Below are 144,179 nucleotides of genomic sequence, written 5' to 3'. Positions count from 1 at the left end.
TTAAAGCGAAACAGCACATTACATTACATTACAAATCTTTTTTATATTCCGCCATAGACCTTATGAGTTCCAGGCGGAATACAATAAAGCAGATGACCAGAAACAAACCCGGTTAAAAGGCAATACTGAAAAAAAAAAAAAAAATCATAAAAACAATCAGTTCAAAAATGTCTTGAATAAAACTTATTTTTAAAAGCTTTCTAAAAACTAAATTATTAGTTTCTGATCTAAAAGTGAGAAGATTATTCCAAATAGTCGGAGCTTGATACCTAAAAGTTGATGGAATAGCTTAATTGATTTAGGTGATGGAGATTGTAAACAGAATTGAATTCTTTGAGTATGACCCTGACTGCCAATCATTAAGGAAACTAAATCCAGCAAATAAGAAGGAGCTAGGCCATGCAAAATATTAAAAACCAATGCACAGAGCTTATAAGTTATCATAGCAGGAAACATGGGGTTTCCTTTTACAAAATGTGCATGGAGCCTACTAGTTCTCCAAGAGGTTTCAAAAATGCTCTCATAAGGAACATATTTTTCAGGGAGAAACCAATTTTAATGAAAACAAAATGGTGCCTTTAAACAAGTTTTGATTTCAGCGTGCGTTAGGTCTCATATGATCAATATATTTATCATCGTACTGGAAGTTTATGTATTTGTTTCACCCACGAGACTCTTAAGACTCCTGAGGCAGGCTGGTTGAGGCCGAAACATGTACATGTCGAGTTTGAACTGTTCAGTGATTTGATGAATAAAGGACTTTTGTGTAATAAATAGTGTTTACCAATCCTATTAGGAGACATCCACTCTTTGCCTTGTGCATTTAAACTGTAATCACTGTGTTCACTGTGGAACAACAATAATGGGACCATCATGTTTTTGATATCTAAAGCTGTTTGTGAGAAGAAATCATTTGCCAACCAACAGAGTCAGGGCCAGTGTTTTGCATAATTGTAATATCAACCATGATATATGTTTTGCCTGACTTCAGAGCATACCAAGTGAAAAAAAATATATTTTCACCCTTGCTTATGTTGCTTTTTCTTAATTACTTAACAGATGTTTATAGCAATAAAAACGAATGAAAGTGTCGTGATGCCCTCATAGTCCATACATTTCTGTATTTTCAAATGTGTACATATTAAACAATGTGTCACGTGGGATGTGGCCTAGTGCTAAATTAATTGTTGATCAAAAAAAAAAAAAAAGCACATAAATAATGCACAGGCTGTAATAGTCTATTAGGAGGAAAAGACCTCAGAAGTTTCAAGGCTAATAGGAAATATGTCCTTAGAACATGCAAGAGTAACAGCTACTGAGAAAGTACCGCTGAGAGTCAATTAAGACATGAGAAGAAAATAAACGTTTGTGCTCCCCGAGGAAGCCGAAGGTGAAATGGAAGCCTCTGTCGGGACAATCATTTGCTCTTTCAAGATAAGTGCTTCGTGTTCTTAAGACATAGTTGGATCAAAAACTGATAAAAAATTGGAAAAATAATGAATTAGTGAATATTGGTTAAGCATATTATAATCTAGTATAGATGTATACAAGATTACGAGTTTTTGGTGAACGTATATATTGAAATAATCAATTTAGGAGGTTTTGACCTATGAAGGAAATTTAGTTCATTAAGCAGGACAAATGCTATTAGCCTGGAACTTCTGAGGTCTTTTCCTCCTAATAGACCAACTCTTATAGCCTGTGCATTATTTATGTACATTTTAAACAAGCTGTCTTTATTTATAGACACATTTATGGCTGTTTGTTTATATTCTGGGAACAATTCTCTCAAGTTGAAGCAAGCGCTTCTTTCATTGGTGCAGGCACTGTGTGTCTGCAGGGGAGCAGAGTGGGAACGAAGGTAACGGAGGAAAAAAAAAAACCCACCTTGGCTCTGCCAGGAATGCTCCTGAGTGACGAGCTGGCCATAAGACGAAGTTGTAAATCAAGCTCAGAAGGAGATGGATGATGTTTGTTGAATATTCTCCCAGGATACTAGGGAGGTGTTTCTTCCTGAGGGTTAAGAATTATTTTTGTGGAAGACTTTTATCATTAAGGTTGATGAGGTGCCTGAAACCACGGAAAGAGCGATGCTTGCAATAGCAAAGTGATTTGTATTCCTATCCATGACAAAAAGCTTTCTTCATCCATCCCTGTGACAGTTATGATTTGCTCAAGTTTTCTTCAGGGTGTTTATAACAAAGGTTTGAATTTATTGTTTGGGGATTTGCATCTTTATTTTCACCAGGTATGAAATTTTGTATCATTTAGCAGCGCTGCAATACCCCATAATTCAAAAAACCAGCTTCCATGTGGTCGAAATTCCTGTAACACAGTTTGTCACAATGTCTCTTTGCTTCCTTCAGCATTAATTGAGGGGGATGGGTTCACTATAAATATCATTTCCATGAATTGAAACACACCATATTTAGTATAGTATAGTGCCATCAAGAATACTTCGGGTTCTTAGTTTAGCTTGTATTAAACCACAACCATTACTAAATAATCATATTAATTAAAGTTAGTGAATAAAAGTAACCCCCTCATATGGTTTATTTAGCTATATCTCCCATTTAACAAGGTGGGTTACAATACCACATTCATAATAAGCATTACAAACAGCCATAAGACACACATGTATAAATTTCATCAACATACCATCCAATTTACCCAATGAAATTGCTCATCACCCATTCTTCATTTCTCAAAAGAGGTGGGAATATATTACTACTTTAAATAAGAGTGGGTTATTGGAAGGATAATTGCATTTATATTATTGATTAAGTAAAGGGGGTAGGGGGAAAAGATTACTTTTGAATATTTGTAAGTTCAAAGTGCTTTTCTTGATTTGTTAGTTATGATGTTTTGTAGAGCACTTTTAAGAGCTTAGCATGTGTTTCCCTGATAATCTGGCCATGTTTCTTGACAGGGACCCAGCCTTGAAAAAGCGTTCTATTGTGAAACATGTTGGCACAAGCAGTCCCTACAACGACCACAAAATCAAAGCTGTCTTTTTGATTAAATAATTCTTAAAGCTTTATAAAATTCAAATAATTAAGTTACATGTAGTTCACAAAAACAATAGTTAAAACAATAATAATATTTAAAAACAATAATTGATCTAGGGAAGATTCTGCACATCAAGCATAACGTTATGATAAAGTTTGAACGTGGAGTGGTGCATCTGAGGATCAATGAAGCATTTTGGGGGGCTTGGTTCTGATACGAATCTGGCTTTTTTTGTTATCTTTATTGAATGAATGCTTCTAAAGATTAAGTGTGATTATTGATTAAATTAAATAAATGGCACCAAGAGTTAGGTTTCAGACGTTTCCATGCTAAGATGGTGCTCTGTAACTTTGGGCACAAGCATTTACACTTGGTACAAATGCTGCTGCCCGACTAATGCAGACACTCTATTACATTGTGCTTATTTTATGGGAAGGACCATGACCCACATATGCCCATCCCATAGTCACATCCCCTTTGGAATGCCATGCTATGAAATTTAGGTGCCTATGTTATGGAACGGGACATAAAGCGGAGCTGCATTCAACTCCTAATTGCTGCCAATTAAGTGCTTGGAGCCTCAAACAGCGCCTGACTAACTACGCATAGAGCTGAGATCCACGCCCAAATTTGGGCAAACTACAGAATCTGGGGAACAGCTCCTATGTCTTTTTAATTTACCCTCTAATCACTATGGCATGTTAAAGTACGCTGGAATTAAAGCACTGCTTCTATAAAGTGACAGGTTTCACAATATCTTCTCTTGCTGCTAAACTATCAGCTGATCCCACAGCAGCCCCACTTAACAGTGAGAATTTACCACCAATCACAAATCATGTGTAGCTATTACCTTAAGCCACCAGTTCTTACAATTATTATTTAGAGGTTTCAATCATAATTTGGTTTTTATCTTTTTTTTTTTTTTTAATAAAAGAACTACGCATTTCATTTTCAGTACTATTAGCATCTAATCTGTATTCACCAATTGCTTCGGTGAATGAAAAAACTTTGCCAAATTTCTCTCGTGACTGATTTTCATTTCCTTGATGAAGCTCGTGTCTCTCGTGATTCCCTGCGTGTGGAAGAGATTGGAAAATGATGGAATCGTTTCTAGCAAGCACTATAACTTCATATTTAACTTGAGAGGCCATTACCAACTGAGTGTTATTTCAGCTGATCGTTAGTTATATTCATCATCTTATTGAGAAAGCAATTTGTTCATAGACAATTTCCCAATGCTTTGTTTCAAAAGAAGTGTTTCTGTTTTGCTTCTTACTGTTTATGCACGTGTGAGACAAGCTCTTCTCGGCTATTTCAATGAAAATCACTGGCACAGTGCAATCATAAACTAAGTCAACTTTGGAAAATTAACTTGTACACCGTTAAAATGTATAAAGAGCTCTACTTTCTATTGTGTAACTTTCCAAAATTGCTTGATAATTCTCAATTTATCTAAGAAGGGCAATCTTTTTTTGCAAATCATCCATTCCATCTGCTTGTATACACTGTGATAATTAGCTATAATTTGTGATAGAGAAATGCCAAACATTTCAAATGCATTTTAAAAAGTCGTAGATTAGAGCATTTAAAACTTTACATGTGTAGAATGTAATTCTATAACTCGATGCCTAGGATAAGAGGGTAAGAAGCCATCCATTTACATTCTTTTTGTATACAGATAAGTAGGCATCCATTTTTCTTTCTACAATACTAGCACAAGTGGCAGAAAGCACACTTACATTTTGGCCATCATCAGTGTGCGGTGGCGGCTAAGAAAGCAAATAGAATGTGAGAAATTATCAGGAAAGGAACAGAAAACAAAGATGAGACTGTTCTAATGCCCTTATATCGCTCCATGGTGCGACCATACCTTGAATACTATGCAGTTCTGGTTGCTGCATCTCCAAAAAGATATAGCCAAATTAGAAAAGAGAAGTGTGATAAAAATGATAAAGGAGATGGGATGACTTCTCTACGAGGAAATTCTAAAGCAGCCCCACTGGAGTGCCAAAAATGTAACGTGCCATCAGTTATGCCTGCCATAAACATGGTGTAACTGTTTGCACAATAGTGCAGCAAGGGCAGAAGTAACGTACAGTACAGGATTCTGCACAACATGATGTCAACTGGTGCCCCTACCTTTGCTCCACCAATTGGCATGTCCATAAAATGTATGTTAAAACAAATAGACCCAATAAGGAAGAATGTCCAAAACGATTACGCAAAAATTCTCCCAATAATGGAAAGATAGTAGGAATATTGGACTATCCACCAAGTAGGCCCTTGATCAATGATCATAAGGCTCAAAAATCTATAACCCCACTGTGCCATAAACACAATGTTAAATTTTTGTGATAAGAGAGTCCTTAGTTTTCACAACTCATGAACGGGCACCAAGCCTCAAAGCCATTTTCATGCAGTAGTCCTCTTCCCTCAGATGCGGAAGTGGTTTTTAGTGCAGGCCGGCGCCCTGAATGCTCTGTGCTGCTCCTGACGCTCACAGGAACTCTATGATCATCGGGAGCAGCGCAGAACATTCAGCATGCTGGCCTGTGCTAAAAACCGCTTTTGTGGTTTTGTAAAATGGGAGGGGGGGAAAAGGGGGGAGGATAAATATGATGTTAATGTTTTTCTTCAATATAGCTTATCATTAAGTCACAGGACCAAGGGCTAGATGCACTAAAGTCTCCAATCGTCTAACAATCATTGCCAACCGGCTCTGTGCATGTGTAAAAGTTGCTCTCACAGAGACTGATCAGATGGGATTACAGCGAACCTCTGTGTAAATCATGCACACTTGTTGGAACATCGGTCACTGTTTCAAAACCAGCCAAAAAATCGGCTCACAGCGACCCTCACGATCTTAGTGGCCATGTTTTGTGCATCTAGCCCAATGGTCTCAAACTCGCGGCCCGCCAGGTACTATTTTGAGGCCCTTGGTATGTTATCATTGTTCTGGAACGTAGCCCGCCTCACTTCTGTAACTTCATGGAAGCACTTTCTTGCATCTTTCTGCATGTTGCACTGCTTTCAGCTGTGTATAGCTGAAATTATCAGAAGCAATTAGGGAAAGATTTATTAACTATAACGAGTTTTACCTCATGCAACGTTGTCATTTCTAAGTACCTACAAATCCAAAATGTGGCCCTGCAAAGGGTTTGAGTTTGAGACAGCTGATCTAGCCCTAAGTGCAGATATTAGATGGGGACAAAATAGGTGGATAGGATTCATTGAGATAAACATATGGGAGGCTAAGCTCAAGGCAAGTTGTTTATACAGTTAAACAAGATATAAGGAATGTTAAATCTTTCTAGTAATTACAAATCTTTATTGGAAAATATTTCACTTTTATGTCTGAAGGATAAGCTAGTCTATTAATTTAATTTTAAATATTGTGCATGCTCATGTCTTAAATAGGCAGAAAATGAGTCAGTTTTTCTCTGTGTATTTAGTTCTTATGGGGACTTATGGATATGACTTTGCCTCAGATTAACTATAACTGACAAAACCTCTCTTTTTCCCCTTTGACAATGGTACTCAATATACTTTAAAAAATGTATAATAACAAAAAATGTCTTTCATTCATCTGCAAGCCTTTCAGCTTGATTTCTGGAAGCCAAAAGACATCGAAAGACAATAAAATTATGCTTATTTCTATGTATTTTTGTCTAGTTTGAGATGTAGAGCCAGATTGAGAAAAAGAGATTTAATAGTGCATGTGGGCCAAAAGCCAACTATTTTTTGATTTACAGTCAATATCAAGCATCTGTTTTATTTATGAAAGTTCCTTTCTATGCATACTGTTTAAATCTGTTACAATTTATATAAAAAGATACAAATCTTAATAAAATATGAGAATGAGTGTCACTTAAATATACTATAGCAAAACAGATGAATATGGCAGTCTTGGACTAATGCCAGCCCTGAAATCTTTGCCTTGAGTTGCCTTGTGCTGTTCTTAAATTGGAAAAATATTTCAGAATTTCAGTTTCAAATTAATGCATGCTTTCCAGGACATGAATATTCTGTTATTATTCTATTATTTATAATTTCTCCAATTAGATATCACAAACCACAATTCTAAGTGCTCTAAGTCTAATCTTTGGTTTAAGTTTTGGGATGTGACCTCCAGATCTATGAAGAACCAAACATGTTCAACACAGGAGATAAATTGCAAAAGATTAACAGAGCTGCACTATCATTTGTATCTATATGACCATGTTTAAGAGATTAAAATGGCAGGAAAAGACTTTATCAAATCCACTAAGCTTTAGAGTTTAGTCTAGATGTCTATCATTACTCTGTTAAAACCAAGAGATAGAAACATATATTATTTCAATATTGCATATCCAAATTAAAGTGGAATAAATTTTGCTAAATAGAAATCTGTTTTCGGTTATAAAAATATTTGGTGTACTACAGAATTTCCAGCTGTTTAAGGACCACTGTTATGCAGATGATGAGATGTATAGTACTATAACAGAGTACAATAAGGTGGCTATTTTAACAAAGGAAAAATAAAATCAAGGTGGGGATTGTCAGCAATCAGAACTCAAGCCTTTACTACTGATGTGCTGGGTCTGTAATATTACGCCATGCTTCTACACACATTGGTCCTGATACATAGTTGTGTGCAGGTAGAGATGGGTGGTTGAAGTCTCCTATTTGTGCTGCTTCAGTGTCTGGAAGTCAGATAATGGTGGGGTCTGGGGGTCTGTTGCTGTAGATGAGTGATATGGTACAGGGGCAGAGGCTATACTAGCCCCAAGGTGATGGTAATCTCATTGTTGAATTCAGCCAGTGAGTTTGATAGTAGGATGGAATTTGGGGGCACTCCTGGCCACTGCCAGTAGGGCTGTCATTCATGTACATGGCCTGATGCAAGGTGCAAGCTCTGATCAGCATGGTAACATCTATAGATAGCAGCATGAGCACTAGGCATACAAGTATAGCATTGGCTGTAAACCAGTCTGAACCTTCAACGCCAGCAAATATGGCTATTAGTGGGTCACGAGCCCAAAGTTGCTGAGCCTGGCCTATTACTACTACTTTTTATCACTTCTATAGTGCCGAAAGTCATACACATCTATGCTGATGACATCACCTTAGTCTTCCCCATCTCCAACATAACCCCCGAGATAAACAACCTCCTAGCTTCAATCCTAACGCAAATCGAACCATGGATGACCGACTTCAAACTGAGGCTCAACTCAGATAAAACCAAATTCTTCCTGGCAAGCCCAAACGACAAAATCAAAGATATCTCAATCTCCCTGAATGGCCAAGTCTTTCCCTTAACAAACTCCTTAAAAATACTCGGAGTGACTCTCGACCGCAACCTTACCTTTGAAGCTCACACGGACCTTCTGGTCAAAAAAGGCTTAGCCACCTTATGGAAGCTAAGATCCATCAGAAAATACTTTGACGCACCCTCATTCCGCCTACTTGTGCAATCCTCCATCTTAAGTCTAGTCGACTACTGCAACATCATCTACCTGTGATCTTTCAAAAAAACCACACAAAGATTGCGAATTATTCAAAACACGGCAATCCGACTGATCTTCGGACTAAAAAAATGGGAACACATAACTCCCTATTACCACAAACTTCACTGGCTACCCCTAGAAGCAAGAGTGCTATTCAAGTTCGTCTGTTTCTGCTACAAATCCATCCTTGGCTCGGCCCCCCTTTACTTAGTACCCCATTTTATCCTAGACCGCCTATCCAAACTCACACATAGAACCCACCTGTTTAGCTACCCTACCCTAAGGACCTGCCGTTACAAAAGATATCTAAATAGAACTCTTGCCTTCCAAGCAGGTCATCACAATAACTGGCTGGCCCACATCATCTCACGCACTTCATCCTACTTAAACTTCAGGAAACTACTAAAAACTAATCTTTTCACCCGATTCATACCCTAAGACCCTATGCCCACCCTGGCCCCTTCTATCTCTCTATGTCCTTTACGCAGATTGTCTTGACCTTCTTCCCTGTACCATTTCATTGCCATAATTGTACCCATCTTTCTTTCTGTTTGTACCATTTTTTCTCTCTGTTGTACCATTTTTTCTCTGCCACCTATTTTTCTCTGATTGTAACATTGTACCATTTTCGCTGATTGTCCAGCCCTTCTTCGTTGTAAACCGCCTCGAACTACTATGGCTTTGGCGGTTTATAAGAAATAAAATTATTATTATTATTATTATTATTTAATATACGGTTCCTGCTCGGAAGAGCTTACTATCTAACTTGGACAGACAGATATGACATGTAGGGTTGGGGTTGCAGAACCCAAGGAGAGAGGAGTTAGGAGTTGAAAGCACTCATCATCTGCATATGAGAATGAGCTAATCCCATAAATCTGTATTACAAGAGCCAAAGGGCTTAGAAAAAGGTTGAACAAGAGAGCACAGATCCATAAAGAACTCCACGGGGAAGCAAACAGACAGGAAAAAAAAAATAAAGATGAAGACTACTTTATTTGGAATGAGCGGTGGTCCAAATAAAAGAGGAAAACCAGTCTAGAACTATTCCTGTAATACCCAAAGAGGCCATGGAATAGAGTAACTATCAGTGATTTACTAAAGGAAATGCAGCACGTAAGTCCAAAGACACTATAAGCTCTATCTGGCCAATGTCTAAGTGATTGTGCAATTCACTCGCTAAGGTGGTAACTACAGTTTTTGTGTTGCGTCCTATCTGAAATCTAGACTGTCAAAGGTGAAGAGCGCTAATTGATTCAGTGTGGGTTTCAAGTTGATTAAAGATCATCTTTTCAAGAAATTTTGAAAGAAAAGGAAAGTTTATACTTGACAGCAAATGTCTAGGACCTGGAGGTGTAGCCTAGTAGTAAGAGCTTCTGCCTTAGCACCTCGAGGTTATGAATTTGATCCCAGCCTGTTCCTCGTGACTCTGGGTAAGTCACTTAAACCTTGCATTGACCCTGGTACCACAGTTATATTGGGTGTCTGCTGGGACAGATAGGGAAATATTTTCTGTATTGTGTAAACTGTTTTGGGTGAATCTCTTCACGAAAAAGGCAGTTAATAAATCCTAATAAATAAAATAATTCCTTCTAAAACAGAAGAAAATAACTTTTTTTGGAAATCCAGTGGCTTGAAGGACCTGAGGTAGCATGGTTTTACAAGAGTTAGGTCTTGTCAGATAAATATGATTAATTTATACAGCCGAGTGACCAAGAAGAATGCTAGTTGTGGTGTACCTATGTTAGGTGCTACTGACTTTAGTTCAAGTCCTTGCAACTTGATGAATTACAGATCTAAAATAAATCAGTTTTGCTTTAGTCTGGTAAGTTCCTCCAGCATCATCACTATGGTTGCTTTCAATGTGTCCAGCCATTTGATTGCAAGTCACCCTCTTTGCCTGGTTCCTTCAGTCTTCCCAAACATGATGTCCTTCTTCAGTGATCTCTCTCTTCTGATGGTGTGACCAAAATAACAGGCAAAACAGAAAACCTCACCTTGAAGTACCAATAGTTAAAAAAAAAAAAAAAAGGCAAGGGAGATGTCCTTACAACCAAATTCAAGTCTTTATTCAAACAAGAATGTAGTTCCAAAAAGGATCCCTGAGTTTACATAGAAATAATCTTTTTACTTTTTGGAATTCAGGATAATGTACTTCAAATACTAACATATTCCTCATGCTTATGAAAGATATTCAGCTCAACTTTAGGTAAGATTTTTTTTTTTTCTTACTGTTATTTTGCAAACACGATTAATAATAAAACTGAAAAGAAAAAAAATATCACAATATACTGGAGAAAAGAATACTTCTAAAAGCAAAGGCCTCTTCTTTGGGAAAGAAAAATAAAATAATATTTGAGTTTCCACAGGTATGCAAAATAAAAAAAACAACCACAGCAACAACAAATGAAAGATAGAACCAATCTCATAGGAGCAACCACTGCAGTTTGGCTGTGAACCTGAACTATCCATATTTAATATCCATTTCCAAATACTATGACATTTTATGACATTACCAGATATAGCTGGTAGTTCTTATAGTCAGAAATAGTTTTAGAATTTCTTAGTCATCACTGTCAGAGTTCAGGAACTGTTTCTTTTCAATGCTGAGACTCATTGATGGCAAGGAAAAGACCAGGACAGATTGTGTCTCACTTTTTCTCTCCGTTCCTGCTGAATAGTGGGCAGGCAGGGAAGATATGTACACTCGCTCATGTTCTCTCTCACATACTCCCCTTTAGGTTGATTTAAATGCTACGCTTCAATATACTGTATGTTTGTCACTTCTAAAATATCCAAAAAATCAAGAAAAGGATGCCCAAAATAAATCACAAAAAATTGCACCCTCCAAAATACAGGACAAAAAAGTCACCTTTCTTTACAAAAAGGGAGAAAAGACCTCAGTGTCTAATAGGGGCTCTTTAAGCTTCCCATATAGACAGGCTAGTTTTTTCTGCTTGCTTTACTCCAGGACTACACCTGAATATCGAAGTGCTCAGATAAGTGACTTCTATTTTTGACAATTGTTGTTTGAAGAAAAGTTTAAAAAAATATATAAAATTATAAGAAAATATATAAAACTATTAGAAAATTAGAATAGAGGTTCACTTACTAATTGGGAGTTTTTCTGACCAAGGATGTGTCTGCTAGGATTAAATTCTGTTTAAAACTAGCCTGTCTATATGGGAAGCTTAAAGAGCCCCTATTAGACACTGAGGTCTTTTCTCCCTTTTTGTAAAGAAAGGTGACTTTTTTGTCCTGTATTTTGGAGGGTGCAATTTTTTGTGATTTGTTTGTCACTTCTGACATTTCTGACCTCTGTCAAAACTACAAATGATAATCAGTTTCCAAGGGTTTCAAGAAAACAGAATTAAGCTGCATTCAATTTTTAAGACATATTAAGAAAATGCTATTTGTGAATCTACGCAAATTTGTCTTTTATTGATGGGAAGGACAAACTGAAATGCATTTCAATGCAGGTAAACATGTTTCCTCTTGAAAAAAAATAGCAATTTGGAAATGTCTCCTTTGGATATGGCTAAAAGTGTGCAATCTCTCCAGAAGTCCATGTGGCAAAATATGGGTTTAGAAAAATTAAGGATGCAGATACTGTAGATTTCATTTGAAAATCACCGTGTATACTGTTTCAATGTGCATAGGGCCAAAACTATCTCTGTTCCCAGCTGACCTCATATTTTTCAATGCAAAACTTTTTTTTTTTTTTACAACATTGCAGTAAGTACTTCTGAATGCTTACTGTAAGCTAGACTTGCCTACTATGGGGCATGCTGAGGCATCCCGGAGGCATGGGATGTACTGCAGCATCCCGGGTTAATTTTTGTGGAAGACAGCATATTTGGGGGTAAGAACATAAGAACATAAGCAGTGCCACCGCTGGGTCAGACCACAGGTCCATCCCGCCCAGCAGTCCGCTCCCGCGGCGGCCCAACAGGTCACGACCTGTCTGAATCACCCCTTGGTTTCAGTACCCTACGATCCCTTTGTCCCTCAGGAATCCGTCCAATCCCTGTTTGAATCCCTGTACTGTATTCTGCCTGATCACTTCCTCCAGGAGCGCATTCCATGTGTTCACGACCCTTTGGGTGAAGAAAAACTTCCTTGCATTTGTCTTGAACCTATCCCCCTTCAGTTTCTCCGAGTGCCCCCTCGTACCTGTTGTCCCTCTCAGTCTGAAGAACCTGTCCCTATCCACCCTCTCTATGCCTCTCAGGATCTTGAAGGTCTCTATCATATCTCCCCTGAGCCTCCTTTTTTCCAGAGAGAAGAGACCCAGCTTATCCAGCCTCTCGGCGTATGGGCAGTTTTCCAGCCCTCTTACAAGCTTCGTTGCTCTCCTTTGGACTCTCTCAAGTACCGCCATGTCCTTCTTGAGGTGCGGCGACCAATACTGAACGCAGTATTCCAGGTAGAGAGTTATCAGGACAGTGCCATTCAGTGCATGAAGCATTAGCACGGCAGCAGGAGGGGACTATCCACCCTTTAGGGGTGGGATTGCAATATCCAATCTAAAGGATGGCTAACCCCCTCCTGCTGGCCTCAGCCATTCTAGGAGCTTTAGTAAAAGGACCTCTCTGTGAGCAGTTTCTCTTTGAGAATAAGCTTACCAGCTTACTAGTCAGAAGTTGAACTGTTTGTGCTAAACTTTGAACTGTTTGTGCTAAAAAGGCTTGTGCTGCCCAGTGACATTACAGAGAAGCAGTAGCAGAGCTTTGAACTGAAACCAGAGCAGAGTTTAGGAATGCTCAATCCCTTGAAGGGGGAATTATTTGGGATGGAATTGCAACATCCAATCTAAAGGGTGGATAGTCCCCTCCCGCTGGCCTCAGCCATTCTAGGAGCCCAGTGGTGATTAATTCAAGGTCCCAGTGGTGATTAATTCAAGGTGATAGTGGCATTGCCTGGAATTATATGAGAATAAACAAGAAGAAAGAAAGACTGTGTGAATGTAGACAGGCTTGGGGATATCTCAGGCTTAGGCCTGCCAATCGGAACAAAGTATATAGTATGAGAAAACCCTGGTGCAAAGATTTAACTACTGTTGAACTGGAAGTGCCACATGCTCAATGTGAAATGTTTTTGAGTTTCTGGGCTGGAAAGTCCGAGGACTTCATTTTTCATTTTCAAGTGCCTGCCCAATGTTTTTATGCTGAGAACTGTACAGTAAATAACTGGCAAAATTTTAACCAGGAATAAACCCACTCTTTTGGGAAAAGAGAATGTTTGAATGTTTACTTGATAATATTAACTTTTATATCGGGTTCTACTTCTTTATCGCTCCAATTGCCGTTTGGTCTGGTGCATGGGCTGGTACAGTGGATCTTGACCCCCCAGCCAGGTCACCCTTCTGCCAGTCACAATGTGCATGATTGTCTTCAAACTACCCACTATTAAGGTGCCATTTTATATAATAGTGTACCTAAATATTGGCACCCTCCTTATTGAATTATTTTATAAGGAGTAATTCTATAAAATGCCACCTAGTTTTAGTCGGTAAAATCATGTATGTACTTTTCTAACTGCCAATAACTGCAATCAGCTCTATTCTACTCCTAATATCAAGACTTGAGTCCCTGCCTTCATTAAAATGCTTTGTCTTAGTAGATCTTTTATTTGTCTTATCTCAGTGTCATTCATGCTACCTAAAACTATACAGTTCTTTATAGAATTATCCCTATGAAGAAAATTCTATAAGAAGAATGCCAACATTTGTGTAAATGGCCTCTTATATAATGGGGCTCATTTTCAAAACAGAAAAATGTCCAAAAAGTGGCATAAAGGTACAGATGGACATTTTTCTCCCTAAACCTTCTAAATTGCTATCTTCAAAACTCAGGATTTCTATGGTGTTTGCAGTACATCTAAATCTGAAGGGGGCATCTTGGAAGGGGGAGGGGGTGTTTTAAGCTGGACCAGGGCAGTCTTATGATTTTGACATTTTCTGCAATAATAGAACTGTGAAAGAGTAAGGGCTTATCTTCCACTAATGCCACAATTCCACCTTCATACAGCAGGGACTGCTACCCCAAGACTGAGCAGACTACAGGGGGGCGGGATGCTGCTGTCTCTTTGTTAAGTGATATGTGATACCTATATTTCTCACAATAGGTACTTCTCTACTATTGTTTAGGTTGGATGCCCTTTGATTAATATGTGATGTTTTGTTTGCCTGGACATTTGATTTGATTTGCTAAGTCTGTTTACCTTTTTCATGATATAATGTTATATCTACTTGGATATTTTCTTTGTTATGTTTGAATAATGGTGTCCTTTATTGTAATATTTGATATATATTTAGGGGCTCATAATCAAAAGAGAAAAACGTCCAAAAACTGGCCTAAGTCAGCACTGGCCGGGACGAACATTTCCCAAATACGTCCAAGTGCCGATAATAGAAATGGGTTTTGGACGTATTTCTAAACGACCTAGGCCTACATAGTGCCGCTGAACGACCAAAGCTAAATGGGGCGTTTTGGGAGGAGTGTCGAGGCGGGAGTTTGGTGGGATGTGGGCCGGCTTAGACTTAGTCGTACAGCAAAGTTATACAGCCGACGATCGACAGAACTTGGACGTTGTGACTTAGACTATGTAAAACATGGTCTAAGTCACAAAAACCCACCTAAACTCACCAGATAAGCACTGCAAACACATAAAACAGACCCCACCTCCATAAAAATAATAATCACATCTTTAAAATTCAGCCTCATCACCTGGCCGCCTGGCATAGGAAAGCCTAGTCGTCCAGCACAGAGGCAGCTTAAGTCATCTTGGGGGTGGGTTAGGGACTCATGGAAAGGAGGACCATGCCCATAAGCCCCTGTAATTACGGCATTGATGATGAAACATGTGCACTGTCCTATACACCCCCAAAACCATTTTGTACTGGCACATAAGTTGCTCCTGCAGCCATAAGGGCTATTGGGGTTGTAGATAAGTGGGTCTAGGGGATTCTGGATATGGTTTGGGGGGCTCACCGTGACCTATAAGGGAGCTGTAGTGAGAAGACATGGCACCTTTTTTGTGAAGTTCACAGCAGTGCCTGTAAGGTACCCCACTATTTAGGTGCCAAGTCTGGGTGTTCAGTCCATCACTTTGCAGACCCCCTCCCATGTCCAACAGGGCTTGTTCAATGTGTTTTGGACTTGGATGAAAAGTTAGACGTATAAAGATGGACGATCAGATCTGCAGGATGTATAATTAGACAATTTTTGAAAGTAAAAAAATTTTGGATGTATTTTTCGAAAATATGTCCTAGGCTGTTTTTAACTTTGAACGACTTGCGAGTTGGACATAAATGGACTTAGACGTCCCTTTTGATTATGTCCTGCCACTTGTTTTATTCATTTCATGTGTATATTTATTTTTAATCCATGCTTGTTCATTAAATTTTAGATGTTTTATTATTTGATTGTCTTTTATGTGTCATTGCTCTTTTTGATTTGTTTCATGCTGATTAATGATATCGCTGTTCGTTTATGAAGTTTTATATGTTCACTATTTGATTGTTTTTATGTGTCATTGTATCTTTTGATCTGTATTATGCTGATTTAAACTGTATTTATAATTTTATTCACAAACTTGTGTGCCTTTAATTGTACACCTCTGAAGCAGGCCATCTTGGCCGAAACATGTACATGTCGAGTCACTGAGTTATCCTTGGATGAATAAAAGGACATTTTCAAAATATATTGAGTCCACCAGTCTGTATAAGACATTTCCATTCTTTGCTTTGCTTCCTATAATACAGCTTATCCTATAGCCGAGGGGGGTTAAATGCAGATATTAGATGGGGACAAGATGGATGGTACCGAGTGAGTTGGGATAAGCAGATGGGAGGCTAAACTCAAGGTAAGTTGTTTATATAGTTAAATAAGGTATAAGGAACTGATTTAGCTAGTATACAGTATGTGGCAAGCTAGTCCTAGTGCAGAATGACCGTATAGTCAGTCACCCTACGTAATAAAGGCTTGGGTGAAGATCCAGGCTTTCATCTGCTTCCCAAAGTAGAGGTAGTCTGGAGTTAGAAGTAGCCCTTCTGGGAGTAAATTTCAGAGCATGGGGTCTACCCCTGAGAAGGCTCGCTAGTGGGTATTACATCATACAATATCTTTTGATGAGGGTACAGAGAGTGATGCTCCTTGAGAGGTCAGGACAGTGTATAAAAGGTTAGCTTGGTCTTTTAAATATGCTGGGTCATTTTGTCTAAAAATTAGACATAGGGCTACTTTTATCAAATAGCAGTAGAGCTTTTGAACGTGGGCTGACGAGGTGAATGCTCTGACACTCATTCAATTCCTCTGAGCATCAGAGCATTACCTCACTGGCCTGCGGTAAAAGTCTCTACCGATGCTTGATAAAAGGAGATTTAAATTTAGTCCTGTAAGGTACTGATAGCCAGGGTAGTTTGTGTAATAAGGATGTGACGTGCACTGAGAGAGAATAATATAGGTAATACATGTTGAAATGCAATTGCTAAGGTAGTATGGAGTTCAAAGCTGGGGTCAAATCCAACATCTATACACAGCAAAATAGTGTTTATTCCATTTTCCAAGGTACCTCTGATTGGTGTTAATTTTTCAGCATAATGTTGATTTTCATTTGCCAAAATCAACAACTAACTGTCTGTGGGGTTTCTATTCTGTATTTGCATATCTAAAGACCAACATCTTTTTCAAACAAATGTTTCACATGTGTCTAGAATTCGAAAAGCTTCATATGACAGACTCTTATAAAATATATGGTTACACTCTTTGGGAGAAGGCAGCATAGGCATTATTATCCTCATCGTTTATTTCTAGTGCTGTAAAGGATAGCTGTCTTGCTATTTCTTTTTTTGTATGCCAAATCACAGGTGTTTCCCATTAAAGTCGGCAAGCTGACTATAGCGATATCCAGCAGAGCAGTGGGCATGGAATGCCTTTTCTGAACTGCCAATAATCATTTGTCCTGGCTTTGTTTCTGGAGAGTCTGTTTAAATTGGTTCAAAAGCTAGTAATCTGTTTCATCCCCAAAGATTAAGCCTTTTAAGAAAGTATGCGTTCTTCTGATAATTTGACAGAACAAAAGAGCTCTCTTAATATTGTTCTTATCCTAGAGAGTATTCCTTAAAGAGTGATAAAGCAATCTTATGCAGGAGCACTCCCTTTGAAGCTGCTAATAAAATAAGGTCATCAATTGACAATATTTCCTATGAAAAGACAACAGATAAACTATGAATTCTAGAACTGGTAGAGTACGTTTGTTCTTTGTAAAGCTGATTGTGACATGTGACAAGATATGTAAGCTCTGAGCTTTGGATCAGCTGGGAAATAGACTAAAATTCTGAGGCCCAAGGACAGAAAGAGACATGTCGATAAAGGGTTTTTTTGTTGGGGGTTTTTTTTTTAGGACAATGAGGATGCAACAAGTACCCAGGTGGAAATTTAGAAAAGGGAGCATTCAAAACAGCCAAATCTCAAGGCCTATAAAAGCTGAGGTTTTACAATGGGCAGAAAGGGAATATGGTGGAATCTCAAAATGCAAGAGGAATTTTCTTATGGATTTGTGGAATGGAACTCTCACTATGATAAGAAAAAAGAAAGGTCCAAGCTAAGACAGAGGAGTCTAGCGAAGGAAGGTCTTCAAGTTTTGATAGTAGGAGTAGGATGGATTAGCTGCAGGCCTTAGTATTAAAATTAGCTGCAGATCTTAGTAATTACAAAAATTGCCAGATAGAAAACACATTACTCTTGATCAATCCAAATAAGCTTAGTTCAAATGGGTGCCTAAAGAGAGCCAGAGAGCTCTGTCATCACTTTTTATGGCACTCTCCAGAATCATATGAGGGTCTGACTGCAATCCAAAATTTCCATTAAGGCCTATTTAATACAATGACAAATCTATCAAAATCCTGTTCTTACAAACAATGCTATGTGTAAACAGTTATGAAAAATATTACTTAAGAACATAAGAAGTTGCCTCCGCTGGATCCGACCAGCAGTCCGCTCCCGCAGCGGTCCATCAGGTCCGTGACCTGTAAGTGATCCTTTGGCTAAAACCTTACAATCCTAATTATTCTTCTATCTATACCCTTTTATGAACCAATCTCTACCTCTATCTATATCCCTCAATCGCCATATCCTTCAGGAACTTGTCCAATCCCTCTTTGAATCTCCTTAATGTACTCTGTCCTATTACAGCTTCCGGAAGCGCATGCCAGGTGTCCACCACCCTCTGAGTGAAGAAACATTTCCTAGCATTGGTTCTAAACCTGTCCCCTTTCAATTTCTCCAAGTGCCCCCTTGTTCTTGTAATTCCCAATAGGCTGAAGAATCTGTCCCTTTCCACCTTCTCTATGCCCTTCATGATCTTGTAAGTCTCTATCATGTCTCCTCTGAGTCTTCTCTTCTCCAGGGTAAAGAGCCCTAGCCTTTCTAGCCTCTCAGCGTATGAAAGGTTTTCCATACCTTTTATCATTCTTATCGCTTTTCTCTGAACCCTCTCAAGTATCTCCATGTCCTTCTTTAAGTACGGCGACCAATATTGGACACAGTATTCCAGATGCGGTCGCACCATCACGTGATACAGCGGCATAATGACTTCCTTCGTTTTGATTGTGATACCCTTCGTAATAATACCCAACATTCTGTTTGCCTTCTTTAAGGCTGTTGACTTCATTGTTGTGTGCACCAGCACACCCAAGTCTTTTTCAAGGTTACTTCCTTCTAGTATAATCCCCCCATTTGGTAGCTTGTAAATCCATGTTTTCAGAAAGACTGTTAAAATGATTCTTACCAGATATTGTATTTATATATGTTTCTATGTAATATGTAAAATATCTGTAACCCGCCTAGAACTGTGATATGTAAGAATTCAGTGGGAGCTGACTACATATAACATAACATGTGATTTTGGAAGTGTTATATGTATTTGTACAATACCATCCGAACGTGCAGTACATATTCTTCTGAGGAAAGGCACAACCCAGAAAGCAATTGAAAAAATGCTGATAAAATCACCTGCTGCTCCTTTCCCCAATGCTCCTTCAAGTTTACTTCATCATGTGTCAGTTTCCTAGTTTCTTTATGTTGTTCTTTTCTCTTTCTCACTGCCAAATTTGTCAGCCATGAATCAGGCTGTGGCATACTCAGTCTGCAATGCTGCAGTCCCACTTCCATCCTGGGCACACTTCCAAATTAAAAAAGAAAAGGTCATATCACTTTGCAGCTGAAAATTTCCTTCATTCAGTCATGACACTCACCCAGTATTCATTTGAAGAGGAGAGCAGTAGTGAAGGCACAGAGAGAAGGGGATGGTGGTATGATGGGGGAGGGGCAGACACATCAACAGCAATGAAGGCTAGGTAGAAAGCTGTGGTAAAAAGAAGGCTAGATGTTAGGTACCATCAACAGTGGGATGGTATAGAGAGGGATTCATCATCCAACAGTGATGTCAGCAAAAGAGAAGTGTACCAGAACTGGTTTAGATAAAATGTTGCATCCCAAGGCTGCCCAAACTATTCAAGGGTGGGAACCTCACTTCCCCCATTTCCACATAGTAAATAGACAAAAACAATATTCAGAGTGATTGTCCAGGTCTTACCACATCTGGGTAGGTAGGACCGACATTTCAGCCATCATGCTCTGGCTTTTTTCACAGCATGATGGCTGAAACATCAGTTCTACCTACCCAGGCATGACGAGACCTGAACCACTGCAACAATCAGGAAGCCAGTCATGGGACCCTAAGAGGAAATATTCAGTCTTCAGGTAGACAGAGTGCCTTTGATAGAACAGTTCAGCTTTCAAAAATATGCAAGTCAGTAAATCCTGCAAAAACCATGGCAGTATGTGTGGCTCAGAGTATGGTTTAAGGCATAAGGTAGGTCTCAGGCATGCTCCTACAGTCTTCCCCCACCAACCAAAAATCCTTCCCCATCCTTTTTCCATGATGTGCTTCTGCTCTTCATCCTTATTGTAAGGTTTCCAGGTTTGTCAACAGCAAGAAAACATGGCAATACCTTTGCAATGCTATCTTTATACCAATAATTATTTGCACAGGACTATAGCAAAATGCAATAAGGCTCTTTACATTTTACATCGTTGCTTATCCATGGGAAAAAAGGTTTGAAAATTTCTCTCAAGAAATACTACTAGCTCTTTAAGTTTGTGCTGTTGTGAGGACCTATTTCTTTAGCTGTTGCTCCTGTTGTTCTTTGTGCCCTCCCTCTCAAACCTCTTCCACCACGACCATCACCACCATTAACTCTCACTTTGTGAAGATGCATGGTTTACAATACATAGGCGAAACAAGGAAAACCAATGGGGCCTGCAGTAGAAATGCAAAACAAAACTGCAGGAATTTATTTGTAATACAAAAATCTTAAAAAACATGTACAACACATATAGAACAAGTACATGAGCTTTAATAAATGTATAAAAAAAAACTGGTCCTAATATTCAAATGGACCGGACCCAACACGGTCTGTGTTTCAAAGAAACACTCCTTCCTCAGGGGTCCCTGCTGATGGCACGTAATATACCAGAAAACCAGATTGGATAAAATAAGCACAAGAAAGAACAGGCTTGGAATCTCTTGTCTACTTCCTATCTTGATTTTAGAAAATCACAAAAAACACGCCTGTTTGATATGTTTTCCTCTTAGACATGTTACTATCATATCTATTATGATTCTTCACAGCTTTTTATTTGTTAATTGAGCTACTGTTCTAACTTTTATCAATTTTACCCGATGTATCCTTTTTACTGATTATTTTTATCTTGTATTAGACACTAATTTTTATTTTGTATTTAAATATTGGCTGTATAGCAGTATACAAGAAATAAATTATTATTATTATTAAATCTGGTTTTCTGATATATTACGTGCCATCAGCAGGGACCCCTGAGGAAGGAGTGTTTCTTCGAAACACGGACTGTGTTGGGTCCGGTCCATATGAATATTAGGACCAGTTTTTGAGATACATTTATTATAGTTCATGTACTTGTTCTATATGTGTTGTACATGTTTTTAAGATTTTTGTATTACAAATATATTCCTGTACACTGTCCTGCAGTTTTGTTTTACAGTACATAGGCCCTCTTTTACAAAGGCGTGCTAAGCGTTTTAGCACAGATTTAGCGCGTGCTAAATCATCACGTGCGCTAACCGCTAAGGCGTCCTTAGGATAACATGCGCGTGTTAGCGTTTAGCGCGTGTTTTAGTGCATCTTTGTAAAAGAGGTGGATAATAAACCATGCCAGCTCTGGATTCAGATAATTTTGGAACGGAGGTAAGAATAACTTTGGGTTTCTAGTTTCAAGAGCTTGCATAAAATAACTGGTAAAAAAAAAAAGCCTATTAGCTACAGCATTAGAAGTCAGCCTGAGAGAAGAAAACACTTGGATAGAGGGTATGTTTTCAATCCTGGATTTAAGAATGCCAGGGAGGCAATCCGAATCTCTTTCAAGTATGCAGTGGAAGCCTCTAGCTGGCTGTTTTTAAAATGAGCTACATAGTCCCCTTTTAGCTGGAAACCCTCGTTATTGTTGAACATTTTTGTTGAATAAATAATCAGAATAGATCCTGGAGATGAGGCAAGCCATGCTAAACCCCTTGTGATGCCTCCTGAGTCATAATGCTGATGCAATCAAAGGTTCCTGGTTTCACTTCTGGGTAGGATACTGGACGGCTCTTAAAGAATTTCAGCCCATTTTGTAACACAAAACTGTTTCAATTTGGCTTTGTAAAGGAGGGGGGTTAAGTAGCAGTACAAATACAGAAGCTTCTAGCTGCCTTCAACATATCAGATTCCTTCTTAGACGCAATGGTCGGTTCGAATGGTGTAAGTAGGGGAGTGGTAGCCTTGAGAAAGCCCTTTGAACTCTACGGGTGAAACATGTTGGTGATTCTACCCCCATTGAAAAGCGTCTTTTGCACAGCTAAGTACTTTTAGTACATATTTATTTAAGACAAATATTAAAGCTCATTAAATTATACTATTGAAAATATTGAAAGTATTTAGAAAACTGGATCTGATGACGAGTGAGAGCGTAAAGCCCAGCACAGTGAAAGCAGTTTGAGTGCCTGGTGGCCCGCTGAGGACCAGTAAGACAATTTGTAATTTTGGATGAATGAAGTACTGAATGAATGTGAGATAAATTCTTGCATTTGATGACATCAGATATAGGAGTGTTCTTCATTTAAATAAGTTTAAATAGTGCCAACGGTTACATTCAACATATCACTGGCATAAAAAAAAAACTCCACAGAGAACTTGCTCCATATCTCAGAAAGGTCCAAACCACTGTCTGCGCACAGGAAAGTTAGAAAAACACTTAGCTGTAGAATCGAGCAGTGATAAGACTGAAGGCAACTAGAAGCTTCTGTATTTATGCTGCCACTTAACTCCCTCCTTTACAAAGCCATGTTAGCGTTTTTAGCGCTTGACGCTGTGGTAACAGCTCAGATGCTCATAGAAACTCTACTGCAGCAGCCAGCGCTAAAAACGTTAGCATGGCTTTGTAAAAGAGGGCTAAATTTGAGGCTTTTTTTCTCCATATGTGTGTAACTGCTAGATACTCAATAAGTTCCTTCCACTGACTGGCTTGGTAACAATTGAAATATAGCTGTACCTTTAAATGCTACCATATGGAACTGTAATAGAGACTTTATATGCTTAAAAAAACCCCAACATATTCTTTAAACTCCTTTGCTAAGTGAGCAGAGTAACAGAAAGTTCTTGAGGTTGCCTATTTAACTCTAAGAACCTTTTCACAAAGTCACGGTAGTGATTTCTGTGTGGCAAATGCCTCGCAGTCCATTCAATTCATATGGATTACATCGCATTTGCCACCCTGGGACTCACTACTGCAGTTTTGTAGAAGGGGCCCCAAGTCTACCTTTTCTCACATTTAAAAACAACATCTCAGCAAATTCTCACCAATGGAGTTCTCTCCACTCTGGACTGAGCAAGGGCTTGGGAACTCAGTGCTTCAAGGGACTAGTGATACCCACCTTAATGATTCCCAATGAACTAAGGATTATTTGGGGGGCAAAGAAGCAAAACCCAACTTTATCATTGGCATCACAAATGATGCAAAGTTAGGCTGACATTTTTGCTTTGCACAGGAGGGAGCCTTGTTTTATCTGTGGACAAGCTGGCAATTGACAGCGAGAGTGCCCCTTCAAGGTTCGATATATTTGATGTACTGCATAGTTTCAAAAAAGACATTTGAATGGTTGCACCCAAAGATCTAGGTTGCATCCAGGTGGCTTCTTATTTTGCAAGTCATCCCATGACCTCTTGTCTCCAGCAATCGTGGAAGAGATAGCCAGGCCCCAGCAAATTCAGATAGTTACTTGTCAGATGCCAAGCCACAGAATGCCAAGGAGCTCATGACAAATCTTTTTCAGAGATGGGGAAGTGATAGAACTAGAGGTCATGAGCTGAGGTCGCAGGGTGGGGGACTTAGAAGCAATATAAGGAAATACTTTTTTCACAGAAAACGTGGTGGATGCCTGGAATGCCCTCCCGCAGGAAGTTGTAAAAAAAGAAAACAATGCATGGGGCGGCAGAGGTTGGGAAGTTAGACCAATGCCCAGCAGACTTCTGCAGTCTTGGTCCCATAAATGGCATAAAACAGATCAGAATCAAGGCTGGAGTAGGCTTTAATGGCAACTCCAGTAGTTGAGAAGAAGGACTGGGGCTAGACAGACCTTTATGGTCTATGCTCCAAAACTGGCAATGAGAGATAGATTAAGAATACCAGTGTTTAATCATAATTAAATGGAACCTGTGCAGAGTGCCAGATTCAACTCAGGCCAAATTGTTGGTCAAATAGGATGGACTGTGCAGGTCTTTATCTGCCGACATTTACTATGCTACTAATGAATTCATTAGTTGTGCCTTCATTTAAAAAAACATAGCAAATGAATAACATGTGTTAGAGCATTGTCTATTTATGATCCTGTGTTGTGAAATTCCTTACTAAATTAGATTAGACTTGTATCCAATTTGAACTTTGCATGAGTTTAATATAAAGGCTGATTGAAAAATAATGAGACTGCCTCTATTTTTCTTTCCAAGAAGTAGATGTGACAATGTTGTGCTGGTTTTTGTTAAGCTCAGACATCATCTAATCTAATCTAATCTTCTATTTCTGTATTGCACATACCTAAGTAGGCTCAAGGCAACTTACAAAGAGAAGAGAGAGGAGAGAAGAGAGCAGGGAAGGAGAAAAGGGGAAACATGGGGCAAGGGAAGATCTGAGAAGTTTAAGTATCAAAGAGGCTGGTTTTTCATTTTTTTCTAGGATGTGGTGTACCGTATTTTCATGCAGATAACGCGCACCCGTGTATAACGCGCACACGGGTTTAGCGCGCAGAAACCACAATATTATGTATAAAAACTTTTGTATACCGCGCTCACGGGTATAACGCGCATGCTGCCCGACTGTCCTTTCGCCCGCCCCGACTCTCCTCTGGCCACCCCGACTCTCCTTTCGCCCGCCCCGACTCTCCTCTGGCCACCCCGACTCTCCTTTCGCCCTCCCCGACTCTCCGTGCGCTGTCCCGACTCTCCGTTTACCCGCCAAACCCTGCCCCCCCCCGGCAGGACCACTCGCACCCCCACCCCGAAGGACCGCCGACTCCCCGACAATATCGGGCCAGAAGGGAGCCCAAACCCTCCTGGCCACGGCGACCCCCTACCCCCACCCCGCACTACATTACGGGCAGGAGGGATCCCAGGCCCTCCTGCCCTCGACGCAAACCCCCCTCCCTCCAACGACCGCCCCCCCAAGAACCTCCGACCGCCCCCTCATAAATGCTTTTATTAGAAGCTTATGGCTTGCCCACTAAATATCCTCCCTTCTGGAAGACACAGCAGAGAGTCTAATAAGAGCCCACGAGATACAAAAGTTTTTCTACATAGTTCCCACCCCGCCCGACGCCCGATTCACCCCCCCCCAGCAGGACCGCTCGCACCCCCACCCCGAACGACCGCTCGCACGCGCTCCCACCCGCACCCGCGATCGGAGCAAGAGGGAGCCCAAGCCCTCTTGCCCGGCCGACTCCCCGACAATATCGGGCCAGGAGGGAGCCCAAACCCTCCTGGCCACGGCGACCCCCTACCCCCACCCCGCACTACATTACGGGCAGGAGGGATCCCAGGCCCTCCTGCCCTCGACGCAAACCCCCCTCCCTCCAATGACCGCCCCCCCCAAGAACCTCCGACCGCCCCCCCAGCTGACCCGCGACCCCCCTGGCCGACCCCCACGACACCCCCACCCCTCTTCCCCGTACCTTTGCTAGTTGGCCGGACAGACGGGAGCCAAACCCGCCTGTCCGGCAGGCAGCCAACGACGGAATGAGGCCGGATTGGCCCATCCGTCCCAAAGCTCCGCCTACTGGTGGGGCCTAAGGCGCGTGGGCCAATCAGAATAGGCCCTCGAGCCTTAGGTCCCACCAGTAGGCGGAGCTTTGGGACGGATGGGCCAATCCGGCCTCATTCCGTCGTTCGCTGCCTGCCGGACAGGCGGGTTTGGCTCCCGTCTGTCCGGCCAACTAGCAAAGGTACGGGGAAGGGGGGTGGGGGTGTCGTGGGGGTCGGCCAGGGGGGTCGCGGGTCAGCTGGGGGGGTGGTCGGAGGTTCTTGGGGGGGGGCGGTCGTTGGAGGGAGGGGGGTTTGCGTCGAGGGCAGGAGGGCCTGGGATCCCTCCTGCCCGTAATGTAGTGCGGGGTGGGGGTAGGGGGTCGCCGTGGCCAGGAGGGTTTGGGCTCCCTCCTGGCCCGATATTGTCGGGGAGTCGGCCGGGCAAGAGGGCTTGGGCTCCCTCTTGCTCCGATCGCGGGTGCGGGTGGGAGCGCGTGCGAGCGGTCATTCGGGGTGGGGGTGCGAGCGGTCCTGCTGGGGGGGGTAAATCGGGCGTCGGGCGGGGTGGGAACTTTGTAGAAAAACTTTTGTATACCGCACTCACGTGTATAACGCGCAAGGGGTATGCGCGGTAGGTAAAAACGCGTATAACGCGCGCGTTATATGCGTGAAAATACGGTAGTTGGGTTCTATTCTGGTTGTTTCAGCGAGGTCATTCCAGGTTTTCACTCCAAGGAAGGCGAGCATGGAGTGAAAGATTCACTTGTATTGGAGATTCTTTGTTGAAGGGAGGGTCAAAAGTATCCTGTTAAGGGTTTCTGTGGGAGGTAGACCATGTTTTTGAGAAGAGTTGGATGAGTGGAGCAGCTGAGCTTCCGTGAATTATTTGGTATATGATACATGAAGTTTTAAATTTTATTCATGATGGGATGGGTAGCCAGTGTAATTGCCTGATGAAGGCTGATATCGAGTTGTACTTTTTCGCTGCTTCTGAACTGTTGGACTATTGCAGTCTTCATTGTTGGGTCACAGCAAGAGGAAGAACTCTGTATGTTTTGTCATGGCACATGAGGAAGATGTGTCTGTGAGAATATGTCAGGGGTGTGTGATTGAATTCTGTGTTAAACTTGGAAAGAATGGTAATGGAACTCTTGAAATGATACGGCAAGCATACGGTGGTGAAACAATTAGCAGTTATGCATACTCTCACAGACACGTCTTCCTCATCTGCCATGACAAAAAGCACAAAGTTCTTCCTCTTGTAGTGAATCAACAATGAAGACTATGACAGGCCAACTACAGGCAAAACAAAGAAAAATCCAACAAATCTGCAATGAAGGGAAACAAAAAACAAAAAGAAACTGCAGAGAGGAATGTACAAGGTACTGGAACTTTTATTAAAAGTCACTAAAAAGTTATATTCCAAAGAATAGCTCTCATACACATGAAGAACGGACCAAATACAGTCCATGTTTCAGAGAAACACTCCTTCCTCAGGGGTCCAAGTTGTGCTGTATTTCACTAATAGAGAACCATATGAGGTACAATGATATTGTATAAAATCATTAAAATTTGTGGATAGCAGGCAATACTTCTGTGAAACTGATGTGAAGTGTGAACACTGGATGCGAAAGTGAAAAGAATACTAAACAATTAATAATGGACAGAAACCTCGATAATACAAAAGAAAACCATCCAACAGACCTCAAAAAGAACTTTCGCTATGATTTTATTGAGAGGAAAAAGATCTCAGATGTCTGCACTGATTAATATCATTAGAGATAATCAGCAAGGCAGCGGATCAAGCCCTCTTTCATTGTTCAAAAAACCTCTTGTATGAATAATACTTATGTTAATAAATATATCTTACAGTTCTTAAAGTAATTTTTGCAGTAATACTTTAACATTCATGAAAGTGATTTTAAACACTCGCACTTATCTTAATCAGCCCAATGGGGCCCGTTTCGCCAGCATTCTCGGCTTCTTCAGGGGTCTTTGAATGCTGCAAAGGAATTACAAAAGTGCGATCAAAAATTCTCACTCTGGATCCATTTTTAAAAATGCAAAAGTTGTTAAAACATTTAACCAATTACTTTAAGAACTTTAAGATGAGGCTTTTTGATCAATGAAAGAGGGCTTGACCTGCTGACTTGCTGATTATCTCTAATGATATTAATCAGTGCAGGCATCTGAGATCTTTTTCCTTTTAATAAAATCATTGTGAAAGCTGTTTTTGAGACCTGTCGGATGTTTTTCTTTTGAGCTTCACCTGAACTAGCACAGCATAGCAATGTCTACTTCTTGGAAAGAAAAACAGAGACAGTCTCATTACTTTTCAATCAGCCCTCGTATATAGGGCTTGATATGATATAGGGGCAATCTTATAGTTGGTGCTAAATATTAGGTGCTACAAAGAAGCACACCTAGAGCTAGATTCTATAAATGGTGCAGATCGGTGCTAATTCCATAAAGGGCACTCATTATAGAATAAAATTGAGTCCCAATCTGGGCACCAGGATTTATGCCTGCTGAAACCAACTGTAATTTCTGGTACCCAATTTGGGCGCGCAACCCTGGTATTCTATAATAAAATATGTTTTGAAATTCAAATTTGTGCGAATTAGCACCCAATTATTGCCACCATATCTCGGATATGCACTCAAATATTGGTGCTCAACTTTGGACTTAATTAAACAAAAGTAGGGGTCAAATAGCTTTTCTAACCAGTAAACTTGTATTCAATGAAAATAAAAACTTTTTGACTTAACATGGAGCTGTGTTTACTGGTTGGAAAAGCTATCTGTCTGACCCCTACTTTTCTTTGATTTGATCCAGTCCTTGCATAGGAGTGTTCCCTTTGCCTTTTTGGCTTTCTTTATCCTGCTTAATTTTTGGTGCCATTTATAGAATCTGAGAGTTAGCGCCAATTCTACAATGGCTTAAAGGTACCCCAAAGTCATTATAGAATTCTAGCTGAATGTAGGTATGGCCACTTATTTCAATAGTAGGCATAAGTTGTCAAGCCCATGCAACACCCATGTTCGTGCTCCTTTGAGGTTGAGCACTATGTATGTGATTTAGGCGCACTATTTATAGAATAGTGCATAATGTTTACACATATAACTACAAGGGCAAAAAACCCCAAAAGAACCTAAAACTGCCGAAGACTTAAATGAAAACTAAATAGAGTTGGCAAATAATATGGAAAGAGGAGGACAGCTCTTACCATAAACTCGGGAGAGAGGGAATGAATGAAAAGATCTTATTGTAACCCTATTCCACTCAATAACCATAAAATTAAAAGAGACTTCAGTATCAGGAAACTGTAATACGTTTGTGAGACTTTAGACAGTATCAACCAGGCTGACAACACTAGTAGAACTATTTAAAGCCTGAGTGAGTTCGCCAGATACATCACAATGTCTCTGCTTCAGTCATCTGTTTAAGTGCTGGAATTCTAAAATGTTCAAATGAGCAAAATTCACATGTGATTTAGTATCTACTCATAAAAGGCAAATGAAGAAAAGGACCTCAAACGCACAGATTTTTAATCACATCAAAAAGTCTTTAATGGGGTAGTGAATATTATCATTGATCCGAGAAATCTCGCTGTCAATAGTAAACATATTCAAAATAGATAAATAACTGCAGATCTTTCCCAAAGTTCACATTTTTGTTAAATAAAATTTGAAAGACTTAACTCCCAGTGGAGAGTCTGCCATTTCACTTTGAAAGCTTCATCAGGGGTTTGTGTTTCACCAGTCACTTTACATCAGATGTTTGAATTTTATTACTTGAAGCTTATTCTGTAACCAAATCTTCTCTTTTAGGAACTTCTACATCATGGCATCTCACATTTCAATGAAACTTCATTGCCCCCTGCCAACATCACCAGGGCCACTGGAATCCGTAAATAAGTTCTTCAGGGCAGATCTGGTCCACCCAAAAACTGCCCCATCATCAGAGATTTTACCGTAGCGGCTGGTGATAGAAAACTCTAACGCAGCTTAATAAAAAGGGAGGGGGGTCAAAATTAAGCACCAACATCCACTAAACAATAGGAAAATTGCTTAATGCAGGACGTGATAAAACATTTGTCATTAGTTTTGTGATTTGTGTGTGCTTACTCACATGGTATTTATATATTTATTTATTTATTTATTGGGAGGGGTGTGTCTGGGATGGAAAATGGGCATGGAAGTGCAATTCATCTAGTGCATTGACATTAGCACACGCTAACTAAATATCACTGACTTAACACAGGAACCTGTACTTGGTCCTATTTAGTACCGTCTAAATAGGAGATGGTAAAGGCTCCTGCATGAATCATTCTCAGTAGCCAGAAAAAGACACAGGGCCGATATTCAGACCACAGAAAGCAACCTGGCTTCCTCCAGTGATCAGCAGCTAACCTGGAACTCCCCCTCCCCCCTCCCCACACACACACCTGTAGCACATTTTTTAGTGCCAGCCATGGCGGCAACAGCTCCGACGCTCATAGGAATTCTATGAGCGTCGGAGCTGTTACCACTGGAACCAGCACTACCAGCTTTTTTCTAGAGTGAAATGTTGTGAAATATTCCTTCTTGACTGAAATGTCTTTGTGAGATTCTATATTTGAAAATTTAGAAGAGGGAATGACGTTGTAGGGTTACTTGTGGCAGTTTGTGGTGATTATCATGTGAAATATTATGTGTTTTCTTTTATTGTAATCCACCTATGGTTGTAGGCAGAAATGAAATGTTTTAAATAAATAAATAAAAAATCATGCTAGTGGAAAATGGCACTGGTATTCATCGGGGGGCCGTGGGGGGGGGGGGGGAGGGAGAAGCGGCATATGGCAGTGAACAGTTCTGGTGGTCATCGGGGTTAAGTGGAGGAGGAAGAAAAGCACAGTGGCTCAAATATAAAACAAGATCCCAATCTGGAGGCCATTTTTTAGGCCCCAAAATCTCAATTTATATTTGAGAACCGTATATACAATATATTGCTGCATAGGCACAGAGTACCTGGCAATAATAGTTTTCCTTTCTTTCAAAAGTGTACGCTCTCTCTCTCTCTCTCTCTCTCTCCCCCTCTCTGTATTTCTTTATTTTTCAATGAATTTCCAGTCTTACCCATGGATTTCACTGACCCTGAATTCTCCCTTCCCTGAAGCTCTGGCTTTATAAATATTTTCTCAACCAGTGGCAAAAACTCCTCACTGAGGGCTCCTTTTACTAAGGCGTGCTAGTGTTTTTAGCGCACGCAGGAAATTACCACGCGCTATGCTTCTAGAACTAACGCCAGCTCAATGCGGGCGTTAAGGTCTACCGCGTGTGGCTATTCAGCGCGCGCTATTCCGCGCGTTAAAGCCCTAACGCACCTTTATATAAGGAGCCCTGAGCCTCTTCATTCACAACAAATAGCTCTCTCTGATGCCTTCTCTCTTGCGCTCTCTCTCTCTCTCTTGCTCTATATAACCATAGAATTATATTCTTCCACACGTGTTTGGATTTTAAGATTTCTTTCTCCATTGTTGTCCTATGCATTTGGTTTCAAAATAGACAGATCCAGCTGCTTCCATGAGATACCCTCTATAAGATGCTTTATTAAATGATTTTCTCACATGTGTAGTACATATTCCCACAGATTAGTTCTTCACATCTGTCTCTGTCTTTCTCACAGGGATACTATCATTCGGCTCTATGCCTCTCACCTTGCTCTTTCAGACATAGGCATTCTGATAGCTTTCCTACTGTTTCTTGTGTTCTGCTCCAAATGCATATTAATGGAGTCCCATATGCGTGAGACCCTCTTTTCTGCTCTGCAAGCTTTATTTTTCTCTTTCTTCTGTACTACAGGGAACACTGTAATATGTCCTTTTACTTTTTTTTTTTTTTTTACCATTGATTCTTTAACACAACGCATGCATCATTTGTCTTGTATGGTGGTAGCCTGTTATTCCTACAGCTTCATCTACTTATTCTTATCTTCACATGCAATTAATAGGGATTGACATTCATTTGCAACAAAATGTGAAATCCTATATAATAAAACCCTAAGGGTTTCGTGTTCCCTGCCGCCGTGGTGTGGGATCCGTGGCCGTGTTCCATTTTAGAACCCGGCGGCAGGGAACACTCTGGCCACTCCCCTCCTCCCGCCTTCACTCACCAACCGCTGCTGCTGGAGGAAGCTGCAGGCAAGCTCTCTCCCAGCAGTGCCAGAGCCGCATCATTGCCGCCCAGTACCTCTGCCGACGCCGCTCTTCAAAGGAGCCTGATGAGAATAGCGGCCACCTGTAACAAACTTCGCAGGCCGCTCAGCACCTCAGTAGCACGTTTCCTCTGACATATGCGATCGCGTCAGAAGCAACTTGCTACTGAGGTGCATAGCGGCCTGCGGGGTTCGCTACAGCTGGCCGCTATTCTCACCAGGCTGCAAACGAACATGCTGGACAGGGGGAGCAGGTAAGGGGCGCTGATGGGCCAGGGAGCAGGGAAGAGGGACAGGGGGAGCACGGAAGAGGTGCTGATGGACGGGGGAACAGGAAAGAGGGACAGGGGGAGCACGAAAGAGGTGCTGATGGGCCGGGGAGCAGGGAAGAGGGACAGGGGGAGCACAGAAGAGGTGCTGCTGGACACGGGGTACATAAAAGGAAGGGAGAAGGGCTGCTGCTGGACAGGGGGAGCTGGCAAGGGGTGGTGGTAGACAGCGGAGGAAAAAGAGACAGAAAGAAAGAAAGACAGACAGAAAGCAGCCAAGGAGAGAGAGAGAGAGAAAGACACATCTATTCTAGCACCCGTTAATGTAACGGGCTTAAAGACTAGTGTCATCATAATATCCCAGGTCACTGTCAAATAAAAATGAGCGAAAAACATGAAATTCTTGTTTTACCATTTGTCGAAAGTAACGCACGCTCTTTCAATAATGTGTGCACTATTTGAGCATACCTGAATTATCACATATTATTTCAGTTTCAAAAGAGTGCACACTCGACTTTATTCCCATGATGCAAAAAGGGCTGAGTGAAAACAAATATCCCCCCCCTCCTTTTACAAAACTGTGATAGTGGTTTTTAGCGCAGGTCGGCACGCTGAATGCTCTGTGTCAGGAGCAGCGCAAAGCGGTTCATAGACAACAACGCGGAAGACAAAGGCGCGCGCCGACAACTGAGCGCAAGACGGAGGCACACGCCGAAGAAAATTACTGTTTTTAGGGGCTCCGACGGGGGGTTTTGTTGGGGAGCACCCCCAGTTTACTTAATACAAATCACGACGGCGATGTGGGGGTTTTGGGGGGTTGTAACCCCCCACATTTTACTGTAAACTTAACTTTTTCCCTAAAAACAGGTTCCCCCCACACACACCCCCGTCGGAGCCCTAAAACAGTAATTTTCTTCGGCGCGCGCCTCCACGCTGCGCTCAATTGTCTGCTCGCGCCTTTGTCCCGGCGCGCTTTTGACCTGACACCGCGCAGAGCATTCAGCGCACTGGCCTGCACTAAAAAACAAAATGAAAAATTTCTGGATACTAATCCCTACCAATTAATAGTTATAGTGGGAGCAAGTTTCTACTCTGTCTCTCACACCAGCTGTCTCCTATCAGAGTACACTGTCACTGAATCTGCTGTTTGCTTCAGCAAGGTTGGGAGGCTATCATAGACCTTTCAATGTTGTCAGCTGAAAACAGATTATGGTCTGAGGGTAGGAATCCAAAATGAAGTCGCTTTATTAAAAACATTTTATAAAAAATGAAGCTGCTTAATTTTGTATATGTGATAGGGCTAAGTCCACAAATCGATCCCATTCATGTCCTATCCCTTTCCGAGTCATTCTGGCCGATCGATTCAGTAAAGCTAATCAAATCGTTAAATCGTGCACTCAGCACTTGTTGCTCTACCCCCCACCGTCCATCATGACACAATGACAATACTCAGGTGTTCATCAACTAGAATGGAATTTTTATTTTGGCCGCAGCCATAACAGCTCAATACAATAAAACATGAACTGTAATCAATTGAGCAGAATAACAACTCATGAACTGTACGTCAAAACTGACCATATGAACATGACATAACACTCCATGTATATATCACTTATTAGTCGTATGCAACATATAACCACCACATGATCAGGTGCACAGCATATGCCTCTCCATTAACTCACATTGTGAGGTGCCGTACAAGCTTCCCACTGCTCACCAGACCGTTCAAGGATGGGTCCTCTCATCAGCAGTACTTTGCTTTGAGGACCGTGGCCTGGCCTTCCCACCGTCCAAGCAAGGAGACGTGCCCCTTTTTTAACCAATGTGAAGGTGTATGTCTTTTACTCATATGCTGTGCTTACCCGCCACTACCCATGATAGCGAAAAAGGATGGCCGCTTTGGGTTGCAGCAGCTAGTAAGTAGTAAGTCGCGTCTGCCTTCTGCGATCGCCGGATCCAAAAGGGCGACTTCCCTTCAACCCACTGCTAGTCTGTCCCCCTTTCCCAGCCCTACTCTTCGTTGATTGGCCTTCTTCTTCGGCCCTCCCCTATCTCGTCTCTCCCTACTTTGGCCCTTCCTAGCCCCCCCTCTTTCTCACAACGGTTTCGGCCGATTTCTCTGCGCTCCTCCCTACCCGGAACTGGAGCTTGTTTTAAACACGCTGTAACATCAATCGACACATGTGCGCACTATATCCTTGTTGGTTTTGAAGCACATAACGTATGCGCTAGCTCTTTAGGACTTCACTGCATAGAAATGGGGTGGGGTTTTAATCGCGAACGTCACTGGCGGGCCCTGAATGCGCATACTACAAAGCATTGTTGTCGTAAAAAATGACTACAAAGCATTGTTGTCGTAAGAACTGTAGTTTTTACCAACCTCTCTTTTTTTCTTACGTGCTGTTGCAAGCTGTATAAGCTGTGACCGTAGCTTTTAGAAAAATTTGTTAGAGAGGTTTAAGGAGAAATAGCATCGGAGGTTTGCGAGTGAGCTGTGTAATTCTTCGAGTTTGTCCTTTTTTTACGGATCGATCTCAAAGTTTATTACGCGCTTCCAAACAGCTTAACAACTCTTTTTCTCTGGAAAAGAACTGTTAAGTTGCTAGAAGGCACAACAGTTAACAGCAGTTGAATGCGCTGGGATCACGCGCTGTTATATACAGCCTACGAATCCCAGGAGGCTGTACGGCTCTTTCTGCCGTGAAGCACGAAGCAACCAAAAGCTGGAAGGAAGGGGGGAAAAATAGCTGGCCCTTAAAAGTTATTTTTGATTTTTTTAAAAATTTGGCAATGATTTATGAAATATACAATGCACAAGGAGAGCACGGGATGTTATTTCAAATGGTAAGCTGCTTAGTTTTTCACAGCTGCAACATAAATATGGTTTTACTAAGTCACAAAGTTTTAAATGGTTGCAGCTGAAGCAGGCTATTCAGGAGGGGTTCCCTGAATGGAAAGATCTTGATGCTCAATATAGTTTGGAAATCCTGTGTTTCCAGGCGGATTTCTTGGGTCAACAAGCCGCTAAGTGGTATAAATTGATATATGGTTTTACAAATAAAAAACAAAAAACGGGTCTAAGAGACATTTGGAGCATTGAGATTAAGCATCAAATTTCTGCTTCTCAATGGCCACGAATTTGGTCTTGGAGAATTAGATGTACAGTGTCGGCATCTATGAGACAGACTTGGTTCTTTTTGTTACATAGAGCTCTTTTGACCCCAGTACGTTTACAAAAGTTTGATAGCTCTAGATCTAATAAATGTTGGCACTGTAATCTAGAAGCAGGGACTTTAGATCATCTAATTTTTTATTGTCCTTGTATTAACGCCTTCTGGAAGTCAATTTGGTCTCAAATTAATTATTTTCTAGAAAATCCAGTTACTATGTCATATGATACAATTTTGTTTGGAACAATGATGAGAGCAAAGAGTCAAATTTCAGCAAATAATAATAAATTACTAATGATTATGACAGGAGTTGCCATTCAGAATATAACTAGAAATTGGAAAGATTATACAAGACTTAACTATACTTTTTGGTGGAATTCTATATGTTATATTTATAAAATGGAACGAATTCTTGCTATGCAAAAAGGAAATTATAACAAGTTTAAAAAAATTTGGGGGCCATTGATTGAATATTCGAATGATTAGACACTTTTTTTTTATAGAAGAATAATATGATATGGGATTGGGAGGGTATAATGTGTGAGATTCAAATAAAATGTTGATATGTGTGGAAGGGAAGGGGGGAGGGGGGTTAATATAAGATTTAATATTATATGAAATATACAAGTGAATTGTATGAATATTGAATGATTATTGTATACTTGTTATGAGATATGAAAATGAATAAAGAATTGGAAAAAAAAAAAGGAGAGCACGGGATTAATCCGTGATTTTCTCGCCATGCGCATTACAAATCCGAGATTCACTCCTGTGCTCGCTATGTGCATTCCAAAAAAATCAAAAAAATATTTATAACGCTTATGTACATGAAAGTTTACATATATTTAAAGGTTAGATATATTTTGGATTTTTTGTGGGGTAGATATATATTTTTAATGGGATTCTTAACATGCACGCGGCAGTTGCTAGGCAGGAATAGTTGGCGAGGATGTAAAGCAACTGGTCTAGAGAGCTGCACGGGAACGGGGACGACGGGAATCCCGCGGGACCCGCGGGCATCCCGCGGGTTCCCCCTTCGGGTCACGGGGATCCCGTGGGGACGCCCCTAGGGTCGTGGTGATCCCGTGGGGACGCCCCCTAGGGTCGCGGGGATCCCATGGGGACGCCTCCGAGGGTCGTGGGGCTCCTGCGGGGCTGGATGTACTCAGTCGCGCGGCTTTTCTTCTCCCTACCTTCTCTGCTTGCAGCACAGAGCCGAACGGAAGTCTTCCCGACGTCAGCGCTGACGTCGGAGGGGAGGGAGGGCTTAAACAAAGCTTAAACAAAGCCCTCCCTCCCTCCGACGTCAGCGCTGACGTCGGGAAGACTTCCGTTCGGCTCTGTGCTGCAGGCAGGGCAGGTAAGGAGAAGGAGAGTAGCCTCGCGGTTCGAGTGGCTACCAAGGGAGGGGGGCGGTCCGCCCCGCCCCGCCCCACCCCGCCCCGGTTGCAGCACAGCCGGCCAGGTCCCCTTACTTTTGTGGCACTTCCCCGACCGACCGATAACAGCCCGGGTCCGACAATCCTCCCTGCCCTGTAGCCGCGAATCTAAATTACCTTCTTACAGCAGCTGTAAGAAGGTAATTTAGATTCGCGGTTAAGGGCAGGGAGGTTTGTCAGACCGGGGCTGTTGTCGGTTGGTCGGGGAAGTGCCACAAAAGTAAGGGGACCTGGCCGGCTGTGCTGCACCCGGGGCAGTAGAGAAGGAGGGGGGGAGAAGGATGCTGAAAGGCCATGGTGAAGGCAGGAGGAAGGGGGAAGGACTCTGAAAGCACTTGAAGACAGAGGAGGGAGAAGGATGCTGAAAGCACATGGGGGAATACAAAGGGGTGGAGAAGGACGCTGAAAGGCCATGGGAAGGGCGGGGGGGGGAAGGGCTCTGAAAGCACTTGTGGAAGACAGAGGGGGGAGAAGGATGCTGAAAGCACATGGGGAAGACAAAGGGGTGGAGAAGGACGCTGAAAGGCCATGGGGAAGACAGAGAGGGAGAAGGACGCTGAAAGGACATGGGGAAGATGGGGGGGAGAAGGACACTGAAAGGAAATGAGGAAGAGAGAGTAGGGAGAAGACGCTGGCAGGGAAGAAGACAGATGCCAGACTATGGGGGGAGCGGAGAGAAGAAGATGGGCGCCAGACCAATTTGGAAGGGGGAAGAAAGGGAGAGGCACAGTAACAGAGCAAATGGAAGATGCAGAAGGAAGAGAGACAGTGGATGGAAGGAATTGAATGAGAACATGAGGAAAGCAGAAACCAGGCAACAAAGGTAGGAAAATAATTCTATTTCTTTTTTTTTTTTTTTTTTTGCTTCAGGATAAAGTAGTATATTAGTTGTGTTGATAAAAATTTATAGACACTTTTAATATGGAGAGAAATCTATAAAATATCCTGTGATAATGTGTTTAGACAATACCTTCTATAATCACAGTTACTCTTTATAAGTATAATTATATGTTGTTATATATTGTGGAAATCTCAGACCCAAAAACCTGTGAATGGTGATATCACCATAATGAGGTTCAATTAGGGGACCATCATAGATTTTCACCGTCCCCACAACCATCCAAGTAAGAATTATGTGAAAACAGAATAAACAAACAAATTAAACAAAACTTATCTGTGGATAAGATGGTATGATATCGATATTGAGCCTCATCGGTGATTGAATGATTCTAGTGCTTGTGACATGTTAAAAACAATCGTTGCAATTCCTTCATACTATATGCTTGTCCCTCCGACTCGAGTTTCGAATGACTTCCTTCTTCAGGGAAGGACTGTGTAAGAACAAGTATAGAATCTCATGTAAGTACCGGCTCCACAGTACGGACAGAGCAGAAAGCTGGACTGGGTTCACGGGTTTTTGGGTCTGAGATTTCCACAATATATAACAACATATAATTATACTTATAAAGAGTAACTGTGATTATAGAAGGTATTGGATAAAAATTTATAAACATTAGAGGCTCTGGTAGAAACCCGTTTACAAAGTATGTATTCTTCCCAATTAATATTTTCAAATTAATAAAGTCTTTTTGCTTATTTGTAAATGGGTTTCTACCAGAGCCTTTAATTCAGTAGCATAATTAAATGAAATAACTATTTCTGAAGTTTATAGGGACGGGCGGGGACGGAGGGGATTCCTCGCGGGGACGGGTGGGGACGGAGGGGATTCCTCGCGGGGACGGGTGGGGACGGAGAGATTCCTCATGGGGACGGGTGGGGACGGGTGGGATTCCTCGCGGGGACGGGTGGGGATGGGTGGGACTTTGGCGGGGACGGGTGGGGACGGGTGGGATTTCTGTCCCCGCGCAACTCTCTAAACTGGTCCTCAGCAGTCAAAACTTTTTGGATTGGAAAGGCCAGTCAAGTTTGGACGAAATGATTTCATGAATCGATGCCTTAAGAAATTTACATGCCTTTGTACTCATTTGCAAGCGCAGATCGGATCGGGTGCGGATGGGGTCTGGAGGAAGTTTAGTGAATCGAGCCATAGTTGGAAAGTGATCGCAAACCGATCGTGTACCGATCGGTTTGTGAGCCCTTAGCAACCAGATTTCCCTCCTGCAGTATTCACTAACCCACAGGTGTCGAAGTCGGTCCTCGAGGGCCGCAATCCAGTCGGGTTTTCAGAATTTCCCCAATGAATATGCATTGAAAGCAGTGCATGCACATAGATCTCATGCATATTCATTGAGGAAATCTTGAAAACCCGACTGGATTGCGGCCCTCGAGGATCGACTTTGACACCCCTGCCCCTAACCTGTGTAGCAATCCGCTTCCAGTGCGCGTATGCAAATGAGGGGAACTGCATGCAAAGTAGGCAGAGATGCGATTCACTAAACTTTTTTTTTATCCCACAGGCCTCGCAAAAAGTGACTGCTCAGGACCAGTCGCTGAAGCCCTTTGCGACTGCCTTGCCTTCTGCCACCCTGCTTTCTAACCTCTCAGCCCCATCTCCTGCAGCCCCGAACGAGCCTGCCTGCCTGCCCCGAACACGCCTGCCTGACTACCTTCCCCGAACCTGAACCCCCCTGCCTGCCCCAATCTCTCCTGCTCTCTGCCGCCTTTCCCTGCAATGCAAGCCCATGGTTTTAAAGCGGGGCTGCACGTCGCAGTGCAGCGCCAGCTTTAAACCCGCGGGCTCGCACTGAAGGGAAGGAGGGAAGAGGCTGCTGCTGCTGCCGCATAGGAGCAGGAGAGTCGGGGCCCGAACATGCCTTCCCCAACTGCCTGTGCAAGCCTGTGGTTTTGAAAGTTTATAGTAAAAAAAAAAAAAGTTGCGGCTAGGACAGGTCTGTGCATGTGCGTGGATTGCGCAAGCGAGATCCGTGCAGGCGGATGGGGAGTTCTTCCGATCGCCCCCATCTGTATATTTTAAGTTAGTGAATTCGTCGGACCTGCCTGAATCAGAAACGGATTGTTCCGATTCGGGCAGGTTAGTGAATCTAGCCCATAGTGTTTTAAATAAAGTAACGTCACTTTGAATTCCTGCTCTCATTCTGGTTATTTGTGATGTTTCCACGCCTTGCATTTTCGATTTGACTTTTGTGGTTTTGCCACCTCTTTGTTTCTCTAGCAGATTATGATCTGGCAGTGAAGAAAACAGAGGGCCCAGAGCATCATGGAATACTTTCTCTTTCATTGCCCCCTTCAACTGAACAGACTGCAATATTAGAAAATGTTTAGAAAATTACTTAAGACAGAGCTATTTATCGATGCCTTTCTCTGGTCAATAATTTTCCTCTCTGGCAGAGTTGAGGAACTATTCATGATCTTTACTATGCAAGCTATGGTATTATTATGTAGTCATGATTTCTGAAGATTGTTTGTATGTTTATTTTATCATGTTTTTGTTTTTAAATTATGTATGTAAATTATATAAACCGTTTAGTTTTAAACGGTATAGAAAACTTTAAAATAAATAAATAAATTCTTCAAGAACCAACCACTGCCATCAAAGTAGATGCAGAACCCCAAAATCTCTACCCTCAAATTACATCTAACCTCACCTCTTTTTTGCGACTTGAGGAGATAATGGTTAAGTAAGTGTGTCACTGGGTTTTCTCTAGTTTTCTACTTCTAATACTGTTTCTGAATATATTCATATTTTCTTCTCTCAGCTATTCTCACAACCCTAGGAATAGAAAACTGATGTGAAGATAAAGAAAAATAGTATGGAAAGGAACAAACAAATAATCTCTTCTTGTAGTTTATTAATAGTTTATAATTTAAACGCTTAACATAAAATTTCAAAGCGTTGTACAATAAAATCTAAAATAAACATATAGAGAGGGGCATAATCGAAAGGGACGTCTAAGTCCGTTTGCATCCAACTCGCAAGTCGTCCAAAGTAAAAAACAACCTAGGACTCATTTTCAAAAAATATGTCCAAAATGTTTTTTTGTTTCGAAAATCGTCTAATTTTACGTCCTGCCGATCTGATCGGCCAAGTCGCTAAATCGTCCATCGTTATACCACATTTCCATCCAACTTTTTGTCCAAGTCAAAAACGCATAGAACAAGCCCTGTTGGACGTGGAAGGGATCTGCAAAGTGATGGACTGCCACCTAAATAGTGGGGTACCTTATAGGGCACTGCTGTGAACTTCACAAAAAGAGTGCCATGGCTTCTTCTCACTACAGCTCCCTTATAGGTCACAGTGAGCCCCCAAAACAACCTCTACAGCTCCCTTATAGGTCATAGTGAGCCCCCAAAACAATCCCCTAGACCCACTTATCTACCACCCGACTGGATTGCGGCTCTCGAGGAGGGACTTTGACACCCCTGATCTACCTTATCAGATCAGAAGGTTTACAGTAATACAAAGGGATAGATTCACACAGCTCCTGATTGGTATGGCCCGACTTTAGTACAGGAAGTGATTTCCTTCACTCGCCGGCACTCCGGCTGCCCTCTCCTGCCTCCCCTGCCCGGTCATTCATGGTCGGAAAAAAACGCGAATGACTGGGACCGTGAACCGCCGACCACGAATTCGTGGGGGAGCACTGTATACAAAAAATGTAATAAAGAAAAGCACTTATCTTAAGCCCGCCGGCTACCCAGCCTTATCACTGCCAAGTTTCTTCAGGGGCTCTGTCTCTTCACTTAATCACACCTCTACTTGTTAAGCTCTTCTCGCACAGGTCATTTGTTGGTGCAGGAATTCATTTTTCTGTCCCATCCCCACAAGTTATTTTCCTATCCCTGCCCCATTCCTGCAACTTCCATCCTCATCTGCACAAGCCTCAAACACTTAAAAATCTTAAGTGTTGGAGGCTTGTGTGGTTAAGGCAGAACTTACAGGAATGGGGCAGAGACAGCAACGGCGACAAAACTGAAGGGGACGGGATGTGGAAATTGAGTTCCTGCGGGGATAGGGACAAATTTGTCCCCGTGTCATTCTCTAATACAGACTCAAGGGAAGATTAGGGAAGTATGCATGCGCAGTGTCTTTAGTTTATTATGGCCCGTCCAATTTCCCATCTTATAATTGAATCTTTGGACCCGCTATTTAGCCGGCAGTACTCAGCGTTTTACTGACCCTGAAATTTAATGTGAGGCCATATCTGATTACCAAAATCAAATTTCTGGGTTTGCAGAGCCAGCTAGCTCACAAACGGTTAAGAACAATATTCAACACTTAACTGGCTATGAGGCAACACATAAAGATAGGACTGACTCATGTGGTCCTAATTTTGTGGTACTCTGGCCACTTAAGTACTATCAGCACTTAATTGGCCAAGTGCCAACTTCACCTGGCACTTACAATAGCTGGTTATCATTTGGGAGCTAGCCAGTTATTTTCAGTGACACTAACTGGTGAAGTGCCACTGAAAATTATTGGTTAGCCATGAGCAGGTGATCTAACTAGCAAGGACCCATTTCTGGCTGGTTTAATCACTTTGAATATTGACCTGTTTGTCTTTTTATCTTGTTAGAATGAGTGTTTGTCTCTTTCTCTCTGCCTGCAGTGTAGCAATATAGCTAGTGTCTGTGTTAAGACTGGAGGAGAAAAAATGACTGTGCATGAAAACGGAAAAGGCAGAACACAGCAAGAGCTACATAACAGTCTGGGTGCGTGGGCATGCAAAGATTATAAGTGTTGAGATTCTGGTTAGAACCAGACTCTCGACACAGAACCAATTGTAATAGTTAGCTAATAGAAAGAGTGCTTCTCCATTGAAAACAAAACCCAAGCAATTTCTCATTATTGAATAAGGTGTTTAGTGCAATTGATATGTAGAATAAATGACAGCAGATTCTTAAAACATTATAGTTATAGAACACATGGAGTAAAAGACAAGTTAATGCTGAGTAAACCCATCATTGTCATCTGTAGGAAATAATCAGTATTATGCATCAACTATAAAAATGTTTGTGACAGCATTCTTACACTCTTGACTTACAATATACCATTAATCAAGTTCACCATTAAACTGTGACACATTGTAGTGATTATCCCAGAAGCATCCCCACATTTACGAGAGGGTGTTCAATAATTTATCTACCTCAGAAGAAAGGAAAAGAGTTTAAAAAAAAAAATTGTTTTATTTTTCAGTATAGTCCCCGGATAGCTCCATATACTTCATCCGCTTTTCCTGCAATGACTTTAACCCCTTTGAAAATAATTATTCTGTTTAACCTTTAAAGCAGGATGTCACAGCTTCCTTGACGTCTTCGTCACTTGAAAACCACTGTCCATGGAGAGAATTTTTTTCAAAACTCAGAACAGGAAATAATCCAAGGGAGTCAGGTCAGGACTGTAGGGTGGATGCTTCAGATGCTGAAACCCACATTCTCAAATGGCAGCCTTAATTTGTTGTGACATGTGAAGTGGTGCATTGTTGTAAAGAAGTAGCACACCTGTTGTGAGTTTTCCTTGCCTTTTCTTCTTGATTGACTCTCCCAAAGTGATCATTGTGTTGGCGTAATTCTCTACGGTTATGGTTGTCTTGTGTGGCATGAATTTCAGAAGCAAAAGTCCTTCATCATCCCAGAAGACAGTTGCCATGACTTTGCCTGCAAGTTTTTCTGACTTGAACTTTTTTGGGGTGGGGGATGACTTGTGCTTCCATTGCATTGACTCCATTTTGGACTCAAGGTCTCTGTGATAGACCCAAGTCTCATCAACCAGTCACCAAATGATGAAAAAAATTCACTTGGGCTTCATGGAGAATCATCATGTTCTTCTGACAGCACTGGAGCCTCATGGCCTTCTGACATGGCATCAGTATTTTTGGAACCCATTTTGCACTAACCTTGGACATGCCCAACTTTTCATGAATTATTTTCAAAACTGTACTTGCCGAATATCCATTTCTTCAGCTATTCGTGAAACCTTAATTCATCTGTATGACAAAATTAAATCCCCGACTTTCTTGCACATTTCTGTGGAAATTGCTTCCACAAGCCATCCAGTGTGAGGGTCATCTTCAATGGACTCTCTACCCTATTTAAATTGCTTGCTCCAAAATTTTACTATGTAGGATGATGGGGCAGACTTACTATAAACCTCAGTCATGCGTGCATGGATCTCCTTTGGCTTTTTCCCTTCTTTTGTGATAAATTTTATCACTGAACGGTTCTCCAAATCTAGCAGGTTCTTACTTGATTTGCACAAGGACTCTCCTGACATCCTGTCTCTTGGAATGTTACACTTTCACTGAAGGCAAAAAGTTTGAACCTTGAGACATGTCACAACATGCACAAAGTTGTTTCAATACACTTGCTACTTTCTTTCATACTCAGATAGATAAATTATTGAACATACCTCATGCATGACTGCATTTAGATATCTGGAGAGGCCCAGTGTATAAATGCCATTTCAGAATAGGGGCCTTTCATATACGGAGAAGTTCAGAAGCTATACAGTAGAATGGAAGGGTAGGACTACAGTAGAGACGTGCATCTCTTTTACACATAGGGAACCATATCTATGCTAAAATGCTATGCTAAAATATCTTATATTCTACAGTTTCTCTGATGGATTCAGTGCGGATTACAGCAAGAAAAATCATACATTAAAATTACAAGAAATTTTTTAAGAAATCCAGATACGTTTAAGAAATACAGATACGTCTTTGAAACAGATATGTTTTCAACTTTTTCCCCCTCCTTTACAAAGCTGCGCTAGCCACGATGGTAACAGCTCAGATGCTCATAAGAATTCTATGAGCATCAGAGCTGTTATCATAGCAGCCGGATATCTATTTTTCTGCAACTATGCTGGCTATTTAAAACAGCCTCTGATGTGTGTAATGTCTGCTCTAGACTGTGTGATATACTGTATTTTTGGCATTAGCATGAAGTTGACAGTAGCATATGGTTTAGTAACTAGTTAGCAGGTCCATTATGCATGCATTTGCATGCCTTTTTCATCATTAGCATGTGCCTTGATGCCATCTACATATTAAAGGTTTAGCAAGTACCTTAGTGGATATGGTGTTCTTTATCATTCATGATGAAAAGCACAGATTTGCATTTATTTAAAAAAAAAATAATAATACCATTAAAAATATGGTTCCTACTTCATTTCCAAATAAATTGAAATGGCCCTTCTTCAAATGTATGTTGTTGCTGTCATTTTCATTTATTTTTAATTCAGAGACAAGAAAAAAACTGCCCACCCACAACCTTTACCAAATCTATCTCCTCTTCCTAAACCACATTTATCCTATTGTAGCCCTTGAAAAGGAGGCAGGCTCTGTCTCCACTAGTAGAGAGTAGCAAAGAACAGAAAATTCTCATTCCTTTCGTATTACTGCTGGAATTTAACCCATATCCACCCATACTCACTAAGATCCATTCCAGCAATAGTGGAATTAGAAAAGGTACAGCGAAGGGCAGTGAATATGATAAAAAGGTTTGGGACAACTTCCCTATGAAGAAAGGCTAAAGCGGCTATGGATCTTCAGCTTGGAGAAGAGATGGTTCAGGGGTGATATGACAGAGGTCTATGAAATACTGAGTGGAGTGGAGAAAGGGTGGATGTGAAATGCTTGTTCACTCTTTCCAAAAATACTAGGACTAGGAGGCATGCGATGAACCTACTAAGTAATAGTTAAAAAAAAAATAAAAAAAAACCTAGAGAAAATATTTCTTCACACAGCTTGTAATTAAACCCTGGAATTCATTGTTGGAAAATGTGGTGAAATCAGTTAGCTTAGCAGGGTTTAAAAAAAGGTTTGGATACATTCCTAAAAGGGAAGTCCATAAGCCATTGTGGAGAGAGATTGGGGGAATCCACTACTTATTCCTAGGATAGGCAGTATAAAATCTGTTTTATTACTTGGGATCTAGTTTGGTACTTGGGACCTGGGTTGGCCACTGTTAGAAACAAGATACCGGGCGTGATGGACCTTCGGTCTGTCCCAGTATGGCAATTCTTATGTTCTTATGTGAGCCAAGTATAGGATAATGAAGCCATTGTGACATCACTGATGAGGTTGGCTCTTAGGCACTAGTGGAATGAGACTTTATGACATCACAATCTCTGTTCTAGAATGTTGCTACTATTTGGGTTTCTGCCAGGTACTTGGGACCTGGGTTGGCCACTGTTGGAAACAGGATACTGGCCTTCGGTCTGTCCCAGTATGGCAATTCTTATGTTGTTAATTAATCTGTAACCATGGTGTTTCCTTCAATATACCACCCACATTGTCCTTCAGATTGTAGACTGTATGCATAATAGAACAATGGAAAAACATCATTTATTTCTTAAATCTGTGCAGAAGCAGAAGTTCACTTACAACTAGGCTAATCACCCACTGAATATGGCTGGGTAGAAGTGAATTGGGTCAGTAGCTCCTGCCACAATAGATTTGGGCCAGGTTATTTTAGTATCAGTACTTGAAACGGGACACAGATTATCATTAGTTGCTCATTCCCTTCTCATTTCCTCAAATCAAAGTGATCTTTTACATTCTGTGAAAATTGTCAGTCTTTAAAGAAGCATCTAACCACCTTTATCACCCTTGAAGAGTTTTCTCTATATCGGGGTTAGTTTCAGTTCAATATTTTTTATTGAGTTTTTTGAAAAAATATAAGCAACAGTTCAAGTACAAGATATCAAAAAATAAAACAAAACATTTAGTATAACAAATATTCAGTTACAATGTGCAATGTAGAATTGAATCGTTTTAAAAGATCCAAAGTACTAGGACTGTTCATGAAAAAATAATAAAAGAAAAGATAAGAAGAAAGAGAAATTGAAGGAAGAAAGAAAAAGAATAAAATGAGGAAAAAGATGAAGGTAAAGAAAAAGAAGAGGAAGAAGAAGAAGAAGAAGAAGACAGGAGTGTCTATGAAAAAGATTGAACATATGAGTCCAGGAATTTCCAGGGTGATTTACATTGTATCAAACTTTTGGAAAGTCGAATTATATTTTTCTTTTCATAAGCATATGATTCAAATTTATGATACATGCTCAAAGAATTCCACCAAAAGGTGTAGTTTAGTAATGAAGAGGACTTCCAATTTTTCAAGATGTGCATAAGGGCAGTCACAAACATTGCATCAATGAGTTTAGGAGGACAGTTTCATAAAGGACTTTTTGTGCATATTGGCCTTTTAAATAAAAAGTATCCTGGGGTGGGGGGTGCTCAGAAGAGCGTGTGCAGTGACCATAAGACGTGCACTTTAAGGGAACCAGTACAAGCACGCATACAATACAAATTTTACTGCACCCTATTCAAAGCCCTAAATGGAAACAGACCAAGCAATCGCCTAATCAGGAAAAACACATCCAGACCAAGGGGAGCTCATGCACATTTCACCCCCCCCCCCAATCAAAGGTATACAAAGCAAAAAAATATACGACGGACTATTAGTCACCAAAGCAGCGAAACTAGACCGCCACCTCTCCAATCTGCTGACTATGACGCCCAACTACAAAACATTCAAGAAAGAACTTAAAACTTTTCTATTCAAGAAATTTGTCAAATGATCTAACTAAACCTGATCGACCCTCCACAGACCCCCAACGCATGCTATATCTATTAACCATGTATTCTCCCTGGAAATGCCCAGGCCAACTCTTGTTATAAACCGCCTAGAACTGAAAGATATTGGCGGGATGGAAGACACTAATGTAATATAATGTGAACATGTTCAGGGACAGAGTCTGAATGGAGCATGCGTTGAATTGCTATTTACATGCATTGTTTTTAAATGTCCATGGTATAAATGTCTGCTGTTTCAATCTAACTGTGATGTCTGCCACTTTGCCATTAGTGATGTGTGTCTTTATAAAATAGGGGGCTCATAATCGAAAGAGAAAAACGTCCAAAAACCAGCCTAAGTCGGCACTTGGATGAACATTTCTCAAAAATGTCCAAGTGCCGATAATAAAAACGGGTTTTGGACGTATTTCTAAACAACCTAGGCCTTCATAGTGCCGCTGAACAACCAAAGCTAAACGGGGCATTTCGGGAGGCGTGTCGAGGGCAGGAGTTAGGCGGGACATGAGCCGGTTTAGACTTAGTCGTACAGCATTTATAACCGAAAATTTTATAACAGAGTCTAGACGGAACTTGGACGTAAAACATAGTCTAAGTCACAAAAATCCACCTAAACTCACCAGATAAGCACTGCAAACACATAATACAGACCCCCGCACACTACTCCAGTGATCACCAACCCCCCCCCCCCCACTCCCATAAAAATTTTAATCATAACTTTAAAATTCAGCCTCCAGACCATCATCACCTGGCCACCTGGCATAGGAAAGCCTAGTCATCCAGCACAGAGGCAGCTTAAGTCATCTTGGGGGTGGGTTAGGGACCCATAGAGAGGAGGACCCATGCCCATAAGCCCCTGTAATTACTGCATTGATACTTAAACATGTGCACTGCCCTATACACCCCCAAAACCCTTTTGCACTGGTATATAAGTGGCTCCTGCAGCCATAAGGGCTATTGGGGTGGTAGATAAGTGGGTCTAGGGGATTCTGGAGGTGGTTTGGGGGGCTCATCATGACCTATAAGGGAGCTGTAGGGAAGAAAAGACATGGCACCCTTTTTGTGAAGTTCACAGCAGTGCCCTGTAAGGTACCCCACTATTTAGGTGGCATGTCTGGGTATGCAGTCCATCACTTTGAAGACCCTTCCCACGTCCAACAGGGCTTGTTCTAGGCATTTTGGACTTGGACGGAAAGTTGGACGGAAATGTGGTATAAAGATAGATGATTTAGTGGCTTAGACGATCAGATCGGCAGGACATATAATTAGACGATTTTCGAAATGAAAAAAAAAGTTGGACGTATCTTTCGAAAAAGTGTCTTAAGATGTTTTTCACTTTGGACGACTTGCGAGATGGACGTAAACAGACTTAGATGTCCCTTTCGATTATGCCCCTTCACGTGTCTACTTTCCCTTCACATGTAGGGCAACATGTTATAAGTTTACTTTCATTATGTAGGTCTAGTTTAAGTACATATTTATTTATTTTTTAAAAAATTGGATACTGCTTAATTCTGAGTGGTTTCCGAAGCAGCCATACATAATATTAAATCAAAACAACATATATTACATAAACATTTTTCTATTCATCCCCTACCAAAGCATTGTGTACAACGTACAATACTATCACTTAACTGGTGTATATAACACACACCATTAACAGCGGGATATGTATTGACCCGCTTATCCTCTATTACCCCCACCCCCACAAAACCCCCTCACCAATAACCAAACCACACCTGCTTGTGGATAAATAGCCACAGCTCTGTTTATTAACAAACAATTAATTTAACACACGCACATAACAAGACAGTTTCCCGAGCTACACCTTAAACCAGGGGTGCCCACACTTTTTGGACTTGCGAGCTACTTTTAAAATGACCAAGTCAAAATGATCTACCAACAATAAAATTTTTAAAAAACACAAAGCACACTGTACGCATAGAAAATGTTAATGATCATTCCTATTCTAGGGTTTTTCAAAGAGGTCAAAGCAGATGACTCGATGCACTATCACCTCAGTAACAACCATACAAAAATAGACAAATATACCCCCTCCCTTTTTACTAAACCACGATAGCAGTTTTTACCGCAGGGAGCTGCGCTGAATGCCCAGTGCTGCTCTCGACGTCATAGGCTCCCTGTGCTAAAAACCGCTATTGTGGTTTAGTAAAAAGGGACCACAGTGTAAAATATAAACAGCAGATATAAATTCAGACACATTTTGATCACTAATTTTAAAATCAAATAATTTTTCCTACCTTGTTGACTGGTGATTTCATGAGTCTTTGGTTGCACTTTCTTCTTATGACTGTGCATCCAATCTTTCTTCCCTTCTTTTAGCCTGAATGCTTCCTCTCCTCCAGACCTCATTCCCTCTCCCAACTTTTTCTTCCTCTCTCCCTGCCCTTTCTTTCTCTCTGCCTCCCTTTCTTTTTTTTTTCTGTTTCTCTTCTTTCCTTCTGTCTCCATGCCTGCCCTTTTTCTTTCTTTTTCCCTGCCCTCCCCCAAGCCACTGCCATCGGGGACCAGGACCCAAACTGCCATCGGGGACCAGGACTCAAACCGCCACCAATAACAGGCCCGAAAGCCGACGCCAATAACAGGCCCGAAAGCCGACGCCGCCCCAACCTCTCCCTGCTTCAGCTGACCAGCATCGCGATCGAGCTCTTGGGGGAAATGCTGCCGGGTCCTGCCTTCGCAGAAACAGAAAGTAGGCAGGACCCGGCAGCAAGAAGAGGAAATGCTTCACTAACATGTCTCCCGCCTTAGCCCGTAGCGAACGCTTGCTTCAGGGTTCTCAACATGTGCGTGCCGGCTTCCCTTATCCCCCCCCCCCAAACATAACTTCCGGTTTTGGAGGGAAGAGAAGAGAAGCCGGCACGCACACGTTAGAGCCCGGAACATAAGTTCGCTACGGGCTGAAATCTCCAAGCCGTTTTTTTTTTTTAAATGTTCAGCAGCGGCGGCAGCAGCTAAAAGGCCCTAGGGAGAACACCGAGGAAGGCTGATCGGCCCGGTAGATCAGGACGGCAACACTAGTCTATCACGGAGCTTGGAATGGGCGCCGTGATCGATTCACGCTGCCTTCCTGAGCTATCGGTCGATCGCGATCGACGTATTGGGCACCCCTGCCTTAAACCATTACCAACAAAATTGGCACTCGGCACTTGTTGCCTCCCACCCACTCTCAATACCTTGCAAGTATTACACAGACACGCTGTTCTTCGACAATATGTGGATTTATTAATGGCCACAGCTGTAAATGCCCTACTTTAACATCATCTACAAACAGCAAATACCAACATACCAAAACTTTTACCATGCACAATTTAGATACCAATGTATATCATCATATTCATTAGCCTGAACATTTTATATTTATACCATAGGCACAACATCATAATGCTGCATCTCAGTCCTTACACCCATCAACTGATCCGTGTCCTGCCCAGCGTCTCTGGCTGGGCCACCGTTGTTCTCGTGGGAGAGCCGTTTAAGCTGCCCTGCCTTCTTCCCATCCCGTTCAAGGAGGGGACCTCCACCTGTCGGTTGAAATGGTCATGTCACATGGCCTCCCCGCCATCTAAACCGGGAGACAAGCAAGCCTCTGAGTGCTTACGTCACTTGCTTCTGTAAGGCTATATGCTGCCATATCTTTTGCTATCAACAACTATAACGGAGTGTCCATGGCAAGGGCCGAACTGCAGCTTCCGCTACAGTTCGTGTCACCTCCCCTCACTCACCCCGCCCCCTGAACCTACATTCCTGACCCTGATTGACCCCCCTCCTGAACCTATTTCTCTCTACCCCGATTTTTCCCTCCCCCTCCATTCCTCCCTTTCCCTTCCCCCCCTAGGCAACGGCCTCAGCCCTTTTTTCACCACTGCCCCCTATATGATAGGGCACTTGCCTTAATATTCGGCCCCCCGACCCTGCCATGTCAGCAAGGGTCTGGGGGATGGCATGTCCCAATATGCCCCTTTAACCAGAGACACCAGCACCTGGGCACGGCTCTCTGCCAGCCCCCCGCTCATCTCCTGATGAGCCCCACAATACAGTAGCTCGGGATAACCGCAAACCCTAACCTAACCTAAGCAACCTACCAAATCATAAAAAAGGGGTGGGAGAGTGGGCAGGAAAAGCCACCTCAGAGGACCCAGGAAGACGCCGGGTCCTCCGAGGACCCAGCTTTATAGGCTCCACCTGACTGTTGCCCCACGCCTCACCTATCAGGAGGCCGCCCACGGTGGGAAAAACTTTCCCACCGCTAAGCTGCCTCCTGTCCCTCCTACACCCACCCACTCACACAGCATGCTCGTTTCCATGGGAGGTAACACGGGCCCTCCATCCCCGCATTACAGCCTCCAATCATGCCTAGAATTGTTCACCTGCCATAGATTACAAACAAACAGTTCCTTAAAATATTTGTTTAATATACTTTAACAAATATTATTTATTAATAATATTACATGTTAAATGAATTGCAGAAGAAAATATTTATTTATAACATTACAAGTTAAATGAATTTGCAGAAGAAATACAGAACTCTCCACTATATGTAACAAACCTATACATTTAAAGAAACCTCATTCTAAGTACTCAAGCTCTTCCTCAGACCACATTTAAATGAATGTGTGTGTGTGTGTGTGTGTGTGGTGGTGGTGGTGGGGGGGGGGGGGGGATAGAGCTATGAAACAAAGTTCAAATTAAGCATAGGCCTTGACCAGTGGTCTCAAACTCAAACCCTTTGCGGGGCCACATTTTGGATTTGTAGGTACTTGGAGGGCCACAGAAAAAAATAGTTAATGTCTTATTAAAGAAATGACAATTTTGCATGAGGTTAAACTCTTTATAGTTTATAAAACTTTCCTTTAACAGTTAAAAGGAAAGATATATAAACTTTATAGTTTATGCAAAACTGTCATTTCTTTAATAAGACATTAACTATTTTTTTCTGCGGCCCTCCAAGTACTCTATTTTTTCTGCAGCCCTCACATTTAAAGTTTAATATCTTTTCTTTCTCAAAACTGGCACATTTCAATCACTAAATTGAAAATAAAATCATTTTCCTACCTTTATTTGGTAATTTCATCAGTTTCTGGTTGCACTTTATTCTTCTGACTGTGCATCCAATATTTCTTCCCTTTTTTCAGCCTCCTGTATGCTTCCTCTCCTCCAGACCTCATTCCCTCCCCCAACTTTTTCTTTCTTTCTCTATGTCTGTCTTTCTCTGATTCCGTGTCCCATTTTTTGCTTTGTTTCTGGCTCCCTGTCCCCCCCCTTCTTTCTTCCTTCCTTCCTTCCTGCCCTCCCCCATGCCACAGCCGCCGGGGAATAGGCTGCTGCTGCTGCCGCCATCAGGAACAGGCCGAGATCTCCCTACTTCTCTTCTCCACGGTGCCGACCAACTCTCACCGCCAGACGTCAATTCTAACGTCGGAAAGGACGTTCCGGGCAGCCAGGCAGCGATTGGCTAGCCAGAACGTCCTCTCAACGTCAGAATTGACATCGGGCGGCGAGAGAAGCAGGGAGATCAAAGAACACGGTGCAGGCCTGTTCCCCGATGACAGCGGTGAGAAGGGAAGGGAAGCAGGTTGGGCACCACTGCTCTAGACGAGCCGCGAGCCGCACTCTAGGGAGAACAGTGGAGGGTGGCCAGCTGTGCGGACCGCCCCCCCCCCCCTTGGTATGCCACTGGAGCAGCAGCGTGTCTGGCCGGCTCATTACGTTCAAAGCCGCGGGTGATGGCTCCTTGCGAGGTCCGCGCCTGCGTCCGAAGCCTCTCTGATGTTGTGATGTCAGAAAGGCTTCCGATGCAGGAGTGGATAGCGCAAGGAGCCGCCAACCCGCAGCTTTGAACGGAACGAGCTGGCCAGACACACTGCTGCTCCAAAAGGAAGAGAATGATCCAGTCCAGACCGCGGGCCATAAATAAAACCTGGAGAGCCACATGTGGCCCGCGGGCTGCGTGTTTGAGACCGCTGGCCTAGACCAAATTATCCCAGTCAATAAATATTTATGCTAATCTCTAGATATACTCTCACTGGTCAGTTTCTTGAAGTTTAAAAAAGATGTAAGATATTCAGGATGAAAAATACATATCTCAGTCCAGTTTAATATACTTGTTTAATATTTCCTGCCACTGCTTTGCAAATATATAAAGCTTTCTTTTCTTTCCTTTTTGAAATGATAGATTCATACATTATTCCTTTTCTGCCCATTGGATTCTTTGAGTTAAGAGATGTGAAAGAGGCTTTTGAGTATATTGAAATGTGCTTTGTTCTGCCTGAAGTATGACCAAGCATTTTTTTATTTGTTGTCCTTCAATCAAGCTGCATGGTAGATCATGATCGATGTACATCCTATTCTGAAATTCAGTTTTTGGTGACTTTATGAGAATGACTTTGTATACCAGAAAGGGGTAAAATTAGGTTATGTGGCACCCTTGCAATCAATGGGAGAGTGCCATAACTTGGTTTAGCCAAGTCTACCCCCCCCCCCCCTCTGCTGACTGTGTTAACTAATTTTTTTTAATTTCAGAAGGATAATTTGACTGTCTGAGGATAAAGTGGGGGTAGGGTAGATATGGAAGGGAGACTTAAGAAGAGGTAGGCGACAACAGTTTTGTCAGGTGCTCTCCTTCCTTGGATAGTATGTGGTATAGTCTTTTGGGCTGATTGGTTTGCTAGACTACTGGTGGTGGTAGGTTTACAGGGGATAATTAGTGACCTTTCCTCTTGATCGGGTATCTTCAGGGTTTTGAAATATTTAATTTGATATTTGAAGGGGTAATAGGGGGAAGATGAGTTCATATATGGTAGCATCATGAACCCTTAGGCAATGTTGTGAGTGGAATTAATAATAATAATAATAATAATTTTATTCTTATATACCGCCATACCGAAAAAGTTCTAGGCGGTTCACAACAAGGTGAGCTAATACATGGGATACAGATAAAATACAAACCAGAATAATGAACTTAAAAACAGATAAAGACAGAAAGCATTTACAATATAATGCAGAAAATACCGGAATGGCAGGGAAAGAAGTAATACATAGAACAGATAAAATACATCAAATTGAATAAAAGGAACTTGATTGAAAAAATGAAGCAGAATGCATTAAGATACCAGCCTATCAAAAAGTTGAGTCTTTAACAATTTTCTAAAATCAAGACAGTGCTTGTTTAACTGTCAGCCGGTTAGTTCAGTGCCATCTGATTACTTTGTGCTGAGATTTCAATGTTGGTAAAGGAACTGCAATAACATGTTACAGTCATGGGGAATGGTGGGAAGTTTTGAGTTAATAAAGCTATGGGCAGTAAATTTGTCAATTCAAGTTTGTCTTATTAATGGTTTTTGTATATTTGGCTTGGGGGGTGGGGAAAGGAATGTGAATGCCTATGTTATGCATTAAGGCAAGCTGGGTGATAGTGAATTATGCAATGGAGAATGGGGTCAAATCTAAAAATCTATCTCCATTTAATTTATTTTTCATGAAATATAAAGGCCTTTCAGCTGATATGATTACATTAATCCAATGAAACTGGCAAATAATTTTTTGTCCGAAATATGTCTATGTCCCAAATTAGGTTGAATTGAGACCTCTGAAATGGAAGTATTGTACTTAATTAAATGGTTCCTTCCTAGTCCTAGTTCTGAATGTTCTTTCTTCCCCCATTGTCTGTGTTGTCTCATTCCTAATATTATTTTAATGTGCATTTGTGTTTAATGGTGTAGAAATGAAATACTGTAGAAGAGCTACAAAACTTTTTCCTATTGAAATAATTGCAGAGAAGCTATGTTGACATTTTGTGTTAAACACTCTAGATAAGGATGCTGTTTCATCCACATAGAAACAATTGCCTTGTTTCTCAAAATTCTCAGCTTCAATAAACAGACAACATATTTATCTTTTAATGGAAGCCATTTTCTTTTGTTCACTAGTTTACAATGGATTATTTCTATGAAAATTGCCTGTCTCCCTGACTGAACAAAGAATTTAAAGAAATGAAGTCTAAATTAGAACTAAAAAATACAATGTATGTATATGAATGAACATAAAACAGTAATGTGATGGTATGTGCTCACTCTTTGTGACCCTCTCAGTCATTGTCTTCTGCTGTTCTCTTGTAGAACTTTAATTCCCATTGTCTGAAAAGAGCTACATTTCCAGGGTGATAATGTTGAGCAGATGAATATGCTTATCACATTGATTGTACAATGGCCATGGATTGCATTCTCTCATAATAATGACCTATACAGTATATAGTATTGTAAATGAGAATTTGTGCCAAATTAATGGAAATTGAAGAATTTGTTCAACTAACAATAAATAATGCAGTACATGGGTACCAGCGGCATACCATAAATTACATCAATCTGTTTTCAATAATGTAGAGAGATTTTTGGAGGCTTAATTAATTAGCTTGTACGGTTAATGCATGGCCATAGTAACAGTTATCATGCTGGCTTGTCACATAGGTCCAATTCTATATATAGTGCTGAAATAAAATCAGCACTAATCATTATAGAGCTTAGCACGATTCTATAAAAGGCATGCGCCATATATAGAATTACAACTCAAAAGACAATGAATACGACTAGAGAGAAAATGGAGAAAATCGAACTCGGATCATACAAAATCCACCTGGAAAAAAATCAACAAACAATACAAATCACAATTAAAGGACAAGAGAAAAGCACACTACACCAACCTAATAGGCACTGAAACCCAAGACACCAAAAAACTATTCCAAATTCTAAAAACCCTAACCGACACCAAACCTGACCACTAACAATACTACCCCCCCCCCCCTCAGCCACTCTATTAGCAGAACACTTCCAAAATAAAATTACCAATGCAAGAGCTACCCTCATTGACACCTCTACCCATCCTAACAAATTCACAATTCTCCCCATAGATAGAGATTCTACTGCAGCAGATAGAATATGGTCCCCAACATACAATGGCTTGAATTCAACAAATACTACAAAAAATACAACCATGCATCCTGTGACCTCAACAACTGTCCACCATATCTCCTAAAAACATCCAGCACAAAATTCCACGCTCTTCTTCTAAACTGGATACAAATCTCGCTAATAAACGGCCACTACCCTACCAACCTCAGCGAAATCATCATCACCCCGATCCTCAAAGACCCCAAAGGACTGATAGGCCAAACAGCCAACTACAGACCCATTGCCTCTATTCCACTCTACATCAAAATAATAGAAGGACTAGTTGCCAAATTCCTCTCCAATTACCTAGGAAACCATAACATACTCCATCCCACACAATCCGGCTTCAGAAACAACTTCAGCATGGAAACACTACTAGGATCTCTCTTGGACACAGCCAGACAACATCTCAGCACAGGAAAAAAATTGATGTTCATACAATAGACCTTACTGCTGCATTCGACTTGGTGGACCATAACATTCTACTACAAATCCTGGATACAATAGGTATCACAGATAAAGTATACACATGGTTTGAAGGATTCCTTAAATCAAGAACCTATAGAGTAAAATCAGACAAACAAAAATCTGAACCTTGGTCAAACCCCTGCGGAGTTCCCCAAGGATCTCCTCTATCCCCAAATCTCTTCAATCTCTATACAGCCTCCCTCAGCTCTCACCTGGACAAACAAGGCATAACTTCCTACAGCTATGCCGATGACATTACCATTTTCATACCCTTCGATCAACCTGAACTCTCCATGACGAACACAATATACCAAACACTAAAATCAATAGTAACCTGGATGAAAGATCACAAACTGAAATTGAAACCAGATAAAACGAAATTCATCCTTCTAGAAAACAACAAAATACCAACCATAACCAACATTGAAATCAACGCAATCAACTATCCCATATAAACCATCCTAAAACTGCTAGGAATAACTATCGACAGATGCTGCACCATGCAGCCGCAAATCAATAAAACAATACAAAAGTCATTCTTAGTTATGAGAAACTTAAGACAAGTTTGGAAATTCTTCGAGAAAACTCAATTCCAGCTCATAGTTCAGTTCTTAATACTAGGCTTACTTGACTACTGTAATATCCTCTACCTCCCATGCCCTACAACCATAACAAAACAACTACAAACTATCCAAAACACAGCACTAAGACTCATCCACTCATTAAAGAAACATGATCACATTACAGAAGCATATCTCTAATCGCACTGGCTTCCGATCCCAGCAAGAATACAATTTAAATTCTACTGCCTACTATTTAAGACTTTATACGGAGACAGTCCAAACTACCTGAATAACCGCCTCATCCACAACACCGCAACCAGACATAGGAAAACTCACACCCCATTCTCATACCCCCTATTAAGGAGGTCAAATGGAAAAAACTATATGATGGCCTCCTGGCCACTCAAGCAGCCAAACTAGACAACCAAATCGCCAATCTACTGACGGCATCCCTCGATTACAAGACTTTTAGAAAAGAAATAAAGACCACACTCTTCAAGAAAACTCTGAAAAAAGAAATAATACCGCAAGTCTCAAACTCCACCTCTCACTAAAGCCAACTACCCCAAACAAATAACCTTACCCATTTCTTACTCTTTTAGAAAATGACCAATTTTTTTTTTGTAAGTTCTTGTTGTAATACATCTTGGATAATTCTTTTGTAATCCGCCTTGAACTGCAAGGTAATGGCGGAATAGAAATCCCTAATGTAATGTAATGTAATATAATGTAATATGGCATAACATTTAGGTGCATTCATTTAGACCAAGGAAAATAAGGCCTAAATACCAATGTAGATCAGCATATTCTGCAACAGTGCGTGTCTTTTAGGAATGCCCATGATCTGCCAATAACTCTAAAGACCATTTTCTCCAAATGGAAATATTATTCTGTAGTTTGTGATGTGCACCAGGAGCAGCGTCAGAACATTTTGCGCTTCGGGCCATGGTAGAAACATCTACCGTGGCTTAGTAAAAGGGAGTTGGGAGGGTAAGTATAGATACATGTTTAGATTTGACCCCAATCTGCATTGCATAATTTACTATCAATTTGCTCACAAATATGTGTATCCTGATTTTTATCCCTTTCTGATATACAGAGTCATGATACACCATGCAATCAGCTTGAATGAGATGCAAGAAGGAAAACATACTTGCACACACATCAGGTATAACATGGTCTCATCTCAATATGCATGTACTCATAGCTAGCTAAAAGCTGGGGTTATATTACCATCCATTAGAGGCCAACCAAGGTTCAGTTATGGTGCCAAAATTGGCCTGAAATCCATTTTCTGCCTGGTTTTCATGGCCAAGGCTTCAGATTTTGGCTGAAATTCATCATACTCACCATGTTTCAACTGAAACTCACCATGTTTTGGTAGAAGCAGAAAATGTGTGCTTTATCCTGTTTGTCTTCTCCCTCCCCCTCCTCTCCCAACATATGTTGCCTCTCCCCATGCCTATCTGTAGGTTCTTCCTTGAGGTTTATCTTACAATCCCTGGTGGTTTAGGGATGTAGTCAGGGTAGGATGATCCCCAGTTACTCTTGCCAATGTCAGCTCTGCTCTCAAAATGGCCGCCGTTCCCTCTAGTGGTAATCTCATAAGAATGCCGCAAACAGCCATTTTGAGAGTAGAGCTGACATGGGCAAGAGTGTGTAGGGATCACGCCTTCCATGACTACTGTATACCACTAGAACCCAAGAGATTGTAAGGTAGTCTGGGGAGGGGTAGGGGGAGCTACTCTTTGCATTTGATTGTGTATATTGTGATTCCAAGTAATGCAGTTGTGATTTTGCATATTACTTTATATGATAAATAGAAAACTCCAAACAAATGCTTTTGATACAAAAGTTTAGCAGGAATTTTAATTCTCTAAATTTGAGATGATATACCTCTTAAGAATTAACTTTTCTGTGGAGATATCACATCAGCTGTCATTCCAACTGTAGTGCAAAGGTATCCATTGTAAAAACACTGTGGGCCCTCTTTACAAATCCAAGGCACCAAACCCCAGAGGAATGAATGGCCTTCGGTGTATTTATTATGGCAGCATCATTACTGTGGCTTTAAAAAAGGGGCCCTATGGCTTTTAATTTCAGTCCCCGCAAGAACTCAACACTGCTCTACACTGTGGACATTATACCAACCTGATGCACAGTACAGAATAAAAGAGCACATTGATGTTACTGAATGTGAGACTATATGATCTGAATATTTACAATTAAGATCAATACATTTCACAGCCCCCATACTCCACAGCCGAAGTCGATGCAGGCGGCATACTTCATGGCCGAAATTTACATACTACACGGCCGAAGTTTTTCGAAGGCGGGGATCGAGATAGGAGCTGCTGCGGCAAATTTAAATGACTGAAGTTGACGGCTCTCACTCAGGTCAGGAGCGAGTGGCTTTTCAAACCCCCCCTCCCAGCACCGCTACCATTGCACCTTTTCAAACCCTCCTCCCCAGCACTGCCACCGTCGTTGGTACCTTTTTTTTAACAGCCTGGTGGTCCAGCGGTATCCCTCCCTCGCAAGATGGTTTTCGCTCAAGTCAGGAGCGAGAATGTGAGGAGCAAGCTTATGCGCTCCCGCTTCGGTCCACCGCTTGCTCCTCACATCCATACTCCTAATCTTAGTATGAGATCTGTCTAGCGAGGACAGGAGAGATTTTAAAAGGTATGGGGTATTTTTATTTTAATTCCCTTGATGGTTGTTAGTTGTTTTTTGTTATTTTTCTGTGCTAGACCGCGTGAAGGGAAGGGAGGGGTTGGAGGGTGGGGGAAATGCTGCTGCTGCACAGGGACCTGGAGGGGAAGGGAAATACTGCTGCTGTTGCTGCACAGGGAAGTGGGGTGGGGGGGAGGGAAATGCTGCTGCACAGGAAAATGGAGGGAGAGGTAATGCTGCTGCTGTACAGGAAAGTGGGGTGGGGGAGATGCTGCTGCACAGAGAAATGGAGGGGGAGGGAATGCTACATAGGGGGTAGGGAGAGAGACAGAAAGAAAGACAGACAGTGGGAGGGAGACAGAAAGAAAGGAAGAAAGACACAGGGGCAGGAAGAGGGACAGAAATATAGACAGAGAAAGGGAGCCATGGAGAGAGAAATACAGCAGGAGATAGAGAGACAGAAAGAAAGAAAGACAGACAGACAGACAGACATATATTCTAGCACCCGTTAATGTAACGGGCTTAAAGACTAGTTATAGAATAAGGCACTGCTTGCAAAATAGGCATGTTCAGATTACTCCCTATCCTAAATGATTCATCCAGCCTACTTGGGTAGAAAATTCAAAGGGCAGTACTGCTTTGAAAACTGTATGCCAAATGTGCTTTCACTGTTGAGTCTCACCCTGGCAAGACTGTGGACCCATTAATGACGTGTAACAACTCAATACTTCACACAAACAGTTATGCTGGAAAATAGGATACTTACTAGAATTGGCAGAACAACCTGTCAGGGATGATCCTGATGGTGACTGGCTAGAACAACTGTTCCTGGCTCTGTCAGGCAATGAGTACATAATGTCACCTTATTATTCTGTACAATGTCACTGCTAGGACAGCATTTCTGAGCCCATTAAAGTGATCACATCTGTTTGCACTCTTTTGCCACAGATGAAATAATTTTACTGCTCGTTTCTTATAGTCGGAGGGACAAAAGCCTTTTAAAAAGACTATGGCTAGTGATTGACTACACTCGGTACTGTGATTATAGATGTGTACACAATTGTTTGTTCATGCTGTGTTCAAAACCATGTGACACAATATTATATATGACTTTGTGGAGCCTCAAATAAGCTAAAAGAACTTGCTACCATATATATCACTTTCCCAAGTATGGATGATGAATATGATAGGCAAACTCTAACCAAGACTGCCATCCATGAAGGGTAATGGGGATTGTATGTGAGTAGAATCCTGCAGATTTAGTGCTGCCAATATGGCAAATTTTGCAGAGTAAATAGGGCTCTTTTTAGCTCTGCCTTTACTCATGTTGTCATGCATGTTATGATATGTTGAAGGTTGTTTTACGCCCTGGGATCTTGCATTTCTCTCCTCTCTCTTCCCCCCCCCCTTCCATCTAGTGCCTGACTATTCACTCCCCATTCCATTCAGCATCTGACCTCTTCTCTCCCCTTTTCATTTAGTGCCCAACCCCTATTTTCCTCTTCCATCCAGTGCCTTAATCCTCTCTTCTACTTCCATCCAGCATCTGCCTCATCTCCTCTCTTCCATTCAGTGTCTGCTTCCTCTCCCCTTAAGTCCAGCATCTGTCCCTCTCTCTCTCTCCCTTTCACCCAGTGTCTGCACACTCTCTCTCCTTCTTTCCATCCAGTGCCTGACCTCCTCTCTTCCCCTTCTCTCCAACATCTGACCTATTCCCCTTTCCATCCAGCATCTAACTGCCCTCTCCTCCTTCTATTTTGCATCTGTTTCCTCTCCCCTTTTATCTAGCATCTTCCCCCCTCTCTCCCCTCTTCCATCCAGTGTCTGCACCTTCTCTCTCCCTCTTTCCATCCATCACCTAACCTCCTCCTCCTTTCCAGCCATTGCCTGACCCCCTCCCTCCCTTTTCCATCCAGCAACTGCCTCCTCTATCCTCTTATGATAGAGAATGCTGTGATGGAGGTCCAACTGGACCCTACACGGGTCCAGTGGTTTGCAACCTCACATGTGGAGAGTTGGACTGAAAACAGTCTATTGTCTTTAAACATATGAGCAAAGAACACTGCAGACAAGCTGCAGTGGACTGTTTTCGGTCCGGTTCTTTGTATGTGAGGTTGCAAACTATTGGATCCCCGAGGAAGGCGTGTTCGCCGAAACACGGACCGTGTAGGGTCCGGTTGGATTTTTGTCACAGTGTTTTTTTTTGTCGTTGTACTTTTTTGGTTGAGTTTTCATGGTTTTATGTGTCAGTGTTTGGTGGATTATCTCCAGAACATCTGTATCCACAGTTTTTGTTTACATGAGTAGAAAATCTTATGCCCTATTTACGTTCCCTTCAGCTAAGGGCTGTAAAAGTAAGAAACATCATGGGCATTGTCTTTCTTATCAAGCAGCCTATTATGACAAAGGTTTTTGCCCATTATTGATTAAATCTACATCTTATATACATTATAGAAAACTTCTGAAGACTTTTCTTTTCTCCAAATTTTTGGCTAACTAAATCTCTGTGTATTACATTATCTTTGTATTTTCTCATAGCATAATCTTTTCTTAAGCGCATTGAATTTAGGGTTATGTGGGATAGAAGGGTATAAATAGAGGATTACTGGTCCTGGACCTGTTGGGCCACCGCGTGAGCGGACTGCTGGGCATGATGGACCTCAGGTCTGACCCAGCAGAGGCATTGCTTATGTTCTTATGTTCTTATGTTCTTATTACATTCAGCATCCCTCTTCTCTCTACACTCATGCCATCCAGCATGTCTCTCCCCCTTTCTCCTACATCTGCCTCCTCTCTCCTGCTACATCCATGTGGCAGTGGCAGCAGCAAAATAAGGATGAAAGCATTGTGGGCTTCTCTATTTATCCTCGCTGCTGCTGGCCCTATCCTCTTCTAGCATCAGTTTCAGTTCTGGGGCAGAGTTGGCAGCCGCAAGAATGAATAGAGCGGCACTGCAATGCCTTTATCTTTTGTTTTGCTGCTGCTGAAACAGCAGCAGCGGTAGCAGAGTGTAGGGAGATTTTTGGGGGTGCCATGGCACCTGTGACACTCACCATTCCGATGTCCATGGATGCAAATGTATAAAAGTAATTATGAGATAGCCAGTGCAGCTGTTACCAGGATCCCAAAATGTGTATGTGGCAATTGGCAGAAGGCAGGGTTTCTGGATTTATCTTCCAATACCCTGAGAGATGGGTATAAGGTAAACAACAGGCGGAGCATGCAGGTCAGTCCCATTAGGAAAACAAGGAATAATACTCTTTTGAGCAGGGACTGTCTTCTGTGTGACTTTGTATAGTGCTGCATAGTTCTGATAGCGCTATAGAAATAATTCATGGTAGTAGTAGTGTGAAGAGTTTCAGTCTTTGTGAAGTAGAACTGAGATTGTGATATCATAATACCTCATTCCACCAATGCCTAAGAGCCAACATCATCAGTGATGTCACAATGGTATGGTACTCCCCTCTGCCCTCCAACCCAGATTAATCATTGCCTTGAACTATATCCATGATATCCTGTTTGTCTGACTTGGCTGTTTAGATTGTAAGCTCTATCGAGCAGGGACTGTTTTCTTTTTTGTGACTTTGTGCAGCATTGCGTATGTCTGGTAGCGCTATAGAAATAATTAATAGTAGTAGTAATTAACAGAAATTGAACTCACATGGAATCTGAATGGGGAGGGGTGGGAATGAATTGGAGACTTTGAAGGAACGGGAATGTCACTGTGTGCCAACTAGCTTGTAAATTTTTTTTTTTTCACTTGAAACACAATTTGAGACAACAGCATGTAATAATACTAGCATCCCTTTAATGTCAGTATTATTTAAGGGAACAACAAAATCTCACCTCTGGCATAAAGAAGCCTGATGCCAGCATTCTCATTTGAGTATATTAACATGGCAACCCTATTATTAATATTACGTTATAAACTCTAAACCCTAGAAGCAATATTTATATTGAAATTCCTGTTTCTACAGAGATGTTTCCTGCTCTACTAAATCAGCAAAGTGCAATATCCAATATCCAATTATTCTGTTTCATTCTTTGTTAAATCCAAATTAGGTCTTATTCCTGAAAATAGGTTGACAGTTCTATTGAATTTGTAATAGAAATAATACTGTGATTCTTACCTGTATAAATCAAGCCAATGTAGTCATTTAAAATAGATAGATAGATAATGAGCCTTACCAGGGCAGGATTAATTATTCGAGGGCCCCTAGGCACACACGTACAGTGGGCCTTCCTCCACCCCCGTCATCAACAACACTTCAGATCAGCAATGCGATGCTCAGTTCAAAGCTTCCCTCTGACACGAACTGCCTGGACGGAAACAGGAAGCTGCGTCAGAGGGGAAGCTTTGGATTGAGCATCACATTGCTGATCTGAAGTGTTGTTGATGCCGGGGGAGATCTTGAGTGCCGTTGAGGGGGGGGGGGCCCATTGCCAATCTTGAATTCCGGGGGGGGGGGAGGGGGGGCATTGCCGATCTTGAGTTTTGTCGCGGGGGGGAGGGGTGTCCCGTTGCCAATGCCACCCATTGCCGTTTGAAAAAAAAAAAGGCTCTCTCTTTGCCCTCCTTCAGCGGGCCCCTTAACAATTTTGGGCCCTAGGCATGTGCCTACTGGTTTTATCCTTTAATCCGGCCCGGAGCCTTGCTAAACCTTATTGAGAGACCTGTACATTTTTGCGTCTACGAATGAAGATTTATAAACAACAGTGATCATAGTTTCATGTGATCAGAGACCAATATTCTCTGGTTATTGATGGGCCTAGCAAATTAAGGTGGAAATCTTCAGACATAAGAAGATACAGAAAACAGTGGATTAAAATTGAACTACTATTACACAAATCACCATACTTAAGAACTTTATTCACCCTTTTTTTTTTTAAGCCCTTAAAGGAATATAAAATATTTGGGTTTTGTCAGCAAGGCCTTAAGCATTGTAAAAGGGGACAGATGTGTTGAATGGTGTGCACACAACATTTTAGGTAGAGTGTACAAGTAGGAATTGAGATGCACAGGTAAGTGTATCTCAAATCTCACCTGTATTTTAAGACACAATCTGTTGATGTAGAGCCAGTTTTAAAATACAGTGGAATGGTCGTTTATACATTGGATACATGTAGCATAAGCCATCCACTTAAAAAAAAAAATGCATAGAATATAGACATTTAGAGAACCAACACATATCCACATAACCAGTTATGTTCCTTACGTTTATGGTTACCATATGGCTTCAGAAAAAGGAGGCCGGATTGAGACATCCGGGTTTTACTTCTTTTGAAAGCACTGGAAGTAAAACCCGGATGTCTCAATCCGTCCTCCATTTCCTGGAGCCATATGATAACCCTACCTATGTTGTCACAGTGATCTGTTATGTTTGACAATTTGCATTTGGTAGTGATGTGTTGGGCTTGGGGGGGGAGGGTAGGGGAGAAAGGATTAAGGAGCCAATCCCTTCTAATCTATCCAGTGGAGTGCTGCTCAATAGCAGTTGGTTTTTATCTCCTAAATGTACAAGAGTGGTTTATTCCCAATACCAACCTTTTAGGAATTGAAGGTTTAGACCCCTTCTAAAATGGGGACAAAACATCCATAAACCTTTGTCCTGCCTTTCTCCTGAATGAGTCAAATAATCAGAAATTTGAACTACTTGTACATGAGCAATTACCGTATTTTCACGCATATAACGCGCGCGTTATACGCGTTTTTACCTACCGCGCATACCCCTCGCGCGTTATATGCGTGAGCGCGGTATACCAAAGTTTTAAAACATAGTTCCCACCCCGCCCGACGCCCGATTCACCCCCCCAGCAGGACCGCTCGCACCCCCACCCCGAACGACCGCTCGCACGCGCTCCCATCCGCACCCGCATCCACGATCGGAGCAAGAGGGAGCCCAAGCCCTCTTGCCCGGCCGACTCCCCGACGTCCGATACATCCCCCCCCCCCCGGCAGGACCACTCGCACCCCCACCCCGAACGACCGCTCGCACGCGCTCCCACCCACACCCGCATCCACGATCGGAGCAAGAGGGAGCCCAAGCCCTCTTGCCCGGCCGACTCCCCGACGTCCGATACATCCCCCCCCCCCCGGCAGGACCACTCGCACCCCCACCCCGAACGACCGCCGACTTCCCGACAATATCGGGCCAGAAGGGAGCCCAAACCCTCCTGGCCACGGCGACCCCCTAACCCCACCCCGCACTACATTACGGGCAGGAGGGATCCCAGGCCCTCCTGCCCTCGACGCAAACCCCCCTCCCCCCCAAGAACCTCCGACCGCCCCCCAGCCGACCCGCGATCCCCCTGGCGACCCCCACGACCCCCCCACCCCCCTTCCCCGTACCTTTAGTAGTTGGCCGGACAGACGGGAGCCAAACCCGCCTGTCCGGCAGGCAGCCAACGAAGGAATGAGGCCGGATTGGCCCATCCATCCTAAAGCTCCGCCTACTGGTGGGGCCTAAGGCGCGTGGGCCAATCAGAATAGGCCCTGGAGCCTTAGGTCCCACCTGGGGGCGCGGCCTGAGGCACATGGGCCCAACCCGACCATGTGCCTCAGGCCGCGCCCCCAGGTGGGACCTAAGGCTCCAGGGCCTATTCTGATTGGCCCACGCGCCTTAGGCCCCACCAGTAGGCGGAGCTTTAGGATGGATGGGCCAATCCGGCCTCATTCCTTCGTTGGCTGCCTGCCGGACAGGCGGGTTTGGCTCCCGTCTGTCCGGCCAACTACTAAAGGTACGGGGAAGGGGGGTGGGGGGGTCGTGGGGGTCGCCAGGGGGATCGCGGGTCGGCTGGGGGGCGGTCGGAGGTTCTTGGGGGGGAGGGGGGTTTGCGTCGAGGGCAGGAGGGCCTGGGATCCCTCCTGCCCGTAATGTAGTGCGGGGTGGGGTTAGGGGGTCGCCGTGGCCAGGAGGGTTTGGGCTCCCTTCTGGCCCAACTACCAAAGGTACGGGGAAGGGGGGTGGGGGGGGGTCGTGGGGGTCGCCAGGGGGATCGCGGGTCGGCTGGGAGGCGGTCGGAGGTTCTTGGGGGGGAGGGGGGTTTGCGTCGAGGGCAGGAGGGCCTGGGATCCCTCCTGCCCGTAATGTAGTGCGGTGTGGGGTTAGGGGGTCGCCGTGGCCAGGAGGGTTTGGGCTCCCTTCTGGCCCGATATTGTCGGGAAGTCGGCGGTGTTGTCGGGAAGTCGGGAAGTCGGCGGTGTAAGGGGGGTGGGGGGGTCGTGGGGGTCGCCAGGGGGATCGCGGGTCGGCTGGGGGGCGGTCGGAGGTTCTTGGGGGGGAGGGGGGTTTGCGTCGAGGGCAGGAGGGCCTGGGATCCCTCCTGCCCGTAATGTAGTGCGGGGTGGGGTTAGGGGGTCGCCGTGGCCAGGAGGATTTGGGCTCCCTCCTGGCCCGATATTGTTGGGGAGTCGGCGGTCCTTCGGGGGGGGGGGGGGGGGGGATGTATCGGACGTCGGGGGGGGGGGCATCAGGCTTTCAGGATGGGGACAGACCTTCAAGGGGGGACAGTGCACGGAAGTCAGGGGGGGTGAACGGAGAGTCGGGACAGCGCACGGAAAGTCAGGGCGGGCGAAAGGAGCGTCGGGCAGCATGCGCGGTATACCCGTGAGCGCGGTATATCAAAGTTTTTGTGCAAATCATCGTGATTTCTGCGCGCTATATTCGTGTGCGCGTTTTATACGGGTGCGTGTTATTTGCGTGAAAATACGGTAGGAGCTGAGAGAGAGAATGAGAGGGGCAGATGGAAGATGAGAGAGAGAAAAAGAGGTAGAATAAATGAAGATCAAGCATTTGGGCTACAAAAACTCAAAGGAACGGTACAATTTAGGGGGTGAAAAACTTTTGTGCACAAAAGAGGAGCAAAAAAAGGTGACAGCGAAAGCTAGAAGGATGCTAGGGTGCATAGGAAGAGATATGGCCAGTAGGAAAAAGGAGGTATTGATGCCCCTGTATAAGACTCTAGTGAGACCTCGTTTAGAAGATGCACCCACCTGCTAAGAAAAGCTACTTTACCTCCATGTTCACTAAGTCTATATTTTAAGTCTGTATGTTATGTCCACACTGTAAATGCAGAAATCTAAACCCCTTTGTCTATACTATAAATGCTGTAAACTCTATATTTCTCACTAAAGTATGTCCTACCCATACTATGAAAGTACTCTTGTAACCCGTTCTGGGCTCCTTTGGAAGGACGGGCTAAATAAATAAATAAATCTTTGCACTTGTATGCTCACCTTACAGTGTTTTATACATTTTGTATGTGTACGACCCACCCATGCTCCTGCCTACCCCCTTGCAATTACACCCTCAAGAACTTAGGCGCTACCTTTATATGCCTAAGTACACATATGTACAAAACTGCCATTTACACCCCTCAACCCCCCACCCACCCATACACCTTTTGCCATTTTTAGCACCTAAATTTATAGGACAAATTTGTGCATAACTTAGCCAAACTACACAGAATTAGGGGGATATTGTAGAATATTTCTGCTTTGGCTTTTACATCTGCATTATTTCATAGATATCTCTGAGCTAACTTTACCCTTGGAAGATTACTTGAGAGGGGATCTGTGTTTACTGCTCTGACATTCAAAACCAACTCAAATTGCAAACATTTTGAATTTTGTACGATGGTTCCTCGAGCAGTTCTTCACAGACAGTGGTATAATAAGGGGGGGGGGGGAGCAACTTCATAGGTGAGCTGGCACCAGCAGCATTCTTCCTCTCCGGTTCCCTGCATAATCAGTATTTTACATCTGCTGTTTGTGCCGGCGTTGGCTCCCTTCTGACATCACTTCCTGGATATGATGTCAGAAGAGAGCTGACACTGGTGCGAGTTGTGGGAGAAAGATGCTGCTTCTCTCTTCCCCATCTTACCTTCTAATTTGTCCCTAAGATCACCAACAGTGGTAACAAGCCACACAGTCTACCTGCATTTGGCCCTGGAGTAGTTCTCTTGACCGCCTCCTGCTCTGCTGGAAACAGGAAGTTGTGTCTGAGGTAGAGCGTGAGAGGCAACAGAGGGAATGACTTCGGGGCCAAATGCAGGTAGACTGTGTGGCTCATTGCTGCTGTTGGCAACCTTAGAGAGGGAGGGAGGGAGAGAGAATGAAAGTGAGATGGTGCAATGTGGTTGAGGAAGAGAGATGTCAGACTGAGGGGGACTGGAACAGAGAGGATGAGATACTACACCATGAGGCAGTGGAGTCCTGAGTCCTTGAATGTGTGTGAAGAGGGGTGCTCAGCTTATGAGGGAAGCTGAATGTATTCAGATTGGTGTTTCTGCTCTCAATCAATCTAGCTCCCATCGCTCCTTTCCAAATAAAGTATAGAGTAGTCCTTTTTTTATTTGACAGAAGGTAGATATGGGGAAAGACATGTCATAATGTTTGAGAGTAGAAAATTAGGAAACACTGTGCTTCAAGACTTTTATCCTTTCCAACCTAATGGAAGGTCATAAATGTATATATAAAGGGTAAATAATGTCTGTCTAGGTGGGTTAGTGTTAGGGTGGGTCCCCATATCACAGGTGGCCCCAAACCTGTCTGAAGTTGAAGGATGTGTGGGCTCTGGGTCTTCTTCAACAATTGTGCCCCATCAAATCTAACCTCAGCCTGTGTCTAATGACAAAATAATTCCTTGAAAACTTAACAAAACAGGACTAAATTGGGTGTGGGGAAAAACAGGAGAAAAATGTCCCGATTTAAACAAAAAGCAGACTGGAATTGCCAGAGAAATAAAGGATTTAAATATATGGCCCAGTGTGTTTCTGTCAGAAGTTCCAGTACCTAGAAATAATGAAATTTAGGGAAGTGCTACTTTCAAAGTGCTCCTCCCCTTTCCTATTCTCTCCTGGTCACAGACAAACCTTTACAAAGGTGCATACAAATATACACAGGTAAGAAAACAACAAGCTGTCGATCTACTATATATGCAAATATGTACATACATAAATACAATACATACACACAGAAACATTAACCTAGATACAAGTGCATTTACGGGAGCCAGTAAGGAAGCCGTTCAGCACCCAGCAGCAGCGCCAAATCGCGCTCCTGCTCGTGCTGCTCAGCGGCCGAAGAAACGATCTCACGGCAGCCAGTTAGCAGCGGGGCAGGAACTTGGAAAGTTTGCTCCTGCCCATGGCAGATGAGGTATGAGGTTAGGGCAGGGAGGGGGGCAGGTTGCAGAGCCTGGTGGTGGCGGTGGTGGCCAGAAATAATTCTGGGAGGTGGCGTTGGCTCAAATATAAACCAGGACCCCCATTTCCGGTTTATATTTGAGTATATACGGTAACCAGCAATAATTGAAACTTAGGTGCCTATCAAGAAAGAGTGATTCTCTAAAAATTTAGGCGACCTTCAAAAAAATAGGTGCTATGCATGTTAGGCATGGGCGTTGCTTCGGGTTAGGTGTCCTGTTACAGAATCGCTGCTCTTAAGCATGTTTAAGCGCTCGCATGGCCGCCTAACTTTTAGTTGTGTCTAGAGCTGGCCTATTTATTGGGCGCCTCCAAAATAGCTGCCGCTCAGCATGATTCACTAAACAGCACCCAATTTTATTTGAACCACGCTGAACGGTACCTATTTCGGCGCCTAACTTTTGGGCGCTTCTTATAGAATTTGCCCCTAAGTCATTTTCATGTGATATTCTGAGGGCTGTACTTGATTGAATTTTTGTTTTCTTTATTTGCTGGCTTGGTGTTGTTGCTTGGAAATAGATATTGTCCATTTGTATCATTTGGTTTGCCTTCACACTGAGAAGAGCACTAAGCCATGTGCTATTAGTTTGCTTTTACACTGGAACAGGTTTCTACTGTGGGCAAGTGAGGTAAATTCTCCGACACTCATAGGAATTCTCACTGGCCCGCAATAACAGCCTCTACTGTTGCCTTATAAAAGCCAGCATAAATTATTTGTGTGTGATAGTCTTCTGGATTCAAATATCACTGGTATTGAGTTTTGATATTTGGTTTTCTGTGCACGATGCAGAACCCAGCATGCCTTACAAGCTGTACTTTTATTGATGTTCTTTCAATCAAAATGAAAGTTAGAAAAAACCCACTAGAGGTTTAAAATGTTTATTTGCAATGCCTTATGTCCATAAATTTGCATAAAATCATCTTTTGGCTTTGAACAGGGAGATACGAGGATGAAAATTAAGACTGTGGGGACGAGGAAGAAAAATGTGCTTCATTGCGGGACGGTGAGGGACCGGGGATGAAAATGTGGAAATGGTGAGTGGAAAGGAATGAATTTTAGTCCCTTTGTCACTCTCTACTATAGACCTATGTTTCTTCATTTGTGCAAGACTAATAGCGTTTGTTACAGCCTTTTGATGTACTATCTCTAGTCTGATGGAGTCTACTTCTGTTTCAGGAGTCTAGTTCAGAATCAATACTACGACTACTATTTATCATTTCTACAGCGCTATAAGGTGTATGCAGCGCTGCACATTTAACATACAATAGACAGTCCCTGCTCAGAAGAGCTTACAATCTAATTTTGACAGACATTTGAGGGTTGGGGAGATTATGGTAGAGGAAATGATACAGTGGGTATAGCTGTCTGACAGCAGTGAGTGGGAGTTATTTTCAGAATTTAGCATGAATTTGCTACTGCTACTGTCCAAATTTGTCATCTATGCATCATTCCACTCTTTAGCAAAATAATCTCTTAATTTGTTTCCAAACTCTTAACTCTACCCATGGCTGGCACAAATGAGCCCCTTTTTCATCTTATGACTGTTCCCTGCCTTATTTCACGATCCCTCTGCTCTGATGATGATGATGCTGATGATGAGTAATTTTAACTTGATCTTTGCAAGCATATTAATATGCAAGGCGTTCTAAAATCCTGTTCTTACTGATTCTGAAGAGACCTGAAATAAATCATATAAACATTCTTTAATGACTTTACTATCACCAGCCTTGGGCAGATATTATCTGGTCACATGCAAAACGTCAAAAAGAGTTTAGAACATTGTAAAGTTTTTTCAAGGATAAATTACAGTGGAGTCATTAATGAATGTTTATATGATTTATTTCAGGTTTCCTCAAAATCAGTAGGAAAAAAAATATTAGAATACGAACAGCTTTAGAATATTAACATATTGATAGAATGATTGAATAGTTTCAAGTTTATTTAAAATTTCTTATACCACTCAATCAGACTTCTGATTTTTAGTGTAAGATTTCTGTAAGGAATTGTGGGTAATCAGTGGGCAACTGTGAATTCTAGGGATGTTCATTCATTAACATATTTTCAATTCATTAGCACTTCCTAAAAAAAAAAAAATAGGGGGGCCTTTTACTAAGCTGTGTTAGTGCAGAGACATTTTTATACCTAATGCATACTAAAACCAGCCAGCAAAGTAAAAACTTGACCCGAGGTTCTTAGGGGCTGATTCTATAATGGACGCTGTATGTCTCTATTGATATCTACTGCCAGACATCTAGCTACCATAAGGTAAATATTCAACTGGCCACCAAACACAAAGTTATATGGATCTTTTCTATGGATCTTTATTTATAATGTTAGCAAGACTATGGGCTCCTTTTACTGAGGTGCGCTAGTGATTTAACGCGCATAATAGCGTGCACTAAACCGCCAGACACGCTAGCCGCTACTGCCTCCTCTTGAGCAGGCGGTAGTTTTTGACGCGTGTGATGAAAAGTCACGCGCGTTAACCCCGCTAGCGCAGCTTTGTAAAAGGAGCCCTATGCTTTCAACTTTGACCTTTCAAAATGATGACATAACAATGTGCAGATAAATGACCTGTATAAAGTTATTTTTGCCATTCCACATTCAGCGTTGAATGCTTAAGTTAAAGGAATAAGTGGCAAACTATGATCTTTATGTGGGTCATTTTTTATGAATGATTTTTATATATAAAGGCCTTTTAAGATATGTCAAAAAGATGTTATAAAATTACCACAGGGTTATGCATATAAAAATATTCATAGTATAAAGACATTGGAATTAAGAGATACGCTTATGAATGTGGACTACCATTAAGATATGTTGCAAGGGAGTGCAGAAAAGTCCTCAGCCCAACCAAGAAGAGCATGACGTGGGTATGGTTCAATCGGTGTCAGGTCAAAAGCGCGCCAGGACAAAGGCGCGCCCAGACAATTGAGCGCAGTGCGCACCGCCGCGCCGCTCTAAATTACTGTTTTTAGTGCTCCGATGGGGGGTGTGTGGGGGGGAACCCCCCCCCACTTTACTTAATACACATTGCACCGCGTTGTGGGGGCGTTGTGGGGGGTGTGGGGGGTTGTAACCCCCCACATTTTACTGAAAACTTCACTTTTTCCCTGTTTTTAGGGAAAAAGTTCAGTTTACAGTAAAATGTGGAGGGTTACAACCCCTCAAACCCCCCATAACACCGGCGCGATATCTATTAAGTAAACTGGGGGGGTTCCCCAACAAAAACCCCCGTCGGAGCCCCTAAAAACTGTAATTTAGAGCGGCGCGGCGGTGCGCGCTGCGCTCAATTGTCGGCGCGCGCTTTTGTCTTTCGTGCCGTTGTCTATGAACCGGTTCAATCAATAATCTGAAACAATGTGAAAACATAGAATTTTGTTCCTGCAAGTTGGCACTTAACGAAATAAGACACTCTTTTCAGTCACAGTAACAAAATAATGTTCAGAATTTAGGAAGTTGGTAGGTTGGGCTAAGAACGTTTCAGCACCACCTCATATGTTATCATGAACTTGTGCTATTTGAGCCCAGGTCCCATTTTATTCAAAGAGACCTAGGCCCTCTTTTACCAAGGCGTGCTAAGCGTTTTAGAATGGATTTCGCGTGCGCTAAATCAATGTGTGCGCTAACCGCTAATGCGTCCATAGGATAGCATGCAAGCGTTAGCGTTTAGCCCGTGTTTAGCACACGATAATATTTAGTGTGGGCTAAAAAGCATAGAGCACCATTGTAAAAGAGGGGGTTAGTTTCAAATAATTGATCTTAATAGGAAAATACCATGTATTAATGGTAGCCCATGTTGCTAACTAAGTGTATATTTTATAAAAATACATGTATATGTGCCATGTATTGTAAATACATAATTACTCTTGCCTCAGAACAGGTCTAATTTTTGTATTGAAGCTTTCAGTTAAGCTATTTTTGAAAGGCACATATTCACCTATGTGGTTTTCCTGCCTGGGCTCTGTATTATAAAATTAGTCTCAATGCGAATATAGAGTACAGTTTATTAAACCACAGATTCTGATAATAATTTCAGGAATCGCCTCTAACAGAAAGGAACTTGTGGTTATACAGCACTTACAAGCTTTCTTGTAATCTGAGAGTGTGTGGAGTGACGAAGTTCCTAAATGGACTTTATTTGAAAGTGTCAAAGTTCCAAAGGTACACTGAAATCATCCACATAAAAATAAATCATCCACGTAAAAGCCTTAAAGGACCTAGTCCGCTAGGGATACAGGACCCAACACGGTCTGCGTTTCGACAAAAAGTCTTCTTCAGGGGTCCCTGGGGGTCCTATAAAGGTGAGTACGTGGGAAACAATTGTGTAGTGAGCCGGAAGTGAGACACTGCTTCCTTTGCAAATTCCACCACACAATTGTTTCCCACATAGGTCCTTTAAGGCTCTTATGTGGATGATTTATTTTTATGTGGATGGAATTATTTTATGTGGATGATTTCAGTGTACCTTTGGAACTTTGACACTTTCAAATAAAGTCCATTTAGGAACATCGTCACTCCACAGAGTTTTTTTGGTTTTCTCTGGATTTTTTTCTTTGTGGATATTTTGGGGTCAATTCCTTTTGTTTTTATCTGAGAGTGTGTTCCATCATATTATGTAAGTACCATTTACAAAGCAATAGATTTAAAATCTATGTCCCTGACAGTGAAAATCATATATTGAATGAGCGCTCCCTTTTGGCATGGTACCAAATTTTAAGAAAACAATACATAGACCCCAAATAATTTTTAGGTTAAGGCTAATTAGTAGCATCTAATATAATAAAATGCTAGGCCTCGCATGCACACTAAAAAAACGTGTTCCCTGATCTGTCGCGAAAAGATGAGTGCGCATGCGTGATTTTCACGCATCGGGCTTACCACCGCTGCAGCCAGCTGAGGTCTATGACGCAGCTCAGCCTCTTCAGACAACGCCGCTCCTCCTCTTCGGGCAGCAGGCTCCTCTCCTCTCAGCGCAGCCGCTCGGAGGCCGCCGGGACAGAGCTGCGGCGCCGATCGCCTCCACCAGTCGGGCAGCCAGCCGCCGATTTCCAGCGGGCGGGGTATCGGAGGAGAGGTATCGCGGCCGCTCAGCGCCCCCACCGAGGAGCCCAGCAACTTTCCGCCCACCCGGTGGCGATTCCATTAGCGTATGCAACAGTCTTCACACGCTCATTCGGGCCCTTCTCCTGCCCTGATTTGCTCAGCCGCGTCTCTGATGATGTCATCAGAGACGTGGCAGAACAAATCAGGGCAGGAGAAGGACCCGAAGCAGCGTGTGGAGATTACTGCACACACACTGCTGGAATCACCAGGTTTGTAGTTGGGCCCGCGGGAAGGGAAAGTGGGGTAGAGGAAACGCTAATGCTGCTGCACAGGGAACTGCTGTGGGGGGAGGGAAATGGAGGGGGAGTCAATGCTGCTTTGGACAGACAGACAGACAGAGGGAGGAAGGGAGACAGAAAGAAAAGAAGAAAGACACAGGGGCAGGGAGATACATAGAAAGACAGACAGACAAAGGGGGCCAGGGACAGAGTCAGAAATAAAGACAGCGGGAGTCGTGTGTGGGGGGGTGCGGGATGTGGCAGAGGGAACTTTTCCAATGGGTGCAACTAGGCGGCTAATGGGAACCTATGATCAGGGGCAGAGCAAGGTAAGTGTATCATAGGGATAAGAAGGAGGAGGGGGGAGAAAAAGGAAGGGATGCCTACTGCTGGATAGGGGGAGAAGGAAAGAGGTGCTGATGGACAGGGGGGAGGTAAAACAAAGGGAGAAGGGCTGCTGCTGCATAAGGAGAGCTGTGAAGGGGTAGTGATGGACACAGGGGAGGTAAAAGGAAGGAAGAATGGACAGGGGGAGCAGGCAAGGGGTGGTGGTGGACAGCCAAGGAAAAAGAAAGGCAGAAAGAAAAAAAAACAGCTAAGGAGAGAGAGAGAAAGAAATAAAGACAGACAGACACACATATATTCTAGCACCTGTTAATGTAACGGGCTATAAGACTATGAACGCGTGTGTTTACCTTTTATTCTTGTGTTCCTGCGAGACACAAGAATAAAAGGAAACACACTATCATCTTGAAGACAAGCTTAGTGACGCACTGCTAATATGGGTCCTTTTACTAAGGCGCGCTAGACATCATAGCGCGCTAAACGCTAACGCGTTCATAGACTATAATGGATGCGTTAGCATTTAGCGTGCGCTAAAATGGCTCGCACGCCTTGGTAAATGGTCCCCAAAGTTTGAGGCAGCGCACACACATTTCCCTCTAAGCTGAGCAGAAGTCCTTCATCTATTACTCCTGTCAGTGCGTGTGTGTGTGTCTTGGGTGGGGGAGGGTACTGTTTCAGTATCGCACTTTCAATAGTGAGACACAAGCAAGTCCGAAGGACTCCAGAGAACCCGAAGGTCCCTACTGATTGCAAAAGCAATGTTGAAGCACCACTGTCAGTTGGAGGACTCCAACTCAGAGGGAATAGCGATTGCACTGCAGTGGCCATTAAGTTTAGTGCACTGTCAAAATCTTTGCACTTTACTTTATTTTATTTTATTTTTTTAAATCATGTTTATTAAAGAGTTAACAAGAGAAACAGACATGATGCAATATACAAGCAGGCACATAATGGTAGTCAAATGAAGAGTACATCAGCCAACACTAAGAAACAGGAAACAGTAACAAACTACAGGACCATCCATGAGCAAGGACAGCCTGTCACCCCTGTCGGCTCCAAAATATTATTTTTTATGTGGAAGAGCGTAGCCTACCTGCTCCCTACCCCAACACACGGGAAGCCAGGCAAACCCTACCAACCAATCCAAACACCCCAACAGGCACACTCCAGATATCCATCACGTTCTTACACCCCCCTCCCTACCCCTTGCATTTCTCAACTCTCTTAGCCATATAAGGTATTAGATAGATAACTTCCCTAGTATGTTTTCACAATTTAACATGAGCCTATGTGGTCTTCCTAACTTAATCTAAAAACATAGAAACATGACGGCGGATAAAGGCCAAATGGCCCATCTTGTCTGCCCGTCCACAGTAACCATTATCTCTTTCTCTGAGAGATCCCACGTGCCTATCCCAGGCCCTCTTGAATTCAGACACAGTCTCTGTTTCCACCACCACTTCATTTTTGTATGATGTTATAAAATTTATTGCCTCAGATTTCTACTAAAATAAACCCGGTGATTGAACCAGAAATAAAACTCCTGCTTTTCTGCAGCAAATTTCATAAGAAAAAGAAAGAAATAATTATTCTGTGCTATTCTGTATAATTCATTTAATCGCTGTGAGCATCCGGCTATAAACCATTTCCCACTTATTCCTATTTGCCCATGTGTTTTCAGCTTTTTGAATTAGTTTCTTGTTTGAGCAAGTCAAAGCCCTCTCTGAATAAGTGGAGACATATCCTTTATATTCATTTTCAAATGAGTAAATTGACCAAATAGTATTGAATGTTCTCATGCGGATGTGATGAGTTGTTATGTTGTCATCAGTAAGGTTCCGATTCTGTACTGTAAAGATCACGTAAAAAATCAGCACCGACTAGTGAGGTGCTAAGCATGATTCTATAAACGTTAGGCATACTATGCTTAGAACCGTTTAAACAGCGCTAGGTGTCACTAGACATCCTTAATTTTTAGGTGCACCAAATTTATACCAGGGTTTTCTTGTCTTAAATGCATGCGCCTAAGTAAAAAACCGGTGTCTAACTGCAAAACGTCCACATTTCGCCCTTAATTATGGCCACATTTACATTGGGTTTTACTAAACAGTGCTAAATTTTTTAGCGTGGGTCAGCGAGGTAAATGCTCCGATGCTCATAGGAATTCTATGAGTTTTGCAGCATTTATATCGCCGACCTATGCTTAAAACCTCTAAGGCTGTTTAGTAAAATGTTAATTACCAGCACTAATTAAGGCCCTCTTTTACTAAGCCGTAATAGAGGTTTCTACTCTGACGCTCATAGGAATTCTTTGAGCTTTGGAGCAGCTTCGGAGCATTAAGGCCCTCTTTTACTAAGGTGCGTTAACCGATTAGTGCGCGCTAATCGATTTAGCACGCTAAACGCTAATGTGTGCATGCTAGTCTATGGATGCATTAGTGTTTAGCTTGCACTAATTCGATTAGCGTGCGCTAATTGGTTAGCGCACCTTAGTAAAAGAGGGGGGTTAGTGTTCCAGGCCATGGTAGAAACCTCTATCACAGCTTAGTAAAAACAGGGGGAGGGGTAAGCCTAATAATCACTAAGGGCCTCTTTTACAAAGGCGCGCTAAGTGTTTTAGTGCAGATTTAGCGCGTGCTCAATCGACACGTGCGCTAACCGCTAATGCATCCATAGGATAACATGTACACGTTAGCATTTAGCGCGCGATAATATTTAGCACGCGCTAAAAAGCATAGGCGCACCTTTGTAAAAGAGGGAGTAAGTTAGAAACTTACATCAGCTAGGCACGTAGATGTAGGTGTCCAAATTTAGGTGTACTTTATAGTATTTGGATGCCAGTTTTTAACTGGAAAGTTTAGGAAAAATATCTAGGTAGTTACACTGCAATTTGTAAGTAACTCTGAAAAAAAAGAATATTTCTAAAAAAATGAAAATTTGCTATTGAAGTAAAATGGTCTGCAATCTAAAGAAAGCAAAAAGGTTTGGAAGTAGAGTTCAATATATCTTTATTGACAGTTCATCCATGGGCTACAGTGTAGTCCAGGGCTGCCCAATTCCAGTCCTCGAGCTCTACTGGCAGGCCAAGCTTTCAGGATACCCACAATGAACATGCATGAGAGAGATTTGCATACCAAGAAGGCAGTGCAGGCAAATCTCTCTCATGCATATTCATTGTAGATATCCTGAAAACCTGGCCTGCCAGTAGATCTCGAGGACTGGAATTGGGCAGCCCTGGTGTAGTCAATATGTACTGCATTTAAAAAAAAATCTGCTACTTCAGCAATTTGTTCAAGGCTTCAACTTTGAGTAACCTAAGATTATATTTCTTTACTAGAACAAGAGTGAGAGAGTGAGGGGGGGAGGGGGGAGAGGGGAGAACAAAAACACCAACCTGAACTAGTATAGTGCCAGCAGCTAACTAGAGGCTCCTTTAAGAAGCCGTGGTAGTGATTCTGCCACAGTAAATGCATTGATGCCCATAGGAATTGAGTGGGCTTCAGTGGGCTTAATGCGGCAGAATCACTACCGCAGCTTTGTAAGAGGGGCCCTAAAAAGGATACAGGGCTTGAAAGACCTTCAGTCTGTCCCAGGAGAAGGAAGAAGGTGTTGATGTCCCTGTACAGGTCGTTGGTGAGGCCCCACTTGGAGTATTGTGTACAGTTTTGGAGACCGTATCTGGTGAAGGACGTAAGAAGACTTGAAGTGGTCCAGGGCAGGGCAATGAAAATGATAGGAGGTTTGCGCCAGAAGACGTATGAGGAGAGACTGGAAGCCCTGAATATGTATACCCTAGAAGAAAGGAGGGACAGGGGAGATATGATTCAGACTTTCAAATACTTGAAAGATATTAACGTAGAACAAAATCTTTTCCAGAGAAAGGAAAATGGTAAAACCAGAGGACATAATTTGAGGTTGAGGGGTGATAGATTCAAGTGCAATGTTAGGAAATTCTACTTTACAGAGAAGATGATGGATGCCTGGAATGTGCTCTTGAGAGAGGTGATGGAGAGGAAAACGGTGACGGAGTTCAAAAAAGCGTGGGATGAACACAGATAATCTAGAATCAGAAAATAATAGTAAATATTGAACTAAGGCCAGTACTGGGCAGACTTGCACGGTCTGTGTCTGTATATGGCCTTTTGGTTGAGAATGGACTGGGGAGGGCTTCAACGGCTGAGAGGGTGTAGAGGGGCTGGAGTGAGCTTTGACTGAGACTTCAGCTGTTGGAACCCAAGCACAGTACCAGGTAGAGCTTTGGATTCTTGCCCAGAAATAGCTAAGAAGAAAAAAATTTAAAAATTAAACTGAATCAGGTTGGGCAGATTGGATGGACCATTCGGGTTTTTATCTGCCATCATCTACTATGTTACTATGTAACCCTTATGTTCTTAAATTGAAAACTGTATACACGGTGGAAGTTTAGACCACAAAGCACTTCAGAAAGTAGGGTATCGTGATCAATCTTCAAACAGACGACTTCTCCAGCAAACTCCTGGTAGGTACTTCACTTTATGGAACTAATGTCAGCTCTTAGAAAGTTGCACACTTGTCTTCTAAAATTATTGGTTGAAAGAATAAATTGCCCATCAGCCTTCTTAGGGAAGAATGATGCAGAATGGGTGCACGTGGAATGCCTATTCATCAAATCCAAGCATTTAAAAAATATGCAACAAAACACTGAGGAATGCAAAACCTCTTTTGTCTTTTATCTGTAGAATATTTCCAGAACAGTTAAACCTTACGTCCTCTAAAAGGGTTTAAACAGTAAAAAAAAAAATCTGAAGATATATGTCTCAGTTTGCCTGTGTCACTTTTTAAATTGTCCCTGTGGTAATGGAATTTTCTGAGTAAAATATGACCTATGGGTTGTTTATGGTTGCTTTGGGTCTTGCAAGTCATATCAGCTGAGTTTACTGGTTAAATTTGCCTTTTACATATTCAGTGCCAGACAGTTAACAGGCATGATTCACTCTGTCATCCCTGAAAAACATTTCTCTGAGATGATATACGGTGACTATTTCCTGCCTGTAAATAGAGGGTGGGCTAGATGATCTCCTGAGATATTTCTACCCTTACTTGCCTGTAATTCTAGTGCACACAAGCATCCAAATATTAAAAAGTTTCAATAAATTACAGGAAGCTGAAATATTCCATAATAAAGAAAAATCATCTGTATAACTATATACAAAGGATTATGATCTAAAATTGAAGGGAGGAAGGTTAAGGGTCACCTGTCAAAAGCTCACAGGACTTTGGCGCACTGACAATCCAATGGTGACATTTGCACGCAGGACATATCTGTGCTGCTGCTTCCGTCGCTTTGAAGCCTTTCCATTAGTATTATGAAGGAGTGTGTGGAGGGAGCCCCCCCCCCATTACATTTACAAGTCCTCGCACTCCCATTGAGGGGGTAACCCCCACTACACTGAAAATTCCCAAATAAAGGAGAACTGGAGTTTTCAGTGTAGTTGGGGGGTTCCCCCCAAACAGGAGCACGAGGACTTGTAAATGTACTGGCGGGGTTCCCCCCACCACCACCACCACCACATACACACCCTCAGAGCACTAACGGAAAGGTTTCAAAGCGGCAGAAGCAGCGGCGCGCATATGTCCTGCACTCAAATGCCATGGGATTGTCAACGCGCCAAAGTCCTGCACACTATTGATGGTGTACCAGGTTAAGAGGAAACATGAGAAATACTAATTTAAAGAGGGGTTGGAAGATGCCTGGTATTATTTGACAGAGGTAATAGCAACCCAAAAATTAAAGGTAATTGTTAAATTATGCAACAACCAGAACAGAGCTAGCAAAATGCAACATATGTACTGTACATTGCTTGTTTGATAGTTCATCCACACACAGTGCAGCGCTTGGGCCTTTAGTCATGAGATCAGAAACATGGACGCTCCATTGCCAGATTACATCATCGAAGAACGTGCAATAGTGTGCTTTCTTTGGGCAGAGGGAGTGAAACCTCTGGAACTTTACCGTCGGATATTGACTTAGTATGGACATAGCACCATGAATCAACAAATGGTTTAGGAATAGGTAAAAAGTTTCTGGTCACCCACCAATATTGTGCATATTGACAGGGTGAAAGCCTTGATTAGAGAAGACCGATGGATAACAGTGTCTCAATTGGCTGCAAATTTGGATATACGGGAAACTCTGCACACGATGGGTTCCCAAACAGCTTACAGATCTGCACAAGCAACAGCATAAGGAGTTCCTGAGACGGTATGAAGAAGATCTGAGTATTCTGGAGAAAATTGTCACCAGTGACGAGACATGGATGCATCACTGCAACCCAAAGAGCAAAAGACAAAGTATGATGAAGTAAAGGAAGCAGTACTCACCTGACTTTGGGGGCAGCCAAAAAATCTTTTTCTCTGCAAGAATGCAAAAGCTAGTTGAACAATAACAAATAGGTCATCTTGCATGGGAACTATGTGGAAAGTGATATGTTCAATTGCTCACTGTTCTATTAAAGCCATTAAATGTATTTTGCCTTTACTTTTTGATTTACCCTCATATGTTTATGTTTATTAAGATTTGATATACCACTCTCAAATGTCACTGACTTAAGTTGTTTACAATGCAACAAATGATTAAAGAAAGGAACTCCATTGAATATAGGAAAGATATAGATAGATAAGATATATATATCCTAACAAGCATTCAATGAAAACAAAAATTATATTTAAAATAAAAATACTAGTTAATTATAAATTTAAAAGATTAAGAAATTAAAATTAATTAATTAATTAAATTTAAAAAAAAAAAAAAAATTCCAGTCAGATCCTAGGTCCTGTCCAGTTAGATACTCCAGTCCAGTGAGGACAAAGAGACCCCTCAATGCTGGGAAAGTATGGCAGGCAAACAGTAACTTAGAAGCCAGTCAGGTCTCGAAGCAGACTCCCTGACATCCGATGCACTCTTGTCTGACACCAGGTTCAGCCAACTCCAGCATCCGATCCACCACTTTTAGCCCCAACCAGCTGTTTTCTTTCCCCTCTCTGCCACCCAAATTGAATCCTGGTCGAGCTGTGGTGTAAGGAGGCTCCTTAGAAGCACCGCCTCCGAGCTAACTTGGAAGCGCCATCCTCCTCCCAAAAAAAATCTTGTTGCTCTTCAGTGGGATAGATGTAAAAGACAATTTTTAGAACAAAGTGAAAAAATATGAAATATTTGAAACAACCTGTTTTCACCCTCTCATAAGAAGATGTTAAGTCATTAGATGATAAGATTTATTTTTAACAGGATGCAGATATCTCTGTAGAAAAACCAGTGGGTGGGCACTGTCCATCACCACAGAGACCTGGAAGGTCAGCTTCCCCACCATTGACCCATTAGCACCGATTTTTAGAAGATGATCATTTTGAAATTACTTTGTATATGAAGTTAATGGACTAGAACACCATTTTAAGGTCTGACACTTGTCATCCCTTTAAGCTACAATAGGGTTTGCCCATCAGTCAATGTCTCTATCCAAAATGAATATATTCTTCACATTTTAAATAAAATTAAAAAAACAGGCATATTATAGGTTTGAATGTGTTTTTTTTTTTATTGAGATTTCTCTTATGAGCAGGCAAGGCTGTTTCTCACTGAGCTTCGTTTTCTCATTGTGAGTGCTTGTTAAAAAATAAATCTTAAATACAATAATTCTGTATTGCGTAAACATTATCAAGGCCCCTTTTTAGGAAGCCGCTTTAGTACTTTTTATTACAGGCGGGTACGGTATGCTATGAGGAATTCTATGAGCGTTGGAGCTTTTACCGCCACCGTTCCAATTATCGTTCATTAAGATCGGTCCAACATTACTTGTTAACCACTTTATTTGGACGCCTAAGTCCTGTCTAATGTTAGGCAGGAATTAGGCGTCCTGAGTGTGAGGGGGGAGGGGGATAACCTACCAGTGCAGGTGGGAATTAAGTAGTGATAGCTGTATTATCTCAAACTATGCAGAAAGGTGGCTAGACTGGCACATTATTTCTTACTGTTTACAGTGAGAGAGAAAAAAAATCTTTCAGTTGCTGAGAAAACCAGTAAGAACCAATAACAGAGTAAAAACAAACCCACAGGAAAAAAAAAACCCAAAACCCCCAACATCCAAATAAACAACAACATCCAAATAAAAAAGTGGAAAGAAACCACTAACTTCCTCTTCTACGAAACTGCAATAGCAGTTTTTAGCATGGTGAGCTGCGCTGAATGGCCTGCGCTGCTCCCAACGCTCATAGAGTTCCTATGAGCGTTGGGAGCAGAGCGGGCCATTCAGCGCGGCTCTCTCCGCTACATACTGCTAGTGCAGTTTAATAGAAGAAGGGATAAGTGTAAGGATTACACTGGAGCATACAGTACATAAAAATGTATATTAAAAAGATGTGATAAGCCGCAAGGGTGAGGTAGCGAGTCACAGTAAGGAATGGTATACACTATACAGTATGATCCATCAAGGTTCACATTTCGGCAAATATAGTAACATAGTAACATAGTAGATGACGGCAGATAAAGACCCGAATGGTCCATCCAGTCTGCCCAACCTGATTCAATTTAAATTTTTTTATTTTTTCTTCTTAGCTATTTTTGGGCAAGAATCCAAAGCTTTACCCTGTACTGTGCTTGGGTTCCAACTGCCGAAATCTCTGTTAAGACTTACTCCAGCCTATCTACACCCTCCCAGGAGTTCGCAGAAGTACAAATGATTAGACTGATGTTTCTCTATGCGTATTCACGTATTGTTACTGGGAATAAACATGGCACTTGTTTGGATTCTATCAGTGTGGCACAGCGGTGATATACGGACCCCTGAGGAAGGCAGCATTTGCCAAAACACAGACCGCGTATACCATCCCTTACTGTGACTTGCTACCTCACCCTTGTGGCTTATTACATCTTTTTTCATAAACATTTTTTTTTCCTTTTTCCGTATATTCCTGTGTCATCTTTATACTGAGTGGTTTCTTTCCACATTTTATTTGGAGAAAACCAGTAAGACTTGTCAGTAAATTGACACCGCTGAATATATACAAAATGATCTGGGTACTTGCACAGTTATAGAGCAAAAACTGTTTCCATTCATCCTCTCTAGGCTTTCCACAAATTATAAATAGTGTTTAGAATAATACTGTTTCCATACAGTAGATATATTTTAATCTTCAATAAACAGTCAAGCTGTTCACCCTCTAGTGCAGGGTGTCAAAGTCCCTCCTCGAGGGCCGCAATCCAGTCAGGTTTTCAGGATTTCACCAATGAATATGTATGGGTTCTATTTGCATGCACTGCTTTCATGGTATGCTAATAGATCTCATGCATATTCATTGGGGAAATCCTGAGAACCCGACTGGATTGCGGCCCTCGAGGAGGGACTTTGACACCTCTGCTCTAGTGGTTCCCACTCTCCATGATACTTAGTCCCCTGATATTTGCTTTTGCAAACCAAAATGACTCCACAGTTGTCAAGAAACTTCAATGAAGAAATTTGCAGAGTTCGGCTAAATCACTAAGGGGCCCTTTTATTAAAGTCACGGCAAAAGTGGCCTTAGCACACCCTCACCTTGGGTCTTTCCCATGTGCCATGGCCGGAAAAAGGCAGGTTTTTCATATTTCTGGAATTAATGGCTTTGCACTAAGGCTCACATTCCATAAAGGTGCCTTAACTTAGGCACCTGTTAAGTGCAAAATGCCTATTAAAAATGTTTTTTTAAAAATTCAAGGCACCCTCCGGCAATTAAAAAGATGGCGCCTGCATCATGCTTACAGAGACACTTTATGACATCTAATGCCACTGTAGCCGTGGTTAATGCTGGAAGTTGCGTTAGGCATCGTAAAGTGCCTCCATATGTGCAATTTACATGAAAAGTAGGCGCCAGAAACGTAGGCCTACATTTCCCATGCCTACCTTTCCCAAAGCCGTGATTGACACTCGATTGGCAGCTGTTTTAAAGGTGACCGCCCCCGATGGCGCCGTTAATAGAATCAGCACCTAATTGCATAATAGTATGCAGCCATTAAAAATATTGCCATCTGACCCCCTTCCTGCCACCCATTTTGTAGCGGGTAAGGGCTCCTGCACTAACCCCATGCTAATCACCTGGGGCTCCTTTTACTAAAAGGCGCTAGTGTGGGTCGGAGAGGTGGATGCTCTGATGCTCATAGAATTCCTATGAGCGTCGAAGTGTTTACCTCGTTGGCCTGCGCCAAAAACCTCTAGCGCTGTGCAGCAAAAACCCAGCGCACGCGCGCAGCAATGCCCCATGCACTAAAGCGCTGATTCTCTAACGGGCGACGATGTAGGTGGCTGCCTTAAAAATAGCTGCTGATCACGTGTCAATCGCGGTATAGCGCTGGTTAGAGAATTGTGCTTCCAGCAAAAGTAGGCACTGGCAATGTAGGCAGAGGGGGGAGGTGTTTCAGGCCTACATTTTCGGCGCCTGCCTTTTGACATGACTCGTGACTCCATAAGCGCTTTAGACCGCCTAACACCGCTTGTGGCATTAGCCACACCTACAGTGGCGTTAGGCAGCCTAAAACACCAATGGGAATGCGATTCCAGTGCTGATTTTTTAGGCACTGGTAGCCACCTTGAAACTCAGTTAAAAATGTTGTTTAAACAGTGTTTTTTTTTACTGAGCTCGGGCACCTAATACGCTTAAAAAAAACGGTGCCATTTAGAAAATCCAGGCTTAACTGAATGGTGCTATCATGCCAACTCTCTACCCACTAACATGCCCCCTTCCTACAAAATTAAACATATTTTAAGCGCTTGGTATACGCATGCAAATTGGCCATTTTATCATATGATTCCAACACACATCCCACCGTAAGCCTTTTTAATGTGTTCTAATCTTGTGCTAGCACTTACTACAGTTTATTTAAAGGGCCCCTTAGAACTTCATTAAGGATAACCAATTCTACATGATATTCTGATTCATCTAATTTGACCCAATGCATAAATACTGCTTTGAAATTGTCTTGCAGCAATTTGTTTTATGCAATTTTCTAGTAAAAGGTCATACTTCTTGACCATAGCACTTACAGCAAAATGTCTAGATTACCATCTGACCTCATTCAGAGGTTTAAATGAAACAGCTTCATGTTCTGCTGCCTTAGAAATTTCTCATGAGATCAGGAACGGATTTTTCTAGGGCATCATGCCGCTCAGTGGTATAAATTAATATCTGGTTATATGAATAAGAAACCAAAAACTAGGGCTCCTTTTACAAAGGTGCGTTAGGGCCTTAACGCGCGGAATAGTGTACGCTAAAATGCCGCGCGCTAGTTGTTACCGCCTCCTTTTAAGTAGGTGGTAATTTTTTGGCTAGCGCGCACTATACAGTAGATCAAATTTAAATTGGCAGAGGGTGTAGAAGGGCTGGAGTAAGTCTTAACAGAGATTTCGGCAGTTGGAACCCAAGCACAGTACCGGGTAAAGCTTTGGATTCTTGCCCAGAAATAGCTAAGAAGAAAAAATTAAAAAAAAATTTTTTTTTATTAAATCAGGTTGGGCACACTGGATGGACCATCCGGGTCTTTATCTGCCGTCATCTACTATGTTACTATGTTACTATGTAGATGGAATGATATGGAAAGGAGATAGTAAACAATCTTTTAGATACAGTTCTCTTTAAACTGGAGAATTGTAATGTTAAAGTATTCTGAACATTATAATATTGTCCAATCAAAGGTCAGCAAAATTAAATTGTTCATATATTGGGGGGGGGGGGGGTCAATAAATATAATATTTTAAACCCAAACAGCATAACTTAAACATGACTCTTGCCACTATTGGCAACCAGTGTAAAGCTATATAAAAAGGTGTAATTCTATCTGATTTTCTAAATTTATAAATTAATTGAAAAGCTGAATTATGTATTGTCTACAAACGTTTAAGCAGAAACTTAGGAATTCCCAAATAAACCATGTTGCAGTAATTTAATTACTGCACAACCAATATAAATTAATCTTGCTGCAAATATTTCCTAATACTTCTAAGTTTTCTTAAAATCCAAAAAAGCACTTCCAGCAAGATAATTAATCTGAGTTTTTTTTTTGTCAATTTGCTGTCTAGAATAATTCCTATCAGTTTTAAAGATGATTCTGGCTTCATGGCTGAAATTTCAGTACTATTACTAACTTACCCCCTCCTTAACAAAGCCGCGCTAGCGTTTTTAGCGCCGGCCACCACGGTACCAGCTCTGACGCTCAAAGAATTCCTATGAGCGTCCGAGCTGTTACCGCCATGGCCAGCGCTAAAAATGCTAGTGCGGCTTTGTAAAGGAGGGGGTTAATAATCCCAGCATACATCATGGAATCTGTTAGATCATTAGCTTTCCTACATATAATATACAAAATCAACATTTTGAAAACATAAATATCTATACTCTTGTCAACCATGCATGTGTGGAGAGATGAATGCTGGATTAGATTTAATATCCTCAGGTTTAGGGTGGAAGTTTTCAAGGTGTGATAAAAAGCGGGTTTTTTTAACACACCTTGATTTATCTCAGGAGTTAGGAACTAGTGTTATCTTAATACTGTAAATTACTGACTCTCATGATATCAAAATTGTGCTTTTTACGAGGACTTTCTATCTTAAAGGAAGTAAAAGACCTCAGGCACTCATTGGAATCAGACTCTAGACCAGTGGTTCCCACCCTTGTCCTGGAGGACCACCAGGCCAGTCGGTTTTTTGGGATAGTCCTAATAAATATGCATGAGAGAGATTTGCATATAATTGAGGTGACAGGCAAGCAAATCTGCCCCATGCATATTCATTAGGGCTATCCCAAAAACCCAATTGGCCTGGTGGTCCTCCAGGACAGGGTTGGGAACCATTGCTCTAGACTATGGGGATGATTTTCAAAAGAGAAACATGTCCTAAAAAATGGCATAAACCAGCACTTGGACATTTTACTTGCCTAAACGTCCAAGCATTGATTTTTTTAAACTAATGTTTTCCATTGTATCGGTCCCAGGGAATGGAACAACCTTCCAGAATATATTCATCAACAGCAGAATTTACAGAACTTTAAGAAAGTACTTAAAAGACAGTTGTTCTGTCAGATGAAATATAGGGTCTGAGATTGGTCGAGGGAAGAGGAGTGGTGACTGTTGAGTGCAGAGTGCTGGTCAAGGATCTATTCCATGGTCTGGTCTGTTTTATTGGTTATAATGACGTTCGTCGTTGAGGCGACTTGCATGTTATATGTAATTTTATATCTGTGTGTAAGTGCGTAATTTGTTTTATAGTGATGTCTGTGTTGATGTGATGGCTTCAAGAAAACAACTTACATTGGATACTGTATTTGTTACAGATGGGAAAAGTAAAAGAACAAAACCAAACCCTGTAACACCATCTAACACCATTCCAACAGGAGAGAGCCAACGGAGGAGGGCTGCAGTCCGGCCATCGGACCAACGGTCGGCTCGGGGGCCCATTCCAGCGGGGCACCCAACACTGTCTTCGCTCCTCCCCCATTCCAGCAGGGGAGAGCCAACGGAGGAGGGCTGCAGTCCGGCCATCGGACCAACGGTCGGCTCGGGGGCCCGTTCCAGCGGGGCACCCGACATTGTCTTCGCTCCTCCCCCATTCCAGCAGGGGAGAGCCGACGGAGGAGGGCTGCAGTCCGGCCATCGGTCCAACGGTCGGCTCGGGGGCCCGTTCCAGCAGGGCACCCGACACTGTCTTCGCTCCTCCCCCATTCCAGCAGGGGAGAGCCGACAAAGGAAGGCTGCAGTCCGGCCATCGGACCAACAGTCGGCTCGGGGGCCCGTTTCAGCGGGGCACCCAACACTGTCTTCGCTCCTCCCCCATTCCAGCAGGGGAGAGCCGACGGAGGAGGGCTGCAGTCCGGCCATCGGACCAACGGTCGGCTTGGGGGCCCGTTCAAGCTGGACTTCAGTTTTGACTGTTTTGATTTTATTTTCACTTCTTCTTTTTAGTTTATGATATATTTTTTAATCTCACTTATTGTTTTACCACTTATTTTGTTTTATTTTATCATTCAAATTTCATTTAAATTTCATTTAAATTTCTATTGCTTCAACGGTTCTCCCTCTGCATCTATTCTTATCTCCCCTCTTTTTTCAACCTTTCAAAGTCCTTTAGTTCATTGTAGTCTTATTATAATGTTTATTTTCTTATTTTTCTCATCTATTCTCTATTTTATTTCTTCATTACTCTACTAATTGTCATTTTTCCAGGTACTTTAGTTAGATTGTGAGCCTTCAGGACAGTAAGGGAATTTCTAAGTACCTATTTTACTTATAATTTTAATGCACCCTATTGTCTATTTTTCTGTAAACCGCTTAGAATCCTAAGAGTTTAGCGGTATATAAGAAATAAATTACATTACATTACATTAAATGTAATGTATTATTTTGTATGTAAAGGTGTAACTCACCCTGGATAAGAGTAGGGATAAACAAACAAACAAACGTCTTCACCCTCCAGCATTCACCCTCTGGGACATCTAAATGTTAAGGGGGCATGTAAGAGGTATTGGTCACTGACCCATTCCCGCCCCATAGATATAAATTAAACAGTACATACCTGTCTCTAAGATCAGCAGCACCTGGCATGGGAAAGCCTGGAAGAGTAGCACACAGGTGGGTGGGCCAGCGAACCATAGAGAGGAGAACCTAGGCCCATATGCCACTCTACCTACTACATTTATAGTGGTAAGTGTGAGCCCACAAAAATCCACCCAAAACCTACTGCACTGCCATATAGGCGACCCCTGCGGCCATAAGGGCTAACGGGGTGGTAGACAGTTGGGCATAGTAGGTTTTGGGGAGTTTTGGAGGGCTTACCATATATTAAAAGGGGGTTCTGGTGAAATATGTACCATCTAAGATGCCTCATTGCCCTGTTTTGGATGTCTGTGTGGCCAGTCCATTAAGATGCTGGCCCCTCCCATGTCTAAATAGACTTGATTTGGACATTTTAAACATGGACATTTTTGTATTTGAAAATGACCAAACAGGTTAGATGTCCTAAGAGCTAAGATGTCCAAATAGGTCATTTAAAAAAAAAAAGTGGACGTCTAGCGGTTTTGAAAATGGATGTTTTCCCACCCTGATATTTGGATGTCTTGTGGGATACCGAAAAGATGTGCTGAGAGTAGAGTTGGTGCAATGGATGGCCACCAGGATGGTCTCGGGGCTCAAGGATCTATCGTACGAGGAAAGGCTGAAAAATTTGCGGCTGTACTCACTCGAGGAACGTAGGGAGAGAGGAGACATGATTGAGACGTTTAAGTATATTACCGGCCGTATCGAGATGGAAGAAGAGATTCTCTTTCTCAAAGGACCCTCAGCCACAAGAGGGCATCCGCTCAAACTCAGGGGCGGGAAATTTCATGGCGACACCAGGAAATATTTCTTCACCGAGAGAGTGGTTGATCCTTGGAACGAGCTCCCGGTGCAGGTGATCGAGGCAAACAGCGTGCAAGAATTTAAGATAAAATGGGATGTCCATGTGGGATCCCTTAGAGGGTTAAGCCAAGGAAACCTGTCACCAGGAGTGGGATCCCTAGGATAGTAGACTTAGGGGTGGGTCAGTAGAGTGGGCAGACCTGATGGGCTATGGCCCTTATCTGCCGTCATCTTCTATGTTTCTATGACTTAGATGCATTATCGAAAATGCCCCTCCACATCTCAGACTGTATTCCCTTTTACGAGCCCTCATTGGTGTAAAAATCCTTCCATATGTGTGATTTTTTTTTTCTTCTTTCTTTACTATTGCACTGTGTTTACAATATTTTAATACTTCTTATAGTGTCCCAAAAAGCATTCTTTTTCTAGAATCAAATCGATGCACTTTGCTAAATGCTGGAGTCTTTGGCTTGAAGTGACGTCGGAGGGAGAGCCCACACAGACGTGACAGAGGGTTGCTGCTCGTGTTAGGAATGTTACAGAGATACGGGGAAGGGAAGCAGCGTGCGCTGCAATATGGGGTGAGGGGTGGGTAAGGAGCATGTAGGGATGGGGGTGGAGAAGAGGGCAGGGGAGGGGCACTACCACCCTGGTTGCCTATCACCCTTGCTACGCCACTGACCTGATGGAAGTGATCGTGACCAAATTTTGGCTTGCCCAACTGGGTTTGCATTAGTATTCTATAACAATGTAGGTACACTTCCCTCTCTGCATTCGCGGTGATAGGGGAACGGCAAGGCAGCAAAAATAGACAAAACACAAATAACTTTTCGTATGCTATTTGCAGTTTTTCTGTAAAAAAATTAAAAAAGACACAAAACCGCGACTAACCTGACCTGTTCCAGTGAAGAAAGTGCAGCTGGGAGCAGCGATTTTCTCTGTGCAATGTTGGGAGCAGCCATTTTCTTTGACATAAATTTGGGGGCGGGGCCTTTGATCAAAATAACCGAAACCGTGAATACGGAGGGGGAAGTGTATGCTCCACTGTGGTGCTTAATTTGAGGCAACCGGTTATAGAATTGCTCCTTTAACCCTCCACTCCCCCCCCCCCCTTTTACAGAACCATAGCACCATTTTTTGTGCTGGCTGCGGCGGTAACAGCTCCGACGCTCATAGGAATGATTTGAGTGTCAGAACTGTTACCGCGGCAGCCGGCGCTAGAAACCACATTACAGGTTTTTTTTAAAGGGGGGATTAGTGTGAGAGTGACTAAACTGTGGTACTGAGCTACCAGAGCTTAGTCAATCCTAGGGAAAGCTAAGGTTCAGCAAACATTATCACACCTTAATAACAACTCCCCTTAGTGGGAAAATAATACATCATACACTCTTGGGCAAACCTTCAAAACATAGGGCTCCTTTTACTACACTGTGATAGCGTTTTTAGCGAGCGCAGAATTTTAGTGCGCGCTAAACCTGCGCTATGCGGCTAGAACTAACGCCAGCTCAATGCTGATAGCGTCTAGCGTGCGCGGCAATTCTGCATGCGCTAAAACCGCTATCGCAGCTTAGTAAAAGGAGCCCATAGTTTTTGCAGTAGTATATTAATTATATTTAGCACTTCTAACCCATAATTTTTTTTTTTCCCTAAAACCAGTTTTATTAAATTACATCCACAGTGATATTCTTCAATGCATCCATTTGAGCACGAGTTTCAAAGGGACTATTTTTGGACACTTAACAAAACTTCAGAAACTTCAGCAGTGCAAATTATTTTATGTTATATGCTATATGCTATTTCGTTAGTTTATGGCAGATTATATAAAGTTCTGCCAAGACCTAGGGAATCTGCCACCTATATCTGTGATTTATATAGATCTGTAATTATAGGGCATGAAAAGAATATTTCCCCACGCTTAAATAAATCTAGCACCTGCCATGATCCCACCCACATCATATTGCTTTAGTTACAAGTCAAAATGCTCCTAAATCATAATGAATTGCCTTTCGTTTTTTTATGCACTTAAAGCCTGGTAAATTACTTACATGTGTAAGGCAGGGTTTAGTTTTAGAGAGCAAATCCCTGACTTAGATATATTAATAAATGTGACACCGTGTTTAGTTCTATGTAAGAGGTTACCACTACCTGTCTATGAAGGGGGGGAGGGGGCTGAAAAGTTCTCAGCCCAACCAATGATCTGAAACAATGTCAAAACATAGAATTTTGTTTCTGCATATCAGCACTTAATAAAATAACACTCTTTTCAGCTACAGTACCAAAATAGCGCTGAGAATTTAAGAAGTTGGTCGGTTGGGCTGAGAACTTTTCAGCACCCCCTTGTAATGTAATAATAATGAGTCAAGTAGAGAACAATCAAGCTATTGTGACATCACTGATGAGCATGGCTCTTATTGGTGGAATGAGGCATTATGACATCAGAATCTCAGCTCTGGTTACCAGAGACTGAAACTCTTCATACCACGAGGGGGTGCTGAAAAGTTCTTGGCCCAACCAAGAAGAGAATGATGTCAATCGATGATCTGAAACAATGTCGAAACACAGAATTTCGTTTCACTTTTAAATGAAATAAGAAAACACTCTCTTGAGCTACAGTGGCAAAATAACGCTGAGAATTTAGGAAGTTGGCTAGTTGGGCTGAGAACTTTTCAGCACCATGTCTTGCCTGTTGCTTGTCAATATACTTACAAGCAATGTTTTTACTGAGGTAGAATAATGTAACACATAATTACATTACATTAGGGATTTCTATTCCGCCATTACCTTGCAGTTCAAGGCGGATTACAAAAGAATTATCCAGGATGTATTACAACAAGAACTTACAAAAAAAAAATAAATAAAAATTGGTCATTTTCAAAGAGAGTAAGAAATAGGTAAGTTATTTGTTTGGGTAGTTGGCTTTAGTGAGAGGTGGAGTTTGGAACTTGCTGTATTATTTCTTTTTTCAGGGTTTCCCTATTGAATGTTACAAAATGTTATGACTTTGATTTTTATTATTATTTAATATTTTTTATTTATTCCCCCCATCCCCCCTTTTACTAAGACGAAGTAGAGGCCTGGAACGCTAAATGTTCTGAAGCTGCACTGATGCTCATACACCAATGTGGTGTGCTGCACCCAGCTTCATATGGTATTACTAGGTTGAGATTTCTATATTTATTTATTTATTCATGTTAGTTGGCACACTCTACTCATAGAGCCTTTCTCAAAATGCGCGTCCTGAGTGCAGACAGCAGTAGGTGTCCTACCGCCGTCTGGCAGCCAATCAGGATGCATATTTTTTTTAAAAAGTGTCTGAGGCAGGATGCCTACATTGTGGCGCATCTACAGAGATGCTTAAGCACACCTAAGGTGGGGTGTGGGCATGGTTTTACCTGGAAGTGGCTTTGGGCGGGCTTAAGTGTCATAGGTACAACACAGACACCTTAAATGCAGGCCTGCAAAATACTGGCCTACATTCAAGGCATCTGTCCAGGAGTGGAGACACGATTCTGAATAGGATGCCGATGTGTGATTTTGATGCGATCGATGGCCACTTCTTAGGCGGCCGCTGATATTGGGGTCCTATACAGAATTGGGCCCTAAATGCCCAGAATGGGTTAAAAAAAAGTTACAACTAACAAAAACAAACAGAAGGAGGAATGGAGGAAAAATCACTACAAAGATACAGTATAATCTCATTATAACAGACTCGCTTATAACCGAACCTCGCCTTTAGCGGATGAGGTCCACTCTCCCCGGCCATGGGCCTTTATAAACATACAGAAAATCATCACATTTAGCAGACTCGCATGTAACGGACGTTTGGATATAACAGACTACCAATTTGGTCCTCAGAGCCGCTTTTAGATGTAGTTTTGTTTGGCTATAATGGACATGTATGCTCCGCCTACAAGGCACGTGATTTGCCGGTGATACAGTATCAAAATGCAGCCCAGAAGAAAATGACAGAGGATTTTTATTTCCAGGACAGTACGACATAATGCTTTAAAACATCTTTTAGTGTTCTGGTTTTTGCAATCATTGCGTGCCATACCAATGTTTTGCTGAGTTTTGTTTTTGATGTTGCTGATATGCTTCTGCAGTGACTGTTGTTCATCGATTGTACGTGGTTTCAAGTTGACCTAGATAAAAAAAATTTTAAAAATGCAACTCTGGATATAAGAGACTCTGGACTGTTTTTCCAGGTCCATTGAAGCCCGTTATAACGCGATTATACTGTACAAGAAACACTTCACTATGTAGAGCAGTCATTCAGCGTTTGAAACAAGGAAAGAAAAAGCCTCAGTACTAGTGAGCCTATTGTAGTAAGGCTCTACTCTACTGACATCATAGGCATAAAAAACTTTCCTGTCTGAATAACGCGGAGGGAGAACGCTCTGTTTAGTATCACAAAAAAATAAAGGTTACATGTGGCCCATTTCATGATAAGAATCCACTTCTTCATGGCCAATCACTGTTTTGTTAACTCAGAGAGATCTCTGCCTTCGCTGGCACAGTTACATGCATAATAAAACAAAAGATACATATATAAAACTTGATTCTATACTGTCTGCTGCCTGTCTCACGGATTGTAACTCAAAAGCTGCAGATTGGGTACAATGAATTGGATACTCTATTAACTAATGCGTTTCTTCAAAAATCAGGAGGCAGCTTCATCTTTGCTTATGCTTTCCAGAAATTTAAATCAGTTATATAATTTCCTGAACTCCCTTTAGAGACCCTTGTTTTTTCTCATTAAGACATATTATAATATTCTTTCTGTACTTTCTCATTTGTTATCAAGGTTTGGTACTCAATTGGGCTGAAATTACTCGACCAATTTTGCTGTAGCTGCTATGGCACGTTTCAGAATGTTTTATTTTCACTTACAACAGCAGCAGATTTTCTTGAACAAAGGTCCCGTAAAGAATTTGATATCTGGAATCTGCTCTTGATCTTTCATATACGTTATTTAAACCAACAGCTTTTACTCTGTTCTTGTCTTTGGAGTATGGGTCTAAGGTTAGACACCATACCCCACTTTGGAATGCAGACGTAGACATTCATTTCAACTCCTCTGATTGGAAACACATTTGGTCTAGAGCTCGTAAAATTTCAGTCTGTTGTAAAAAGCAAAAGATGTTTGTCATTTACATATAATTTATAGATACCCATTATTGCTCACTAAACGTTCTCCTTCTGTAAGCCTCCAGTTAGAGGTGAAAATTGTGGGTCCTGTGGATACATATCTTTGGTGAAACTATGACTATCTGAGACAATTCTGAGGATGAATTAATGTATAAATCTGTACTATCTTGTGGATTCATCTGAGCTTGACAGCCTGGTATCATGTTGCGATAACTATCCTCTTCTGAATACTCAAAAGCTGGTTGATTACATCTTGCACACACTTAGACTAGCTATTGTCATTGTTTGGAAAGTGAAACCTAAAGTCAGCGCTGGTAGGGCTAGTCTCAGTTAGGGTGCTGGTCTTTGACCAGAGGGCCGCCACGTGAGCAGACTGCTGGGCATGATGGACCACTGGTCTAACCCAGCAGTGCCAATTCTTATGTTCTTATGAATATACAGTAAATCAAAGTAACTTTTTGAAAAGTCAGTAAAAGACTATAATAGAATTTCGGATCCATGTAAGGTTATTTCAGAGACCTGTGTTTACATGTAGAAAAAGCATTGTATAAATGTGTGCTACATATTTACAAATATATATGGTGACAATATGGTACATACTTATGTCACATCACATTTAGGCATTCCCGGTTTAAGTGGAGCAGCAGTGGGGTTTTAATGCCTGTGCGTGTTAAAAAATGCATTGTTTATGTGTAGACTGCATGTATACATTTATACAAACTTTGTATCTGGTATATATGCATGTATCAACATTTGTACTATACAGAGGCTGGTGCTGGGTGCCTAATTTATAAAGGCACAGATGGTCCTATGTTGTCTTTATGAAATCTGTACTGTACAACACTAATACAGTTTTACAAAAGGAGGTCAAATAACCCTGTATATTGGGAAAAATCTCCAAAACACTCCAAATTTTTCTACTTTACAGTGTATTCTAAGCTCTAAGGGGCTGAACTTTGATATAGAATGTATCTCGCTTGTGTGACCAGGGGATTCTTATCTATCGCTGTTTCATTGGGGAAGCTGGAATATGTGATATTTATTTTATTTATTCAATTTTCTATACTGTTCTCCCAGGGGAGCTCAGAACGGTTTACATGAATTAATTCAGGTATTCAAACATTTTTCCCTGTCTATCGTGGTGGGCTCGCAATCTATCTAATATACCTGGGGCAAGGGGGGGAACCAAGTGATCTGTCCAAGGTCACAAGGAGCAGTGCTTGACAGAATCCACAACCGCAGGGTACCTAGGCTGCAGTTACAACCCCTGCACCACACTCTCAGACCTACTGTGGTAGGAGATAACATGGCAAACATTGTCTGACAGGGATGGCAAAACATAGTTAACAAAGCATGGTGAGAAATAGTATGGCGAGCCTAGTATTACAAAGCATGACACGACTTGGCAAAATTGGTAAGGTAAGTGTGCATGATGAAAACAGCATAGAAGACCTGGAACAGACGCGGCATGAGAGACTGAAGCATGGTAGACAGCGTGGCAAGCATAATATGGTAAATATGGCACATAATATAGAAACATAGAAACAGACGGCAGACAAGGGCCAGGGCCCATCTAGTCTGCCCACCCTAATGACCCTCCCCTACCTTTGCCTTGTGAATAGATCCCACGTGCCGATCCCATTTGGCCTTAAAATCAGGCACGCTGCTGGCCTCAATCACCTGCAGTGGAAGACCATTCCAGCGATCAACCACCCTTTCAGTGAAAAAGAATTTCCTGGTGTCACCTCGTAGTTTCCCGCCCCTGATTTTCCACGGATGCCCTCTTGTTGCCGTGGGTCCCTTGAAAAAGAAGACATCTTCCTCCGCTTCTATGCGGCCCGTGAGATACTTGAACGTCTCGATCATGTCCCCCCTCTCTCTGCGCTCCTCGAGCGAGTATAACTGTAGTTTGTCTAATCGTTCTTCGTACGGGAGATCCTTAAGTCCTGAGACCATCTGGGTGGCCATTCTCTGAACCGACTCCAGTCTCAGCACATCCTTGCGATAATGCGGCCTCCAGAATTGCACACAGTAGGACAAAGACGGCGAGTGGTATGACAGTGTGTGGAAGAACATTGTATGAGAAAACATGCTAGCACCATATTTTTAGAAGTGAGTGCAAAGTATGGTTCACAATGCTGGATATAGAGTGACATATGCTGGTTCCTTTTCTTAGGGGAGAGATGTCCCTGATGCAGATGATTCCATCAAAACATGAATTCATGTTGGCATTTTATTGAGCTGAAACCTATTGGAGAAGGAAGACCTCATTGTCTAAGCTAAGTAATTTTGGATTTGACATGGATTAAAGTTAATGTTTGGAAGCATAGGGGCCCTTTTACTAGGCAGCAGTAAACTCTTACATGTACTTACTGCAGATAAAAATGCCTTACCAAGGGCCATACTCAGGTGTCTATAGAAATATTACAGTTGTCACCCGCTACCTGCTAGGAGCAGATCTGGGGACAGAAAGTGGGTGTCCTCTGCACTAATAGCTTGTTGTTGTTAGATGCCATTGACTCGTGCCCAAGTTCTAGTGACTTGATGAATTGCGGATCTAAAATGAAATCCGTTTTGTGCTAGTCTGGAAAGGTCCTCCAGCATCATCATCATGCTTGTTTTCAACATGTCCAGCCATCTGATTGTAGGTCACCCTCTTCACCTGGTTTCTTCGATCTTTCCAAACATGATGTCCTTCTCCAGTGATCTTTCTCTTGTGATGGTGTGACCAAAATAAGACAGTTGTAGCTTCGTCATTTGGGCTTCGAGTGATCTCTTCCAGAATCGATTTGTTAGTTCTTCTGGCAGTCCATGGCATGACTAAAATCCTTCTCCAGCACCAAACCTCAAATGAGTCAATCTTCTTTCTGCCTTGTTTCTGTAGTGCCCAGCTTTTGCATCCATAACTGACCACTGAGAAAATGAGTGTGTGGACAAGTCTGATCTTCATTTGAAGTGCTACCTCATGAATACTTTGTCAAGAGCCTTCATTGAAGACGGACCAAGTGCTATTCTACAGAGTATTTCCTCCCTGCTATTGCTTCTTTGTTTACAAAAGAACCCAGGAGATTGAATTCCTTTACAACTTCTATTCTGTCGTCTTCAAGCTCAAAATCTTCATCATTTTCCGTGTTCATGATCTTCATCTTGTCTATGTTCGGTTCTAATCCCATGTTATGTCTTTTTTGCTGCTGGTGACGGGCTAATAGGTTAGCACAATTATAGTGCCATGTGCTAGCTACTTAGCATTTGAGTCTTACTGCCTATAAAATAAATGGAGGTGGGGGTACATGTAAAGGTCACACACCAATGGGACATTTAGTGCACAGACATTAATAGAAAAAAAATTGAAAAATCATCAATTTTAGGCCAGCAATAAAAATGCCCTTAGCACACGGGATGAACTAAGAACATAAGAACATATGAAAAGCCATACTGGGTCAGACAAATGGTTCATCTAGCCTTTTTCCACAGTGGAAAATCCAGGTCACAAGTACCTGGCAGAAACCCAAATAGTAGCAGCTACCAATCCCAGGGCAAACCGGCTACCCCCAAGCTGCCTAAATAGTAGACTATGGATTTTTCCTCCAGGAACTTGTCCAAACCTTTTTTTAAACCCATCTACATTAACCACTGTTACCACATCCTCTGGCAATGAGTTTAAGAGCTTAACTATTCTTTAGATGAATAAACTAAACTAAACCTTAAGGGGCTCATAATAATTAAAAAAAAAAAATGTTCAAAAAGTGGCCTAAATGGGTACTTGGATGATCAAAAATCCTGATCGTTCAAGAACCCATAACCAAAGCTGGTTTTAGATGTACCTAAAACCAGCTTAGGCCTTTCTCCTGCCTCTAAATGCATAGAGCTAAAAGAAGCATTTTTAGAGGAGGGGAAAGAGCAGGAGATGGGCGGGAGGTGAGCCGAACTAGACATAAGCGTACAGCAGGTATAACCAAAAGTTTAGGCAGGTTGCCTAGTCAGCACTACTACATTTTGACTTAGACCAAGTTAAAACAGACATAAGTGCTGAAAAAGGGGCTGCTGAGCTGATCGCGGCTGCCGCGTTGAGCTTAGCGGACCCGCCAACCTGCCCACCCCCACCACAATCATCACGGCAGGAGAGATGGCTCATCTCTCCTGCGCAATGGTGATCGCCCACTCCCCGAACCGTGGCACTTCGGGGTAAGGATCACGGCAGGGCATCTTCCTTGCTGCGATTCTCACCCCGAAGTGCCGCGGTTCGGGGGGATGGGCAATCACTATTGCGGCAGGAGAGATGAGCCATCTTTCCTGCTGCGTTCCACCCCTGCCCCCCGATCGGATCGGGCAGGAGGGAACCCAAGCCCTCTTGCTCCGTCCAAACCCCACCTACCTGATACGATCGGGGCGGGAGTGAGCACAAGCCCTCCTGCCTGCTGAAATCCCACCTGCCCAACACAATTGGAGTAGGAAGGAGCCCAATCCCTCCTGCCCCGCCCAAACCCCCTACCCCCACCCCCCACGATCACCCCTGAACCCCCGATAAGCTCGCCGACCCCACGACACCCCCACCGACCCCACAACTACACCACCCACCCCCAACACCCCCCTTTACCTTAAAAAAGTTGGCCAGATGGACGGGTGCCAAGCCTGTCCATCCAGCGGGCCCTCCATCCTCAGAATGGTGGGCCATGCCCTGATTGGCCCAAGCAACTCAAGCCCTGCCCACAGGTGAGGTCTAAGGCGCCTGGGCCAAACGAAATTGGCCCAGTTGCCATAGGCCCCTCCTGTGGGCGGGGTCTTAGGCACATGGGCTGGGTTGTTTAGATTGTAAGCTCATTCATGCAGAGATTGTCTCCATGTGTGACTCTGTATAGTGCTGTGCATGTCTGCTAATGCTCTAGAAATAATAATACCGTAGTAGTAATATTGGAGTAGTATAAAGAGTCTAAGGATATATTGTGTGCTTTTTTTGGAGTTTGATTCTTCGCAAGTAATGAAATATGAATCTTTAACAAATAATCAGAATAACTGACTATAAATTAAGACTATAAGAAAAAAAATGTCCCGGGGTGAACAGGAGTTGGAAAAGGTAGTCAGGCTATCTGCTAATCCTGTAGGCTGTGACAGTTAAGTTTCTATAATTAGCAGAAAGTTCAAGTTTAAAACTATGGAGGAAAGGCTTTTATGCTATGGAAACTAGCTAGTAAATACAATTGCTAGTCTGACATTTAAACTGCCTTTACAAAAGAACCTACAATTTATCTTTTATCCCAAAATTATCCAAGCACAGAGGAAAATAATGTTTCTTACCCAGAGAAATATCTTCTCTCCTCTGCTCTCAGAAAGGTTACCTGGGAGTTTTTCTTCTCTAAATTTTTTTTTTTTTTTTGAAATAATTTTTATTGAACAGAAAAGCACTGAACAGCCAAAGAAAATAGAACAATACACTTTGGTTTGCCCTCTGAGGGGCCTCGGGGGGGTTTGTCTCTCCTCCCTTGGGGGGGAGCTCCTCTGAATGATCTGTTATTTTATTATTTTCTTCTCTAAATTAAGGTCTGATTCTTAGGGGACTGCTACAAACAGACCCTTTGAAGCTTACATAGTAATCAGATTGACCCCGTGATCTTTGCAACTATTCCACCTTCCTCACAGATCCTTAACACCTAATTAAGGTCAGAGTCACCGCTTCCTGCTCATTATGGCAAAGAACAGAAAGTAACTTTTTTGTTTTTAAAACAAAAATGTTGAGCTCTGACCTAACTTTTTAATGCTTTATACTGTTACAGTTAAGTTTCTACCTCTGGTAAAACAATTCACATTTAAAACTACGGCCACTTTTTACTGCCCCATGGCAAAAAGGTTCCTTAACCAAAAGTTTAACCAGACTGCATAGGCGAATCTTATACATAGTGACTTAGGCTATCTAAAAACAGGTCTAAGGCCTAGATTCACTAACCTTCCGATCCGTGTGCGATTGGAGGCAGGCCGAATGATTCACCAACAATCTTCATGCAAATGAGGGTGATCGAAGGCACGCCCCCAACTGACTGCATGGATCGGATTGAGTTGGGGAGAGCCCTGACAGTAGTGACAAGAGAAGCAGCCTCCTGTCACTGCTGTCAGGGCTTTTGCCAGCTTAAAAATTTTTTTTTTTAAATCGAGCAGATATGTCGCAAAATATCCCGATTTTTTTTTTTAAATTAAAGCCCCTCCCTCTCCCGACAAGTGCCCTGTCCCCCTCCCTCCCCGAAACCCCTCTAAAAATGTGCCCCATCGTAGCCCTTTAAAATTATATCAAGAGAGTTCCCACTCCTTCCTGCCATCGGTCCCATTCCTGACTCCTCCCCCCAATAAAAACCCAAACAGCAGGAAGGAGTCTGACACCCTCTTGCCATCCACAGACACCTCGTTCCCTTCCCTTCTCCCGTACCTTTAACGGAGCAGGAGGGATGCTCAATCCCTCCTGTTCCAATACCTCCCACGATGAGTCTGACATTAGGCTCTACCCCAGTGCATCAAGTGATGCATGGGGTGGGGCCTAAGGCCCTGATTGGCTCAGGTATCTAAGGCTCCTCCCTTGGGAAGGGCCTGATGTGCCTCAGCCAATCAGGGACTTCCTTAGTGAGTACCTAAGGAAATCCCTGATTGGCCAATCAGAGACTTCCTTAGGTACTCACTAAGGAAATCCCTGATTGGCTGAGGTGCCTCAGATCCCTCCTAAGAGAGGAGCCCGAGGCGCCTGAGCCAATCAGGGCCTTAGGCCCCACCCTGTGCATCACATAATGTACCGGGGCGGAGCCTAAGGCTTCAGACTTGTCACGGGAGTCATTTGAGCAGGTAGGATTGAGCACCCCTCCTGTTTCATTAAAGGTACAGGGTGGGGAGGAGACCAGGAATGGGGAGGGGCATCCGGTGGGTGGCAGGAGGGAGTTGGCATCCCTAATGCTGTTTGTTTTTTGGTTGGTTGGTGGATGGGGAGTCAGGTGGCATTGGAGCAGGAAGGATTGAGCATCCTTCCTGCTCCGTTAAAGGTATGGGGGCAGGGGGGACTGGGGACGGGGCATCCCTTGGGTGGCAGGAGGGAGTTGGCATCCCTCCTGCCATAAGTGCTGATGGCAGCAGGCATCAGCACACAGGGGCCATCGGCGGGGGGCATCGGCATGGGGGGGCATCGGCACGTGGGTTAAAGGTTTTTGCTGAATATATAAAAAAGGAAGAATTCCTTTTTTATATATTCTGCAAAAATGCATTGCCAGCCCGTGGTTTTAAAGGGCAGGTTAAAACCATGGGTTTGCACTGTGGGGAAAGGCAAGAGAGTCAGGGCAGAGAGCAGGAGATCAGGGCTGAGAGCAGGGTTTTTGTACAAGAGACTGGTCCTCACCAGTCGCTTGTTTTTTGATCGGTCAGCCAGTCAGTGTGTGTAGTGAATCAAGTCCTTCCTGCTTTGCATGCCATTTCCCCTCATTTGCATGCATGGATCGGCATCAGATCAGAGGAGAGGTTAGTGAACCGGGTCAGAGGAAAATCGGGTCATAAAGTGGTCACAAACCAATCGGTACACAATCGGTTTGCTTAATGAATCCAGCCCTAAGTGACAAACAGGTATCCAAAATGACCAGATAAAAACTGCAGGGACAAAGTATATACCCCCCCCCACACACACTCCCCCACTGATCACTGACCCCCACACACACACTGCCATAAAAATCGGAATAAAAACATACATATCTGACTCCAGGACATCAGCACCTGGCATAGAAACGCCTAGTAGAGCTACACAGAGGTGGCTTAAGTGGTCTGGGGGGGGTGGGCTAGTGAACCATAGAGAGGAGGACCCAGGCCCATAAGCCACTCTATCCACTGCATTCATGGTGAAACATATGCACTCACCAAAACCCTTTTGTACTGCCATATAGGTGGCACCTGCAGCCAAAAGGGCTATTGGGGTGGTAGACAGGTGGGTCTAGTAGGTTTCGGGGGGCTCACCATGACCTGCAAGGAAGTTGTAGTGAGATGTTTATGTGGCACCTTTTTTGTGAAGTTCACAGCAATGCCCTGTAAGGTGCCCCACTACTCTGTTGCCATGTCTGGGTGTCCAGTCCATCACTTTGCTGACCCCGCCCACATCCAAAAGGTCTTGTTCTAAGCGTTTTTGACTTGGACAAATTTTTGAAAGAGAATGGGGTATAACGATAGACGACTTAGTGGTCTGGACGATCAAACGGCTGGTTGTACAAGTAGATGTATTTTTAAGAATGGACTTTGGACATGTATGGCTTTGGATGACTAGCAACTTAGGCCCAAAATGGACTTAGACGTGTTTTTTTGATTATGCCCCTCCAAATGTATATATTCTTACATGCTTACATGTTGGTAGCAAATGCATGGAACAGCCTTCCAGTGGAGGTAGAGGCAAAAATTTTGTCTGAATTCCAGAAAACTTGAGACAAGTAAGTTGAATCTCTAAGGGAGTGGAAGGGATAGTAGATGGCATGGTTAGGCAGATTAGATAGGCCATATGGTCTTTATCTGCCTTGATTTTTCTCTGTATTCTGTTCATTTAAAGGTATTTTTGGCACCTAACTCTGCTTCAGATTTGTTTCCGTGCACATATATGAAGTTCTTTTGGTTTGGTTTGAAACACTGATGATTGTTTAGCATATTGGGCTTCTTAGCCAAATAGAAGACAAAAACTCTTTGTTTACTGCAATATTAGTTTTATCTCATAGTGTGCTTCTTTTTAAATTATTTTCCAAATGTCAAGGAATCAAATTGTGCGGCCCCTGTCTCATGTGGTTATAGAAGAGCCCATATCAGGGTCATCAATAAAAATAAGTGTGGTTGCCCCATACCTAATGCTTTTATTCTTTCTTTTATTCTGAGATATGATTCAGACGTTAAAATACTTGAAGGATATTAACGTAGAACATAATCTTTTCCAGAGAAAGTAAAATGGTAAAACCAGAGGACATAATTTGAGGTTGAGGGGTGGTAGATTCAAAGGCAATGTTAGGAAATTCTACTTTACGGAGAGGGTGGTGGATGCCTGGAATGCGCTCCCGAGAGAGGTGGTGGAGAGGAAAACGGTGACGGAGTTCAAAAAAGCTTGGGATGAACACAGAAGATCTAGAATCAGAAAATAATATTAAATATTGAACTAAGGCCAGTACTGGGCAGACTTGCACGGTCTGTGTCTGTATATGGCCGTTTGGGGGAGGATGGGCTGGGGAGGGCTTCAGTGGCTGGGAGGGTGTAGATGGGCTAGAGTAGGTTTTGAGAGATTTTGGCAGTTGGAACCCAAGCACAGTACCGGGTAAAGCTTTGGATTCTCGCCCAGAAATAGCTAAGAAGAAACAATTTAAAAATTTAAATTGAATCAGGTTGGGCAGACTGGATGGACCATTCGGGTCGTTATCTGCCGTCATCTACTATGTTGCTATGTTACTATATGTGTACGGTACTTTGATTCCTTCTCTTCATTGACTGACCTAAAATTTGGCATATTATTATAAAATTGCCTTCACATTGCCACTGTCCATTTATCTTGCATTTTTACAGGACTAGCGTTTGACTGAACAACAAATTTTTCATTCTCTAGCCCTTAGGTTTTAGTAGAAAAAAAAAGTATGTATTTAATGCTGAAGTTAATGGCATAAATCATTTTAGATAATCAATCTCATATTTTCTTTGTTATTTTGTCAGGTCATCTCCCTGCATCATTTGTTTTGCACATTTCAATTATTCAGGTTTTATATATATGCTGTCTATATATTATCTCTAGTCTGAGCTGAATTATTGTTCTTTCATGTTAGCCTGTTTACAACAGTTTAAACACATCTATATTTCCTCAACATATATACTTTTAGCAACATTTAATGCAAGACATTCCCAGGGGAAGAGGGGTAGTGGGGTCAGATTGGAAAATAACACATGCAGATTGCAGTTTCAGTTCTATTTGCATTTCTTCTATGAAAATGTATCCCCATAAAAAGGACTAAACAATACTTTGGCCCAGTGTGAATAATCTGAAAATTGCTTCCTTAGAGGCAATTTATCCATTTAAATTGGTGATATGAAATATTCCCTCCTTCTCATGTAACTCGAGCTATGTGCTTTATGGAACAACATAGTAATATAATAAATGATAAAAGAGTGAACAAACAATATGGCTTCAAGTTTGCCAACAAGATTGTTGGGGTTGTATCTACTGTACATACATTGCAGTTTGCTTTCCCATGTTGGTTTTGCTGGGGCTGTATCTGCTACACAGTATAGGTTACCTCCTCCATGTTTGTGTTGTTAGAGTTGCACCTACCACACAGTACAGGCTACATTCACATAATTTCTTAGTGATGTAAAATCAGTACTTCCTAAAAGAGAAGTCCATAGGCCATTGTTTGAGATGGCTTAGGAAATTCCACTGCTTATTCCTAGGATAAACAGCATAAAATCTGTTTTACTGCTTGGGATCTAGCTAGGTATTTGGGACCTGGGTTGGCCACTGTTAGAAACAGGATACTGGTCTTGATGGACCTTTGGTCTGACCTAGTATGGTAATTCTTATGTTTTTATGTAAGCCAAGTATAGGGTAATTATCAAGCCATTGTGATATCACTAATAAGCAGGCCGGAGGCTGGCTTTTAGGCAGTGGTGGATGAGGCATTATGACATCACAATCTGTGCTCTAGAATGTTGCTACTATTTTGGTTTCTGACAGGTACTTGGGACTTGGGTTGGCCACTGTAGGAACAGGATACTAGGCTTGATGGACCTCTGGTCTATCCCAGAAAGGCAATTCTATGTTTGTACTGCTTCCACTACCACCACCGTTGCGACATGCGGCTGGGAGAGGGAGTGGGAGAGCAGAGGGAGAGCAGAGAGAGAGCTGTGCTAGGCGCTGGGAGAGCAGAAAGCGCCAGCACAGAATCGGAGACTTCGGGGCAGCGGCGTGAGTAGCTCCGCCCACCCCATTACATCAGCAGCCAGCGACCGGGCTCCTCCATAAAAGGAGGCGAGCCAACGGGCGCTGCTACTGCTTCCACTACCATCACCGTTGCGACACGCGGCTGGGAGAGGGAGTGGGAGAGCAGAGGGAGAGCTGTGCTAGGCGCTGGGAGAGCAGAAAGTGCCAGCACAGAATCGGAGACTTCGGGGCAGCGGCGTGAGTAGCTCCGCCCACCCCATTACATCAGCAGCCAGCGACCGGGCTCCTCCATAAAAGGAGGCGAGCCAACGGGCGCTGCTACTGCTTCCACTACCACCACCGTTGCGACACGCGGCTGGGAGAGGGAGTGGGAGAGCAGAGGGAGAGCTGTGCTAGGCGCTGGGAGAGCAGAAAGCGCCAGCACAGAATCGGAGACTTCGGGGTAGCAACGTAAGTAGCTCCGCCCACCCCATTACATCAGCAGCCAGCGACCGGGCTCCTCCATAAAAGGAGGCAAGCCAACGGCGCGCAGCCATTCGGCGCGCAGCGAAGGCGAGCGGCAAAGGTGCTCGCCTTAGCGAGAGCGCATTTGCGAAGAGCCTTAAGGAGAGACAAACTATACTCGACAAGGATATCTTAGAGCAGCCAGGATATCTTAGAGCAGCAATCTATCCCTTTACCCTAACCCTTCACCCTAATCACTCAAACCCTCATACTAACTTGCAACTCTCACACTAACTCACAGACAGCCACCCTTTCAGTTACCCCCAGCTCTTAACCTCTCGGACACCTAATCTTAATCTTAACCTCAATCCCTCAGACACCTTAAGTTCTCAGACACCCAAATCTTTCACAATCTCGCACTAGCTCTCAGTTGGATTTTTTTTCTAACTCTCTCTCTTTTTCTATTTACTGACAGACAGACCTGAAAATCACAACTTGGAAATGGCAGGGAGGACTAGAAGCGCCAAGGCTACAATCAAATCCAGCATTCCAGTCGCCATAGGGATCCAGGAGGAGATCATGGACTGCGTGTGGAGGGAGGAGGATCCAAGACGGAGGGCAGAAGTCTCTGTGCAGACGGAGTCCATCGCCCGGCATTACACTACGGTCTCCACGCAGACAGAGGAGGCCGCTCAGCTGGATGGAGCACTCATGCAGGAACTGTGGAGCCTCAGGGAGGAGGTGGTATGCCTGAGAAGCATCCGAGAGGATGAAGCCTACATCGATGGAGTCGTTCAGGAGATGTCCCAAATCACAGAGCAGGCCCTCGACAAGTCTATTCTTGAGACGCCCAAATCATCAGCTTTGAAACCAACAATTGGGATACAGGAAATGGCTGGCGTCAATGACACCTGGCATCTGGTGACCTCTTCCACAGGCAAATATAGGAGATCACCCCCCCCCCCCCTTTTTCAATCTCTTCATCCTCTTCTTTTTCTTCCCAACAGGCCAACCCTACGTCAACCCCTCAACTCGTCCTGAAGAACAGATTCCAGATTCTTCAGGAAGAAGCTGCTGACGAAGAGCAGAAGCAGGTCCAACACGCAGCTCCATCTGCTGACCGAATTCCCCCCCCCCACAACAGAAGAAATGGAGAGTAATAGTCATTGGGGACTCCATGTTGAGGGGCACCGAGGGACCAATCTGCAGACCGGATACACACTCGAGGGAGGTTTGCTGTCTGCCTGGAGCCAAGATACGGGATGTCACCACCAGCCTGAATAAACTTCTTATGCCTCATGATCATTTTCCCATGCTTCTTGTCCACATAGGTACAAATGACACTGCCAGGAACACCCCAGAGACCATCACCAGAGACTTCGGAGCATTGGGGGTGAGGCTGAAGCAGACGGGTGCGCAAGTAGTCTTCTCATCAATACTCCCAGTTAGAGGCAAGGGAAGAGCCAGAGATGAATGTATCCTGAGAACTAACGAGTGGCTACAAGGATGGTGTCGGGATATGAACTTCAGATTCCTGAATCATGGAGAGGCACTACAAGGACTTCAGGGACCAGACGGACTCCATTTGACCAGCAGGGGTAAGAACATCTTCGGACACCGACTAGCCCGCCTGCTTCGTAGGGCTTTAAACTAGGTAAGTTGGGGGAGGGTACCTACTCATATACTGGTGTGGAAAGGAACTATCCTGATGGAATGAGTCGACACTCTGCTTACTAGGTAAGGACCGACATTACAAACAGTTCTCTAGGAGACACACAGACTCAGGGAGGAAACACCTCACAGGGACTTAGCAAACACAAGGTGTGGAGGGCCATGTATGTTAATGCATACAGTTTGGGCAATAAAATTCTAGAACTGGAAACTGAAATAAGTAATGCCAACCTAGATGTGGTGGCGATATCCGAAACTTGGTTCACGGGCTCACACGGGTGGGATATGGCTATACCAGGGTACAATTTAATCCGTCAGGACAGAGAGGGCAGGTTAGGTGGAGGGGTAGCACTATACATTAAAGAGGACATCAAAACCACCAGGATCACAGATGTCAAGTACACCGGGGAGTCCCTCTGGGTAAACCTAGCAAGAGGCGGCAAAAAATGCCTGTATCTTGGTGTGGTATACAGACCCCCAAGACAACTGGAAGACATGGACGCAGAATTAATTGAAGACATAGATAATATCACTCTACAGGGTGACACTGTTCTTCTAGGGGACTTCAAAATGCCTGATGCAGACTGGAACACATTTTCAGCGACAACCAGCAGCAGCAGGAGGCTATTAACCTCCATAAAGGGAGCACATCTTAGACAGATGGTAACAGAGCCCACAAGGGCCCAGGCGATCCTCGACCTGGTACTCACCAACGGGGAAAGCGTCTCAGAGGTCTCGGTAGGAGATACGCTAGCTTCCAGCGACTATAACATGGTCTGGTTCAACCTTAGGAGAGGCTTCCCTAAATCAATCACAAAAACAAAGGTACTCAATTTCCGGGGCACCGACTTCGCACGCATGGGGGATTTCGTCCATCAGACGCTGCAGGACCAAGCAGAGACCGGTAATGTGGAAGCTATGTGGTCGTCCCTGAAATCATCCATACACGAAGCAACTAGTTGCTACGTAAAATCAGATAAACAGCAAAGAAACAATAAACCTCAATGGTTCACTGAGGAGATCTCGCACCTCATTAAGGAGAAGAAAAAAGCATTTCTTTCCTACAAGCGTACGCAGAGAAGAGAAGCTAAAGTAGAATATAGGACCAGATCTGCAGCGGTCAAAACAGCAGTTAGGGAGGCCAAACTTCGAGTGGAAGAAACTCTGGCAAAAACCATTAAGGTATATTAGTGATAGGAAAAGGAACAAGGACGGGATAGTACGCCTTAGACGACCGGATGGAAACTACACGGTAGCAGATTCCGAAAAAGCCGAACTGCTAAATGAATACTTCTGCTCAGTCTTCACCTGTGAGGCACCGGGACACGGACCACAGTTGAAGATAAAACAAAACGCGGAAGACCCATTTCAGAATTTTGAGTTCACACCTAGAGATGTCTACAGCGAGCTGACAAGGCTCAAGGTAAACAAGGCCATGGGACCGGACAATCTACACCCAAGAGTGCTCAGAGAATTGAGAGATGTTCTGGCGGAACCGTTGGTCGTGCTCTTCAATCTCTCACTAAGTACAGGAAAAGTTCCCTTGGACTGGAAAACAGCTAACGTCGTTCCTCTGCATAAAAAGGGTTGCAAGGCAGAGGCTGCGAACTATAGACAGGTAAGTCTCACTTCAATAGTGTGTAAACTCATGGAAACACTAATTAAGCATAAATTAGATACAATCTTGAATGAGGAGAATCTCCGGGATCCCAGTCAACATGGATTCACCAAGGGTAGGTCCTGCCAGTCCAATCTTATCAGCTTCTTTGACTGGGTAACAAGAAGGCTGGACTTGGGAGAGTCCTTGGATGTCGTATACCTAGACTTCAGCAAGGCTTTTGACAGCGTCCCACACCGCAGACTGCTGAACAAGATGGAATCAATGGGGTTAGGAGAGACACTAACTGCATGGGTTAAAGATTGGCTAAGTGGCAGACTCCAGAGAGTGGTAGTTAACGATACCCTCTCTAAAACATCGGAGGTGACCAGCGGAGTGCCGCAGGGCTCAGTCCTGGGCCCACTCCTCTTCAACATATTCATTGGGGATCTGACTCAAGGGCTTCAAGGCAACCTTATTCGCTGATGACGCCAAACTATGCAATATAGTAAGAGATGGCAATCTACAGGATACTATGGCGCATGACCTGCGTACATTAGAAAGTTGGTCCTCGACCTGGCAGTTGGGCTTCAATGCCAAGAAATGTAAGATAATGCATCTCGGAAACGGAAATCCATGCAGAGCTTACACCTTGAATGGAGAAACCTTATCCAAAACTACAGCAGAACGAGATTTAGGAGTAATCATCAGTGCAGACATGAAAACTGCCACTCAAGTGGAGAAGGCTTCATCTAAGGCACGGCAGATGATAGGTTGTATCAAGAGAAGCTTCGTCAGCAGGAAACCTGAAGTCATAATGCCGTTGTACAGAGCCATGGTGAGACCTCATCTGGAATACTGTGTGCAATTTTGGAGGCCGCACTACCGTAAAGATGTGCTCAGAATTGAGTCGGTTCAGTGGATGGCCACCAGGATGGTCTCGGGGCTAAAGGGTCATTCGTACGAAGAAAGACTGAACAAATTGCATCTCTACACTCTCGAAGAACGTAGGGAGAGGGGAGACATGATTGAGACATTTAAGTACATTACGGGACGTGTCGAGGTGGAAGATATATTTCTTCTCAAAGGACCCTCGACAACAAGAGGACATCCACTCAAACTCAGGGGAGGGAAGTTTCGTGGAGACACCAGGAAGTACTTCTTCACGGAAAGAGTGATTGAGCATTGGAACAAGCTTACAGTGCAGGTGATCAAAACCAGCAGCATCCCAGACTTTAAGAACAAATGGGATACCTATGTGGGATCCCTACGAGGGTCAAGCAAAAGAATAGGGTCAGTGGGGTATAGACCTGAAAGAGCGGGTCAATAGAATGGCAATATAACTATAATCAAGGGGGTCAGTAGACTTAAAAGGGTGGGTCAACAGTGTGGGCAGACTAGATGGGCTATAGCCCTTATCTGCCGTCATCTTTCTATGTTTCTATGTTTCTACCTGAAATATTCAAAGATTGATTTACATTTTCTTGTCTTTTAGACTATATGTGCTAGTTCTTTTGAATTTCAGCACTATTTTTGCTTCCACTACCTCCTTTGAGAGGGCATTCTCAGCATCCACCGACTTACCTGTGAAAAGATATTTACTAATGTTGATTTTGACTTTATCCCTCTATTCAGTAGTTTCATATAATGACCTCTATTTCTAAAATTTCTCCTCAATTAGAAAAGGGTTTGCTTGTTTGTTTTTCTGAAATTCCTTTCAAATATTTCAAGGCCTGTATCATATTCCTTCTGTCATTCTTCTGTAGGGTATATCTATTTAGGACCTTCTTCCCATATGATGCATACCTCTTACCATTTTGGTTGCTGTTCTCAGTAAAACTCTGATTTCTTTAGGTCTTTAACAAGATATGGCTTCCAAAACTGAACACAGTATTCCAAACAAGGCCTCATCCGGTCCTTAACACTGTCATTCGCATCACTCCTCATATAAACATCACTAAATAAAGACGTATAACACTTAGTAATGGCAAAGCATGGGCCGCAGCTTTATTAAACTTATCCATCAATGAATTCATATAAATATAACATTTTCATACATAAATAATTCATAAATAATTCAGTGTAGCTCAACAACCATAAACCTTGGAGCTATTCGGTGTTGAACGAGCTCAACTCACAAAACTTAAACTCCTTGATGCTAATCGGTGTCGAATTAGCTCAGCTCATCAAATTCATCACATTCCAGCAAACCCCACTTCCCCCAGCAAGACTCGCGGTGTCGCAGAGTCATGCTGGCCACCCATGGTGGTTCCGCACATGAGCAGAATAACCACATATAATACATAACTTTATAAGTCACACTGTGCAGAATTCACCCCATAACACATTTCCGCAAAAGCTGCAACCAACCCTTCCCCCACCCACCAAAACCAAACAACCCAAAAAAACTGGGAGGGCGGGATGGGAACAAATTTAACCCTGCCAACCCACCTCTTCCCACACTCCCACCCTTCCCAAAAATGATATAACCCACCAAAATTACCCTTAATCCCACCACAATTCCTCCACCAATCACCATTCTCCTTTTCTAACAACCAATCCTTCTGTCCTAGGGCCCCAACGACCAATCCCTGCAACCTCCCGCTTCCAATACTAACCTCCACACTCCAACCCCCTACCCTTAGCCCACTGTAACTACTGTATAACGGGTTCGCTCAGCCACTGTTATCAGCTTACAGCTAAACTGTAAACTCCCGTATAGAGCATTATAACATCATTCTTTGTGCTTTTTATATCTTGCACTATATAGCCTAGAATCATTCTGGCTTTAGCCACCTCCTTGTTGCAACATTTTACCACCTTAAGATCCTCAGATACTATTGCATCAAGGTTTCTCTACTGGTCCATGCTCATCAGTCTCTCCCTACTATCCCATATAGTTCTGTTGTAGTTTTGCACCTTAACCCTGTAATTCTATATATGCACTCAAAATTGCATGTGCAAATTTGAGTGCAAGCCCAATTTAATTGTTTAATAAGCCAATTAGTACCAATAATTGCACACTAATAATCTTTCAGTTATGCCAAAACCTTTTATTAATCTGTGCCTAAAAAATTGTTGCCATGGCATTATACTTTTAATCCTAAGGTTCTTTGAGGCTTTGGAATGTCTGTCTTTCACCCGTAAACCAAATTCCATTTTGAATGTATCCAGTTAAGCTATAAATTGAAGTCTAGAAAACAGAATGAAATTACACCATACTGAATTAAGATTTTAAGCAAATACGAGGGTGGTTTTAAAAGTTTTGTAGAAAAGCAAGTAAAACAACCTTTTTTTCATAAGCTTTTTTTCCCATTTTTTCATAAGCTATTTTTCCTACAATACAAAAAAATGGGAAACTCGCTGGACTAAGTGTATAGCCCTCGATGGAGACTAGGTTGTTTAACTTGCTTTTTTTTTTTTTTTTTTAACAAACTTTCAAACCACCCTCATATTACATATCCTTTCTGAGTGACCATTGTATAATGAATGATGTAATTATTGAGAATCAAGCCACTGACATGGCATCTGTCTGTAAAACCAATTTAAACTTTGAATATAGCAGGGGTGCCCAATAGGTCGATTGCGATCGACTGGTAGATCGCCAGGGCAAAGTGAGTCAATCAGACTCACTTTGCCTTGGCGATCTACTGGGCCAATCAGCCTTCCTCTCCCCGACGTCAATTCTGCCGTCAATTCTGCCAATCACTGCCTGGCTGGGCGGAACTTCCTCTCCGACTGCAGAATTGACGTCGGGGAGAAGAATGCTGGTCGGCCCGCAGGGAAGCAGAGAGAGCTTGGTGCAGCGGCGGTGGTGACTTTGGGGCCTGTTACACAATGGTAGCGGCGGCGGCTTTGGGGCCTGTTCCCCAATGGTGGTAGCAGTGGCTTGGTGGAGGGTAGGGAAAAAGAAAGAAAGGAAGACAGAAGGAAAGAAGGGAAACAGAAAAAAAGAAAGGGGGCATGAAGAGAGAAAAAAAAGAAAGGGAGGCAGGGAGAAAGAAAGGACAGGGAGAAAGGAAGAAAAAGTTGGGGGAGGGAATGAGGTCTGGAGGAGAGGAAGCATAAAGGCTGAAAGAAGGGAAGAAAGATTGGATGCACAAATCAGAAGAAGAAAGTGCAACCAGAGACTCATGAAATCACCAAACAAGGTAGGAAAAATGATTTTATTTTCAATTTAGTGATCAAAATGTGTCTGAATTTATATCTGCTGTCTATATTTTGCACTATGGCCCCCCTTTTACTAAACCACAATAGCGGTTTTTAGCGCAGGGAGCCTATGAGTGTCGAGAGAAGCGTGGGGCATTCAGCGTAGCTTCCTGCGCTAAAAACTATTGCGGTTTAGTAAAAAGGGAGAGGGGTATATTTGTCTATTTTTGTATGGTTTTTATTGAGGTGACAGTGCATAGAGTCATCTGCCTTGACCTCTTTGAAAAAAACCCGGAATAGGAATGATAATTAACATTTTCTCAGCGTACAGTGTGCTTTGTGTTTTTTTTAAATTTGATTGTTGGTAGATCATTTTGACTGGGTCATTTTAAAAGTAGCTCGCAAGCTCAAAAAGTGTGGGCACCCCTGGAATATAGCATCTATATTTTGAAAGTTTATTGGAGCAGAATGTTACTGTCTTTAAAAATGTGGAGGCAATTAATTATCCAGTTGTGGGGAAAACACCTATCAAATACAAGCATCTGGGTTCTCCAATTTCATTATAGAATTTGACACAACCATTTATACCAGGTCAATGGAAGGTATAGATGAATGTGCCAAAGTACAACATTCAGCACCTGTAATTTATGATATTCTCTAAGGGCTCCTTTTACTAAGGTGCGCTAGCGTTTTCAGAGCACGCAGGAAATTACCGTGCGCTACACCGCATGCTACATTTCTAGAACTAACGCCAGCTCAATGCTGGCGTTAAGGTTTAGCGCGCGTGGCAATGCACTATTCTGCGCATTAAAGCCCTAGCGCACCTTAGTAAAAGGAGCCCTAAGTTGCATGCATAAATTGGAAACAGACCCATGTCCCTTCCATGCTCTGCCTACATGTATGTCCCCTTGTAGTTATTCGGCAATAGCACATATGCACTATTTATTAGAATAATGTATCATGAACATCAGTACATGCATAAGTGGTGTTATTTCTATGCACCTACAATCACTACTACTAATGTTAATTATTTTTAGACCGAGTACACAAAAGTGCAATGACCCAGTTATAGAGTCGCCTTTCTCATAAAGTTGGCAATGTAATATGATTGTGTTTTTATCCAATCTTGATGCAAAACTCAATTAATAAAGAGATACGGGAAATGGAAGAACTTGGAATAAGGGAATAAAACATGTATAGATGCACAACAGTCTTTAACTACATGTGTTTAATGATGATAAAGATTTATTGTATAATGCTTGCAGCTATAGTCATGCTCATGGGATGAATGATTTTCATAAAATAAGAACAGCTGTGGGGAAATTTTCTCAAACTGTAAAAGTAACAATAAAAGCAGGAAAATTACAGGATGTACTTTGAAATATTATTCAGTTTGACAGCATGTATGCATCCGTCTTTTATGCCAGATATGGCTCAATTAAAATGCAATTGCTTGAAGAGACATCAAGGCCATATTTTGTACAAACTCTCAGAATCTCACAGTACACTAAAACATGTTTTATGGGCCATGCATCCATTTATCAGTTTACAGTATAATTTATATCTTAATATTTGCTCCTCTACATGATCTGATATTGTTTAGCATTTAAATATACAGTATACTATGTATTGTTTGATACTGTGAAAACAAACTGTAACCTCCCTGAATTATGTAGAACTGTGAAAGTTCATACAGCAAGTAGTAATCATACCTGTTCTTAAAATAAATACCTTAGAGTTAGAATGCAAACATTTTTTTTCTGGTTTCAGAGAAAACTGAATCTGTGGTTGGAGTTCGCTGCATGGTGCAAAAAATGTTACTAGCAAGCCCCCCCCCCCAATAAAGACGTGGACCTCACTTCACCCCCACCCCTACCCCAAATAAAAATAGGTCTCATTCCGCTCTCCTCACAACCAATAGTGGGTCTCCACATGTAGCCTCTCCATGGGTTTACCTTACTAACCCTTGTGGTCTAGAGCCTTCATTGGGGTAGAAGTGATCCCCAGTCATTCACTCCTACCCATGCAGTTCTGCAATCAAAATGGCTGTCATGATTTACCATGGCAGCCATTTTGAGATTTGATCCAGCATAGGCAGGTGTGATCTAAGTTGCTTCTGTCCATGTCGGCTCCAACCTCAACAAGGCTACCGCAACCTCCCATGGCAATTTCACGAGGCTGCTGTGGAAAGTTATGGCAGCCATTTTGAATGTGGAGCTAGTATGAGCAGGAGTGGCTGGAGATCACTCCTGCACTGATGATGCCACTAGACTACCATGGTTTGTAATGTAGGCTTGGAGGAGAACCTACAGTTGGGAGCTGGGAATGAGGCTCGCTGTTGATTTTGAGAGAAGGCAAAGTGGGGTGAAGAACTTATGTACACGATAGAAGAGCGGAACTTGGGTATGATTGTATGTGATGATCTTAAGGTGGCTAAACAGATTGAAAAGGTGATGGCAAAAGATAGAAGGATGCTAGAGTGCATAGGAAGATGTATGTTCAGTAGGTAAAAGGAGGTATTGATGCCCCTGTATAAGATTCTGGTGAGACATCATTTAGAATATTGTGCACAATTCTGGGGACCGCACCTTCAAAAAGATATAAAAAGGATAGAATTAGTCTAGAGGAAGGCTACTAAAATGGTGTGTGGTCTTTGTCATAAAGCATATGGGGGACAGCATATAGTCTCAGGAGTATTCTAAGGAAATGCCTTTTTACAGAAAGGGTGATAGATGCATGGAACAGTCTCCCGGAAGAAGTAGTGGAGACAGAGACTGTGTCTGGATTCATATGGATTCAAGAAGACATGGGATAGGCGCATGGGATCTCTTAGAGAGATGAAGAGTTAATGGTTACTGTGGATGGGAAGACTAGATGGGCCATTTGGCCTTTATCTGCCACCATGTTTCTATGGTCAAGGGGAAGAGAGCTTTGGTTTCAGTCAAACATCCACTGATATTTTCAGCCAAAACTGAAATGACAGAATTTAAATTTGTTGTCTGTTTTGGTGATGAAACTGAAACCAAGATTCTGTTGGCTTCTACTTGAAAATGGGTGCTCTAAAAATATCTTTCTGAAATGTTGACAGTATATTCCTGAACGTTTACTACACTCTTCTCAGCATTCATTATTGAAATTTCCTACATTGTCACAAATCAGATTGACATCCACCAGGAACAGAGCTTTCTGTTATGGAATCCTTTGATGGATGAAATGACTAAGATCTCTAGTTATCTCAGTTTTCACAAATCATCGAAAACATGGCTTTTTATAAAGCCATTTAATTGATGATTGTAACATTGTATTTTAAATTGTTATTGATATTGATTATTACTATTTTAGTGAATATGATGTACAATATACATTGATAAATTAATATAAACTGCTTTGATACTTTGGTCTTAAGTGGTATATCAAGTGAAAAAATCAAGTAATATTCTAAAGCACTTAGGCCCTTATTCTATAAACGGTGCCCTTAGGTAGGTGCATAGTGGCCAATGGATTAGAACAAATTGCTTTTCTACCAAACTTTTCAAACCACCCTCGTATATATGGCGTCCTAAGTTACAAGTGTAAATCAGTTCACATAGCCGATTTGGTTGTGCAATGTAACTATTTAACAAGCCAATTGGTGCCAATCATTGGCAATTAAGACCTAATAATTGATGCTAAATGACACTAATTGGAAGTTACGCACAAAACTTTGTAGGCGCATTCTATAAAGTAGTACACATTACTTCAAAAATCTCCAAAGCGGGAAAGGTCAGAGGTAGAACATGGGTGGATCATGGGCATTCGGGAAATTTAGGTGCATTTATATAATACGCCTGATCCACACACAACTTAAGCACAGGTATTTAGGCCTGGTTTTCCTTGTCCTAAATGGGTATGTTTCAATTTTATGCCTTATATAGCCTCTACTTAAATAAAAAGCACTGTCGCACAAATTCTTCTTTACACCTTCACAGGATAATTAGAGATTAACAGGGTTCTCAAGTGCTCACAGTCATGGACCTGAGTTATTTTTCAAAACCAATGGCTGATACCGTGAGCTATCATCGGTCCCGTTTATTTTCTCTATATCTCTGATTCGTGCTTTTACATATATTTTTTTATATATTATTATTTTATTTTATTTTGCCCTTCCCTCTTAGGCTATATTATTTCTCCTTTTATTCTCCTTACTTATAAATTACTCATAAAATATATAAATATGACATTAATGTTTTGCCATTCCATCCAATTCAGGATCACTTAGCTTTTTTTTTCTCCTTTATTCAACTTCCTTTTATTCAGCTTCTACGGAAGATCTCCGTTTCGCCCCCAAAGTTAAACACGGGGCTTCATCAGGAATGTGCCAGCATTCTCTATGGAAAAGGCAAACATTCTTTTAATCTTTTAAAACTTAAAAATTCAATCAACTTCTAATTATAACACCTCTCACTCTTTGTGCTATACCAGGAGTCACAGCGTTCACTCCCGGGGCCTACGTCTATTTTACTCAATTACCTTACCTAACTTTTGTACTCTCTGTTAATACTATTTCAATCAATTTAGTATTGTTCTTATCATTTTTATTTTTACGATTATCAACCTTAGGTACTTACACATTTATTCTTTCTACTATCCTCTAATATTCTTCTTTCAACATAATTACTATATTTTTTTATAAAGATTTTTAATTTTAAATATATATCTATGCATTATGTGAATATACTTTTCTATAAGTGTTCGTATTCAGGGCTACCTACCCTACTTACACAACTTACTCGAACCCACGCATCTTACACCCAAGTTTAACTAGTTACACCACTGCTCTTCAGTTACCACATACCTTGTTTTTATTCATGGCACAAACGTCCTAAAGGCAGAAAAACTCTGTGAGATACACTTCCTCACAGAGAGCCTAGTCTTCAAAAGACGAAGAGAGTTCTAAACTCCTCGCTCTTGCCTGTTTAAAGCCTATCGACGGCGTCTGACGACACTTCCGGTGGCGGCGCAACGGGATACAACCCGCACCCGCCCTAACCTCTTGAGGGGTAATATTATATAGCCTCTAATCATGATTCTATATACAGTGGAGGACTTTTATTGAACTAAGTTAGGGTTACCATATTTGAGTCCGGAAAATCCAAGACACATGACCCCACCCCATTCCACTTTCATCCCCACCCCATTCTTCCCCCAGAAAACCTCCTCTCTTTTTCTTCTCTTCTATAGCCACGTCTGGAGAGCCTGGAGCATGTGCAGATGCGTGTGACGTCATCCGCACATGCTCAGAGGCCCTCCAGATGCAGTCAGGGCTTTCCAAAACCCCAGACAACTGCCGGGTTTTCCTGGACATCTGGCAACCCTATGCTAAGTGCTATTCTGATTGCATTGGTGTATTAGATACTATAGAATTTGGGGAAAACTTCATAGAATACTGCAAGTTTCTCCCTCACTTGCCATATTCAATCATTACCATTTACACCAGGTCTATGGCTGTTATAATGGCAGATGCCCAGATCCCATTATAGATTAGGCTTTCATTGCATAGTATTGGGGCTCCTAAACAGAGGTGCCCATTTTTAGAATTATCCTCCATGTTTTAAGACACATTAACCTCTTATTTTACAAAGGTGCGCTAAGCTTTTTAGTGCGCACGAAACACACGCTAAATGCTAACGCATGCATGCGTTAGCGGTTGGCGCATATGTTGATTTAGTGCATGCTAAATCCGCACTAAAACGCTTAGTGCGCCTTTGTAAAAGAGGGCCTAAGACATTGAAAGCACAATAATTAATGCACCTTACTAAGAGGTCCTTATATTAAGGTGCGCTAACCAATTAGCGTGCTCTGAATGCTAAGGTATCCAATATATTCTATGAACGCCTTAGCATTTAGCGTGCTAGATCAGTTAGCGTGCCTTAATAAAAGGACCCTTAACTCCTCATCTGTTAGTATTGAAACTAAGTTGCTCCGCTGCTACTTTTAAAAATATTTTCTCATCATATGTAATTAAGACTATTCCATTCCATATAGCACTCATGTTCTGTCATAGGGACCAGGCCTGTTTCTAAAGTGCACAGCTTATTTCAATGTAATTTGATTTGTAGCTGTATTTTAAATGTTTTTGCTGTATTTTGTAGTCAATATTTAGTAAGATTGTGGCTTGCTTATGTTATTTATTATATGTATGAATCTGATCCTTTGGTTTAAGCAATTTGGAACACCTTTTCAGTAATTAAATGGCATATAAATTGAAATAAAGCAGCCAAATGGGAAAACTCCTCTAGAATATGAAACCCATATAGAGACATTCAATTAGTTCATGCTATGCATGGTATCATTTTTGTCATCACAGCAAAATATAGATCAATCAGATTCACTATAGGGTAATTTGTGATACTGTTACAAACAAAGCTGTCACAAGAGGTTCAGAGCAATTACAACCTTCAAGAATTAAGGGAAAAAAATCCCATAACTTCAAAATAAAACCTTCAATCGATATAGGGTGAATATTACTACTTTCCATTTGCCCTTTTGAAATATTGGAATTGCCAAATTCAAGTCTGCATAGACAATCAAATGGTCTAATAAAAAATACAACACAGCAGTTTCAATATCCCTTGACATCTTCAAATAGAGATTACAATAAGTTTTTGTTCAATGATTTAAAAAAAAAAAAGATATTCTACTCTTTATATCAACAAATAATTCTTCAGGACACATCTCAAATTCATTTGAAAATCAATGTAGCATACTCATTTCAAATATTCAAAATGCCCCTGCTTGAAAAGTGGCCAATGTTTGATTCAAGTTTGCTAAGATGGAGAATGGTTTCACTTTGGAAACTGAGGCATACAATATTTAAAGGTAAGTGTATGGAAGTTCAGGTGGCATTGACTTCTGTTTTTCAATCGTAGATGCTTGTTCAAGTATGAGTTGTAAGAAGAGAGAACAGAGGAAAGAAAAGTATGGTAAGAAAACAAGAGCATTAACTAATACAAAACCCATACAGTCTTGAAATTTACAGTAAGTACAATTTGCTGTATAAGGTCCTTGTATTAAATCTAGGTACAAAGGAGCTGATATTCAAAAGACTTGTGTGAGCTACCTAGATAAATCTTAACTTAAAAAAAATATTTCTGGGATCAGGTGTGACTTTTGAAATGGATTTCCTTTCTTCTACAAGGAAGATGTTTTAGATGAAATTAAAGGGAGATTGTGCTTTTTGGAGAATTAGTAAGATTCAACTTCTTTTCTCCCTTGTTCCTTCTTTTCAATTTTTTTCCTATGGCCTGTGAATGAGTTCATTCAATGATATGTATGGGAAGGATATACATTTGTGGATGACATGCAGCTGATTAGTCCATTAGAGACAAGGATGAATCACGAACTGGTTAGAGGTGATGTTATGGTTCAAATGAAATGGGTTAGAACAAATTAGAGATCCCATAGAAGGAAAAAAAAATAAAATGTAGCAAAACTTGATGTTTGAGGCCATTCAGCTCTCAGGTAAGGTAAAAAAAATTGTGTAATTTTTTTTTTTTTTTGGGAGGGGGGGTTAGAGATGTCCATAGAAAGCTTCTCTTGGCTAGGAGTCTTAAATTAGGAGTCTTGGTTGTTTTGATTATGCTGGATCTTCTTAGGACATTGATTACATCTGACTTATATTCTGCCAAAGCCCTTACGAGTTCATGGCGGATAACAATATATTTCTATTATTGGGAACAAATCCAGTTAAACATAAAACAATGACAAATATTCAAATAGAACGTTAATAATAGAAGAAGATACATTTCAAGATCAATATTTTTTTAAAAAACAAGAATATCTTTAAAAGTTTTCTAAAACCAATATATTGACCTATTGATGTTATTATAATAGGGAGATTCTTCCGAATTAAAGGAGCCCGATAAAAGAAAGATGCCCTTCACTGAATAAAAGATCTAATTGTCTTTGGTGAGGGAAATTGAAGATAGAATTGCTTCCATATAATATGACCTGGTCTTCCTGCTAATAAGGCGGTAAAAGCAGTCAAAAGAGATTACGAGAAAAAAATAGCCAAGGAGGCGAAAAACTTCAAGCCGTTCTTTCAATACATTAAGGGGAAACGACCCATGAAGGAAGCGGTGGGGCCATTGGATGACCATGGAATAAAGGGAGTACTAAAGAAAGATAAAGAAATCGCTGAAAAACTGAACACATTTTTGGCGTATGTATTTACCGAAGAGGATATACGCAACATACTGGAACTTATCAGGCTCTATGCTGGAAACGAAGATGGGAAACTGACAGGGCTGACGGTCAGTCTCGAAGAGGTATATAGATAGATTGATAGGCTAAAGAGCAATAAATCCCTGGGGGCGGATGGCATCCATCCGAGGGCCATCAAGGAACTGAAAGGGACTATTGCTGAATTGCTTCAACTAATAGCCAACCTGTCAATCAAATCAGGGAAGATTCCAGAAGACTGGAAGGTGGGAAATGTTCTGCCTATCTTCAAAAAGGGTTCGATGGGAGATCCGGGAAACTGCAGACTGGTGAGTCTGACCTTGGTACCGGGAAAGATGGTAGAAGCGCTGATAAAGGACCGCATCATTGATCACCTTGACGGACACGGTCTGATGAGGACCAGCCAGCACGGCTTCAGCAAAGGCAGATCTTGTCTGACGAATTTGCTGCACTTCTTCGAGGGGGTAAACAGGTGGATAGACAAGGGCGATCCAGTCGGCATTGTTTATCTGGATTTTCAGAAGGCGTTCAACAAGGGTCCACATGAACGACTACTTCGGAAGATTGCAAGTCATGGAATCGAGGGTGAAATACGTGGATCAAAAACTGGCTGGAGCATAGGAAACAGAGAGTGGGGATAAACAGACAATACTCGGACTGGAAGAGCGTCACCAGAGGGGTACTGCAGGGCTTGGTGCTTGGACCTGTGCTCTTCAACTTCTTTATAAACGATATGGAAATTGGTATGACGAGCAAGGTGATTAAATTTTTGGACGATACTAAGCTATTCAGAGTAGTAAAGACACAGGAGGATTGCGAAGATCTGCAAAGTGACAAATATGCTTGAGAAATGGGCTGTGACATGGCAAATGAGGTTCAACATGGATAAGTGTAAGATGATGCATGTCAGTAACAAAAATTTCATGCACGAATGCAGGATGTCTGTGGCTGTACTTGGAGAGACCTCCCAGGAAAGAGACTTGAGAGGTCTGAACGACAAGTCGATGAAGCCGTCTATGCAATGTGCGGCGGCTGCAAAAAGGGCAAACAGAATGCTAGGAATGATTAAAAAGAGGATCACGAACAGATCAGAGAGGGTTATCATGCCGCTGTACCGGGCAATGGTGTGCCCTCATCCAGCACTGAAGAAGGACATCCTTACATGAAGAAGGACACGAACTATAATAAGAAGAGCTCCCGCAGAACAACTCTATTCGCTTTTCCCTCACTGAAATCGTGTCACCTTAAAAGATTCCTCGAACGAACCTTCTCTTTCCAAGCGGCCAAACTAAACTCATGGCTCGCCCAAATCATACTTGACAGCTATTCATACCTCCCCTTCAGAAAAAAGCTCAAAACTCTACTTTTTAACAGACCAAATCCCTAACGCTCCCCTCTTCCGCCGTAACGTTACCCCCTCTCCACCTTAGAAAACTGATGAAACCCCTCCTTTGCAACAGACCTATCCCTTAGCCCCCCCTTCCCCCATCTAAACCCTCCTCTCCCCTCTCCCCCCCTTACTTTCCCACCCCCCTTCCAAGTTGGTTGCCCCCCCCTTTTTTCCATCTAATATGCTCTTATCTAATTTCCTCTCTTAAACTCTATTGTATCCTACTGCAGCACACACTGTATGTATCCCGTATTTAGCCCTTCCCCCTCCTAAACCGTTTATGTAAACGAGTATGTCCCCACGATTGCCTTGTTATGTTCTTCTTTTTTCGAATCGCACTGTATGTAATTCATCTATCTGTTGTGAACCGCCTTGAACTCCCTGGGTATGGCGGTATACAAAATAAAATATTATTATTATTATTATTATTACTACTCGAAAGGGTCCAGAGAAGAGTGACTAAAATGGTTAAGGGGATGGAGGAGTTGCTGTACAGTGAGAGAATGAAGAAACTGGGCCTCTTCTCCCTTGAAAAGAGGAGACTGAGAGGGGACTTGATCGAAACGTTCAAAATACTGAAGGGAATAGACTTAGTAGATAAAGACAGACTGTTCACCCTTTCCAAGGTAGGGAGAACGAGAGCTCACTCTCTAAAGTTGAAAGGGGATAGATTCTGTACAAACATGTAAGGAAATTATTTTTCACTCAGAGAGTGGTGGAAAACTGGAATGCTCTTCCGGAATCTGTTATAGGGGAAAACACACTTCAGGGTTTCAAAACAAAGTTGGACAAGTTCCTGCTAAACTGGAAGGTATGCAGGTGAGGCTGGACTTATTCAGAGCTCTGGTCTTTGACTTGAGGGCCACCTCGTGAGCAGACTACTAGGCAGGATGGACCACTGGTCTGACCCAACAGCGGCAATTCTTATGTTCTTATGTTTTCATTAAATAATATGGCACCTAGCTATAGAGAATACTAAAAATCATAATACAAAACTTACAATAAATCCTTGCATTTGCTATCAACCAATGTAATTTAATGAAATATGGTATAATTCTATCATAGAGATGGAAAAAATTGCCCTCCCCACAATATTTTGCACAGTTTTAATCTTTTCAACAATCCTTTAGCACATCCTAAATAAACAATATTACAGTAGTCTATATGGGAAAGAATATAATGATTGAACCACACGTGCAAAAACTGACATCAAAATATTTCCTAATTACCTGTAATTTCCTTAAAAGAAAAAAAATAATTTTTTAATAACCAGATTTACTTGATGCTCCAAGCTCAATAAATTATCTAATTGAATATCAAAAACTCTGGTTTGCATATCAAAAGTGTAATTACTTTGACTAAAGTGTGATAAAGGATCTGATCTAGCCTGATTCTGTGGGCCTAGCCAAAAATCTTACCCCCTGTTTTACAAAGGTGCGCTAAGCATTTTTAGCGTGCGCTAAATCTACACATGTGTTAAATGCTAATGTATCCATAGACTAACATGCACGCATTAGCGGTAAGCGTGTGGTTAGCGTGCGCTAAAATGCTTAGCGCACCTTTGTAAAAGGAGCCCTTAGGGCCTCTTCTATTAAACTGTGCTAGCAGTTTCTAGTGCTGGGAGCCGCGCTGAATGGTCCACACAGTTTCCGATGCTCATAGAGTTCCTATGAGCATCGGGAGCAGCGCGGGCCATTCAGCAAGGCTCTTTGCGCTAAAAACTGCTAGTGTAGTTTAACATTAGAGGGGGTTAGTTTTGTCTATATTTATCTTCAGCTTATGGGTTCTAACCCATTTCGCTACAGTATCAAGCACTAATTTTAATGTAGACCAATCAGAATCCTTATTATTAAAAGGCAAGAGAATACTGGTGTCATCTGCATAAATGTAACTGAATACATGAAGGTTTTCAAGTGTCTTACTTAAAGATTACATTCAGAACTTGAGGAGTTTCTGTCTAATAACATCCCTGGTTTTTCCTTATTTTTAATCCACATGTAAAGTGTCTCTATGTAAAACTCAACATAAGAATACAAAATACTAAGGTTGTAGTCATATATGAAAAAAAATATATATATTTATCTGTCTCTGGAAACAATGCAACAAGGAGCACTTCCTTTATCAAACTGCTGATGCTGCTGGAGAATTATCAATCACTGCTTCAATATATTCAACATATTATACTTATGAGATTGAGCAAAATGGAATGGATCTTAAACTTACCCTCTCTTTTACAAAGGTGCGCTAAGCTTTTTAGCATGTGCTAAAAATTAGCACGCGCTAAACGCTAACGCGTGCATGCTATCTGATGGATGCATTAGTGGCTAGCGCATGTGTTGATTTAGCGTGCGCTAAATCCACGCTAAAACGCTTAGTGCGCATTTGTAAAAGAGGCTGCCAAATGCGTGTTCAGCGTGCGATGACGATGGTCACAGAATTGTGCCTCTGGCAAAGGTAGGCACCGGAAATGTAGGCTAGGGTCTTCAAGGCCTTCATTTCCTTGCCTACCTTTGAAGAGAATCACGCCTCCATAGGCACTTTAGGCCATCTAATGCCACTTCAGGCATTAGCCACGCCCACAGTAGCATTAGGAGGTTTTTAAGTGCCTATGGAGGTGTGATTCCAGTGCTGATTTTTTTTTTTTTTTTTTAGTCATCTTTTTAGAGAATCTAGGCTTTAGTGTATAGGGTGTAGAGAATGACACGGTGACAAAATTCATCACCGTTCCCGTCCCCGCGGATAACCGTGGGAAATAATCCCATGTCATTTTCTAGTGTCTATTTCAACCTCAGTCCTTCTACACCAGCATTCTTCAAAGCAAAGCTTGCGGGTCAGTGGTTGAGGCCATTCATACTCTGATTCTTATGTGAGCCAAGGATAATGAAGCCATTGTGACATCACTGATGTGATTGGTTCTTAGGCTCTGGTGGAATGAGGCATTATGACATCACAATATCTGCTCTGGATACTAGAGACTGTCATTCTGTAGTGTTTGTTTCAACCTCAGTCCTTCTACACCAGCATTCTTCAAAGCAAAGCTTGCGGGTCAGTGGTTGTGCCCAATTATACTCTGATTCTTCCCTCTCTCCTTAAAGAATGACATGAAGATGGTTTCCTGCGGGTATCCGCGGGGACGGGAACGGTGATGAATTTTGTCACCGTGTCATTCTCTAATAGGGTGGTTTATAAAATACACAAATAGAATAGAAAGTGACCTGGAATCAACTCAAGATAGGTGGTTGCGGTCCATAGAATGTAGTTGCAAAGAAAACCAATAGATTGGAGAGGTTAAAATAAAACACGCTTAAGAGTAAATTCTATAAATGTTGCCTGAAAAATCGACTCTGAAAAGGTCAGCTCTTAGTACAATTCTATAAACTGCCTCCAGAGTTAGGCACGGTTTATAGAATCACACATTAGTGCCCATCCACATGACTTAATATTTAGGCAGAAGCGTTTATGCCAATTAAAACCAGGCCTAAATGCCAGTGCCTAAGATTGCATGGATTGGGTGTATTCTATAACAGTGTGCCTAAATTTTTGGAATGCCCAAGATCTGTCCATGCCCCTTTTTGAATGCTGCACATTCAAATTTTCTAGCACAGAACATTATGCTACCGATTAAAGGGCTTGATTTCCCTTATTGAATTAAAAACAAAACATTTCCTATTTGAAAATATCATCCCCAAGCATAGTATTTATTTGCTTAAGATTCTTATTTTCAGTGCTATCTTGCACAGCTCACCCCATTAAAAAGATGATGCATTTGTCTCAAAATACATATATGTAATCTTCATGTGAAACATCCAACCAGAGTTGAAATAGAGACGACCAAAGTGTAAAATGTAAGGTAAACTTTAGATGGGAGAGACAGGGATGATAAGAGTGCTTCGATCTTTTAAAATATTAGGTGATGTTTTAGTAGAGAAGATTAGAATGAGGTGGGTAAATCGCTTGCTAAAAACAACCGTGGTTTCATAGTGACTTAAGTTCATGGTTTAGAATTTTTGATGCCACTACTTTGCTGAAGTAAAGAAAGATTTAAAATAAAACAACAGCAGGCTAGTGAAAGGAGATAAAAATGTGTTCCAAAAAATTGTAATGTTTATCGCTATAATTAAAAACAGCTTTAAGAAAAGCTTATATTACTATGCATTAGCCAAAGAACTTGAAGAGTGGTAATTTATTTGAGAGAATCTGGGGCATAAAACTGGATAATGCTACAGTACTTGTGACCTGGGCTGGCCTTTTCTCGGACACAGGAAGTTGGACGCAGTGGACCATGGTCTGACTCTGCATGGCTTTTCTTATGCTCTTGTTAGGTTTTAGTTCAATACTAATGTATTTATTGGGCTTTCTCTGCATGCAAACTACTTAACATTACGCACGGAGTCTGACCTTTACCAAGGTTTCAACCTATCATTATTGTCAATTGCTAGGAAAGGCATGGATCAATGACAATATACCAGTTAATGCCCTTTCTAGGTCTATAACATGTATTTGCAAATACATTTATAACATAAACAAATGGTTCCCAAACTTTTTCTGCCTAAGGATTCTTTTCAGCATCTGAATAAATGTCACATAATTCTAACAGAGTCAGTTATCAGAGTCCTGAGATGATGCTTTTGCATTATGATTAGTGGACTATTACTTAAAAAAAAACAAAACTAAAAAACCCCCACATACACACACACTCCCTCTTTTACAAAGGTGCGCTATGATTTTTAGCGCGCACTAAACAAGCGCTAAATGATAGAGCCTGCATGTTATGCTATGGATGTGTTAGTGTTTAGCACGCGTGTTGATTTAGTGCATGCTAATCACGCGCTAAAACGCTTAGTGCGCCTTTGTAAAAGAGGGCCACAGAAATGACCTAGTGGTTAACCTTTTATTTGGCATTGTTGCTTAGAAGCAACATGTGCCTTCTATGGCTCTTATGGGAGATCTATATCTCCAAACGCCTGTTACTTTGCATTGCTTTTTCACCATCTGCCAAGTAAAGGGTTAAATAAGTGGGCTAAGAATCAGGAAAGCTAGGGTTCAAATTCCACTGATGCTGCTTGTGACTTTGGCCGTCACTAAATTTTCCATTGCCTCGGGTACAAAATGTCCTCCATGGTCAGGGACATGCAGGCGCCTATTGTATTTGCATGTTACTCAAGGTAAGATGTGAGACAAGCTAAAAAAAATATATAATAATAATAATAACTTTATTCTTCTATACCGCCACAATCTTGCGACTTCTAGGTGGTTTACAATCAAAGAAGCTGAATATTCAGCGAGTTTACAATATGTAGATGATCAGAGGAAATACAGAGTGCAGAAATTTTAAGAAAGCAAAAATATAAATATACAGTTTGCTGAGCGAGAATATAGGTTATACAGTTTGCTAAGAAATTTCTGAGAGGACCCGTTAGGAAAAGGTAACGCATTTCAAAATTACAGTGAAAAATTACAATATGATAATAACAGTTTATATAAATCGCTGAACCATGAAGTTCTATGCGGACTTATGAGGGGAGAGAGGGAATGGATAAGAGATCGGGAGGACCTTTATTATATATATATATACAAATAAGGAGAGTGCCCTATATCGTTTGCTTTGGAAGGAGAAGATTCAATGTGGTGGTGATGACATCCAGAGCTGCAGAATAGCTTTTTAAAATCACTGGAATTGTGGTGCTAAGAGGCATAGCCTAGGGTAGGTAGAAAACTCTTTTGAATTCCAACTGCAATGGGTAAAAGTAAAGCTAAAATTAAATATCTTGCTTCCTCAGAATTGATGATTATTAACTCTATTGACAAACATTTGGTTCAAAAAACAGTTTAAGTCCCTTGAGTCAGGATGCATCCCATATTTCTAGTTTTAGATCTCCGTTACCAGTACTGTTGACCTCTCTTGTAAACACAGAAAGGAAGTGTACTTTGGGAGTGGCCAGTATTGGTGTACTGATGCACACACACACAGAGGGTCATTTTTGATAGGATGTCTATGTCCAACTTTGGATGTTTCCCACAAAATGTCCAAAGTTGGAGGTGCAGGAATGGCCATTTTTGAACAGAATATCCAAAATGTTTTTTGGGGTTTTTTTTCTCTCTCTTTTGAAAATCTCCTACTTGTATGTTTTGGTAGCAAAAATTTCTAGGCTACCAGGACATCTAATTTTTATTTGCCATTTTCCACCAAAATAAGTCTAAGTTAGAAATATCCAAATAGGCACCATTTAGAAATGGGAGTGGCTAGCATTGTAATGGACTGGCCACATAGACATTCCAACTGAACAGTGGGGCACCTTAGAGGGCACTGTTGTGAACACATACAGGTAGTTAGATATACATCTCACCATAACCCCCTTATAATTTATGATGATCCCTCCAAAACTCCCTAAAACCTACTATATCCACCCATTTCCCACCCCAGTAGCCCTTATGGCTGCAGGTAGCATTTACTGTATATGGCAGTATAGTAGGTAGATTTTGGTGGACTCACTCACCACCCCCTGCCCCACACAATATGAATAAAATAATACATACCTGTCTCTAGAACAGCAGCATCAGGTATGGGAAAGGTTAGTAGAGCATCACACAGACGTCTTAAGTAGGTGGTAGAAGGATGAGAACACCATCTTGGAGATCTGTACCAAAAGCATGAGGTTGGCATCTAGGATGATGCCTAGACTGCATACTTGGTCTTTGGGTATGAGAACTGTGTTATCCCACATAAGGGAGGGTCGAGGGGCTATACAGGGCTCTCTATGGATCCATAACAGCTCAGTTTTGGATGGGTTTAGTTGGCGTTGTTGGATGTCATCCATGATTTTATCTCATCTAGGCAAGTTCTCAGCTTTTGGTTGTGAAATCCGTTTTTCTCTCAGAGGGATGTAGAGCAAATGAATGAATGTGGATTCCATGCCATGAGGCATTTTCGATGACTAGTTTGATGTAGAGGTTGAAAAGCCATGGGGATATAGTGCTCCCTGGGGTATTCCATATTTTGGTGTCGAGAGGTAAGAGTTGGTGAGAACGCTCTGTTGTCTGTTTGTCAGAAATGTTTTTAACCAGGATAGTGCTGTGTTGCTGATCTTGATCTCCATTAGTCTAGATAGTAGGATGTTGTGATCTAGTGTGCCAAGGGCTGCACTCAGGTCTAACAAGATGAGCAGCACATCCGTGCTTCTATCTAAGTAGTTCCAACAGTCATCTATGATGTTGAGTAAGATTATTTTGGTGGTAAAATGTTTCCTAAAGCTTGATTGTTTTGTGGCCAGGATGTATTGATTCTCTGTGAATGTAATCAGTTGGTTTAGGACTGTTTTTTTCTAAAATTTTTGACATAAATGGGAGGTTGGATACTGGTCTATAGCTGCTAGGGTTTGATGGATCCAAAGGTTGTATTTTTCAGTATGGGTTTGATTATTGATGATTTCCAGGCAGTTGGTACCTCTCCTTTGCATAGTGAACGATCTGATGAAGGGACCCTTAATCAATTTCAACAGGATGAGAGGGCAAGGATTGTGGGTGGAGGTGGTAAGGCATAGGCGTAGTATGTCCAGGGTTGCTTCTAAAGTGTCTTCCTCGAAGTAGTCAAGGATTTTGGCAAGGGTTTGTGTGTGTGGAGCAGTGGTTGGTGTTTGTCCTCCTGACCACTCTAACCTGAGTACCTGAATGTGATCAGTCTAGAAACCTACTCAAAGTACAGAGTAAAAGTGTTATATATAAATAAAATAAAAGTGTTACAAATGCAATATTACTAGTATATTGATGACAATTTTATGATTTGGACTGAGGAAGAAGAGACTCAAACAATTTTGCAGTTCTTTTAATACATCCCATTTTTCAATCAAATTCAAACTGACTACTCCAACAATGGCTATATACAAGGATCTATTTAGAGGAAACCAACTGACCTCTACAATTCAAGCTTCTACCGTTCAAATACAAAAAGTTCAGTATACACAGCCATACCACAGGTTACCATCATATATGCTCTGACTGAACAGAAAGAGATAAATACCCAAAATCCTGATTGAATCCTTTAAACAGAAAGGCCACAATCATTAAATGATCTCTAGGAAGAATGACTCTTGCCTTAATATATCCAAGTAAAATTTATTGGAGTATAAAGAAAAGAAAAACGCAGAGAGAGTTCTTCTTGCAGTAACATACAATTTAGAGCTGGAAAAAATTGTGAAGAATCATAAAAGATCTACAGCCACTATTCCAGGAGGATGAATTACTGCAATAAATTCCCAGCTCCAACAATCATGGCCATTTAAAACTACCAAATCTGAAGCAAAAATGGGAAAATTAAGCTATGAGGGGTGTCAATAATTTATCTACCCGAGTATGAAAGAAAGTAGTAAACGTGTTGAAACAAGTCTTTGCATGTTGTGATGTCTCACAAGGTTACTCGTGCACAGCTGCAGCTCAGCGTGAGTCTAACAATCCAAGAAACAGGATGTCAGGAGAGTCCTCATGCGAATCAAGTAAGAAACTGCTAGATTTGGAGCACCATTCAGTGATAAAAATTTCTCACAAAAGAAGGGAAAAAGCCAAAGGAGATCCATAAACCTAACCCTCACACTGTATGGCCTGTGGAAACAACTTCCACAGAAATGTACAAAAAAGTATGGATTTAATTTTGTCAGGCAGACAAATTAAGGTTTCCCGAATAGCTGAAGAAATGGGCATCTCAGCAAGTAGAGTTTGGAAAATAATTCTTGAAAACTTGGGCATGTTCAGGGTTAGTGCAAGAATGTTCCAAGAATGTTGATGCCATGTCAGAAGGTCATGAGGCTCCAGTGCTGTCAGGAGAACTTGGAGATGCTTCGTGAAAATCATTTGGTGACTGGAGATGAGACTTGGGTCTATCACAGAATTCCTGAGTCCAAAATGGAGTCAATGCAGTGGAAGCACAAGTCATCCTCCATCCCAAAAATGTTAAAGACAGAGAAATCTTCAGGCATAGTCATGGCAACTGTCTTCTGGGATGATGAAGGTCTTTTGCATCTGGAGTTCATGCCACATAACACAACCATAAGTGGAGAGAGATACATCAACACAATGATTGCTTTGTGGGAGACAAGAAGAAAAGACAAGAAAAACTCTCAGCAGACGTGCTGCTTCTTTATGACAATGCACCAGTGCACATCATGACAATCACAGGCTGCCATTTGAGAATATGGATTTTAAGCAGCTGAACCATAAGAACATAAGAACATAAGAACATAAGCAGTGCCTCCGCCGGGTCAGACCATAGGTCCATCCTGCCCAGCAGTCCGCTCCCGCGGCGGCCCAAACAGGTCACGACCTGTCTGAATCACTAGAAGGGGCCCCCTTGCCACCTTGGTTTCCCATTGAGTCCTATCTTCCCATCGAAGTCCTAACCCTCCGGTCTTGCACATGCACGACCTGGTTGGGTTTCTATACTTATTACCTGGTTAGCTTTCTATACCTGTGTTACATCCCAGCACCTCTCTCAGTATCCCACGATCCCTTTATCCCTCAGGAATCCGTCCAATCCACCCTATAATCCTGGCATGGCTACCTCAGATTATTTCCTGTTGCGAGTTTTGAAGAAATCTATCAATGGACAGCAGTTTTCAAGTGATGAAGACATCAAGGAAGCTGTGACATTCTGGTTTGAAAGTCAAACATAAGAATTCTTTTTAAAGGGGTTAAAGTCATTGCGGGAAAAGTAGATGAAGTGTATGGAACTATCAGGGGACCATATTGAAAAATAAAGGAATTTTTTTTTTGGGGGGGGAAAACTGAGGAGAATGGCACAAACTTCTGTTATATACCAGGCTACAAATTATGCCAACCCATATTAATAGACCCTACAGTTAACCCCATGGGAAAAATATTCAACATAAAGAAACACTACTCATGTTCTTCCTCAAATGTAGTATATATTATTCAGTAGAAAACTATGAACGAGGATGCCATAGTAGAGAGATGGGCCAGATGATAAAGAATCAACTCACACAGGCATCATATCAAACACCACAAAGGGAAGGCGGCAACATAATTTGCAAAGGAAGAGAAAAAACTCTTCAATATATAGGATCAGCAGGGGAGAAACAAGTGACAAATGAATAAACTCAGTGGAAAATCCAGAGTTACTCCAGCAGTGATTTGTTGATCAACACCAGACACATGAATGGTTAAGGAGAGGGGAAATGATGCTTAAGAATGAGCGATTGATAGCTGCAGCCCAGGATAGCAGATTGTGGAGGAGATGGTTTATAGCAAGCATTGAAAAAAACAGTCACAACAAACTTCTGTAGATCCTATAAGAAAGAGCTAGAAACAGTTATTCATCTTGTGGCTGGCTGCAAAGTGCTGATGGTAGAAAATTTTAATACAGAAAGGCATAATAAGGTGGCACATCTCAGTCATTGGAAACTCTGCAAGCATTACAATATCACCATGCCAGAAAAACATTGGGATGAGGACATAATGAGAATTGTGGAAAGCAAACCCCCTCTTCTACGAAACCGTGGTAGCAATTTCTAGCGTGGGGAGCCGCGCTGAATGGCCCTCGCTGCTCCCAACACTCATAGGAACTCTATGAGTGTTGGAAGCAGCACGGGCCATTTAGCGCGGCTCCCCATGCTAGAAACTGTTAGCACAGTTTAATAAAAGAGACCCAATGAGTTATTATAACCCAGTGACCTCCATCTGATAAAAAGTTGGATTCATGAAAATAGTGATATAGTTTATCTATGTATTCTTGTAATCCACTTAAGGTTTTAGGCAGGATATAAACTTGTTAAATAAATAAATAGTGATAAAAGTGAAAACACCAATTCCAATAGATTACTTTGTGAATTATAAAGAGTGAAAAGATCCTGAAGTACCAATAAATGCAACCACAGAATAAGAAAACGTGGCAGAAAAATATAGAAATATGTCATATTATTTTGTGTAAATCAAGAACACTAAAAATTGGTACAGAAATGATATGATCCCCGTACATTTCTTAACCAACGATGGTATGAGTGGTATGAGTAAATGCACTGCCAGTTAAATCCTAAGAAAATTCAATCAAGGAAAAGGCACTATTCAGTACGAGCCTGCAGGAACCCTTAAGAAGACCAATGGCTCCGGGCAGGTATTTATTATGTGACAAGCACTTTAGATTGAATCTAAATAAATCCTGCCCCATACATCATCATGCCACTTATAAAATGTAATAAATAAACTGGTACAATAATCAAGTGCATGAACGCCACCAAAGAGGTACCAGAAGGGGAACATATCAACATATAAGGAGATAATAGAAAAAGCCCTACCAGGGGAATACTCATAAAAATATATATAAATCCCAAAATAACCATAAACTGAAGACCGGGGTCAAAAAAATAAACAAAAATCCCCCGGAAGTCATGGGCTTGATCAAAAAGAACTTCCAATCAAAACTGGATAAGATGCCTATACAAGTTACATTAGGATTGTTCAAAAAAACCTAAAGTTGGAAAAACTGTGTGAACTGAAGTTTTTTTTCCCCATGAATTTGATTATATTTGATCAGAAAATAATTTTTTTTTTAAATCTCAAGCCCATCTTGGAGTCGCTCAAAGCCACTGATTACATAAAGCTCCATTTGTCTTAAAATTTGCTATGATTTTTGCTTAATGCGGCAAATTTCTTGGTTTTATAGCTATAACTGTTATGCTTTCACACTCAGCAATAATACATGGATAAAAAGACTACAGCAAACGTCAAAACACTGCTTTGAATGAAAGTCAACTTACACTTATCCGATATTGGGTTTATATAGGTTCTGGCACTTTAGAGGGCACAGCTGTGAACTTCACATAAAAAGTACCAGATAAACATCTCACTAGAACTCTCATATAAGTTATGGTGAGCCCCCCTACCCCCACCCCAAACCTACTATACCCACCTGTCTTCCACTCCAATAGCCCTCGTAGCTGCAGGTGGCAACTATATGGCAGTATAATAGGGTTTGGGTGGGCTCATACTTAATGCCATAGATATTGTGGTTCGAGTGCTTTATAAGCCAGGGTCTTCCTATCTATGGTCCACTAGAGCACTCGCTAGGTAATCTACAAACCTGATGCTCTACTAGGCTTCCCCATACTAGATCCTGCTGCTCTAGAGCCAGTTATGTACTGTTTTGTTCTCATTTTTTGTTTGGTGGAAGGGGGGTCAGTGAGAACTGGAGGAGTGTGGAGGTGTCTTACCTTGATGCATGCAGTGGTCATCTGGTCAGTTTGAGCACCTTTGTGGTACTTAGACACTTCTAAAACAGATCTAGCTCCGAATGTCTAAGTTCCATCCAGGATGTCTTGCAAAACGTTTCTAACCCACCCTTATGCACACCCGTGCCCATCTGAACGCACAGAGGTTGGGACACGCTAGACATCCAGAAAGACAGTTTTTATTATCGGCACTTGGATGTCCTGACAATTAGGATGTCCAAGTACTGATTTAGGATGCTTTCTGGATGTTTATATTTTTTGATTATGAGCCCCATAGTGTTTACGGCCAGGTGAGCTGATGTCTATGATGGTTGAGTCTTTGATACTTGCTATATAATAAATAATTATATTTATTGATGTCACTCCTATAGCAAGCTCCCCCAAATCCTACTATATCCACCTGTGTAGCACCCCAACAGCCGTTATGGCTACAGGTGGCACCTATATGACAGTATAGTGGGATGTTGGTGGGTTTTGGTGGACTCACACTTTCCATCATAAATGTAGCGGTTAGAGTGGCTTATGGGCCTGGATCCACCTCACTATGGCTCAGTAGCCCACTCACCAGGCTACTTAAGACACCTGTGAGATGCTTTACTAGGCTTTCCCACACCAGATGTTGCTTTTCTAGAAACAGGTGTGTACTGTTTCATTCAGATTTTGAGAGGGAGGGAGGTAATGACCACTGGAGGAGTGTAGGGAGTCATAAATTAATCACTCCAGAAGTCATCTGGTCAGTTTGGGAACATTCTTGGCATTTTGACACTCTTAAAATCTAAGTTCCAACCTCTGTGTCTTGGGAAAGGTTTGATTATAAATGCAAAACATCTAAGTCTAAGCCCATCCAAAGCCTGCCCAGAACACACCTCCAACATGCCCCCCACCCCCCACCCCTTTAATCTTCGATGCACAACAGGTAGAATGCCTTGCAAGACATCCAGAAATATGGTTTCAAAAATCAGCACTTGGATGTCCTGATGATTAGGACGTCCATGTGCCAATTTATGCCATTTTTTGGATATCTTAGTTTTTTGGAAATGCCCCTATTTATCTACCAAAGAAAACTGAAACTGTTTCAAAATGCGACCTGTTTTATTATATTAAGGATGAATATACAATTTGTTTGAAACTGGTTTTAGATGTATTTGTGAGGAAAATTATAAGTGAATACTACTATACACTTAAAACTAATAGGATTGATATTCAAAGTGATTTAAATGAACAGTTAAATTGCTTCTCCAAGGCATTGCTCATTTTTAGTGGCATTTAACTGGTTAATGTTGTGGAAAAAATCTGGTTAGCACCTAACTCAAAACCAGCTTTTTTTTTGGGGGGGGGGAGGGTGTCCTGAGGCAAAATCAGTCCAGTTAAGTGCCAATATTTAGTACTTAATTAGCCAAAGTACCAAAGTAATCACATAAATAGGGCCACATAAAAGTCATTCCTATCTTTCCCCCTCCTTTACAAAGCTGTGCTAGCATTTTTAGTGTAGGCCGTTGCGATAACAGCTCTGACGCTCATAGAATTCCCATGAGCGTCCGAGCTGTTACCACCCCGTCCGGTGCTAAAAATGCTAGCGTGGCTTTGTAAAGGAGGGGGTTTATGCGGGATGCCATAGTCAGTTAAGTGGGAATGTTCCACCTAATCGGCTAAAGCATAGCCAGTTCCGTAAACCTAGAAATTCAGTGCCGGAGCCTGGCAAATGTTGAGCACTACAAGCTAAATATCGACCTAAATATATACTGGCATATATAGCATTATCTTTTCTGCGTTTACAGAATAACTTATGTTATGTTAGGTTGTAACGCTACGAATGTAACTTATATTGTAAAACTACGATTGTAAACTGTAATCCATTCTGAGCTCTTTGGAGAGGATGGGATATAAAACCAAATAAATAATTAAGGCTCAGAAAAGAGAGCACTAAACACACCAGTACATTGCGTTTTCCTTACAGCTATAAATTTCATCACTCGTATATTTATGGTACCTAAAGTCCAATAATTTAGCATTTATGCTTCAGCTGTGTAGCAGATAGCTCTGAAGTGGTTAATGATAAAACAACCTTGTTTGTAAACCCTACCCAAGTGATGGCTCTCCTCTCTAATACTATTAAAAGATCTTTCAATAAACCCATATTGAATTAGAGATGGACATGAAAATGCTCAGGGCAAAGACATTCTGAGAAGACTTGATGAAGATTAAGATGACAATCAGTGAAAGGCTAGATTTGCATCAGGAAGGAAATTTTTATAAGGAAGCACATTATTTGCTTGAAATATATAAGAGGAAGATGATGAAAAAAATATTAATGGAAAAAAAAAAAGATTCATAATTTCTTTTCTTAACCTTTCAAAAAAAGCTTTTTAAATATCTTAAATAGTGCATATTTTTTCCCGATAAAGCACACTATGGATGACGGTCCACACATATGTGCACTATGGGCATGATTCAATTTATGACATCTAAAAATTAGGTCCTGACTAGAGCGGCATTGTGATTCTATAAAAGTCAGGCACACTTTATAGAATCACGCTTAGTACCACCTAGGCATCCTCATTTTAGGCATACCCTATTTAGGGCAGGGTTTTCTGGGCCTAAATGTGTGCACCTAGGTTATGCACCCACTGGTGACTAAATCTAATACAGGTGCCTACATGCAAAACTCACCCATGATCTGCCCCCTAACTATGCCTACTTTGGACTATGCACTTACCTAGGTCTAGGTGCTTACCTCAAACTGGTAAGTGCCTACCAAGTTAGATGCCTAACATCCAATTAAGTGTGATTTACATAGATTATGAGGTGCCATTGGTCTAACCTAGTAAGGCTGTTCTTATTTTCTTAAGTCTTTATTTAAATCAACTTGTCCCAACAAGGATCCCAGTTTTGATATTTAGAGGACACCTAACTTTGGTCCAATTTCAAGTACATTACCCAGTACTCACTTGTAACTTATCACATTGTCTGTTCTTTGTTTCCTCTCCTATAACATACTTTTTTTCCGTTGAGTATTGGTGCCACAGCTATCTCTAGTGAAGAATCACCATTCAATTTATCATTCAGTTTTGACAAAGTGGTTTCATTCCATTTCTCTTTCATATCATTAGTTCTTTGCATGTTTTTTAAACAGATACATATATGAGTTTTGTTTAATTTTATGTCTTTATATGCTGTTTTAATGTATTTTTAGTTCAATTATTCATCAGTTCATTGTTTAGTTTTAGTTTAAATCTGCTTTTTATTAAAACAGGTATATATGATATTTGTTTAATTTATTTCATGCTTATATATGCTGTTTTTATATATTTGCATCTTGACATATATACATTTTTCTGTTCAATTGATTTTAAACGTTCTTCTGAATGTGCTGTATTGTATATTTCCAATAGTGTCCTCTGAGGAAGGCATCCCTTACATGTATATCTTGCTAAGTGCCAATCTATATAGATACGTGTGCAAATATTAAGCATGCAGTTTAAAGGAGACATGAGTATAGGAGGAGCTAGGGTGGGTCAGGGAGATTGAGAGGGGACATGATCAAAACATCCAAGATACTGAAGGGAATAGACTTAGTAGATAAAGACAGGTTGTTCACCTTCTCCAAAGTAGGGAGAACGAGAGGACACTCTCTAAAATTGAAAGGGGATAGATTCCGTACGAACATAAGGAAGTTCTTCTTTACCCAGTGAGTGGTGGAAAACTGGAAAGCTCTTCCGGAGGATGTTTAAGGGAAAAAACCCTCCAGGGATTCAAGACAAATTTAGACAAGTTCCATGCTGCCTCAGAGAACCCGCATCAACATGAACTTAATTCTACCTCCACCATGTCTGTTTTTGCTTAGCAAGAATGGTTAAAGCAAAAACAGACATGGTGGGGGCAGAATTAAGTTTATATCTTACTTTTCTTTAACCATTGTATTTCTACCCTTTCTTCCCACTCGTACCCATTTGTCTAGTCTAGTATGTTATAGTTTTGTTGAGTATGTTTTTTTGTTAAAGTTATGTTAATTTGTATTAATTGTTTTTACCCTATTTTAAAATGTATAACCACCTTGAAATAAACTGATAAGGTGGTATATCAAATTTTTAATAAACTTGAAACTTGATCAAAGTCTTAAAATATACCAATAATAAAATGACTCAGCGGATGAGTGATGTATACCAGTCTGAAAAGTTTTTTGGTGAGCATAGTTATTAACGTTAACCAGTGGCATTCGTACCTCTGTGTCAAAAAATGATATTTCCAGTTTGCCAATATCTAACATTCCATTCTTAGGAAAGGTAATTAAGTTATTAGTTGGATCATTTCTGTCAGACAAACAAGACTTTAGATCAACGGCAACATGGAGTAAGTTCAGGGCATAGTGTAAAAACTTTAAACAAAATGTGTAGAGTACCATCAGTCAGCATTTTGTATTTTATCTATCTATCTATCTATCTATAAAGTATATATATTCTGCCTATGTTTAGATAATTACTGATTTGTTGTTATTCACCTAGCGCAAGGGTAGGGAACTCCGGTCCTCGAGAGCCGTATTCCAGTCGGGTTTTCAGGATTTCCCCAATGAATATGCATGAGATCTATTTGCATGCACTGCTATCAATGCATATTCATTGGGGAAATCCTGAAAACCCGACTGGAATACGGCTCTCGAGGACCGGAGTTCCATACCCCTGACCTAGCTATTGGGAGGACCTGTATTGACATAGTTCTTTGATATCTTTTGAATGGGTGTCAGCAAGAACATATTGGCAATGATGAGTCTTAATAGTGTTTGTCTATGAGGAGTAGCACAAGTTTGAATACTATCTAATGTATTATATAATATACGCAACAACATTATATACCGGTAAGTTGATATGATATAAATATTTCATTCTGGCTAGAGGCTGATATTATTGTTTGTACCTTTTTTGAAAGTCAACAGAGTACAAAGATTTCAGCTGAATTTCTGAAGATTGCCAGATAGTTAAATATGAAAGGTTTGCAAATTAATCTTTGAAAAAACCAAGGCAATTACAGTCTTCCACATGGATGATAATGATTGTATATGGCTGCCTTCAATAATAAGGATGCACATATGAAATGATATGAGAAATGTCAACAATATTTTCCGTGTCATTTCTAATCCAAAATGGCACAAAAATGCAGAAATGTTATTTTTGCTTCTAGTGTCATTGAATTCCTGGTTTTCTTTTCTATTATGGTTAATAAATGTAGTGCAAAAACCAGCCTGAACCAGCACCAGTTAGAACCCAACTGGTGCTAGTTCAAGGCTAGTTTTTGCACTACATTTATTAACTATAATAGAAAAGAAAACCAGGAATTCAATGACACTAGAAGCAAAATTAACATTTTCTAGGAGGAGCTATTCTGTCATTTTAGTAGTTCCTTTTTCCTTAGTATTTCAACTCTATCTCTGGAGTTATTCTGTGCTGCTTCCGATTGTGTCTTTTCCCATCTTGACACTGGCTGGCTTAATCATCTAAATAAAAAAGCTAAATTTGAGTGTCCACAGCAGCTAAAGAAGGGCTACCAAGTTACTCATTTTTGGGAGGGAGACTTTTTAGCCAGTCCTGGTTTTAAATTTATATCCAAAAATAGTATGGTATTTGTAGTTTCTAATTCTACTCATTGAAATTGGTGTTTTAGGTCCGTAATGCGTCATTTGAAAGCTCTGAGTTTGGGGTTCCTTAAACTGCAGTATAACACAGGTGCTTAAATTTATGCCAAACAATCCAAAACATATCACCAAATGTAAGAAAATCAAGCCTACCAAATTAAAATGCAATTCACCTAAAAAGTGAAAAAAGACCTCAGAGACCAAAAAAGGATAGGATTTTCTTTAAAAAAAATTTAAACTTTCCCCCCAAAAATCATCGGTCAGAAAAATCAACAAATTTACGAATATGCATTTATTCAATCCCAGGCTGCTCTAGAAACCTCAATTGTGGCTTAGTAAAAGAGGGCCTAAAATGTTGCCACATATATACCTTTATTGAATAAATGCATATTCACAAATTTGTGAGTTTTTCTAAATGATGACAAATATTTGACCTCCTCATGGTTCCAGCACCTCTTCCTTCCCTCCTGGTAAATCCAGTACCCCCATCCCGTGATTTTTTTTTTTAATTTCTCCTGTATTTCTCTTTTCTATAGCTGTGGATCCTGATGCCTTCCATCTCTCCTCGTGAGTTTAGTGCCCCCTCGTGCATGTCTGGCACTTCCTCATCCCTCTCCTTTCAGCATCAAACAAGTGTCTATCTCCCAATTAATTTTTTTTTCTCAATTATTGAGGCTAATTATGGTATTTTGTCAATTAACCCCCTCTCCCTTTTACAAAACCATAGCGCGGTTTTTAGCGCCAACCACGCTGGTAACAGCTCCCACGCTCATAGGAATTCTATAAGCATCAGAGCTGTTACCACCATGGCCAGCACTAAAAACCGCACTACGGTTTTGTAAAAGGGGGAGGGGGTAAGTTAGGCACCTTTTATGGAATCAGCCCCATTGTGCCAAAGCTAAAACTGGCTACTTTATGGCAGCTCTAGAGAAAGAGTCAGCCAGTAAAGTGCCAATATTTAGCTCTTAAATTGACTATGATAACTGCATAAACAGGACCGCATAAAACACAGTTCTATCTTTCTGCGGTTCATCATAGTCAGTCACACTGCTGCCCAGATAGTCAATATTGGAGTCTGGACATGACCTGCCATTGAATATCTAAGAACAGAGTCAGAAGTGGTCAGCAAAACATTGATCACTGCTTGCTGAATATTAATCCTTGTATGCATAAGCTATCTGCTCCCAAAACTTCTAGTATTCCACTCCAGGTTACACCTACCTTTCCTTTAGGTTTTCCTGCTTCCAGGACTCTAGCTCCTTGTATTCCTATCCAGGGTCTATTTTTGCTTCAATGAAGTGGGGCTTCTATAAAAGCAAGATTAATCCTTGAATGGGCTGGCCTCCTAGGGCCTAGGAGCGCCTAGGGCCGCCTAAGCTTGCCTGAAGCCACTTCCAGGGGAAACCAC

This window comes from Geotrypetes seraphini, chromosome 12 (genome assembly GCF_902459505.1).
Source record: "Geotrypetes seraphini chromosome 12, aGeoSer1.1, whole genome shotgun sequence".
Taxonomy (NCBI): domain Eukaryota; kingdom Metazoa; phylum Chordata; class Amphibia; order Gymnophiona; family Dermophiidae; genus Geotrypetes; species Geotrypetes seraphini.
This window is presented reverse-complemented; position numbering follows the sequence as displayed.